The sequence below is a fragment of the Podarcis melisellensis genome, assembly GCF_964234715.1.
Source record: "Podarcis melisellensis genome assembly, chromosome: 4".
Classification (NCBI taxonomy): domain Eukaryota; kingdom Metazoa; phylum Chordata; class Lepidosauria; order Squamata; family Lacertidae; genus Podarcis; species Podarcis melisellensis.
The window spans coordinates 58,699,376-58,818,211 of NC_138531.1; the positions used below are offsets into that span (position 1 = coordinate 58,699,376).

Here is a 118,836-nt window from a genome sequence, read left to right on the forward strand (position 1 = left end):
AAAACTGCACAACTTTTGTGAAAACAAACAAGGATGGATGCTCAATAAACAAGTTGTCTGGAAGAGCCCATGGTTGTGTGTTTTTCTTATGGCAGGTTTTTTTAAATGAAAAACAAGACTATTGCCCTCTACTTTGGGCCTAATGACATGTGATGTTAATTGCATCACACCTACTCACAGCCACCAAGCTGTGGTATTAAAAAGTTTAATTGTATGTGCAGGGTCAATTTTAATTTGGAATGCAGAGGGAGGAGGTTTAACCCTTCCCCACCATCCCAACTGCAACACAACAAACATCACCTCCTTCATGCTGTAGTTGGCGCACCCCTTGGCACCAAAAGTGAGGGTTTTTTTAAGCCTAATAGTACTGCAGGGGGTGGAGAGGGTTCTTTTTGCCATTGCTGAAAAGGATTCCTATTTATATAGCATGAGGAGCAGTTTCAATTAACAAATAGCGAGGAAGGAAATCATTAAGCAGCTCCTTCCCCTTGCTATGTTCCCCTCCCTTCCATTGCAACCTTCACCATGTTCCTCCCACCCATTTAAAACAATAATATACTGGTACATTGTTTGGCGGGGGTGGGGAATACATGCAACCAGTTTGGCTCTCAAGCATTATTTGCTGCCATTTCTGAGCTTATTTGCTTACAATTGCTTGGATTCTATACGTTGCTGTGATCTGACTTCATCTGGGGCTTGTCTCTTGCTTGTTCAAGGCATACGAGTCTTGGACAGTATTCCTCAATATTGTTGTTCCTCAGCTGTCTCCCTTGAGGAATAAAAATAGCAGCTTATTACCTGGTTTACCTTTGCCCTCTACTGGCTGTGACATTCAGGAGCTGGAGATGTCAGCTGTCTATTCCCAGAGGCAGCAACAAGGTTGCCAGGCACTTTCAAAGGTGGGCGACTAGCTCAGATGAGTGACTTGTGACCTCTGAATCCGACTCTGTGGTGATTTCAAGCCGTCTGCTTTCTGGCATCGTGAAAATATGATTTCCTCGTTAATGATGATAACTGTTTCAATAAGTTTTTGGGTTTTTTTCAGAAGTATGACACAAAGAATAATTTCTTTTAGAACATCTTGGGAAGCTGGAGGCATATTTGTTGCTAATCGTCTGTCTCGAAACAAATGTGGCATAATAACAAATCATTAAAAGTTATCAAAGATAGTAATCCATTTGTACAAGAAATAAAGTTGTAATGTCTTCACTCCTGAAGCTTTGTAATGTTTTTGATAGGTGTCAGTGGCAGACATTAATGAACAGATGGCTGCCAACTCCTCCAGCCTCAAATAATATTCACTAGGATGCTTCTGACAATTGTTTTCCATTATCATGATTAAAAGTTTATGAAATAGACTGGCTGACTGGCCTCCCATTGAGCAGTGACAGTTACAGCAGTTGGACGTTGCATTGTTCTGTGACCACCGTTTGCAATTATTGTATATTTTTTATCATGTTATTTTCCTATTAGCAATTGCTACCTTAACATTTATTGCTCATGTTTTCTTATGGTCATAACTTTGGGAATAAGAGGTACATAACTGAATAAGAAGTAACTAAATTAAGAGAAGCAGTAGCAAATATTTCACATATGGCATATATTCATTTAATTATTTGAAGTACTTTTATGCTGTTTTTCAGTAGAAAAGGCTGCAGAGCCTCTTACAGATAAATATCAAAAATTACAGTGTCCATCTTCGGGCTTATAATCTACAAGACATAACCCAAGAGGAAAAAGGGATGGGGACGGTGAAGGAAAATAGCATTCACACAGGTAGATTAGAATCCCTAAAGGCATATGCCATAATAAAAGTTGTTTGCTTTTAAAGTGCTACGAGATTCGGTATTTTCAACTGATTATACTGGACTCAGGTATATTCTGCACTTCTGCCTAATGTCTTTGTTAGATTTTTAACTTGCAGAGAGTCAGGGACTGCAACATCTCTCTTCTGACAGGTAGCCTTTTGACCCAGAGGAAGTTATTTTTGCAAATTCCTCCATTCTCTTGCAGACCCCCCTCCCCAAGTCATCTCCCATCCAATTTTAAATGGTCCCCCAATCCTTCGGAGAAGACGGTGAAGGGTTGGAGCGGGCTCCAGAGGGAAGGCTGAAACTGCAACAATCACTCCTCTGGCCTTTATTCTCATAGAAGCTTCCACTGGATCAAATCGCCTTCTGACAGTGGTGGAACACAACATGTAACATTCAATGGGGGTTTGCAAGCTTTACTTTTATGAGAATGGGATTGACTTTTCTTTTGTCACATCTCTGAAATACCACTGGAGAATTCTTATGCGCATAAGGCTATGAACAAGAAAGGTTCAAACTTGTATTATTTGCAGTGGTTTTATTTTGCTTTTGATCTCCAAGGTGCATTTACACATCTCTCTCCCTTTCAAGGTAGCACACCCTACAGTGCACAGGAGCAGGGACTGGTTTTGGCAATGTGAAGCTGACTAAAGTTGATGCTGACGCTGCCCTTGTCTGAAATCACTGCGAGAGGAGAGCAGCTATTATTAAAGGAATTCAAAGGGCACTTGACATAATCGGGTCAGCCAGAGGTGCATAAACAAGAAGCCAAAGAGGACACACCACACAGAAATGTGTCTTTTGGTTATGTACCTGGAAGACACACACTGAGAGGCTTTTATTCACACCTGCTTGCATGACGATTCTCTCTTCTTCTCTTCACCCCCAGCCCTGTTTTATGTTTTATCAGCCAAGCAATTTTATTCATGGCACTCTGACATGCGAAAGGACATTTAAAAAAATGACTACCCAGTTCTTAAGGAAGGAGATGGAGTTAGAAGAGATGCTGTAGGTTGTTCTCAATCCCTTAGAAGGAATTGACTTCTGCTGAGATGATATATTTACTCTGAGGTTTTCTTCACCTTATCGAAATGTTTACAGTACAATGTTTATACTTTATAGATGCTCATTTTGGGTTGTGCAAATACACTATTTTTAATGTACCAGCTTCTTGGAGAGAAACTTAAAATGAGATTGTCCATGAATCAGGCATTGGGCAACTAATAATAATAATAATAATAGCATACAATAATTGATGCCAGGCTACTTTATATTTAAATTGCTTCACAAAGGGAGTGATACTGAAGTGCAGCATTCCCTTGGAAAACTGAACTAGTGGTGTAGTTGCAGTGTTAAGTCAAATACCACCCAAACAACAAATGAGATATACAGGCAAGCATGCACCCTTGCTTAATAAGAGAATACTTAATTTCCAGTTCTTGTCAATGCATAGGGTCAGAGTTATTTATAATAAATTTCATTTTTGGACCCGTGCATTTTTCCTAGTTTAGAATCAATTGCTGTTTAAACTTTAAAGAGTGATTATGTGTTCACTTTTGAAATGAAAGGGCACATAGTTGGCCGCAACACAGTAAGAACAGACTTTCTAGTATCAACTCCTTTAAGGGTTTTGACAGGATCAGGCCACTGGGAACAATCTGTGGGTCAGGCACCAGACAGCACTTAAAACAATTATGGTCCAGGATAGGGTGGGTCAAGTCTACGATATCTAAAACTCCAAGTCAGGGGCACCACTATGTATGTATCACAGCTTTTAGGCAAGGTCAAGTGAAAGTTGAAGGCTTAGACATGAAATCATGGCCAAGATTGTAAACAATTCTGACAATAGCATGAGGAGAGGAATTTAGCAAATTTGAATCAGGTCCTAGTTCACATTCAGGATCATTTATTATTGTCTGTATTCTACAAAATGTGAATGCTGGCAATTACTCTATATCTTACATTTTAAAGTCCTGATTCATGTCTCATTCTGATGAGTTGCACTGACTGTGCATATTTGGAAAGATTAATTTGGGTTTCTACTACAACACCCATTCCATATCTTCATATGCATTTTCATCATTTATCAGGAAACACAGACCCTGGTAAATACGGCTGGTACCCCTGGAATCTTGCACCACTAAGAGATTGGGCTGGCATGTAAATATATATTTTTTGAAGCTCTTCACAGTCTGCTTGGCTCCCCGCACCATCCTGAATAATTTTGTGACCAGTTGAAGAACAGAATGGGAGGGACAGCATCTGTGTGTGTAAATTATAGACACTATCACTGCAAGAAGACAACCCTAGTTGTTATAGCAGACAAAAGTGAGTCCTCCTCTGCAATTAGGCTATCATGCCAATTGTAATGCATTTACCTAAAATGTACTACCTTGATTATTGTTTACTGCATATGTCAAAGTGTGTATTCAGGCAAGTGACTTCTAGCCATTATTTTCATCTTTCTGCTGAAACCATGTCTGTTACGCCAGTGAGCTTCACAACAATATATATATGTTAGCACACAAACATCACTGTGCCACTCACCAACTTGACAGTAAATTAAAACCATGGTTATATCACTTTAGCTTGCATTCTTTCCATACCACAGGTCACCATGCCCCAAGGAGATTGTCTTCCAAAATATTGGCCAACTACACTCACAGGAAGATTCTGTTGAGTCTAGCCAAGAGAGATGAATAAATGATGGCTGGAATATACTAGGTCGATGGAGTGTCTGAAAGATTATTTGACATTACAAGACAAACAAAGCCAACTGTGGGCGCAGTCTGCTTGCTAAGCGTCAACGGGATCTTTTTGCACTAAGTTCAATGGGAGAAGGCTCTGTCATTAATCTTCATGAGTAATGCGTAGGTTTCCAAAACATTCTAATTTCCCACAATCATCCTTTATTTATGCCCAGATAAGTAAATGTTCTTAGGGCAGCTACACCGCTCTGTAGAAGAACTGTCCCAAGTCTATGAACACCATCTTTATTTAATTTAACTGGTTTTCCAAACTTTCCCCTAAGAATTACAAAAAACTCTTAGTTTTGCCTAAAGAAATTCTTAGCAGCACAGTTCTGCCTCTATTCAGAGTAGGCAAAGAAAGCTCAAACTGCAAATAAATATTGTCCTTTATCTTGGAATGGAAGACATCAGCAATAGCCCACATAGTGCTACCCAGCTATTATGGACAGCTCCTATCATTCCTGACCATTGTTCATGTTGGTTAATGACACCAAAACTGGCCACGCCTGGTGTCTTCAGCCCTTCCATCACAATGGAATTAGTTATGTTGCGAGATGGTGAGGAACTGGTATAGGGCCACCCAGTGAATTTCATGGCTATGTGAAGATTTCAAAGCAGCTTTCCACTGTCAAACTTCTAACCAATACACTATGCTAGTTCTTATCCTACATGAGGCAATTTACCAGAGTATGCTTGAATTTTTCAAGCTAACAACTGGCTAATTAACATGCAGATGAAAGACAAGGAAGAAATGAAAACTCTGAAATCTGCTTTGAATAGAGTTATTTGGTTAGTGCCGAATGCTGCAGCATGGTTACGGACAGGAGTGAGGTCTCTGACTCCCAAGCTGCAACATGAAACCTACAGTCACATTTACGCTTTATAGTTAATAGTGCTAGAAAAGCATATTGTAGTTAGCCAATAATATGCACAGTATTAAAAATGTCTCACGCCTTTCTCCTGCCACATTGCGGCACTTGTGAAAATGGATAACATAAGCATCTCATCAGAAGAGTGTTTCCTAGTCCTGACATGCATGTAGTGCTCCTGTGGTCTGGTCATCCTAAGCTGGAATCCAACATGGCCACAATAGCTTTGCTGCAACCAACCTCGTATGGCCTCATGACCATACCTGCTCTAGACCCACTGCTCTAGATGAATCCTTCATTTATGTACCATGCAGGTATATTTCTATCACACTGTTGTAGAAACTACCCTGATCTTCAATTTTTGTATGTTGCTGGTGGCAAAGAGGTAGCTCATGAATAAATAACCTCAACCATTATTATTGTTTAAAAAAAATATGTCTCTCTGTGTTCTGGGTATATGTGGTATATGTTCATGCACATATAGCATCTCTTGCATAAAATTATTAGTTTTTTAATACAAATTAAAAAATACAAATCAAGCGCCAAACTGATCCACCCATTCCTAATATTACCTCTCCCACACTTAACAAATAACATTGCCAGTTACCCACAACTAGCATCTACAAGATGTAATTCAGGTTCATATATTACCACCACCACCCTGCTCACCTCCAAACAAGGAAACAGAAGACAGAAAGACAAAATAAAATAAAAGGGGACGTTGTGGCAGGAGAGATTTCTTAAAATTATTGTTGCTTATCGAAAAACGCTCCCAGCTGCCTATATTTATTTATAATTGACTCGGTTCCTCTTCTCGCTACAGGCATTCCTATGCACGCTTGAGATCCAAAAGATTTGCAATGCTGAAATGACAGGAGAAAACACCGCAGCTTATGAAAAAATGCTATGCAAGGTTCTCATTTATGTTGTCTTTAGATTGCCTTCATATAAAGAGTCTCTAAAGGGACCATGAATAAAATATGGAGAGTAATTAACAGCCACTTTGCATTGACAGGGGCATCCTTTAAATTAAAACCAAGTTTCTGCAGTGCTGGCCCCTCCAAAAAAGACTCGTTGGAAATCTGTTAGTCATCCTTTTCAAATTAAAGACTTGGAACGGTTACTGTAAATGAGCTGGGATTAAATTCTATAGACCTTGACACACTGTTTCAGACATCCCTAGCCTTGCTTCTTGACAGTGACTTTGGCGATGGTAGGGGCCATAGCTCTGGGGCAGGGCAGATCCTTTGCATGCAGAAAGGCCCAAGTTCAAACACTGACATCTGTGTTAAAGGGGTGGTGGTGGCAGCACCAGGCATAAAGAGGACCTTTGGAGAGTCATGGCAGTCATAGCCTGACCTTGGCTGCAACACGGACCAAGTGCTTGGCCTACTGCAGTCTAATCACAATTTTTATTTGACACATAGTGGAACTGCGGTTTCATCTATATGTTTTGGGTACAGGTTTAGGTAGGCAGCTAATGTGCTGCTGTAGGAACAAGGAGTACACCCTTATTGTCAAGGCAACCAAAACCAATACTGTTTTGCATTAGAATGTGCATTTCACTGCAAGGGTCTAGAGGTTGCATTCATTAAAAAAAAAGAATGAATGAAAAATGAAAAGAAGCCCCATTTGTTTCAGTTGCTTTTATAGTGGAAACAAATGGGAATTAAAATGAATGAAATGAAAATGACAGTTTGCTTAATTTCAAGTCATTTGTTTCTAGTTGCATGGCTTTACCTTGGCTAGAGCTTTGTGTTCAGCTCACAAGGAGTTCTTAGGGATGGAGGAAGAGAAAGTGCAATGAAATTGTCAGATATAAATTGGGGCTTATAAAATGGAGGTATGTTGTCCCATCTGTCTGAAATGTGGAGGTCTGATGCGGGAATAGCTTCAAATTTCATGACATTTGGATGGAAAACACCAAAGTTCTAGGCAACATCAGACTGGCTGGGTCTCCTGTTGAAATAAATAGGAGATAAAATGAATGAAAAACAAAAACAAATGAACTAATAACCCATGAAAAACAAAAACAACATGAATGCAGTTCAGGCAAATGGAAAATGAAATAACTTTTTTTAAAAAATGAAATCAAGTAGAAATAAAATAATAAAATAATATTAAATAATTCTATTTCCTTGTCCACCCTTACAAAAGACTGCTGAGCCAGTTGCCTCCTAAAGGAACTTGCCCCCAACTCCCCCTAAGAAAGACAGCAAATAGGACCAAACTAGGTATTCACTTAGTTCTTTGGAACCTATATTTGAGACTTTTCCTAGTCATGATGTTTTTAGGAAGACGGAAGTTTGTCCTGATGCAAGAAGATGAGTGACTGTCCCTCATCTTTAAATCATCAAGTAAAAGCCATGGCAGCTCTCGACAGCCCTCATTCCCACTAGCTTAGCACAAATAGCCATGGAAGAACCAAGGAAATGCATGTCAAGAAAGAAAATAGAAGGAAAGCACTATTTCAAAGGTTTAAATTCTGACAGATACGTATGTTCTTTTGGCAAAGGGACTACAGTGTATGTGTTTTCAAAAGAGCTGAATATGCAGCTCAGCTTTTTCTAAATATATAAATGCAGATAGGGGCAGTAGAATCCATGAGGTTCAGTGTCATCTTCCCTTGATGAAACGCCTTTAGGAACCCAGCCAAGATCCATGATGCATGACATATTACCCTAGCAGTATGTCAACAAGGCCTTCAAAATGCAAAGTACATCTGGGAAGTTATAGTTGTTTGAAAGAAGCTGGTAAGCTAAAAGGGGTTATGGACAATATCTTTTGTGTCATGAAGGCAAAGCAGAGCTTCTTTGTTTGACTTTCCAAATCTTATATGGGAGCAGAATAGTATGTTTGTCATATGTTTATATAAACATAGGAGCTTTATGTAAACTCTAAGACAGAAATGGCATTGTATTCCACACAGTTTTACCTACTGTGAAATGCATTACAGACTGTACTTTAGCATCAATTGGCAAACTCTCAGTCAAGAGACATGGTTAGGTTCATGTAATTTATAAGGGCCTTATGGAGCTGAGCTCTTTGCGTAGTGCCTTCTTGCAAACCATCAATAATTCTATATCTCAGGCTTATTTTTCTAAAATTGCCAGATTTTAGGAAAATAAGTCCAAGATATGTTATGCTAAGTTTGTGTAAACAGAGGGATTGCTGACCACAAAGTGCTGCTGTGCCACTTTCGAATTCTGGGATTTGATTTTAGTGTTGGGGCTTCTAGAGAACAAAAACCCCATTTGGAAAGTTCTCTGAACCAAGTCTATGAACCTAAGTGACCAGAAAGGGCTGCATCTCAGCAATAGTAAGTACACTGATCCCTCATACAAAACAACAATTTCCATTGGCTCAGTATTGTGTACATACCACCTTAGTTGTCCCATTAGCTGCCAACAATGAAAAGGCACTGAGTAAGCAAAGTGGCTTCAGGGCCTGATTCGGATGAGAAGGGTGTTCATTAAAGGCTGTCATCAATGCATCGATGGTACCAGACTTTGAATCCATGCCCAATTTTGAGCATTTTTACAATTTGCATCATGTACACATTGAAATGACTGGCATTATGTTTACAGGGAATGATCACTTTGCATGCAACCAATGTACACACAACCGCTTTTGCGTGTGCTACTTTTTGCCCCTGAATGGGATGGGGCCAGAATGGACTTATGCATGACCACTGACATGTGCAATGACCCCGAATGCAACCTCTGCACAAATGGGGAGCTGCCTGTACATGGGAATAATGTGCATCATATACACACTGCAATGATGTGGGGCTAGAACAAGATTTTCCCTATGATGGGTTTGTCCCCCCCCCCCTACTTTTGGACAAAGGTTCTGTGCCTTTTGTCTTTGTATGACATGGGTGGGCAAACTAAGGTCTGGAGGCCAGATCCGGCTCAATTGCCTTAGAAATCTGGCCTGCGGACAGTCCGGAATCAGCGTGTTCTTACATGAGTAGAATGTGTCCTTTTATTTAAAATACATCTCTGGCTTATTTGTGGGGCTTGCCTGGTGTTTTTACATGAGTAGAATGTGTGCTTTTATTTAAAATGTATCTCTGGGTTATTTGTGGGGCATAGGAATTCGTTCATCCCCATCCCAAAAAAATATAGTCCTGCCCCCCACAAGGTCTGAGGGACAGTGGACCGGCCTCCTGCTGAAAACGTTGCTGACCCCTGTTGTACGACCTGGAGAAATCCATCTCCTTTAGCTTTTTCAGGCATGAAGATGCGGTAATGGCTTGTCCTTGTCAGGCATATATACAACAGAGATAGTTCCCGAAGCACCAGCTAATCCCATAGTAACAAACACCTCATTGTCACTGGCAACAAAAGCTTTTGCAAGAACTAATAATAGAGCAGGATATAGTTTTGCCCAGCCATCTCTAGGTGCAGATCATCCACCATGGCCGTGATTGGGTTGACACAGGTTTAGGCTCCCTGCTGCTCTTCACAGGCTATAGTAGAGTAAATCTGACTGAAGCTAGAAGGGTCAGTTCTAGCTGAACTGTGACAAGGCAGGGACAGAGCCAAGCCAAGAGAGGCAGAAGCAGGGGTGGGCTCAGAGAACTGAGTCTGCTTGCCTTTTCACCCTGACTCCTTCTCTTGCCTGTGTAGGATTCTGAGAGGAACATGTGGAGCTTTTATTTATTATTTATTTGATTGATGTTGAGAATGTTTACTCAGGGCACCATACAAAGGGTGATTTAAAATAATTATAAAACCAAGTAAGCCACACAAGGAAGCAAAGCAGCTAGAATTTCATTGTAAGGTCAGAATTAAGTGAGTCAATCTAAATGACAGATGGAAAACTAGATCCAGCCAGCAGGACGGATGTTGAACTAACCCACCTCCACTTTGACAACTGGACAGGCCCTCCCAGCTGCCATTCTGCCAATCACCTGATGACACCATGACACCAGGAGATAGTGCTTGTATTTCAAAGGAAAGAATAAGGAGCACACATTAAATGTGCCGTCAAGTGATCATTTTTCCCCCTTTTGCAGGCACCACTTAAACTGAAGCTGCCTCTGCAAAGGAAGAACATTTGAATTCAAGGCAGGGAATGTAAGGGAAGAATCAGGAGTGCACTCAGAATGCCCTCCCAATTCTTCCTTTACAGCCAAAAGTTGATGCCAAATCAAAAGGTGTCCATTTTTGCTGCAAAGGTTTGCGTTCGAAGTTTACTTTCCACTCTTCATCTTTTAGCCACAGCTTGAACTTGTCTATGCCTGATGTGATATATAATGTCAGGCCCAGGAAAAATAGGCATGGTTTGTCCAAATCAGTGGTTCTCACTGATCAAAGTAACCTTCAGCTGGTGCTAGATAGGACATGAGCTCCAGACCAGGGCACCATGACTGACAAGGCACTCTCTGCAAACACCACCCACATCATCTCTGACAGGAAGGAGACTCAGAGAAAGGCCTATTACATCAGAAAAAGACACCTATATACAGTTGTCATTCACTCCTCTAAGACACAAAAAGTGTCAGTCCTAAAACATTTTTAGGCTGATCACCAATTTAACCAAAGCACTACAAAAGTTAGTATTGCAAGCTGCAGCTATTAAATACTAATTTAAGAACAGTATTTATGATGAAAACAAGACTCTCCCCACCCCCTAGGATTTCATAGTTATTTGATGCAATGTCGCTGCAGTAGCTGGAGGTTGCTGACTGCTAGGACAGAATGGTTAAGTCCTCCTGATTACAGGTTTTTTATGTTATTACCAACCACTCAGTCTTGTATTTGAGAGCCAAATTCATCTTGGATGTAACCTAGTTTGAAATGAATGAAAGCTCCTGGCCCATTAAGTTTAGCCTGTGATAAAGTCAAGGGCAAAAGGATATTCTTATGCAAAGTAGCATCAATGCAGATATGCCACTAATCGCTGTGGATTAGGAGGAGGATATCCATGTCCTCATAACACCTTCATGCTGATCTTTCTCTCTTTCTCATTTTTCTCAACACAAGTATAAGGATTTATTCCTTCCCCAGAGAAGACACAGTGCTATCTGTTAATGAAGCAACAGAGCATCATTAAAGGTGCAAATCTCTTATTATTTTGGAGATGGTGATTTGATAAAAGTGTTGTTATGCACAATGTCATATTGAAGGTGTTCATTTTGCTTCTTCACACCCTATCAAAACCTATTAGCAAATTGGCTTCCAATGCTGGGTACAGCAAGATCAGCCTAGCCATGCCAAAAGCTGATAATTCAAACTGAATTTAGGCACACACCTGATAGTTTGATCATGAAATCAGTAGCCCCCTTCATAGGTTAATTGCATGGCGGCAACTCCACATGATTAAGAGGAAGCAGGGCTGTGCCTTTGGGGTCATTCCTGATGTCCCAAATCTTCCTGGCCCTGACCCAAACATCCACACACTGAGAAAAGACAGTGTAGAAACATGTTCTGGAATGCTGCATGATCAGGGCTGCAGAATACACAAAGGCAGCTTCTGTGGTGCCACTTTAAGACTGATTCAGTAGGAAGATTCAGTAGGAAGAATATAAGACAGAGGCCAAATTCATATGGGAGATTCTGGGTGGCTTCAAAAAGACTGCCACTGGAGCTAGACTCATATGAACATACACAATTGCAAGCTGGAAGTCAATTTCATTGGGCAAAGTGCGGCTGAAGTAAACATGCATAGGAGCAAGCTGTTCAGATCTCTGATTTGTAAAAATTGAAGTGCCAAGCACAGAGGAGGCACAGAACAAAAAAGCACTTTGGATTCAAAGTACTAAATAGACTAATAATAAAGACAGCACCTTGGTATATTTTTAATCCTTACGCCTCATGGTATGTGTAGCTGTGATGGGACACAAAGCAACTGCACTGTCAATACTTCAGTAGCCTGTTAAAGGCAAATGTGGCAAATCATTCCTGCTAAGCTGCCTGACAGCTGCAATCCCATTATGAGACTATTGCTACATATCATGTGCGCAGGTTTGCTTGGACGTAGATGCCTTGATGTTTATTGAGATACCATAAGCATAGTGCTGAAAGGTATACAAATGTCTCCTTCAGTCTTTATTCCTGGAAAATACAACCCCTTTGTGCAATGGCCACTTTGTTAAAACACTAATGGGGTCTGTTGCCAGGCTAGTAGCACTCTTTGAACTCATTGCTCTAGTATAACATACAGAGTTGACATATAAGATGGAGGAAATGCAAAATACAACTTTGCCATGTTGACTGCTGGTTTACTGGTGGATTGGCCAATTACCAGCTCTTTCACCTTACTTCCATGAATATTTACAACCAGAAAAGCAACAGACAGATCACCTTGCATGCTCTGCAATTCCATTCCAAACCAAAATCTGTTTGATATCAACTTACCTGCTATTAAGAAGAGATATATTACTCTGAAACTCAAGTGAAATGTCACAGTTCAATGATTAACTGATAATATATATTGAATTCAGTTAACTTATACTGAATTCGGTTGCTGGGTGTATGCTTAAGCATATTTAAACAGAGCTTATGTGAAATAGCTCTGTCTTTATGCAATTATAAATGGAGATGCAGAAGTAGATTATGATTTTATTGCATTTTCTCACTTAATCATAATGTTCTGAGTTAAGGTACATTGCAACTGGGAATGCAACTACTGGGTAAAAACTAGGTTATGTTTCTCTTCCATATGTGAGAATATGCATAAAAGATAATCATTTTGCTAAATGGATGTAAATTAAGAGCAGTATAGATTACAGTTACTGTAAAAATAGGTTAAGATATTTCTACCACACTCTTGCTTCTAAATAAGCATACAATTTACAGTCATACCTTGTGTTACGTTTGCTTTCAGGTTACGAATGTGGCAAACCCGGAAGTGTTTACTTCCGGGTTCGCCCCGCACAAATGCTCAGAAACGATTTGCACGCTTTGCGCATGCGCAGAAGCACTCTATCATGCTTCGCGCACGTGCAGTAGTGGCACTCTACTTACAGACTTTTCGGGGTGCAAATGGCACCCCAAAATGGATCACATTTGTAAGTAGAGGTACCACTGTAGTTATTAAATTAAAGGCTGACTACATGTTACAGACCAACATGCTGAGCCAAGTCCAAACTAAAATGTTTTAAATACACAAGCCTCTTTCCTTTCCCTTTTTTTCTTCCTCAGCCCTGCTTTCCATCTTTCTGGCTCTACCAAAGCACATTAATTCATTTCATCCTTGGGTTTTACCTGCTGGCTGTGCCACCTATCTTTTGTGGATGTTTACAATAGCATCAGGAAAGTTGTAGCCATTTGATGAGATAACTTGGTCCTGTGTAGATTTCACTGACAGATGCATTCATGGGAACATTCAAGGTTCCTTAACGTAAAACTGAGATTTATGTCGAGAGGCAGAAACATTTTGAAATTGCTCTTGCATACGCTCACACTTTCTCAGCTGGGAAAGGATTTTCAGGCTCCTAACATGCCAGAGACAGGTGGATATCCAATATAGCCTCATGCTGCAGCATCTGCTAATGGTTACAGATTACATTTAAAACAGCTATGCATCTGATAAGTACACTAAGTGTTGACAGGTATTCAGCTAAAGCAGACTGTACAATAATATGAAAAAGCAACACATTACACCCATGTTTTAATCTAAGATGCCACTTTAGAAAGGTTAAACATTATTAACAGATACAGACCTCATTTCACAGAATGCATTTTAAGGACAAGAGATCTAAGGGCCTGGTACACTGATCCACATCCATTCACTTGCAAAACAGTCACAATTAGAATGGCTCTGTTATTTAAACATATGAAAGTTTCCAAGCAGGTCTAGAAACATATGTAATTTGTTTCCCAATGTTTCAGTTATTTCCTTTCACATAGAACACCAGCAGAATAACTACTGTTTGTGGCAAGGCATGGGGTTCCAACTTTGCATAACCATTGCAATCATATGTTCCCCAGATTCATCTGCCAGTCATCAGTAAGAGTGGAACAAAATTCTACTACCACTGGAGTTTGGGCTGGTACTGTATATTCCAGCGAGCGTAAATGAATTTCCAGAACATAGTTAAAATTGCCTGTTTGGCAGCAAGTTCTGGACCTAGCCTAGAAATAAACAGAAGCCCCCTGTGAAGGAAAAGAGGATTTTGCTTCCAAATTCCTGCCTTGAAGGACCTGGGGGCATGCCAGGTGAGGACTAGGGCAGTGCAGGCAATGCTTTCTTCTGGGGGTACTCAACGGTACAGAGTACTAGCACTTACCCCCCAAATGTTCAAAGCATGGCACTTACTGCAGCAACTTCATGGTGAGTATCAGCAGACACAGAGAGAGAGAGAGAGAGGGGGGGAGGGAGGGAGGGAGGGAGGGAGGGAGGGAGGGAGGGAGGGAGGCAGAAGCACTGGGTGAGTTACGTATGACTAGACACTCTAACCCAACCTTCATGTGTTCCAAGGCCAACAATGAAACAGTTGCTGCAGTTTTTATCAACACATCTTAACAGTATCTAAGGGCTTCACTGTGGAAGAGGTTGTGGAAATAATCTGCATTACATTCCTGAAGTGAACACTCCAACAATCTGCTGTAGTAGTGATGTCTTTTACAGCCTCTCTTCCCCCCCCAACCCCCCCCCCCAAAATAAAAGCATACTGGATGGCTTCGAGTATATGCAAAGGGTCTCAGTTTTGCTGAGTTCTGCCAATTTGTGTACACCCACAGTAAACTGTAGAAGCAATCCTGTCTTCTGCAGTTCACACAGGTTTGGGTAGAATGGAACATTCCATTCTCTGTCAAAATGTCACAGAGTGGAACAGACTATTCTGTTCTCCCCTCATTCTCTAGGGGCAGGTCACATTTACAGGGTAGAATCTGCAGATGGGAAAGTAATGTGTTTAATTCTTAGGTTACCATTTTTTTTTTCAAATAATCCGGCGAGACTTTTTTTTTTGAAAAGGGAAAAAAAAGCTTATTAAAAAAGTTTGGGTTTTTGTTTTTTTAAGAAGTGATATCTTCTCTTCTGTAGTCTCCTCTGTCACGCAGCCTTCCTCTGAGCCCCGACTTGCTCTCTTGGAGCACTAGCTGCCGTGGAGTAGGCTCGGCTCAGGCCTGGGCTCGGCCAGGTGTCCTTGCCCTCCCTGTGCACAGGATTGTTGTGGGGGTTAAATGAGGATGAGGGAGAACCATGTATGCCACCTTGTGCTCACTGGAGAGAAAAACGTGGGATAAAAAGTGGGATAAATAAAGTGTATATTGGTAGTTGTACCACTTCCACCCCACTTTCAGAATCCTATATCAGAACACAGTGAGGCAGCCCTTTCCTGATGTGAAGGCTACAAATGCCTTGCATCAAATTTCCACCAGACATCTTAGTTTACTGGTACATGATGAAAAATGATAATGCTATATTTATAATCTCTGTGGTTTCTGCAAAATACAATTTCATTCCTGAGGACACATTTTTCACAGAAGGATTCTGCCATTATCAGCTTCTCATATATTGCAGGAACTTACTTTCCAGTTCAATTCTCCTTCATGCTTTCGAATGGGGGGGGGTTTAAGGCTGTAATATAGAGATACATGAGATGAGGCTTCCCAGGGCAGCCCACAGAGCAGGTTAGAGAACAATTTTTCTGATGAGGACTGTGTTCGTTCAAGGGTAAGTTGTTGGGGTCCACATGTTGGCAATGTGAAGGGCCACTGGTGGGTGCAGCCAACCCCGTTTGTCTTGTTCTCTTTCTGTCAGTCCATTCTCTCTCTCTCTCTCTCTCTCTCTCTCTCTCTCTCTCTCTCTCTCTCTCTCTCCTTCCTTCTCTTCTGTCTCCATCACTGATCACCAGACTGCTAGGGCAGGAACAGGTCACTCTGACCTGCTCATCTGCAGTGGTGGCACCAGGAAAAAAAAATCTGGGTGGGCACTGAAGGATCAAAGCATATTTCGGGGTGGGTGGGTGGGTTAGTTCTCTGAAATAAAGCCAATACTATATGTAAGGATCCCAGCAATGGAAGTACAAGTGGGGTGGGAATCTCCTTGTTTGGGCTGGTGTTTGCCCCTTCCCAACCTCTGGCAGAGAGCTTTTGAAATTAGATTGAAGACCACACAAAATTAGCCAGAAGACCACATGCAGCCTTAGAGTGCAGAATGTAGATGCCATCATGCTTAGGATAATATTTTATTCTCGGTTTTAAATGCACATTTTATATTTGACTTCCTTTAGTAATGTTTTATTTTGAAATGTTTAAGATAAATATTTTTTGTTAACTTTGCTATGTTAAATGTGCATTCTGTAGCTGACCTGTTTGCAATGTTTTATTATGAAATCTTTAAAATAATATTTTAGTTTCCTGTTAAATATATTGCTTTGAATGTTTACATCATATTTGACTTTCTTCAGCAATGTTTTATTACAGATTCATAGAATCATAGAATTGTAGACCTGGAAAGGGCCCAAAGGTCATCTAGTCCAACCCCCTGCAGTGCAGGAATCTCAACTAAAGCATCCATGACAAAGGGCCATCCAACCTCTGCTTAGAGTCCATAACTTCCTGAAGGAGTCCGTTCCCAAGGTCCCAAGATCCCAAGGATGTTGAAGGTCTCTGAAAAGGTTAGAAGTTCAGTGCTTCATTGCTCCAATGGGGGAGACTACTAAACTCATCACCACAATGGGGAAGACAAAAGCCATTTTGCTGCAGCAAGCCCAACAGGCGGCGCTCTACAGAAATATGGGACAATTTCCCTAGAAGAGCAAGCAAAAATGGTAGAATCTCTTGCATTGAATGGGGCTGCACTGTTGTGCCACAGTCACTATATTTGGCCCTGAAGAATCATGATTTCCTATTCGTTGAGAGCCAGAGGATGCTTATGCATGTGATAAATCTCACTATATTCAATGGGCCTTATTCGCTAGTAAGCAAGTCTAGGATTGCAGACTTAAACCTTCATATTATCTTTGCTGTGACCCTATTTTAGCTTAACAGAAAAGGTTTTCCTAATTTGACTATTAATCTTGGTGCCAGACTGATGTATTCTTTCTCTCGAGTCCTTTAATTTAGCCACAACAAAATGCACATGTAGGATATTCACTTATGTGTCAGAAGTAATATATATTAATTGCTGCGGTTGTTTGCTTTAAGGCACAGAATTTGTAAAACTCTTACTGGCTGCTCATCTTGGTTGTCTAATATCTTTGAGAAGAGTGACCCTGCATCCCTTTAAAGTCACAGAGAATTGTGGTTAAAGGTCACGGGAGATTTAGGATGTCACTATGTGTATGCTGGTTAACCATGCTCCAGCTCTGTATAAACAGCTTATTGTTTAAGCTCCCTGTCCCTAGCCTTATTTCTAGCACAGCAGAGTCATATAAGGGCATACAATTGTTGCACCAATTACTCATTGTCCTTAGATAATTCTGGTGGCGCTTCCTCATGCCATCTTGTGTGCAGTTGCTAAACTACACCTTGGGCTATTTGCTTTCACATCCAGTCCCAAGGGGACTGATTCATGCGGATGCAGATTCACAGGGGGTGGGGATGATAATTTTTTAAACCAAGCATAAGCCCATGTGGATGAACAGCGAAGAGATGGTATGTCCTTTCTCTCTCAATTTGCTTGATTGGTTTGTAGCTTATTTGAAGCCAACTGCAATAACGCATCTTGTCTTGGACAAGACTGGCTGATTAGCTTCTGGATGTGATAACTGGATAATTCCTTGGGCATTTCCTTCCCCTTAGAAAATTCAGTTTAGAATGATGGGTTCCTCTGAGTTGTCTGGTAAAGAAAGCCCGTCATTCTTTGGCTTTGATGGAACTCTTATCAGCAGGTGACAAAGGCACTACTCATCAAAGCTCCTTGTCAAATCTGTTCTTCAAAATCACTTGTCAGTCTTTCCAGCCTTTTCCAAGCTATCCAAGGGTTGGCTGACTTCCTATTCATACTGAAGGTCCTCTGACCTATCTTGAAGTTTGTCTACTTCTTGGCAATCTTCTCTGCAAATATCAGCTCTCTCTCTTTCTCTCTTGCCCGTCTCTCTGTCCCTTGATTCAAGGCTTGTTGATAAAAATATTGTTGAAGCAAAATATCTCTTGCCATATGATTCTAACCATCTCGTAGTCCTTGAACTCTTCTTACACTTTATACAGCAGCAGAAATGTACAAAACTTTATTTATTGATATGTTTCCTTTGGGGGCATAGCCCACCCAAGATGGTTCATGGTATCTTAAAAACACAATAAATCCTCTGAACTAAAATAACCAGAACTAACAATGGCAGCAACATTAACAATTATTTAAAAGGCCAGTTACATAAGGTGCGTAAAACTCTAGGATGTGTAAAACTCAGCAAACAGCAAGGAGCCATTTTATTTGCACTGTGCGTGCTGCAGTAGTTCTTGTGCAGTGGGAACCCATGTGGGAAAGTTGAAATAATCCTACTAAAAGAATATTCAATATCCTTTGTCTTAAGTCACACTATAAGGTAAAGGTACCCCTGCCCGTACGGGCCAGTCTTGACAGACTCTAGGGTTGTACGCTCATCTCACTCTATAGGCCGGGAGCCAGCGCTGTCCACAGACACTTCTTTTTTTTTTTTATAAAAATTTTTATTAAGATTTTTTACAGATACATATTTAACAAACAGAATAGGTTTCATAACATCCTTTCATTCTATTGCGGACTCCCTCACGTCTCCCGCTTCCACTTTCATCATTAAAAACGAATTTTTCCAAGCAAATTATCATCTTGTTTATGCTCTTAAGTGCAATATTTAGGTTAAACTCAAATAAAAAATTATAATTTAATGGTAGACAGTTATTTCTACTCTGGCTTCCTTGTTAGGATTCAACCAAATTACAGTACTTTTGTAAATAAATCTTAAATTTCTTCCAGTCTTCTTCGACCCTCTCCTCTCCCAGGTCGCGGATTCTGCCAGTCATCTCCGCCAGTTGCATATAGTCCATCAGCTGCATCTGCCATTCTTCCAGTGTGGGTAGATCTTGGGTTTTCCAGCTCTTAGCAATAAGTATCCTTGCCGCCGTTGTAGCGTACATAAAAAATGTTCTGTCCTTCTTTAACACGTTCTGGCCGACCATGCCCAGAAGGAAGGCCTCTGGTTTCTTGGTGAAGGTATACTTAAATACCTTTTTTAACTCATTGTATATCATTTCCCCAAAGGCCTTCACTTTAGGGCAGGTCCACCAGAGGTGAAAAAATGTTCCTTCATTTTCCTTACATTTCCAACATTTGTTATCAGACGAATGGTATATTTTAGCCAATTTCACTGGGGTCATGTACCATCTATATATCATTTTCATTACATTTTCCTTCAGAGCATTACATGCTGTGAAGTTCAGCCCGGTGGTCCATAACCTTTCCCAGTCCTCAAACATAATGTTGTGCCCAATATCCTGGGCCCACTTTATCATAGCCGATTTAACCAATTCGTCTTGTGTGTTCCATTTCAGCAGCAAGTTATACATTTTTGAAAGTACCTTGGTCTTAGGTTCTAGCAGTTCTGTCTCCAGTTTCGATTTCTCCACCTGGAATCCTAACTTTTTATCAATCTTAAACACTTCCTTAATCTGAGCATAGTGTAACCAGTCTCGCACTTTATCTTTCATTTTCTCTAAACTCTGCAGTTTCCAATTGTCTCCATCCCTTTCTAGTATTTCCCAATATTTTGGCCAGTTGGCCTCCATATTGGGTCTTTTTCGGGCCTTAGCCTCCAAAGGTGACAGCCACCTCGGTGTTTTGTTTTCTAATAAGTCTTTGTATCTTGTCCAGACATTAAATATTGCTTTTCTGACAATATGGTTCTTAAAGACCTTGTTGATCTTAACCTTGTCGTACCATAAATATGCATGCCATCCAAATGCATTGTTGAAACCTTCCAAATCCAGCACATCCGTGTCCTCCAGAAGTAGCCAGTCTTTTAGCCAGCAGAAAGCTGCGGCTTCATAGTACAACTTTAAGTCTGGCAGGGCAAAGCCCCCTCTTTCTTTTGCGTCCGTTAATATCTTAAACTTAATTCTGGGCTTTTTGCCCTGCCAGACAAATTTGGAGATATCTTTCTGCCACTTCCGGAAGCACTCCGTTTTATCTACAATCTGCAATGTCTGAAACAAAAATAACATTTTTGGCAATACATTCATCTTAATAGCAGCTATTCGACCTAACAATGAAAGTTTCAATTTTGACCAGCTATCCAAGTCTCTCTTAATTTCAGACCAACATTTTTCATAATTATCTTTAAACAGACTCAAATTCTTTGCTGTTATGTTTACCCCTAGGTATTTAACTTTCTTAACCACAGTTAACTCTGTCTCTCTCTGAAACCGTTCCGACTCAATATCTGTCAAGTTTTTTCCCAACACCTTGGTTTTTTGCTTATTTAATTTAAATCCCGCCACCCGACCAAAATCTTGGATTAGTTGTAGTACTCTTTTCGTACTAGATTCTGGCTCCTGTAATGTCAGAACTAAGTCATCTGCAAACGCTTTAAGTTTGTATTGTTTCGCTCCGACCTGTATCCCTTCCACCAACCTGTCCCCTCTAATCATGTTCAAGAGCACCTCCAGGACCGAGATAAATAATAACGGGGAAATCGGGCAGCCTTGTCGTGTTCCTTTTTCAATTTTAAACTCTTCTGTAACCACATTGTTAACTATCAGTTTAGCCTTTTGTTCTGAATATATTGCATCAATCCCATTCTCAAACCCCCGGCCCACTCCCATTTCTTTTAAATTCCCTTTCATAAACTTCCAATATATGTTATCAAAGGCCTTCTCCGCGTCTATAAAAATTAAAACAGCTTTAGTATTTATGTCTGTTTGTAAAAGCTCCAATATATCTATAATGTTCCTTGTATTAGCAGACATATGTCTACCTGGGAGAAAGCCTGCCTGGTCTTTATGGATTACTTTGTTTAAAACCCTCTTGAATCTACTTGCCAAAACGTCTGCAAATATTTTGTAATCCACATTTAAAAGGGAGATGGGACGGTAGTTCTTAAGCTGTGTCTTTTCAGTTTCCGATTTTGGTATCAATGTGATGAAAGCTTCTTTCCACGATTCTGGCGCCTTCTTCCCCTCTAAAATTTCATTGCTGACCTCCATCAGTGGTTGTATCAAATAGTCTTTCAATGACTTATAGTACTTGGAGGTCAGCCCATCTGGTCCTGGTGATTTGCCCTGTTTCATGTTTTGGATGGCCTGCTCAATCTCTTGTCGTGTTATTTTGCCATTCAGAATTGATCTATTTTCTTCTGACAACTTTGCCAGTCCATTTGTCTTTAAAAATTGTTTAATCGCTGCTTCATCTTGTGGCCCTTGAGTGTATAATTTTTTGAAATATCTCTGGAAACACTTTCTAATCTCTCCGGGGTTCTGGATACATCTTCCTTCAATCTCTAAGTTTGTCACTGTGTTTAACTTTTGTCTCCTCTTCAACTGCCAAGCTAGCAGTTTTCCACATTTATTAGCCGACTCAAAAGTTTTTTGTTTCATTAGTTTGATTTTCCATTCTATTTCCTGATTTATCAGTTTACAATATTGTGCTTGGTAAAGTTTGATTTCTCTCAGAATCGGCTGGGACTTCGGATTAAGTCTTAACTTCTTCTCCAACTCCTTGATTTTTTCCAAAATTTTATCTTTCCTTTCGTTTTGTTTCCTTTTCTTTACTGTGTTCTGTTGTATCAGGAACCCCCTCATCACGGCCTTACTTGCGTCCCAGATAGTTCTTTTTTCCACTGTGGTGTTCATATTGATCTCAAAATAATCCTTTAGGGCTTTTTGGGCCTTCTTAGTAATCTCCTGATCTCTAAACAGGCCATCATTCATCTTCCATCTGAAGGAACCGGTTGGAATCAATGTCATGTCCATTCTCAGTGCGTTATGGTCGGAGCATGTCTTTGGGCAGATTTCCACCTTTCTGATCTTAGGTGCCAGACCTCTAGTTATCCATATCTGGTCGATTCTTGTCCAAGTCAGTTGGGCTTCAGAGAAAAATGTTCCTTCCCTTCCCAAGGGGTTTCTCACTCTCCAAATGTCAATCCAGTCCATATTGTCTGTCATTTCAAAGAAGGTCTTTGGTAGTCTCCCATCTTTAGAAATTTTTTGGCTCTGTGACTTATCCATGTTGGTTGATACAACTCCATTCATATCTCCCATCATAATGATGTTGTTGTAGTCCAGATAGTCCAGCATAGTCTCATGCAACTTCTTATAGAATTCCGATTTTCCTTCATTTGGAGCATAAATTCCTAATATCAGTATTTTTTCCCCTTGATGTTGTATTTCTATCGCCAAAATTCTTCCATGCTCATCTTTAAAGAGAAATTTAGGTGAAAGGCTCTCTTTTGCATAAATTACCACACCTCTCTTTTTAACTGTATCCGAAGATATAAATTCCTGACCAAGTCTTTTATTTATTAACACTTTTCTGTGGAGCCTAGTCACATGTGTTTCCTGTAAGCAAATAATGTCCAAATGTTCCTTTTTTAAAATGTGAAAGATTTTTCTCCTTTTTCCTGGAATGTTACAGCCATTTATGTTCCAGCTCAAAAGTTGCAGAGACATCCTGAATATATCTGGTTATTCTTGCTGTGGGGGTACCTTATTCTCAGATTTTTGGGGGTCCGAGGGTGCAGGAACCCCCGGAGGTTCAGGCCCTGGGGGTAATCCAAGTCCCTTATGAAGATCTTCTCCGTGTGCCACCAAAAACTTGTCTCTATCCTCCGGCGTTCTAATTTTGGTCTTCCTCCCTCTGAAAGTAAACGATAAACCTTGGGGAAACTCCCACCTGAAGATGATTGAGTTGCTCCTTAGCAATTTTGCTAATTCCGAGTAGTCTGCTCGAAGATCCAACAGCTGTTTAGGAATATCCTTATAAATTTCAATTCTTTTGTCCAAAATATCCAGTGACTTTCCGTAGTGCAGGCCTAGAATCTTGTCCCTTTCCTCCTTTGATCTCAATATTATCAAACAGTCTCTGGGCTTCTCCTTCTTTATAAGTCTTCCAAGCCTAAAAGCAGATAGTATTTTAAAGTCTTTTTCTTCTAAGTTCCAAAACTTGGAAAATTCTTTGGTAAGGAACTCAGTTAAGTTACCTTCTTCCACTTCTGGAATTGAGCGTATCCTTAAATTGGCCTCCCTGTTCCGAAGTTCTGTCATGGAAAAGTAGATCTGGTGTTCTCCTACTTGTTTGCTGAGTGGTCTTACTTCTTTTTCAAGCTGTCCCAATCTTTGGCTAGTGTCTTCCGCCAGTTTCCGATTTTCACCTACAGCCTCCTTCAATTCTCCAATAGATTGAACATTCTGTGCAACTTGTCCAGTTAGTCTATTTAAACTTTCTGTGTTTAAGTCAATTTTAGCTGATTGCTGGTCAGCCTTTCTGTCCAGAGCCTCCAATTTTTCAAAAATTTTCTCCAAAATAGTGCCACTTGCTCCTGAGGCCATATCTTCCAGTTGTAATTCCTCAGTTTCTCCCTCCCCTGATTGTAGCAGGGAAGCCGCTTCTGCCTCAGGAGGCAAAGTAGTAGGCAAAGCAGGCACAGATGATCTACGCTGTGAGACTGTCGGTAAAGTTAACGTTGTTTGTCTGGTTCTTCCCCTTTTTCTTGTTCCACTCATTCCAAAGTTATCTAAAAACCAAGGTCAAACTGAATTGTTCCCATGAGAAAGTAAGAGCCCAGATGGTAACACTCAAACAGGAGGCCGGGAAAGAGAAAGTAAAACAAAGTCACTGCTGTAAATCCAAAAATCCTCTAGGTGGAGCTTAGAATGTCTTTGGGGAGGAAGTCCAATCCAATTAAAATTAGTAAGTCTGGATTGATCTCCAAAGATCTTCACAAAGATAAATTTTAGCAGAGTTAGAACTTAAAGCCAAACATTGTTTCCAAAAGTGCTTAGACCACAAGTGTTTCAAAGTAACAAATTCAAACTCAGTATGTTCCAAAGTTCAGATTCAAAGTATCCAAAGCCTGCAGGCTGACTGCTCAGTTACTCAGGCAGCTCCAGTACCTGGGTTTCTTACTTTTATTTGTAATCCAATAGATCAACAGAAGACAGGTACCCTTGTCTCAATGAAGGTCCAAAAATCAGCCACTTAAAGTCTTTAAATCAGCCAGAAACAACAGTTTAAATAGGTGCCAGATCAGTCAATGCAAAACGTTACTCTTTGTCTCCACTCCTCGTGCTCTTTACTTTCAAGTTCAGTGTCAGCGGAAGACGGACTTCCTGTTTTTCGTCACTCCGCTTTCAGCCAAATTCACAATTTTTAGAGGCTTTAGAAGTATATTGTCCAAATTACTCACGGGTTGTTGCTTTCCAAAGTTAGCAGTTTCAAGAAGAAAGGTCAGCGCTCACCGGCAACAGCGACGCGGCTTCGCTCCGTTGATCGCGCAACGACCCACAGCGCCGCTACCCCCTCCGCGGTCCGGAGCCCCTTACGGGGTCCCTTCGTCGTTTTAGGGGCTGCTTTTGGCGCCCGCCGGGTCTCAGGACCACAGGCTTCTGCTGCCTGTGGTTTTTCTGGATGGGTCCCCGCTTCGCCGTAGCGGGCGACCCGTTTCGACGGAGCTACCCTCTCCCGTTCAGGAGCTGGCAGCCATTGCCGTTCGCGCCGCCTCCGGAAGTCCAGCGCTGTCCACAGACACTTCTGGGTCATGTGGCCAGCGTGACAAGCTGCATCTGGCGAGCCAGCGCAGCACACAGAACGCCGTTTACCTTCCCACTAGTAAGCAGTCCCTATTTATCTACTTGCACCCGGGGGTGCTTTCAAACTGCTAGGTTGGCAGGTGTTGGGACCGAACGACGGGAGCGCACCCCGCCGCAGGGATTCGAACCGCCGATCATGCGATCGGCAAGTCCTAGGCGCTGAGGTTTTACCCACAGTGCCACCCACGTCCCTTAAGTCACACTATAGCAATGTACAATTTAGTGAAGGACTGTAGTTCATCCATTTTGCATGCAGATGGTCCCACGTTCAAGCTCCAGCATCTCCACCAGAGTGGCTGCCTGAGAGTGTAGATAACACCATTGGTCTGACACAGTATAAGTTAGGTTCCCATAGCCCAGGGCTGAATTGGCAAAATAGGGAATTAATTATAGAATAGTAAAGTGTTGGTCATGTGGTTAACCTTCAAAGCCCTATACGGCCTAGGACCCTCGTACCTACGGGACCGCCTCTCCTGGTATGCCCCACAGAGGAACCTACGGTCTTCAAACAAAAACACCTTGAAGGTCCCAGGCCACAGAGAGGTTAGGCTGGCCTCAACTAGAGCCAGGGCCTTTTCGGCTGCGGCTCCAACCTGGTGGAATGCTCTGTCACAAGAGACAAGGGCCCTGCAGGACTTGACATCTTTCCGTAGGGCCTGCAAGACAGAGCTGTTCCGCCAGGCCTTTGGTTAGGGCGCAGCCTGACTCCCTCCTCTGGCAACCTTTACAAAACTTTATGGCTGCCATCAATCTTGATTTTAATTAATTTTTATAATGTTTTTATAATGTCGCACTATTTTGGTGTTGTTAGCCGCCCTGAGCCCGGCTTCGGCTGGGGAGGGCGGGATATAAATAAAATTTATTATTATTATTATTATTATTATTATTATTATTATTATTATGGTATTCTGTGCCCTATATGGTCTGGAGCTGGGGCGTCTGAAGGATTCTCTTCCCCACATAAACCTTTCAGAAAATAAGATTTTAGGCATTCTCTGGGTGTTCACTATCTGCTGAGCGGATGACTACCAGAAACAAGGCTTTCTCAATGCTGGCACCCAAATTATGACATCTCTCTCTAAACTGGTGTACTGTACTTGGCCCCTTAAGTCTTTTGGGATAAATCTATCTTCTTCATTAAGTCTTTAAAATGTCACCTGATTTGTCTTGTTATAGTATTAGCTACTATTTATTTTCCTTTCAGTTTAACAAAACCTGCTTGTTATTTGATTGTTTTTAGGATACTTGTTACTTTTTTATTGTTGTCTATATCTATATCTATATCTATCTGCAGATGTATTTGCCATTTTTTATTTAATGTGTCGAGACATTTATATGCAACATATTTTAATTGGTTTTCAGACATTCTGTGCTGGGTATGAATGTGATATCAGAAAAGCTTTGGAGCTATTCCACTGCAATAAATGGGGTGACTTCAGAGTAAGTGGTCTGAAACCTTCAACCTCAGATATTTCCATGCATTTCATAGCAATGAAACTGCAGAATGGCTAATTAAAAATATCTTTGAAGAGTGATAAAAAAATCAGGAGCTTCCATCTAATTGTCTGGGCTGAAGAACATTTTCCTATTAGGTAGAGTGAATTCGGATTCCCTTGCCGCCACCTCAGCTTTTAGTGAATAATAAAAGACACCAGTCACTGGACCCATCAACAAAAATTATTTAGAAAGCCATGAATGGTGTCTCCTTCAATTCTTGGGGAGAGCCGAGACAATTTTGCTGTTGTGTACAGACTTGAAAAATGTGATGTGACTAGTAATTAGCATGCATTCATATAACAACTAGCTGGATTACTCATCAGGAGTGCACTATTATGTTGCATAAACTGCACAAAAGAGAAAGAGACTCTTAATTTTGGCTGAGTAGAGCTATGTGCAGTGATGTTCAAAACATTTTGGATCCTTGCCAACTGATATAGAAGAATATGTCTAAAAGATTAAGAAGCAATTTGACCAATCCTTCTGCTGATCATAGAGCTGCCCGTTGTTTCAACATTACCCCCCACAAAAAAAATCTTAAAACCAATATTGATTAATCTGATTTTCCCAGAAAGCTAGCCTGTGGTCAAGCTCAACCAATAATTTTTCAATGTAGTCAAAGAAGCGAACAGTTTAAGCTTCAAAACACTCCCTCATTCTCATTAAAGAGCTTGCTATTCTTTCTGATCCTCATAATTTTGCTATGAGGAAATATTTGAATGGAATGCATTTTATTAAAATAGTCAGTCTACTATTGAGAAAGATCAGGTGTTAGTTAAGAGTAGGTTTTATACTTCACACATTGCAAAACATAAGCAGCGGATCCCTCTGGACAGTGTAAAGAGGTCATGATGAGAGTGTTCAAATTTAATTCCATGCGCACCAGGAGAGGCATAATTATGGCCTCAGTGTCACTAGTGAAATTGTGCCCAATTCCAATCATTACTTGGTGATTTCTCTGGCACTTATTTCCAACACCACTAAAATCCCACCACTGTCCTTTCACTTATTATGACAGCCAGCCCCCCTCCTTGCTAAGACAACCTCCAAAGAAGGACAGGATTTTTTTTGGAGCAATGGCATGAAATTCCCTTCCAGAAAGAATGCAAAAATGAGGTACTGGTTCTCAGAAGTTCCACCTAAGAAGACTTGATTACAGCTCAACATGTTTCAGAACACAGGTTCCTCTGGCAATGTGATGTGGTTAATTCCCTTCCAGCTCCAAATGCCTGCAATGACCACTGAAATTTCACCTCATGGAAAATTCAGTTTGGCTATTCCTCCTCAAATATCCAAGGCATTTTCAAACCACAGAACTAAAAGAATTTCCATGAGACCTGTGACATTTCTCAAAGCAGTCCTCAGATAGTCACTGGCGCTTACTCAGTGTAAAATTTTGAAGCAGAGGTTCCTCTTCAGATGAAATAAACGAGGATTGTTGGCAGAACTGGATAAAGCTGGCAAAAATTCTTACAGGGGTTTTGTGCGTCTGTACAGATGGTAAGTGAGGTTGTTTGGTGGGGTGAGTGGCAGCATCCTAAGAAACTATTTCACAAGCTGCTCTATACTAATTGATTGGTGTATTACGTACTGTACTGAGAAAGAGGGCATGTTGTGCACCAAACAACTATTCATACTTGTTTTATTAGGTATTGCATCAATTTGGTTCATTGGAGGATTGAAAAGCGACCTGATGATGTTAGCCAATGGAACAAACTCAGACAAAATGTGATCTCATTGCTCACAAGTGGCTGTTTATTGAAGAACAAGTTAACATACAGCCAGTGGCGTAGCGTGGGTTGTCAGCACCCGGGGCAAGGCAAGTAATTTGCGCCCCCTAACCCGTGGATTTGCGCCCCCTAACCCTAACCCCCAGATGTTGCGCCCGGTGCGGCCGGCCCCCCCTGCACCCCCCACGCTACGCCACTGCATACAGCTATATAGGAATATGAAAGTAACCACTAGAACAAGCTAAAGGGGGAGTTTTAGCTGTAACCCATATTAATGGGAATCAATATTTAACTCTATAATTTCCCATTATTTCACTCATGTTGTAGTTAAATTTATGTTTATTATATTGCATTTGTAAATAAATAAACAAAGTTAGAGGCCACAAGTGCGGTAAGTATTGTACCTCCTTGTTGCTCTCTGAATTAGGTATGATAGCACAAGCTTTGCATATACTTTGGCTACAAAAGATTTAGATCAATAAATTGCTTACTCATCAGTCCTACTCATAAGGATTTATACTTTGTATAAATACCTGCTGTCCACATCAAGAAATTTAAAATCTGACCTTGCCTTACTTTCCAACCTTGACTTTTGAGGATCAAGGCCAGACACTGAATCATTAACATTTAAGTTTGTACCCTTGACATTACACTAGTAATTGATCTCATCTCTCCATTATTATGTTAAGCCTATATGGATTTAGAAGCTTGAGATTCTTTCTTAATTGACCTCAGCTCCCCCCTACCAAAAAAGTAAAATTACTCAAGACTGACATGGGTAGTTCATAATTTATCTGAATTTAAATGATGGACTTATGTATGAAGGCTGGGATTTTGAGACATAGTGAAAGCCATCCTTATTCTTCTGCTCTGTGTATATATATATATATATATATATATGCAGGTTTTGGTGTCCTCGGGTGTCTTCCCGTGTAAAAGTTGGGGTGTCTAGGCGACGTTTCGACGAGGTCTCACTCGTCATCTTCAGGCTGGTGCTTTCGGCTTCTTGTTACTGGAACAGAGCAGGATCTCAGTGTTTGAGTTCCTATAAATACTGTTGAGGGGGTGTGGTGTATAGCCTCCAATGTTCTGGGCAGAGAGGAAGTTCCCAGGCTAGTGTGCCTTTTCTTCTTTTGTTCCTTAATTACTTGAGGGATATCTTGAGTGATTTCTTGAGTGATATCCTGAGTACCACTTAGGTGGGTCATTAGGTGTGGATTAGTTGCTAAAGTCTTTGTGTCTTGACCTCTTGAACTTTGTGAAGAGTTTTTCTGAGAAGATGGCTGTACTGCACTTAGTTGTGCTCTGGCTTGGCTTCGTGTATAGGGGCGAGCTGTGGTTTTGTGGCCTGTGTCAGCCAGATCTGTGTAGGGATTGCAGGGGGGTGCAGCATCCGGAGGTGCCACCATGGTTTGGCTACTGGAAGGTGTGTGTAATTTATCTGTGGAGAGGGTCTGGGTTTGGGTCTGGTGTGGTTGATTGGTGATGGCGTTCTGTGTGCCTCTGGATCTGGTGTCAGTTTTTGTGGGGAGGGCTAATTTCCAGATGTCTGGCAAGCGGGATGTGTCGTCACGCTTGTTCATGTTGTGAGGGTGTTTCTCTATCTCGATGGCTTCCATGATTATTCTCTTGTGGTGATGTTCCATGTTAAAGAGCAATTTGGAATCTGCAAAATTAATTTTGTGTCCTGTTTCTTTCATGTGTTGGAAAAGAGAGGAAGTTTTTTCTTCTTTTTTGACGGCATTCTTGTGTTCTGCGATACGTGCATTTATTCGTCTGTTTGTTTGTCCAATGTACGTGGCTGGGCAGACTTTGCAGGGTATTTCATAGACCCTCAAGATATCCCTCAAGTAATTAAGGAACAAAAGAAGAAAAGGCACACTAGCCTGGGAACTTCCTCTCTGCCCAGAACATTGGAGGCTATACACCACACCCCCTCAACAGTATTTATAGGAACTCAAACACTGAGATCCTGCTCTGTTCCAGTAACAAGAAGCCGAAAGCACCAGCCTGAAGATGACGAGTGAGACCTCGTCGAAACGTCGCCTAGACACCCCAACTTTTACACGGGAAGACACCCGAGGACACCAAAACCTGCATTCCTGTACCCGTGAAAATCTACGAAAGCATATATATATATATATACACACACACACATATCACAGAGCATTTTCTCGATTCCAGATGTTTATTTAACCACATCCATATAGCACACAACAATGAATGTGTTATACTTTGCATAATACAACACCGACACATTTGGCGATGGTGACCTTTTCCAATTACTCCCAGCTCAGTTTGTTTAGCTGTTGTCCTGCCACAAACTATATGGTTGTGGTGCCATACCTCAGGTGCCCACATTCACTAATGTACTACTTACATCCTAATCCTGACTACTCAATCGTATACCAACTCATACATAGCGCTCAACCATCCCGAATTGAGCCGGACCTCTCAGAATTACAGAAGCCATCCTGTTTTTTGGTCCAGCACTCTGGCGTGAGTCAGCTGGTTCATTCCAGACCAAAAGACACTTTTTTTTTGGTCTCATGATCTTGTGTGAATCAGCTCTCTCACACCAGAGCGCTGGACCAAAAGACATTGGCTCCCACGGGACAATGGAACCAAAAAACAAGTATCCTGATTTTGATAAGCAAGATGTTGGAGAGTATGCTCATAGACTTCAGTAGTTCGAAAGAACTTTGCTACTGGTGCCATATTGACCTTTCTTAAGACTTTCATGCATAAGGCAAGGCCTGGTTTTGTTTTAAAGCCCTCCAGCCAGCCAGGTTATTGATGAGATTGCTCAGTTCTCAGGAGGATCAATAGCCATGGATATATATTCACAGTGAATCTTTTTCACATTTTGTCTCTCACATGCAGTTGCAACCATGACCTCAGAGCAGCTACTGAAACCACAAAATGACAAGCCAAAACATCCTCCAGTGATTCTGCCTTAAGATGCTCTGTCTCTATGAATTAACAGCTGAGTAGTTTCACCTGCATGGGAGAAACAGCATCAACTCCAGTTAGTATTCTCCTTTGAATATACACTGACCTTTCTTGTCAGGAAATGCCTTTCTTGGGAACAGATTCTTCAGAACTATTTATGCTGGAATCAGTGGGATAATCCTGAAGATGCTATTCAGCATGACTGAGGAGGACATTTGTTAGAGACCATTTCACTTTTCCGCAGCAGTAATGAACCAGCATTCAGAGGCTCAGCCATGCAATCCAAAGTGAACTGAGCAAGATGGTGCAGCTTTGAATGATACACACACACATGATCATATCTGAAATCGGTGTAGTTCAGTGTCTAGAATCACATACTGGAAAATCAGCACCTACTTTGGCCAGTGAATGCTCTCCACCCACTTGGAATAACTACTACAATTTATTTCAGGCATCATCTTGTCTCTATATCAATATAAAGTAGGGATGGGGAACTTGTGGCTCTCCAGATGTTGATGGACTCCAACTCCCTTGACCCTTCACCATACTAGGGCTGATGGGAATTGGATTTCACTAACATCTGGAGGGCCACATGTTCCCCATCCCTGTTTTATATTGATTTGGAGACATGTTAGCCACTTCAGCCACCCTGTGAACTGCCCTGAGACCTGTGGGTATACGACAGTAAATAAATCATCATCATCATCAACAACAACAACAACATTCTGTAGCTAGAGATATTCATACCCAAAGAGGGGTAGCCTTTATTTAGGGCTGGTTCTGCTACTGCTTTTACAAACATACCTCATATTTTGTAATCATGTTTGGGAGCTCAAGGCTGAAACTACTCATATGAAAGAGTAGCCAGTGAATCCATGAGGACCCAAGGTTCATGCAGAGCAGATAATTTGAGAAAGGGAGCCAAGCTACAGATTTCAGGTCAGGTTACACATGTAATATAGACAAGTTATTAAGCAACATGGAAACACAAACCAATTTTATCCCTCTCTGTCTCTCATCAAGATATGTTCTTCCATGAGATGAGAACCAGACCAACACATTGCTCGCTCTCTCTCTCTCTCCTGCTGTGGTAGCACTTGCTGGACTAATATCATACTGCTCTGGACAAGCCAACAGAGCAGGCAGGCAGGCTCTGGGCTAGGCTGTCAACAGTGGACTCACCTGAGGATAGCAGCAGGATATTACTGCCCTCTTCAGAGTGGCAACCAGTGTTTAAGCAGAGCCAGTGAGCAAGCCAGCATGCCTGTCTTCCTTCTTTCCAACCATGCAGCTTGCCATGCATCCCCATGAAATATGAGTGCACCTATGGCACAGCCGTCAGTGATTCCAAGTGGACCTGACAGCCAGGCACATTCCTACTTGCTGACCTGCTGCTGCAACAGCCATTTCAAGTTTTACGCATAGGCTCTCTCTCACATGTTATGCCTTCTCTACTTCTTGCTTAGTATGCATGTATATTTACATGTGGAACAAGTGCAGCAGAAAACAACAGTAGAAACAAACAAAAATGGTTAAGATAGTTAAATAAAGGGAGGGGAAGGGAGGAAGTAAGCCAATTTCCACTCCTCTCTCTGTGACCCATGTCACTTCTCAATCTAATCCATGGTCACTATATGTGTTGTATTTCTCATCCGCCAACACCAAGAGATTGTTGAGGGTGAGAGGCGTGTCCTTGCACTTAGCAGGCACCAACATCATTGCAATTAAGAGGAGAAGGAGGCTCCATTTGACTTAGCACAGTACAGTACAGACTTGGCAGGGTTACACAATAGCAGAGTCAGAAGCAGAAGCCCTGTTCGTCCAGAAATGAATGTGGATTTGTGGATCCTATTATCTGAGATGCACTTGTAGCATTCCATGTACCAGTCCCTTCAGACGAAGCTGCCTTGAAGGCAGCCCTGTTTAGGGAAACTTTTAATGTTTGATGTATTATAGTATTTTAATATATTTTTTGGAAGCCGCCCAGAGTGGCATTTCCACTCAGAGTGGCATTTCCAGCATTTCAAACAGAAGTCTCCCCCACCTCTACCTGGAGATGCTGGGGATTGAACCCAGGACAACATGCTCCAACAATGAGCTATGGCCCTTCCCTCATCTTCAGTTTATGGGTGCCATGACTGACTTTTCACTTTCTCTGTGATGGGGCAGCACATGCACACCCACAGGCTTTGAGTGACTGGAACCTGCCACGGTGACTGGTTATGCTTCTACACCTAGTCATATGAGCTGTTGTCTCAGAAGCTGCTAACAGCATTTGGCCATAAAAATGTTAGGCTCATGACAAAGCCTCAATTTATTAAGGAAAACACAGGACTTTTCAGACATATTATGTACAAATTTGGTAAGTGGCCTCATGGATCAAACGATGAAATCATAAAAAAGAAAGAAATGAAACTAGCTGATCCCCTGTAACTGTGTGGAAAAGGTGTTATAAATATTATGAGCTGCTTGGCTCTATTTGTTCACTGTCAAATATATCCCCTCGGGTCTCTGTTCCATGCACAAGGCCATTATTTGATGGAAAAGTATAAAGTCATAACAGGTTGATGTAAATTTCTTTTAGATGCCTCATACCTCATAAATACCTCAGGGAATATGAAACAGCAGTTTTGCTCCCTTTCATAAGCTTAAATGGAGCAAATGATTTGTTAATAGATGCCTAAGGCTAGAATCCTATGCACACTTTCTTGAACTCATGGACCTCCCTTCAGAATAAACATGTATAGGATCAGGCTACACACCGATACCTAATGACATAGCCAGAGCACGTTTTTCCATATTTCACAACATTTTTGAAGATCATTCTCAGAAGATAAAATTCATATATAGGGGGAATCAAAAGAAAACAAGGAAGATGCTGCGTTGTTATTTCTGTGCCTTTTAGAATTTCACTGTGCACTACAATTTAATTTTAAAAAAACAACCTGTGAGATATTAATTCAAGACATCAAATCAGAGGTTGGCTCAACTGTATCATCTTCCTCAAACCTTTACCATTCATCCTTCAGTGTTTGACACAGGTAGAGCAAATGTACGAGTTTATGCTGTTTCCTGGACTCATGTAAGACTGAATGTGAATGTGGTGTGGCCTCCCTGTATATTTTTCCTGATACTGAGAAAACAGTTCTTATTAGACAGCAATTATCATTGTGTGTGTGAGAGAGAGAAATAAATATTATGTGATCTGCTTAATCAGTACCAGCACGACATCACCAATTTCCCATGGTAAGCTTGAGGTTGCCTGTGGAGTGAAGCAGAAATGACTATACTTGCTCTAATTGTGTGTCCTGCCATGCCCCCATGAGAGCCATGTTGTGTTATATCATGCCCCACATGGCAGCCATGTTGTATTATGCCATGCCTCCAAGCAGTCATTTCATGACATGCTCACGGCACCTTCTCAGAATTCAAACTGTGCCGGTTGGTCTGAAAAGATTGGTGACCCCTGTCACACTTGACAGCAATTTAGTGCCTTATGTGGCTCATGTGTTGGTCACACTCAAGTATTCCAAGAGGGTGACAGCCACAACATGGCTTACAAAATGTGAAATAGTCAAATCCACTGTAGATGTGATAATAAACATCCTAACTAAAATATTGCACAAATTCATTTAAATGAATGTAAGCAAAATATGAAATGTAACATTGTTGTTAACAGAGACGGTTTTAGAGTGGCATAACTGGTGTGGCGGCACTGGGTTCCATGCTGCAGGGGGTGCTACAACAATGCTGTAGAACAGAGGTGGAGTGGGGGGACTTTAGCATTGCACAGGGTACTGCTGAAATTTGGGAACCCAAAGCCTGCCATTATTGTTAACGTTAGGGTTATGTGGAGAGTGAGCTTGCCCAATAAGACTGGAATGAAAAAACGAGGGCTGGTGGAGAGATGATCAGATTGAAATTCACTGCCATGTCATTGATTAAACCAAACTCTCTGTCTAATATCTTTATATGGGCCAGTCGCCCTAGGTTAGTATCCCCCACACAAAAAATGAGCCATCGTTGACTCATTGTGCATTGCCTTAATGCGCTGGGTTGGGTCTAGAGTTTGTCACACTTGAAATCCCTGAATCTCCTCTAAGCATGACCAAGTCCAACCCAATGTATAGATGTGTGGATTCAAAGATACAGAGAGTGCACTATGAAATATCAGGACTAAAACAAATATCTGGAAATGTAGTAAGATTATTTGGGGGTCAGGGAAAACACTGATGGTCAAAAACAATGAAGAGTCTTGTTGCAGACTAATACATTTATTATGGCACAAGCCTTCATAAATTAGAAGCCATTTCATCAGTTAATTTGGTCTGCAAAAGCTTACACCATAATAAACTCCTTACTTTCTAAGATACTAAAAGATGCTTATTTTCCCCCCTTTGACAGACTAACACCATGGAAGTTGTTATGATGACAGAAGGTTGGAAAAAAAAATGTCTTATGAGATTATGCTTTGAAATATTGACCTGATTAACTTAGCAAAAAGATGTTTGATAGGAGACATGACTGTACTTTGCAAATACATGAAAGATACTCACAAGGAAAGGGAATGAGATCTTGAGAAGATAATATAGGTACAGTGAAAGGAGAAATGAGAACGCAATGAGTAAATGTAGTGTGGAAATGAGATGAGGAGGCTAAATTTCTAGCAGAATTACAGAAAGACAGTTGTCAGAATAATTAAAAAAAATGGATTAGGTTAAAACTGGAGACTTTCAAATTCATATGCCATATATGCCATATTTCATGATTCATGAGTCATGTGAAGGGAATAACAAAGGGCTTGTGTACCTGGACAAAATGCTCATTCACAGCAGAGCTTGTTAAGCCAGGATATCATAATCTGAAGTGGTTTATGATCATCCTTCCCCAAACTGGTGCTTTCCAGATGTTTCAGACTACAACTCTCATCATATCTGGAGTCAGGCTGGTGGGTGCTGTCGACAAAAACATATTGAACACATTAGGTTAGCAAAGGCTAACTTAACACAATAAGGGCTCGTCCACACTTTGGCTTGTGTCTCAAAAGCACAGGGCTCCTGTGCTTTCAGGGAACAGATCCAAGAGGTTTTGACTTTGCCCAGCCACTTTCCCCCAGAAATGCGATCTGAACAAATGGCAATCCGCAGAAAACCTGATTTTGGTTTGCTCCACTTCAACGCTAAACCTTGGGTCTCCCTGGGAGAAACATGGGGCAAATGGAAGTGTGGATGAGCCCTTTGTATTGTAAGCTACAAACTTATAAACAGATCATGGAGATTGTAGTTCCTTTTTTAAAAGGTGAAATAAATCCTCTCTCTCTGCCCAGCATTAAACTTGGATTGTTCTAAAACAAAAAACAACAACACTAATTTTATTCACCAAAAACTTTATTCAGTTGATATCCTAGGCTCCCAAAACTTAGTCTTATATCCCTTTTGTGTGTGTTTATTGATTTTATATAGAAACATACAAAGGACACAACTCAGTTCAGAAATAGAACTCAGTTCCAGAGATTAACAGGCCCAGCAAAAAATATATATATAAAAAAATCACACAGGAATTACTCGAAGAATCATGGTAATAGGAGTTTATCCCCCACAAATCTACAATTCCCAGCACCCTTAACAAACTACAGTTTCCAGTTTGCAGACTAGGAAAGAAGACAATTTTTTTGAAGATTTGCAACACAGTATTCTGTAATACAAAAGCAAACACCTAAAGACTTTTCCTGCCCTCCCCCTGCTGGTGGGACGAGGAGAGGAGAAGCGCTGCCTTCTGCAAGTACTTTCCCGCTGAATAGCTACAGGCGGTGTCCTCCAAGGGTTGGACATGACAATGTTGCTGGCTATGCTGGCAGCTTGCCAATTATCTTGTTGCCAATTCCTCTCAGGTAGTGACCTTGCTAGGTTATAGAAGCATGTTGTACTGACTTTATTACAGCATGCCCTTTTATTGAGGGTATGTTTAGTGCATGTTTGGGGTCTAATTAAAATGCTAAAATATGGTTCCAGGAGATTATTATCCTTCCTTCAAAGAAGACACAGAGCCATAGGACTTGTGTGCCGAAAGTGGCTGCGTAAGTTGAACAAGCAAGGTTCTGGAACCTCCACAGATTCACATTAGATGCATTATCTTTTGTGATTTCTTTCACATTACCTTCTAATCGGCAGATGCACTATCATGGAACGAGTCAAAGAGTTAATCAGAGAATATGCAAATTCTTTTACTGATCCTAGCCTTTACCCAAGGTGCTTTGCTTCTTCTCTAACAACAACAAAACAACAACAAAACAGATTTACCTGACGGCTTCTTGAAATGGTGAGAGAAAGTAAGCAAACCAAACTGCTTGAGAGTCTAGCTTACAACCTTGTGAAAGCATGATAATGGCATAAGATGCTTCATGAGAGCACATGAATGCCTAAATCATTAAGGTCACATAATGAGGTATCACATTTCATCTTTAAAATCTTTGAAGATACATCTTTGTTGTATCTTTGTATACCTACTGTACACTGCTTATAGACTGAAGTTTCTAAATTAAGCCGTATATAAACTGTTTTTTAAAATAAAATTAATTAGGCATATTCCTGAAATTGTGTACACTTTTCACGTATTCCCCAGAAATAACTTTGTCCCCACATATTCTTACGGCACATTCTAAACTTAGAGGGTCATTTAAATTCCATATTGATATTATTTTCCCTTTGGAAATGACAGGTTGTGCTTGCAGACTTCCCACTGGTTTCTGGTTGGCCCCTGCAAGAACTGTATGCTGGACTAGACAGGTCTTTTACCTCATCCCCCAGGGCTTTTCCTATGTCCTTTGGTTAAATTGTAACTTTCTCATGTAGGTGTCAGTACAGAAAGCTCTATTGCTTTCTTCTTTCTTTGTCTGCATAAATAATAAGCTGTCAGCTAATTAGAAAGATAAGGATAAGATTTCAAAATCTCCTACATGTGTGGTGGTGTAAACATTGGGTTAATAATGGGGGGAAATAATGGGTAAAAGTGATTGTGGTTATTCAGTCTCAGTGAAATTTGTCTCTCCAGTCAAGTATCTGGTTGCAGTGGCATAGCGTGGGGGTGAAGGGGGGCTGGCCACACCGGGTGCAACATCTGGGGGTTAGGGGGCGCAAATCCATGGGTTAGGGGGCGCAAATCCACGGGTTAGGGAGCGCAAATTATTTGCCTTGCCCCGGGTGCTGACAACCCACGCTACGCCACTGTCTGGTTGAAATATGCACAGTTGCATGGGTGGAAACTATAGCTTATGTGCTTCACTACATAATGTACTTCAATACATTGAAATGTGTTTTAGCTATTAAAGGCTGGGCAGATTCAAAATCTGTGGTTTCTATCATAGGCCTATTGATAAAGCAAGTTAGCTGGATATTAAATTCACAAAGAAAATCTATTATGTCGACTGAGCTACTAACTGGATAAGGTTACTGGAAACCACATGGTATCCTGGGAGATTGCTATGTGGAATCTGTACCACATGGAGAAATAGTTGCTGGTAGCATCTGATCATTGGGTTGCTTTTCCAGTATTACTATTCAAAACCACTAAATTTCTGAATGACTATGGAAGGTTTCATGGTGGTTACAGGTGCTATGCACTGAGTTCATAAGTGACTATATCATCATTCCTGGTCATCTGAATGTATTCTGTGTCTATCCTTATGAATTCCATAGATGTTTAAAGCCTTTGTTGTTGTTGTTTAGTCATTTAGTCGCGTCCGACTCTTCGTGACTCCATGGACCAGAGCATGCCAGGCACTCCTGTCTTCCACTGCCTCCCACAGGTTGGTCAAACTCATGCTGATAGCTTCACGGACACTATCCAACCATCTCGTCCTCTGTCGTCCCCTTCTCCTTGTGCCCTCAATCTTTCCCAACATCAGGGTCTTTTCCAGGGAGTCTTCTCTTCTCATGAGGTGGCCAAAGTATTGGAGCCTCAGCTTCAGGCTTTGTCCTTCCAGTGAGCACTCAGGGCTGATTTCCTTCAGAATGGATAGGTTTGATCTTCTTGCAGTCCATGGGACTCTCAAGAGTCTCCTCCAGCACCATAGTTCAAAACCACCAACTCTTCGGTGAGGAAAACTACTGCAGACTGATAATAGCCTCAGAGATAGACATTTGTTCAGTGTCTGTTTTATACCTTAATAATTGAGCATGGTTGCCAATAAAACCATTTCTGGAAGTCACACACCTGCTGTAATATATGTAAGAAGACCAGCAGCTGATTGGCCCTTTCATTTGAAAGAGTCTATCTGGCAGTGTCATTCCATTTTTGAGGGTGTGCACACACTCTGCAATAAAGCTAGTTCAAAAGAAGAGCCACTTATATATATCAAATCATTTACATGGAAGGCCATGCTTCCTACATAACACCTATGCTCCCTACGTAATCTGTTTCTTCTTTGTATCCCACAGCATGATCAACCTAGTTCTCTTGTTGGAGACCTAGAAGAGAAAAAGAAAACTCTCCGCCCACTCCTCTTTCTTTCTTTCCAAAGATTCATCAGAAAACACAAAATTTACACTTCCACTTCACAGTCGCTTGGGCCTTTGTACAATCTTGGCTGAGAGTATGCCTGGATTCCAAGTCAGAGCAGCCTGCTATGTCAAAGACAAGGTCTTTGTGTGTGTGTGTGTGTGTGTGTGTGTGTGTGTGTGTGTGTTTACCTCATTTGTAATCCAATGGAGTAGTTAAAACCTTTCATGCTGTTCATACCCAAGAGGGTGAAATTGCATTTTGCACACCCACACTTAAACAGATGGATTGTGCAGTGCTTAATAGAGTCAATATTTAATTTGTCAATATTAATACTGAAATCTCTAACTGGGGGTTGTTGCATTACATCTCCCCCTCCTCTTTTTATTTTTAGAAAAACCATGCAGATTATTATTTCTCAAGGCAGTTCTCACAAGAAATGGTTTGCAGAATGTACAGTTGAGCCCATCCATTCCCTTTGTACTCTCAGTACGGTTTTCCTAAGGAAGTCCAACTATAGGTACCTCAGAGTTCATAAAACCCCTAGACTGAGAACTGTTTAGACAAGTGCACATTATAGAGGTGATGATTAGAGAACATTTCAATTTCTTGTTTTTCAATTCATAAGAACACCTGTGTTCATTTTAGTTTGAATAAGCTTCTTAAGTCCTATACTTGTTGTAGAACAAAGTTTGGGAATATAGCCAAATAGTATCCCTAATGTTTCAAAAACTGAAGTACTGTTGTACTTTTCTTGTGCTTTCCCTCTCAGAAACTCCCAACAGTTTTAACACCTGACATATGATTTGTATATGGATAGGTTTCATGGAATAAAATAAGAAAACTGCAAGTGCAAAAAGTCAAACAAAATATAACATATGAAAAACTTTAAAAAGCAAAAAAAAACAAGGCCCTTTTTTCTTCTTTCTCCTTCCTTCACTATTCAGAAACAAGGCAGGCTTTGAATTTATTAGCACACTGACAGTTTCTGGGGAAAAAATGTCTTAGTGCTAAGTGAATGTGGTTAACAGACACCTCACAATAGGTGAAATTTGGATACACCGAGCCTCATAATAAAGACATAGTTATGTGTTCTTAGCATTTGTAAGGGGTGGGGTGGACAGTGGAAATAAGCCCCCTTTTAAAATGGGTAACACATTTAGCACTGTCATGTTTTTGTGAATTATTTGGGGTATTATCCTGCCCTGTCCATCAAACCTCCCTCATGGTAGACATTGGGCACAAAGAAACATTGAATCTGGCCTAAAATACTAAAATGGCTCAATAGCATCCCAGTGACAAAATGGGCCCAAGAGAGGCTTTTTGTCAGTTGCAGAAAACATGAAAACCAGCCTTCCATGAATGCCCAGTTCATGGAAGACTGATTTCCTGTTTCCAACGAATGACAAAATGCTTCTCTTGGGTCCAGTAACTCATGGTGAGAAGATAAACAAGCTATGTTAGCCTTTCAAAATGTTGTTCTAGTACATTTGCAAAACTTGTTCTGTGGTATGTCTCACTCCTACCGACTGTCCTCAGAGGAAAATATTGTTTCTACAACAGAGATGACTATGCATAAAATGAAGAATTCCTTCTTACGTGCCACAGGCATGCAGCTTGGACAGGATTTTAAAAGCCTGCCATTCCAATAATAAAGTGATACAGTAGAAGCTGCTGAATGGTCTTTTCATAATAATCCAGAAAATTATTAGTAGTATTAACATTTATTTATATAGTGCCATCAAGGTACATAAGCAGAATTCTCTCCCAAAGGGCATACAATACAAAAGAGCATATATAAACAATACAATAAAAACCAATTGTTTAAAATGCACAGGTATGCCAGGTATACTGAAACAGCCATACTTACCCAGAACTGGAACTGCTCATAGTATAGGACCAGTTGGGATTGCTTAGCTGATAGTTGAGCCATAGGCAAGAAGCTTGTGCCTGTAGCTGGTGGCTCCCATACTTGAGGGGTGGGAAGAACAAACACAAGCTCACAATACAGGCTGAAATCTCCCAGATGTTACCCTTCTCTCTCACCTCCAGCAAAACATTGTTGCAGCCCTGTTTCCCCTGATCAGCTCTTGATTTAAAATATTCCTCTAGCCAAATATTTGAATTTGGAATCTACAGTTCAGATTAAATTTTCACATTCTCCACTGGAATAGTGCCTTAGAACACATCATATTCTATTGGGCTAGAAGAGAGAAACTAGAATCCAGCCCTGTTTATGGATTGTTTTAATGTATTTGTCTAACTTGTGGCAATAGTACACAGGTGTGGGCTAGAAATTGGGGCCTCCAGAGTGGCATTTTGATAGCAGCTCAATCCAATAAATTGTTGTCAGTTCTATGACAGACTAAAGAAGAGGCAGGGAAACTGTGGCCCTTCGGGTGTTATTGGACCAGCTGACATCAGTCCCAGCCAACATGGCCAATTGTTGGTGAAAGCTGCAGTCCAACATCTGGAAGGCCAAAGGTTCCCAGACTAAAACAATGGTTTGATAGCTAAAGAAGGGTAGTTTGCATCATGGACAGAACAGCATATATCTTAAGCTGCTGCTCTCTACATATTTTGACATACAGCTCCCATCAACCCCAGCAGAATTGCAGTCAAAACCATCTGGAAGGAATCAGGTTGGTGGTGGCTTCCTTACGTTGCACCTGCATATACATTTATATTATACCAGAGTCACCATTGCTTATGGCATATGTTTTCATTTTTCTGGTTTACTATAGTCTTGGGGGGGCATGTTTTATATTGATTTAAAAACATTACAAAGACTTGTTGAACCTGTTGGCCAGGGAACACAGTGGGATAGCAAAACGAAAAATATGTATCACTAGCAAAAATGCCTAAAAATCACCAATAAGCTATTATTTGTACACAGCCTTATTGCCACACAGTTTGAATCACAAATGATGGCTGCCCCCATCTGCTTCCTTAATACAGATTATCTTTTTTGGTAGAATTGTGTGAAAAAGGGATCCATTGGATTACCACTATGGCCATGTCTCCCCCCCCCAGTAGAATTATATATATTTTATTCCCATGTTCACAGCTCCATAGTTTAAAATTACACAGCTACTATACTTCATTACTTCATTCAGGATCAACGTAACCTCTCTCTCATACACATGCAATGGTTCTCAATATAACACCCTTCTTCTTTTAGTTTTCAAAAACAGCTTACAAGCATCTATTCCATGCATTTTTTGTTTTTGGTAGAACATGTGGTTGGATGTGGCTGTTATACTAGTCCAGTGGGAGGAAACCTAATAATTCCCCTAGTATTTTTACACCATTTGTTATGGACTGCTTTAATTAAATGTTTGGAAGATGATCTTGAAACTCTGATAGCATTTATTAATAAAATAAATAAGTAATGAAGTCAGGGAATTTTTTTTTTAAAGTGAGGCATGGATTAAGGTAGCGGCTTTCTCAGCATGAAAGAAATTGTGGAGTCAGGATGAGCAAAGGACTGAAAATCTTTTGCATCAGCTGGGGTGAAAGATAAACTACTATTAGCTCCACCACAAATAAAGGCAGTTTGAGATTTCGGTGGTGGGTGTTGATGTCAGCACGGACCAAAATTTAAAATGTTCACTATAAAGTCCATTGATTTTAATGGAGATTACCAGGTACTTCAAGTAGTATAGGCTCTGTCTTTCATGACTTTGGTTTGGTGGTCCAGTAGTAAGAATGGGGAATGCAGCCGTTGAATAGATGCCTGAATAATTTCATAAATTTCTCTGAAGGAAGCTAAATGATCGTGGGAGTAAGTAAACATACCAGAAATGCACTAGTTCTTTGCTTAGGGGACAACAAACATACGAAAAGATTTGAAAATGTCGGTGTGGACATAGATGTAGCTCAGAGGGCAACTTAAATATGGCTTTGGAGAAACTGGAATGACGAAGAAGAAGAGGACAGCTCCTGTGCTAAATGAAGGGCAGGAAGAAACTGAATGATTGTGGCTGGTAGCAGGATGGGATTAGATGAGTTCTCACTGCACAGGAATCTGCAAAAGACAGATATGAGCCCTGAGTCTAAGAAAAATGGCAGTGACCTAAAGTATAACCTGGGGATCTGTAAAGGAAGAGAGGAAAGGCATTTCTTGAGTAATATGGCTGCTGATGGGGAGCATATTAATTAGAACATTAGAGAGGGCATGATGATCTAAGAGATTAATGTAGGGGATTTGATGAAATGTACAAAGCTGCCAAGGGTCAGTATTACCCAGAAAACAGAAAGAGACAAGGATCTAGGAAACTAGACAGGCTTCAGATTCTAAATAGAAAGGGCAGGGTTACTGTATATAACCCATGTACCTGGTTTGTCACATTACCATAGACATATTCAAACAAAATTTATGCAGATGTGCACAGATATGCACTGATAATGCTGGTCATATGGGGTGTCCAGCATACATTTTAGATACCCTTAACTTTTAACAGATTGTGATTTCAATAGAAACTGGAATATGAGCTCATATTTTCATGTGGAAGGACAAAAAGGCTCATTGGACTCTCAAGCTGTAGGAAATGAAACCTTATTTCATTTCTTCATTACTGTATTTATATAGGATGCCTATATAAACATATTCTAACAGCTCAAAAGAGATGAATGTGTGTAAGCCCCTACCTGGATTGGCAGTGTTGTGTCTTGGACCTATACTGATTTGACAGACAGTGATGAACAATACATAGACATATGCATGGTTAATTGGAAGTAATTAAGTTTCATTTATCTCAATGCAAGTAAACTTCCCTAGGATTGGGTTCCTGCCCTATAATGCCTACTAAATATATACTAAGTAGGAGGACTAATTTAATTGATGTGACTATATCACTGTAAGTAATTTGAAAATTACATAATTACAACCCACCCAAAATTATTATTCATCCAGAAGACTCAACCCAAAACCTTCAGTCTAGATTGGGTTATCTTTAAACCAGCTAATATTCAGTCTCAGCCAATCTCAATCCACTGGATTTAAGTGTCCCTTAAAAATTCAGTATTATCATAATGTGTTCTGAGTCTTGCAACTCAAGACCATTCCTTCATTCACTGAGCATTTTGGCATGTACTCTCAAATCTTCATGAAAGAACATAGTGGGGATCAGGCTGTCAGTTGGGTGAAAGGTGCCCACAGGCGAGTGCAACTGTCTGTCAAAGAACATCAAGTGCCATGAACCTTCCTATCCAATCAACAGCCTGCAGGGAAGGGGACAAAATCAGAATGTTCCCTTAGGATGTGCAGTGTTGCCCCTATGGCTCTCAAAATGGCCCCTTGAAGCTTTGACAACCAATTCAATTAAAGCCAGCCTTTAGGTTGCTTTGAGCCATGCTGGGGGTTGCATACGGTGCATACTGGACTGTATCAACAAAACACAAAGCAGGCTTGATGTCATATTTGTACATTCCCAAGACCAAATAATTTTTGGCTGCCATTCAAGATCTAGACATGTCCTTTGTAATCAAACAGTAAAACAGCTCCTTTCTCCCTTGGTCTTTCTGCTTCTACAGATTGGTATGCTAAGCATTTGTATTGACCTCAAGAAGCCTTTATAGTGACATTTACAAGACCATAGAACTGGAAGCATCTCACAAAATGAATTGCCTTTTATTGGTGGATAAAGTTTAAAGAACTTTGATTACTGAGATATGTGAGAAGAGACTCAGAATCAAGACAGCGATCGAATTCTCTTCAAGCTACTACTAACTGTAGGTGGCAGTATGCTACAGTTTTAACCTTCAGACTACAGTATTCTTATTGCCCAGGATTTGCACATATGGAAGCTCTTACCACCAGGAAAGACATTCTAGACACTGGCATGACAAAAAACTAAATTAGAAATTAGAAATATCTCATCTCAGAAAAGAAGACCAAAAGATGCTGAAGTCTGGTTGAGCATCATTAAATTTTTAATATGAAACATATTTGTCCCTTTCTTAAACATAATGACAATTGTTCCCTTAAATTTGTTGAGGTCATGGCATTATGGATCATTCCCCCCTCTTCCACATATTCCCCCCCCATTAATTTCCTATTGGGCTAGTTCTTAACTTAAAACAAAATGAAAAGGTAAATGGTGAGCCACCTTCCTAATCGGTTTAAATTACACTGTCCTATGTGGGTACCTTGGTATCTGCCTATGAACAAAAATGTTCATAATGTGAGACAAGAAACTTACTAGGAGAACCTTCAAACAATATGAAATTAGTCATAGAGAAGTAGTGAATGAACTACATAGATTTGTATCAGCCCAAAGCTGCAACATTCTTTTTAAGGAAAGCAGAAATGATGAATAACTGAAACTTTAAATAAATTGGTATCCCTGACACTATGTTCTTCTCCCTTCTTTGGCATAGCAAGGTTATCCAGTTATCCAGTGCAGTGCCTCCAGATGTCATTATATCAACTCCCATCATCCTTGATCCCTGGCTGTGCTTGCTGGGGCTGTTGGGAGCTGAAACCCACAACTACAGGACAGCATTATCCCTAGTGTAGACAAACCTGGAAAAAACTATACAAAGGAGTGACTTCTTAGATGAATGCCTTATTATCTGCTCATTTCTTTCTTTCCAGTGAGTCATCTATGTAGCACATTGCATTTGCAACAATAGAGTCTTCATTCAGGAGCTCTTGAATATGTTTTGTGCAAGGAGATTATTTCACAGCAAGAGGAATCTTTAATAATCAGGCATGTCTAAAAAGAAGCCTTTGAAATGAGGCATGGGCTCACCTGCTTGCATTTTATTCACACACGGCCATATAATAGAAGGCTAATTTAGGACTGCAACTTCTACAGTATAGGCTAACCCAGTACTGACCTGTTTTTCCCCCCACCCCTGCCTTCCCGTCACTCTTTCCATTTCCTAACATCTAGATGCGGCAGCAAAAGGGAAGACTCACAGCTGGGGCTAGTGTTGATTACAAGTATCCAGAACCACCAGGAAAGATTTTGTGCATATTTATTGTATATGTACATTTTTCATGGTTCCTTGTATTCCTGAATGGTGTTGGAGACCCTGAGGTAGTTCCCATCTTGGGTTCTTGCTGCCTTTACAACATACAGGTAAGATGAGAAAAGAGGAAGGGGAGGTTAGAAGTGAGAAGGAGAGATGGAGGCAGGTTCAGTCTGCACTAGACCAAATTAGGACATGGATTATGTGCTGTTCAATATACAGAATATGCCTTACAAAGTCATTCTGGAAGTAAAAAGTCCCCCAAATTACAAGCATTATGTCCACTATTACAAATCACTTTTAACTATCTCAGCTGGGTCTTTTTTTGCAGAGAAGTTTGTTATTTCCTGCTTTGGAATGGGCATTTCTCATGTTGGTACTGATCATCTGTATTACAAGTCAAAAACCTTTCTCTTAGATGTCCTTTTCAAGGTGAGAATATAAAAGAAAATTCTGCACATGCATTGTCAGCATTCAGTATGTCCAGATTGCAAAAGTTCTTTAATGTTAGCTCCTTACTTTAAGTGAAACCCTTATCGAAAACTCTCATTGATTGCTGAAAAGCAATGTGAACTACAAGCCAGCTGCTTTGTAGGTGCATATGCAATTATTTAATGTAATCTCTTTGCATGCAATGGAACCATTATTGATTGCTGTGAACTATGTGACCAGATCAGCAAGCCAAGCAGCTTTGCACTTGGGAAGTACCTTCTTTCTGTTTGGGTCAATTTTCAGGATTGTTTCTTGCAGACAGTTGGTATGGTTGTAGTCTTCCAACCGTACCTAAAACCCACTCTTGTTCCTGGGTACGTTTGTTTTGGCAGCAGAGAGGTGATTTTCAATTCTCAAACAGCTATTCCCACAGCTGTGCTGAAAACCAGTATTCTGGGAGGTAGGGTGGCATTACAAAACAGTGCAGGAAGACCATTGAAAACCAGAATGACCCAATCAGCCCTGGATCAGCCATTCATTCATTCATTCTCTCTCTTTCTCTCGAGTGGGGAACAACCACGTACACTACCCCAAGCTCATTCCAAATGAGTTTTTACTTTCCTTGTAGATGGAAATGAGCAACATGAGCCAATGCTTTGAGACCTCCAAATTATACCTCCTTTAACATGTACATTTAAAACCCGCCTGTCTATGTTCAAGTGTAGAAATTGGAGCACAGCTGCCAAACTCACAGCATAATGGGTCTTTTAACCATGATACATCCTAAGTGATTTGACGGCCATTTTAAGATCTCCAACTCCCACTTAATCAGACGAATAACAGTGCTTTACAGCTTTGTTAATATGAAGACTGCTGTATTTCTCTTGACTTGTGTTCTCTTCTTCTTACCAGGAACACATGTGTTTTGCCTGAGGTGTGAGATGTATCTTTGGAAACTGCCAGGCTTTGTGATGTTAAGAATGGAGATCAGCTATTGCTTCTGTTTCCCAGAATCCTAGCTGTAACCTGAATCCTGCAGCAGTGCAGCAGCTAACAGACACTCATTCATTCAATCTGCAATCTCCATCTTGAGACTGAATCCAAATGCCAACCTCCATTCCTACAGTACAAAGCCTAATTTTTGCACCTTTCTTCCTTATTCCTACACCCCCTGCTTTGTATGACATCTAGTCTGATGAATAGTTATGAAGTACCTGCTTACAATATTCTGACATTTTGGTTGATCCAATAAAACTCTGCCAAACCATGGGTTTGGGAAACATGGCTACCTTAAGTGTTGTGTTTTGCTTTTTTCTAATATGGCGTGATACTTATATCAGAGTTGCCAACCTTTTTGGCCTATAGGCACACCTGGAAGTCTGACAAAGTGCTGTGGAGATTAATCATAAATCAGCTCCAATGAAGGCATAATACACAATGGCTGTGGTGGACATGTGTCACAATATGGCCGCGACATCCCAAAAAAGCAGAAAAAAAGGCAGGCCCACAAAATTGTACAGGCATGCCCTCCCCACATCATTGGAGAAAAGGCATCTAGACTACCGACCCTCATGCTCCATTATAGAGAGAAGCTCTTTGCACCTCTCCTCTGTTCAAAATGAAATAATGGGTGGTTGTCTAGTCCTGGCAATGAAATGTGGGGATGTTTAAGAGGGCACATTCAATGCAGACAAGGCAGAACAGGCAATATAGATTTTTGAGGGGATTTACTGAGATGGTTTGTGGACTCCAAAGGAGGTACTGGAAAACAGAATGGTTCCTGCAGGTGCCATTTTAGTGAACCCTTTCTAAACACATCCACAGTCCAGTCAAGTCACAAAATAATACATTGCAGCAAAACTTAACAGCTTCCCAGATGCAACTGAAAACCAGTTTTGGTTTTTTGGTTTTAATTTTTGAGATGACACAACAACTACCTTGCAGTATTAGCATGTGGTGGCTTAAAAATTCCAGACTAGCTTGTTGCTTATTTTTAAAAAAGATATTTATGTGTACCTAGTCTGTCAAAAAATGTGGATTCTCTGGATTAATCACAGTAACAGAATGTGGATTAATCATAGCTGGAGGTAGTTTGCTTCTGAATACCGATTGCTAGAGACCACAAGAGATGAGAACCCTCTTGTGCTCGGGTCTGCTTACAGGTTTCCCACAGGCGTGTGGGCAGCCACGGTGAGAACAGGGTGCTGGACTCTAGTCCAAGAGGGTCTTCTTGGTTCACGGTATGAACAGTGATGCACATTTCAATGTATAATTAAACATTCAAATACACATATACATTCAGTTGATGCCACAGTTCCTGATCCATAAAGTCATGTGATGTGTGCATAAGCTATGGATCATGTACCCATATCCCACTGACTGATTCTAGTACTATCAATTTTAGTGAGGTCTTCATATAAATAAATATGCTTAGCAAGACGACCTGAAATGATATGAGGGGCTGAATTCACACCCTACATTTTCTATGGGTTCTTCAGCTTGTCAAATAGCTTTCCTTACATGGCTGGTGGAGATAAGCTCATGAGGGACTTAATTACTGCCAGCATGGTATTTTTTCTAATTACACATCATTAATCAAAATTATGTGATTTGGGTCACTGAAATCAGGTTAACCATATGGCAAGCACAGCGAAGGCTTAGTAATGTACAGGTTTGCTAAGGTTTAGGAATCTGTTAGAGCACAGATTTGGAATTCCATTGAAGAAAGTAATGAACTGCGTTTGAGAGGACGGAAAGTAATCTCGGATAATCAGAGAAAATAGAGTCTGCTTGACAGTATGTTGAAAAGGTTCAAGAGGTGAGGCAGAAGTCATGCATAAATACGAAGAGGCAAGGCTTTATTATTTGCAGGGGGTCTGGAAATCTCCAAGGCTGTGATTATGCCACAACGTATGAAATATTGTATTTAATACTGAACCCCAAGAATCCCAGCATTCTATGACACATATAAAAAAAAGCTTTCCTTTCATAGAAAAAGGCAAATCATAACTCAGAGCATGACAACGACATTTAAATGCTCTGAAATTATAATGAAAAGAAGGGTGCACTAAATACTTCATAAATACTTGACAAAGTCGCAAACTCTGCTCTCCATATATTAATTACCCTGGCAGGTTTTCCTGACTTACTGGAAGGTGACACCAATAATCTTGATGTAAATGAAGTAAGGTGTTTGGTGAAACATGGAACTCTTTCTTTAGTACCAATTATTTCTTTCCTTACAAACACACAAAGACATACACAGAAAATTGCTCTTTGATTGTCCTTAATGAAACATGGATGTCTATAGTATATGAAAATACATTCGGCTTATATTCACAGCAATTATTGCCATAATGTACTAAGTATTTTGCTTTTTCATATACACAGAAACAAAACAAAGAACACTTCAGAGCCAGCATGGCTTTGGAATGATTTCCCTGTATTAAAGCAGATTAGCCTACTGCACACCACTTTCCTGAAGCCTTAAATCCCAGCTCTCATCCCCCACCCTCTACAAACAACACAAATAACTTAAAATTCATTTGATTTATTTACTTCTAGTGCTGATACAAAGATCATGACAAACACAAGGAAGAAGATAACTAAAGCATGGGAAGGGGCAGATTTACTGGGAGAGGTTGTGGTTTTGATGGGTTTTGGCAGTACAAAGGAAATTAATGTTGGGGAGATGCTTTAGACAGACACTGCAATAAAGCCAGCATTTGTGGACTTTGATTGCGAACAGAAATCATCTACTTGCAAGGTCTTTTCCAGTCATTTCAGCAATGGGCAGTGCACCAGGGATACTAAATGTGGTGTCTCCACCAGCCAAGTCAGCATAGCCAGTTGTGATGGGAAATGGGAGTTGTAGTCCAACAACATCAAGAGGGTGCCATGTTGGCTACCCCTGCTCTACATTGAACTGCATGGCAAGGCTGATGCAGGGTGCCCATAGGATAGTATTGGCCTTCAGCTGGGGCTGCCTTTCACAGAGGCCCCTGCTGCACCCACCCAAAGTAGGATGTTTAGGAAGTTACCACCCGTGGTGTTCCCACCTTGATACCTAGCACAAGACCCCACAATGGGGTATTATAGAGAAAAGGAAAACAGACCCAGTGGATTCAAAAGTGGCCCATTTCCCAGGCTGCTCAAGCCTAGAGTTTGCATAGCAAAATAGAAAAACAAAATTCCACTTTCTACCCTGATTGATTTTTTGGATCTGGTGATGGACCTGCCACTTGATTCTGCCCTGCTGCTCCTGGCTGAGGTTTGGGACTCTTCTAATTGGTATGCCCTAAGACTCTTCCTGTATCCGGTGCTGGATTCAGGTTTGGGGAAGTCCTTGGCCAACATGCCCTCAGAGGACCTGCTGCCTGAGTTGGCCATGTCTTTTTCACCACAACCAGTTCACTTGCCCTCTGCCTTTGGGCCAATCCACACAGCCACCCAAAAGGGAAGGTGAGTGGAAGTGGCAGTTCCTTCCTCCTCCTACCATTGCCCAGCTGCTTACAGGAGGCTGATGAACAGGCACAGCAGAAACAGCAGAGTCAGGGGGTGCCAGAAATTGGCAGTGCCCCCTGCTTTGTGATGTGCACCTCAGTAGGTGCCCAAGGATCCTGACTCTCGCTCTGCCTGTATCAAGCATCCTTTCACTCTTAATGCTGCTTTGAGAAGCCTCCTGGTTAACAGAAGTGTTTGTCCTGCAAGGGTTCATTCACCAATCCCATTGCCCTTATTGGATTTTATGACTTTGTTCCTGTGAGCCCCATCAAATCTGTATTGATTTTAGGTGGCCTTCTCTTTATATATCCATCTCTCATTCATTTTAGCTAGTTGCTATCTTAAACAGATTGTTGGGGGGAACAATCTGTTCTCATCTCTAAAGTAACTTGTGTTTCTCAAGGAGATCGCCCTCTTAGTCTCCTTAACATGAGCTATAAAGGGCAAGACTGATTAACCTTCTTTCAAAACTCTAATTCACAAAGCTCAGAATCATTTTGGTTGTCCTTTATTACATTCATCTAATCATCTACGTCTCCTGCATTGCGTATATATGACAGACAACTCTGGTTGGTGTTTCTTTCAAAGATATGTCAGTGGATTCGGCATGATCATCCCACTGATCTAAAAGCAAACGTAACATGAGGTATGACTATATATCATTACAACACACTCACACTTTATTTATTATTTTTGTATAATTATTTATTGATGTTGTCAGATGCTCTGCTCCCTCTGACACACTGGTAACTCCACCCCCTTCACTCCGTTCCGGCTGAGAAGCCGGCTCCTGTCTCCAACTCCCACTGGGCCTTCTCCCTTCGCTCCCCTGCTCCTCACTGCTTCCCCCTTGTCCCCCCTTTGGTCTGACCAGGGGGGCCCCCTTTTGGGAGTCCTCTGACTCACTGGTCAGACTCATGGACGACCTTTGGGCATCGTCATCCTCCTCCTCATCTCTCTGGGATTCTTCCCCCTCGCTCTCTGTCTCCTCCCCCATCTGCTCTTCTCTCCCTGAAACCCTGACATCCATCCCCCCCTCGAAGCCCCCCCTTCCCCCCTCCCGCTCGCCGGGGGCCGGTTGTGGAAACTGCGGCTCTTCGGGGGTAGGCTCAGGATACAGGTCGTCTACGTCAATGTTCTCTGCTGGCAGTTCTGTGCATGTGTGTTCGAACTCGGGTTCTTCACCCAAAGGCTTCTCAGTCTCTTCTTCCATTGCTACTTCCTCTGGTGCTGCCCGCCAAGGACCCATCATCCACCTCTTACGCCATTCCTCCTCTGGTTGCTCCTCCCACCAATAAGGGGTTTCCGTGTCCACCCCCGAGCACGATCCCCTGGGCGGGCTTGATTCTGGTGTTCTTTCCTCGGGGGAAGAGAAACCCCTGAACGTGCTATCTGACAATGTGGGTGTGAAAAGCCAGTCATCAAAGTACTCAGCTGGCATGGGTCTATGTGGGAAAAGTGCATGGAACTCTTCTTTCAAAAGGGGTTCGTCTAACGCGTAGCCCGGCACCCAACTATTGGCAGTGGCTGGGGTGCCCTCCCTGGCGAGAAAGTATTCAACCCCCTCCTCCCCCCATCTCGAGTCCAGTATCTCTGTGACCTCGTTAAGGGGTTCGGCCCTAGGCGACCCCCCCCTCTTGGGTGCCCCTTTGCGTGGGTCTGGTACTGTTTCTGACTCTTGAAACCTGTGCGGGGCCTTGTAGGGAGTGAGCACCGACCTATGAAAGACCGGGTGCACTCTGGAGCCTTCTGGAAGGGCCAGGCGAAATGCTACCGGATTGATCCTAGCCTCAACTTGGTATGGTCCTAGCTGCCTGTGTCCTAGCTTCTTCTTGGCTAACGACTTGGCTGGCATCGCTTGGGCCGCTAACCATACCCAGTCCCCCACCTGGATGTCCTCTCCCGCCCTTCTGTGCTTGTCTGCCTGCACCTTATAGGCCTGCTTGGCCAGCTCCAAATGTCTCCGCAGCTCCTCGTGCACCTCTTGCAACTCTGCTGCGAACTGGTCGGCCTCTTGAGGCACCCCCTCTCCTGGCGTTATAAGTCTCGGAAAGGTTCTGGGATGACGGCCATTGTTCGCGAAGAACGGCGTCACCCCGGTCGATGCGTGCTTCGTGTTGTTGTAGGCAAACTCAGCCATCGGCAGGTAGTCCACCCACGCTGCTGGTCGCTGATTGGCGTAACACCTCAGGTACTGCTGCATGATCGCGTTGACCCTCTCTGCTTGGCCGTTGGTCTGTGGGTGTCTCGCCGACGCTAGGTCGATCTTGACGTGCAGGATACCCAGAAGCTTCTGCCAGAAGTTGGAAACAAATTGGCGCCCCCTGTCGGACAGGACGGACTGCGGTAGTCCATGCACTCTGAACACGTGGTCGATGAAGAGTTTGGCGGTCTGTTCTGCCGTCGCCACCTTGGCACAAGGAATGAAGTGCGCCATCTTGGTGAACAAGTCCACAACCACCAGCACCGCCGTCTTGCCCCTGGAGCTGGGCAGGTCAGTAACAAAGTCCAGTGCTACCCTCTCCCACGGTTGCTGCGGCGTTTCCAGCGGTTCCAACAATCCCGCCGGCTTCTGGTGTACTGGTTTGGACCTCTGACAGGTGTCACACCTGGCGACGTAATCCACCACCTCTCCCCGCATCTGGGGCCACCAAAAGTCCCTGGCCACTAATTCTATTGTCTTCTCCTTGCCGAAGTGGCCCGCACTGGGGGCGTCGTGCAATTGCTGCAGAACCTTTGCGCGAAGTTCGTCGTTAGGCACGTAGAGGGCACCCTTGCGAGTTAAGAGTCCGTCCCGCAACTGGAACTCATCGTCTCTTTGCGACCCGCTGCGGAGCTCCTCCATCTTGGACTGTGCAAATTGATCCGCTTGCAACGCGCGTCGCACCGCGTCCAGGTCGACTGCGATGGCAGCGCACGCCCATGCCTGTGGTGCGAAAATGTGCTTCGCTGCAATTGGTGTCGTCTCCTCCAGGTATTGCGGTTTCCTGGAGAGCGCGTCTGCTATAACATTGGAGTCTCCCGGGATGTATTCTATTTTGAAGTCGAAATCCGCAAAGAATTCTGCCCAGCGCATGTGTCTTTGGGTCTGCAGCCTTGCCGTTCGCCAATACTCTAAGTTCTTGTGATCCGTGCGGACCTGCACTGTGTGCTTGGCTCCTATGAGGAAGTGTCGCCACGCTTTGAAAGCTGCATGAATGGCCAACAGCTCCCTGTCCCATATGGTGTAGTTCCGCTCCGTCTTGCTGAGCTTCCGGGAGTAGAAGGCACCCGGCCTCCAATTGCCTTGCGGATCCTCCTGCAGAAGGACGGCTCCAACCGCTCTGTCTGACGCGTCGGTTTCCACCCGCATGGGCCTGCCGGGATTCACGTGCAGCAGCTGCTCCTCGGAGGCGAAGAGGCTTTTAAGCTTCCGAAAAGAGCGCTCTGCCTGTTCCGTCCAAGCGAACTTCTTCTTCTTGGAACTGAGGGTGTCCGTGATTGCTGCCGTCTCATTTGCAAAACCTTTGATGAATTTGCGATAAAAATTGGCAAATCCGATGAATCTCTGGACCTCCTTCCGATTGCGTGGGCTCTTCCAGTCCAACACCGCTTGGACCTTGACTCTGTCCATGGCCAGCCCCTCGTCGGACAGCTTGTAGCCAAGGAAATCCACCTCCGTCACATCAAACTGGCACTTCTCCAACTTGGCGTACAGCCTGTGCTCCTTCAACCTCTGTAGGACTTCCTTTACATCCTTCTCGTGAGCTTCCGGCGATTCCGAGAAAATCAGGATGTCGTCGAGAAAACATACACACTTCTTGTAGAGGAGTCCCGCCAGCACGTGATGCATAAATGCTTGGAAAACGTGGCTGCCATTTTGGAGACCAAACGGCATAACTCTGTATTCATACGTGCCGAGAGGCGTGAACATGGCAGTCTTCCACTCATCGCCCTTCCGGATGCGGATGAGGTTGTACGCTCCACGCAAATCCAACTTGGTGAAGATCTTACCCTTCCTAACGGTCGCTAGGAGGTCGTCAATCTTGGGCATGGGAAAGGCCTTGGGCTTAGTCAGTCTGTTTATGAATCTATAGTCCACAATGAGTCTTTTTTGGGGCGTGTCTTTCTTCTTCACAAAGAAAACAGGACTGCCTCCCACTGCTTTGGATTCCCGGATGAACCCGCGCTTCAGATTATGCTCTATGAACTCTCTGAGCTCTTGCATCTCGTCCTCAGATATGGAATACAGCTTTGCAGTTGGCAGCTGCGCCCCTGGCACCAGGTCGATCGCACAGTCGTAAGGCCTGTGAGGCGGCAACTTGTCAGCTTCTTTCTTGCAGAAAACCTCCAAGAATCCCTCGTACTTGTGAGGCACTGCCTGCACCATGCCCAGGTGCAGTTGCTGCTCAGCTCCTTCCTCCTGATTGGTTTGGATGCAATGCTGAGCACAATACGATGAGCAGAAGGTGATCTGCCGCTGGTACCACGCTACAGCGGGACTATGCCTCTCCAGCCAACTCATGCCTAACACAATGGGCGTGTCTGACAGGTGGGTGACATTGAAGCTAATGAGTTCTCGATGATTTCCAATCTGCATCACCATGGGAGGCGTCTGCTGCACAACTTGCCCTCCCAGCAATTTCCTGCCGTCCACTGTGACCACGTTCAGAGGCGTCGTTGCAGGCAGGAGCGCTATGCTATGCTGCTTGACAAATTGTATTCCCACAAAATCCGCATTGCTTCCTGAATCAATCGTGATGGGAACTTCCAGGGATTGTCCATTTGGCAGCTGAAGGGTTGCAGTGAGTTGCACTGCTGGCTTGGGTGGTAAAGGGTCTGTGCGTTGCAAGGGTGCTGGGGACTGTTCTACAGATCCGCCTGGCTGAGCCCCAGTAGCTCCGCTTCCAGCCAGGCACTGTCGTTTCCCTGAGGCTGCTCTCTTTGCACCACTTCCGCTGCCACTGTTGCTAGAGCTGCAGTGTGTCTTTGGAGCCTCTGGGGGCACTCTTTCGCCATATGGTGTGCACTGTCACAGATGTAACATTTCCTGGTCCCTCTAGGCGGCTTCGCCTTCACTGCACCGGAAACAGGGGCTCTGGATGGTGTCTGAGCCCTAGCACCACCAATTTCCATCGGCTCTTCTCCTTGCCTCCCCAAGGGCGAGGGGTGCGTCTGGCTGAAGTCCCTGGGGACAAAAGGGGGGGTTCTCGCTGGTGCACGCGCCTGGGGTCCCTCCCCCTCGTGCCACGGGCGTCCCTCATGTCGGATTCCTATAGCCAAAGCCCGTTGCACTACGTCTTCTAGGGTCTGGGGTCTATCCCCCCTGGCGATCTCATCCTTGACGGGGGGGCTAAGACCTTCCCAGAAAAGATCTCTGACTGGTTTACTATCCTTCTCCCAGCCCAACGCAGTTAGTAATGCAAAGAACTTGGAATGATATTGACGTACAGTGGCTTTGCCTTGCCGCAGTCCGTGCATCTGTCTACGCGCAATATCCACATCCACAGAGGACTGGAAACAAGCATCCATCGCTTTAATAAATTCATCAGAATTGCGGCGGGCAGGGCCATCTTCGCGCCACAAATTGCGCAGCCAAGCTCTGGCCTCCCCATGCAGATGCGAAATTATGAACCCCACTCTCTCCTCCTCATCTTTAAAATCATGACGGAGTAAATGCAGTGCATACACGACGTCTGCCCTGAAGTTAGGGTAGTCTTGCAGGTTGCCATTAAAGTGCGTAACTAGGGCGCCCCCCCGCCGTCCAAGTGCAACGCCCTCCGATCTGGAACCCGGGACCCCTGCCCTGCCTGCCTGCTCCCACCTTGTTCGCAGGTCCTGGCAAGCCTTGTCCAGTTCGTCATTCTTCTTCTGCGATGCAATGACTGCAGCTGTGAGTTCGGTAACTTGATTCCTCAGCGTAAGCAGCTGTTCCTCCGCGCTCATGGCTGCTCCCGTTGGTGAGCTTTGCAAAAAAAAAATTTTTGCGTTCTTGAGAGGGGACTTACTGTCAGAGCCACCCGTTTGGTCCCAGCTCACAAGAGACCCAACTCCGATCCGGTTTATTTACAGAAAGTCTTTATTGAAGATCATGGTTGCGTTTACATTCCATCTTTGTGACTCTACGTCTGTAACGTTAGACCGCTGAAGTCCCCTCTGAATCTGTCCCGCCGAGGCACCAATTTAAGAGGCTAGTCCTGGACCACCTCTTCCTCTCCTTCCTTTTCCGCAGGGTCTTTCTGCCCCCCTGGGTTCCCCCTCGCCGGGACTCGCCCGAGGCTGAATCCTCTGACGCCTCTGCCCCCCTCCTTCTCGCTTTGGGGCCGGGCTCCTCCCCAGGGCTCTCCTCACTTCCGCGCGCCTCTACATTTGAACTTGGCGCGCGTACGTTGCTTCTGACCTTTCTCTCGACCGCTACACTGCTCCCGGTGCTGCTCTCCACCCCTTCCGGCTGAGCGCCCTGCTCCGATCTCCTTCCCCTGTCTCTTTCTTGCTCTGCTCCCTCTGACACACTGGTAACTCCACCCCCTTCACTCCGTTCCGGCTGAGAAGCCGGCTCCTGTCTCCAACTCCCACTGGGGCTTCTCCCTTCGCTCCCCTGCTCCTCACTGCTTCCCCCTTGTCCCCCCTTTGGTCTGACCAGGGGGGCCCCCTTTTGGGAGTCCTCTGACTCACTGGTCAGACTCATGGACGACCTTTGGGCATCGTCATCCTCCTCCTCATCTCTCTGGGATTCTTCCCCCTCGCTCTCTGTCTCCTCCCCCATCTGCTCTTCTCTCCCTGAAACCCTGACAGATGTTCTTTATTTTTCTGTTGTTGTTTAGTTGTGTCCGACTCTTCATGACCCCATGGACCAGAGCACGCCAGTCACTCCTGTCTTCGAGAGCACTGTCCAACCATCTCATCCTCTGTCATCCCCTTCTCCTTGTGCCCTCAATCTTTCCCAACATCAGGGTCTTTTCCAGGGAGTCTTCTCTTCTCATGAGGTGGCTAAAGTATTGGAGCCTCAGCTTCACGATCTGTCCTTCCAGTGAGCACTCAGGGCTGATTTCCTTAAGAATGGATATGACTGATCTTCTTTCAGTCCATGGGATTCTCAAGAGTCTCCTCCAGCACCATAATTCAAAAGCATCAATTCTTCGGCAATCAACCTTCTTTATGGTCCAGCTCTCACCTCCATACATCACTACTGGGGAAACCACGGCTTTAACTATATGGACCTTTGTTGGCAAGGTGATGTCTCTGCTTTTTAGGATGCTGTTTAGGTTTCTCTCTCCCTTTTTTTCATACAAAAAGGTCAAGCATTTATTTAATGTGGTTAGAAATAAAACAACTTTTAAATGTAGTGTTAGAATCACGGTGAGTTTACATACTGTACATACATTCCGCCTGGCATTGTACCCAGGGGACATAGAGCTACTTTTTCAACAGAAAAACTAGCTGTTAAGCATTACAGCTGATTCAGCTCACTCGCTGATATTACCTGTTGCACACTAAAAATATTTTAAGTCATCATCTCACAGGAATTTGTTTTCTCCCCCATAAAGTGCCCCTTCCTCCACGGGAGAGAGGAAAGAAGGGAGAGAGAACAAACACATCAAGTAAAATTTAACTTGTTTCCTCTGGAAGATCCGGATGCAAGATACGTAGCTTGTTTGCAAAACACCACCAGCAAAACATTTGTAGCAACTTTCATCTCAGCCACTGCTAGGATGGTCCTAATTACAGACCAAAAATGAGTAGCAGGCATGGTCCAGTACATAGTACTACAGAGAAAAAAGCCCATCATATTGGAGCTGCTTTTATTTATAGGAGAAAATTGCAGAATCTCCCTCCAGCTCCAAACTTGCTCCTTAAGCCACTTGACAGAAATAAAATGGAGTCTTAAAAAATGACACACTATTTGCTTTGATTGGGAGAAAATAATAAACTGACCCTGGTAAAAATACTGATATTTCCAAAGAGTATTCATCTAGGTTTCTCATTGCTTTTCTCCCAAGAAGCAGGCGTCATTTAATTTCGTGACTGCTGTCATCATCTACAGTGATCATGGAGCCCAAGAAAGTAAAATCTCTCACTGCCTCTATTTCTTCCTCTTCTATTTGCCAGGAGGCGATGGGACCAGTGGCCTTGATCTTAGTTTTTTTGATGTTGAGCTTCAGACCATGTTTTGCGCTCTCCTCTTTCACCCTCATTAAAATTGCTCCTCACTTTCTGCCATCAAGGTTGTGTCATCTGCATATCTGAGGTTGTTGATATTTCTTCTGGCAATCTTAATTCCAGTTTGGGATTCATCCAGCCCAGCCTTTCACATGATGAATTCTGCATATAAGTTAAATAAGCAGGGAGACTGTTCCATATCCAGTTCTAACTGTAGTTTCTTGTCCCACATAGAGATTTCTCAGGAGACAGATGAGATGATCAGGCACTCCCATTTCTTTAAGAACTTGCCATAGTTTGCTGTGGTCAACACAAATTAAAACCTTAAAAACTTTTGTAAGTGATAGTATTATTATTATTTTATTATTTATTAAATTTATTACTTGGCCTTCACCAGCAGATCCAGGGTAGGTTACAACAATTTAAAATTCAGAGTTTAAAACAATTAAAACAGTTTACAGTTTCAGGAACAGTATGAGTCCCCCAAAACCACACATCTCACTGTGAGAAGTGAGGTTACAGGGAACCAGGCAGAGGCCTTCTCGGTAGTGGTGCCCGCCCTGTGGAATGCCCTCCCACCAGATGTCAAGGAAATAAACAACTATCTGATTTTTAGAAGACATCTGAAGGCAGCCCTGTTTAGAGAAGTTTTTAATGTTTGATGTTTTAACATGTTTTTAATATTCTGTTTGGAGCCTCCCAGATTGGCTGGGGAAACCCAGCCACATGGGCGGAGTAAAAATTATCATCATCATCATCATCATCATCTCAGGTGTCAAAAGCCAGGGCAAAGAGGTGTGTCTTCACCATTCGCTGAAAGCTGTCTAGTTATGGAGCCAGATACACCTCTGAGGGGCCACTGTAGTTCAACACCATGGGATCTTCCCTTCCCCACTCCCTCTGCAAAAGGGAACTCTATCTTGTTGTAAAGCAGGCATCTGTTCAGTGCTATATACTCCTCACTAGGGGCATGCAGGAGAGAACCCTGAAGATGTTAATAGCACTCTGTTTCAGGCTCTTGCTCCCCAATAATGCAATTTATTTGTTGTTGTTGTTGTTATTATTATTATTATTATTATTATTATTATTATTATTATTATTATTAATTACCCCACCCATCTGGCTGGGTTTCCCCAGCCACTCTGGGTGGCTTCCAACACAATATTAAAATACAATAGTCTATTAAACATTAAAAGCTTCCCTAAACAGGGCTGCCTTCAGATGTATTCTAAAAGTCAGATAGTTGTTTTTCTCTTTGACATCTGGTGGGAGGGCGTTCCACAGGGTGGGTGCCACTACCAAGAAGGCCCTCTGCCTGGTTCACTGTAACTTGGCTTCTTGCAGCCGGGGAACCGGCAGAAGGCCCTTGGCGCTGGACAACAATGTCCGGGCAGAACGATGGGGGTGGAGAAGCTCCTTCAGGTATACTGGACCGAGGCTGTTTAGGGCTTTAAAGGTCAGCACCAACACTTTGAATTGTGCTCGGAAACGTACTGGGAGCTAATGTAGGTCTCGGCAGCCACTCCCAGTCATCAGTCTAGCTGCTGCATTCTGGATTAGTTGTAGTTTCTGGGTCACCTTCAAAGGTAGCCCCACATAGAGTGCGTTGCAGTAGTCCAAGATTATATGTCACTTAATCATCAAAATTTCTAAGTGCTTTGCAAATAATATACATTAAAATTACTGGTAAAGTAGCTGTTAGAAACAAGCTAGCTTGATTTTTTTTCCATAGCAGTTTTAAAATATTCATTATAAAATAAAACTACATATAAATATACATGCCAAATTTACACGTCTGGACAGGCCTGCTTCAACAAAAAGGTTCGGCAGGTGATGAAAGCAATACAGCTAATAATAACAATCCCCTCCAGGAGGTTGGTTACACATATGTGCATTGATTTAAATTTTAAGTTTTAAAGAGAATTTCTTTTGCCCTTTTCAAAGATAATGTGGGTGTCAGTGTGCTGTGTGAAAAGAATCATGAGTAAGAGAGACCTTTATGCACATCACACATTATCATCCATGCTTCTCTTGCAACACAGGAACTGTGCAGTCATTTTCTCTGATGTATTAAGCAAAATGCCCATCTACAGAGCCACAGGTACAATGTGTGATAATCCCTCCCTGTCCCCCTCCTGCATTTTCTGATTTAGTCTGGCTAGGTGAATGGGCTGCATACCTTTGAATGCAATAATCCTCTGATTCACACGTTGAGTTAAATTCTTAGCAGTCTGTAGCACATGCTTCTCGCATCCATTAGCAACAGAGGACATACTGCATTCACCTACCGAGTGAGCAAGAGTAATAAATGTCTACTATTTATTTAGTCTACAATAAATTTAGTCTTAATAGATATATATATTGATCATGTATTTACTTTACAGAGTTTCACTGCATATTTAAAAACTGACATCCTGGAGCACTCCACTGGTACTCTGTTCATCAGGTTCTCTTCTTTAATAGGTCAAATAATCATTATATATCACTGGGATGCTGGGTTTTAATTCATTTAACATTTTAATCTTTCATCAGTTTTTCATTTAAGAGGATTTCACTGCATATACTGGATTTGTATAAATCTGTGTGTGGTAAATTTATTCTTTTAACAGTTTTATTCTTTCATCAGAAATTCATTTAAATAGATTCCACTATATATCATATCTACTTCCAGTGAGGCTTTAGGTCAGGCTGTAATTGATGCAAAAGCAATGAGGTATTAAAAGAGATGGGAAATATCTGAAATTGGAAAGAGTTCAAAATGTGTGCCATTGTGAGGGCATGACATTCCTCAGATACGCAAGGGGAGGGGAACTAATGAACCATTTTGTTCCAAAGCTTTGAACAGTAGATCATTTTCTGTTCTTACGGGAAAGTCAAAATCTACACTTTCCCTTCCCTTTAAGTCAAAAATTAAAGGAGTAATCAACGTGATATTTCACCTCCGTCTAAAAAATAGCATTCCCTTGTTCTAGAACCATTCCACAAAAGCCTTCTGACTTTTAAGCCTTTAAGACTTTTAAGCCAACTGAAAACTTTGTTCTGCCAGGCTTATGAGGGCAATGAAGAATACGTTTCTCCATAATAGTTTGTTACTGGGCTCTGATTTTAAGTGGTTATGGGTTGTTGTTTTTTAACGAAAATGTGCTATTGTAAATGGCTTTGATATTTTTTCTGATATAGGAGGATAATTACAATTTCCTTGTTACAACAGCTCCACTCACTACTTCTCTGCTTCCAAGCACAATTCAAAGTGCTGCTTCTAACCTATAAAGCCCTATATGGCTTAGGTCCAAGCTCTCTGAAAGACCATATTCCCTCATAGATCATTGGGGAAGGCCCTTCTCTCAGTCCCACCACCCTCACAGGTATGCTTGGTAGAAACACAGGAGAGGGCCTTCTTGGTGGCTGCTCCCAAATTTTGGAACTCCCGCCCTAGAGAAGTTTGAGTGGCTCCCTCCTTGTTGTCCTGCCAGCAGGTGAAGACCTTTTTATTCCACTGATTGCTTTTAATGAAAGGGCTGTTTCTATGGTAATTATCTGTATGGTTTAAGTATATGAGAGAGTTTCTCTTCTTTTATTTTTTAATTGTTTCTTAATACTCCCACAACTCTGGGCTCTGTTTTTAGCTGTTCTTATGTTATCTGTAAGCTACCTTGGGTCCCTGTCTGGAAAAAGCTGGTAAGTAAACAAACAAACAAATAAACTGTGGTGTCCAGTGTAGCATTTGTACATTTCTTTATGTAATATTTTGTGTTTTAGCTAACAGTATTTAACTCCAATTAACCTTTAACTATTAGTTAACTGCCTTTACCATCTCTACAAAAATAATTAAGGCTTTTGATCCATAACAGCTATATAGAGTTGTTCAAATTCGTATTTTATGATTCCGGTAGATATTAAAAAGCAAGTGTTGTTGGTTTTTAATGCATAAGAGAAGAGACTGCTGTAGAAGAGCATACCTTACCACGGATCCAAATCAAGGACTCAAGAAGCACAAGGTACAGTCCCAAGAAGCTGTTCTTTCCTAGCCATATAAACTGCAATGGAAAATGTGAAAGGAAGTGGTTTCATAGGTGAGTAAACCCAAGTCATATTTTTTCATCCTACTCAACTGTGATAGAGAGAAAAGGAAGCAGAAAATTTAAAACTGCTGATCAAAGGTTTATGTGGGGTGATGCAAACACTGGTGAATGATGGAACGGAAATGCCAGAGGGGTATAGGAGGGTGAAAAATATAGCGTGTTTTACAAGATCTCAGTGAAACAATGAACTAATTTATTTGAGAAAAGCCCAACTATGAATATCACTGATAAATTGCATTTATGTCATGTGCTCAACAGCCTTTTCAATGAATAACGTTGAATGTTAACCATACCTGCAAAATTCAAACAGATTTTAAAACAATAAGTATTATATTTTGCTTTCCAAACACCACACAGTGGAAAGAAAGGGAGTTGAACTACAAAGCGTGTTCTCACTAGCAGAGAGCACGTGTTGCGGTTGGGGAACAGACCACCATCATGACTAGGCAAATTTGGTGGGAACCCAAGCCTGTAAAGGGTTAAATGGGTTGCTGGGGATTTTTGAGTGTTGCCAATTCGGAGGAGGGGTCAGAGTCTATAAGTAGAGGAGATAGACGAAAGGACATCCTCTTGGCCGTTTTGCATCGGATCACATGGAGCACTTGGACAATCTTCTCATTGTCTGGTTACATTTCTTTATTTCTTATTTCCCCTTTCTTTTTAATCCTCTCTAGTCCCTTAAATAATTTAATTCCCCTTTTTCCTGTCCGATTTCCCACCCCAGCCCTTACCCTGCCCTGTGGGAAGATTCTCCCTGTATCCGTGGCTTGCCTTTCCCAATAGGGAAAGAGCCCCCGTTAGGGGCTTTCTTTTGCAAAAGGTTTCCCCCATTTCTCTCGTTGAAATTGTGGGGCTAGTCAGGGCTGTTCCCAGCTTAGCTGGAATCACTTTCGTTTATAGTATCCCCGAAGGTTGGCTTTAATTTGAGTGTGTGCAGCGCTGTTGGCCAAATTTTAAGCTAGCCTTGGGTGGGAGCACTAATTTGGCTTCCTTTAATATTGCTATGTGACTAAGATTCTCAAGAGCAGAAACTGGGAGGCCTATTCGGCCTGCACATTAACTTCCAAGCCTAAGTCTGCTACAGGGAGCAGTTAATTGTTAAGTCTCTGTCACGTGACTCATTCTTGCTATAGGAATGTATCTGCTTGCAGGCCCAGTTGCTGCTAATGTATATCTGAGGCAGACAGAGGGCCCCAGAGGCTCTCTGTGCCTCCAAGGACTATGAGCACTCTGCATATGCTCTTGAACTATGCAATTTCTGAACAAGTTTATTTTCTTTAAGTTTGTTTTGCCCTGATAGTGGCAACTGCCATTTTAGAGACGAGCCATTGTGGCTTAGTGGCTAAAGTGTAAGACTAGGACCTGGGAGACAGGGTTCATATCCCCCTCTTAGCCATTGTTATAACAAAACAAAACTAACTGCTCCTTTTAGGTTTTTCTGTTGCTGGGTAGTTCTGCCTATTTGTGATAAAAGAACTTTGGGTTTCTTGAAGGGGTGCTTCCCTCTAAAAGGGCAAGCAGGGGTACCTGGACAAGCTGTGGGCTACCTCAACTCTCCTATTTCACTGGAAACATTTATGCCTGGCCTAGCAGGTGATCCTAGGGCTTTGCCCCAGAATTCGATGGCCTGGAAGCGTTTCCAGCCTGAATAGTGTCCCCATGTGGTCTATAAGCAATGGTTTCACTGGGTCAGTCATAGTGCCGGTAATGCCTAGGTTGCAGGATTGGTCCCTGTATGGGACAGCTGCATGCTCCCATACTGGTCTACCTGGACACTTAGGTCCTTTTGGTGGTTACCTCACTGCCAGGGATGTAATGGGTGCCACATTTGCAATATGCAAGTGGGAGAAAGCACCTTTGCGTGCCCGCATTGCAGTTTGCTCTGTGCGTTGCAGGACACGGCGCTGCACGGGCTGCAATTGCATTGCATTGCATGAGAGATTTGCAGTTGCATTGCACAAAGGGTGTGTTTGCATTTGCATGGAGTGTATTGTTGCATTGCACGGAATGTGTTGTTGCATTGCACGGAAGGTGGGGTTGCATTGCACGGAAGGTGGGGTTGCATTGCACGGAGTGTGTGTGCGTGTGTGCATTGCACGGAGTGTGTAGTTGCATTGCACGGAATGTGTGTGCATTGCATGGAGGGTATAGTTGCATTGCACAGAGTCTGTTTTTGCATTGCAAGGAGTGTGTGTGCATTGCACGGAGTGTGTAGTTGCATTGCATGGAGTGTAGTTCCATTGAACGGAGTGCATAGTTGCATTGCACGGAGGGTTTGTGTGTGCATTGCACGGAGTGTGCATTTGCATTGCACAGAGCGTGTTTTTTGCATTACACAGAGTGTGTAGTTGCATTGAACTGAGTATGTAGTTGCATTGTACGGAGGGTTTGTGTGTGCATTGCATGGAGTGTGTAGTTGCATTGCACAGAGCGTGTTTTTTGCACTGAACGGAGTATGTAGTTGCATTGAACGGAGTATGTAGTTGCATTGCACGGAGGGTTTGTGTGTGCATTGCACGGAGTGTGTAGTTGCATTGCACAGAGCGTGTTTTTTGCATTGCACAGAGTGTGTAGTTGCATTGCACAGAGTGTGTGTCGGAAAAGGAAGCTGGCTCGGCAGTAACTTTGTCAGGACTTCTTTAGGGGTTCTGGCCAGCGTCGGCCCTGTAAATTTACATATCATGATGGCAGCACTAGATGCCCCTGCCCAAGCGGGGGCTGGAAGCTGGCAAGCAATAGCTCAATACCTTTTGCCCATATTCCCATTTTATTTAGGGATCCAGTTGGATATCGTTGCAAAAACAAACCACTTGCCTATGGAGAAGCTGTCTGCCTTGAAGGAAATTATTTTGTAATACTTCCTCTGTAGCAAGTGATGCTTCATCAGATCCGATCTTGCTGGGTCACTTAATTAATCTTCCCACAAGGCCACGCTGCCTGCGGCCTGAGGTCCCCTTACCTTTGTGTATGCCTACCAAGTGTGGTGAAGGCAGATATCAGGCGATGGTAGCAATTCCTGAATGTATGCAATAGTAGTTCGTCATGGCAGGATACCTTGAAGCCGCACAAGGATTTTCAGGTTTATACTGCCCTTTGGTTTTATTTCAAGGGCCGCTGGTGTGCAAAGCTATGGCCTCAAGCCCGGTGTGGTGAGGCAATCATGTGACATAACTTTTCTTGAGTTTTCCCCCATTGTAGTAGCAGTTCACATGTGGCCCAAGGAGTTCAGTGGCCATCGGATCTGCTTTTGGTCTGATAACCAGGTAGTGGTGAGCGTTTTGGCAAAACAGTCCTCACCCTCCAGCAGATTTTCCGCCCCTCCGCTCACGCTTTCGAGCTGCGCCGCTTAAGGTTTAATATTGTGCTTTCTACTCTCCAAATTACGGGATCCTCTAATGGTGTTGCTGGCACTCTATCCCATTTTCAGATGAAGCGCTTCAGATCCTGGGCTCCAGACTCAGCTGTTGCCAGACTTTTTCAGACCACCTGTGGCATTGTGACAACAATTAGCATTTATAGAGAGCAGCAGCTTCCATTTCCTCTTCTGCTTTTAGCTCTTATGGGATGGCCTGGATGGATTTCTTAGCCTTAAGCTGGCAGTCCTTGGCCATTCAGATGAATTGGCCCCCATCCTCTGAGCATATCCTGCAGTATTTGGTCCACCTGCTGCAGATTGGGCGTGCTGTTATAACTATCAGAATTCAGTCCGCTGCAATGTCTGTTACACTGAAGCTTTAATTTTCAGAGACCCTTGTATAAAGTTTGTAGTGCGTAGGGCCTTGGAAGGTTGGAATAGGCTCCAACCTCATAGGACAGCGGGCAGGAAGTTGGTCAATTTTACCTATGCAGTATCTGCAACAAGTTAAAACTTGTCTGCTGGTTAAAGATCAAGGCGAGATTCCTTTCAGTAGTCCATTGCATTTTCGCACTGAGGGTTGGAAAAATGGTTGTTGGTGCCAGCATGGGGCTGAGAGTCTGGAGGCTTATTGCTTCAGGACTTTTCCTTATCCTTTGGAGCTTGTCTTTAGAATCGGGAACTCAAAAACAGACTTAGTGGGCAGGAGTGCCACAATCAGGGTTCCCGCCACAGGTGAGGAGGGCCCTTGCCCGGTTATGGATAACAGAATATTTGGCTTTTCATTCCCTGGGGGCTGGCCCGCTCCTAGTGCATGAAAATGGGTTCCCGTTAGCCAGGCATCAATGTGCTTACGTCGTGCACCAGTTATTACGGCCTGCGGCTTGCTTACCGCTGAACACACCTCATTCCTTCCGAATAGGACTGCTGCAAAGGCTGCACACTGGGGGCCTTGTCAGTAGACAGGATTGTGAATACGGGTCATTGGAAGTCTGACGCTGACAAGGGTTATATCAAGAAGTGTCAAATGATGTCTGTGCTGATGCTTGTCTGTTATTTCCTTTTTTCATAGGAGCAGCTGTGCACATTTGGGTCACAGCATCGTACACTAGGCTGGCAAGCATGTTGACGAGTTTGGACTGGGGCGCCATCTCAGTCTTCCTGCCCATGTGAACATTTACTGGATGTCCTGATGGGGAATGCTTTGGGAGGAGATCCTTCCTTTGGTGTGGTCGAGTGTGACCTGTGCAGGTCCTTCCGCAGTGCTGGTGGTACAGCTGGGCGAGAATGTTTGCTGTCTTCCTCCAGCATAAGTTTGCATTCCTGCATGCAAGAGGACTTGGATTGAGTTGATGGCAGCTCTCCCTGGACTCAAAATAATTTAAGGCATTGGTTCAAGGTGGTCTGGAGGGGGGGTTGGAGCACCTGTCCCCTCCAATGCGCAAAGATATTCCATTAAGGGAATCCAAGGATTCACTATGCTTTTGTCAACCCCTTTCAAGGGGTAGGGCCACACAAGAGTCCCTGGGAGCATTTGGGGGTGAGCTTGAGTCTGATCCTGATTCATTGCTCCCCCACGCTGTTTATTTGTACTGGTGATATGGTGGGGCCCAGTCCTCAGTGCTGCCCTGCTAAGGTCAGGTGCAGCTAGTCGGGAACCAATGCTTAGACAAACTACCACTGAGCAGGCCAGGAAGCATGTTAATAAGGTGATGGACAATAGAATAAAATAAATAAAGTAAATAAAATATCAAATAAAATAAAATAGGTCCATGCTTTAGGTGGTTCTGTAATATTGCACCCTGCTATTTTCTTCAAGGCTGTTGCCCTCTTTAGGGCAGATGGGGTGCATCTTTCCCCTAAGGGGAACGACACCTGGCGGGATGCAATTGCCTTGGGATTCTTTGCTCCCCCGCAATGTTGCTGGTACTGACATGGTGGGGCCCAGTCGTCAGTGCTGCCCTGCTGAGGTCAGGTGCAGCTAGTTGTGAACCAATGCCTAGACAAACTACCACCGAGAAGGCCGGAAAGCGTGTTAATAAGGCAGTGGAAATAAAATACAGGTTGTTGGAAATCGAATGCATTCAAAGGTTATGTTCATTAACATTATTGGTGTCTTACAATTTTGCTTGTTTTATCTTATCCCTGCTACGGGGGAAGCAGGCCCTTGCCCTGTAAAAGATCTTAATAAATACCTGGTGGTATGCGCCCCAGGGGATGGGCCTCTGCTATGGCATGAGAATGGTTTGCCCCTGTCAAGACACCAGTTTGCAAAGGTGTTGCGTAAGGCGATTCTGGCTTGTGGCGGCACAGCCCAAGATTTCGCCCCCCATTCTTTTAGGATAGGGGCTGCCACGACAGCAGCCCACTGGGGCTTGTCAGCTGCCAGAATAAAGGATTTGGGTCGCTGGAAATCAAATGCGTTCAAAGGTTATGTTCGCTGACAATTGGTGTCTTACACTGCTTTTATTTTATACTTTTATTAGGTTTAGCGGTTGTCTGCATTTGGATGGTGGGACACAGTATCGTCCATTGGGCTGGCGTCGCAGCACGGCAATCTGGATGGGGTCCAGATCTCGGCCTTCCTCCACACATTCGGTTGTCTTGGCTGTCCAGACGAGGAATGCGCTGGTCAGAGTTCCTGCCAAGTATCCGGAGGCAGTTGCTCCTGGAGGGGCCGCCAGCTGCTATGGTGGTGCAGCTGGGCAAGAATGACCTGGTGACCATGGACTGTTTGTCACTACGTGCTGCAATTCTGGGTGACCTGGAGACCCTGCGGGCAATGGTGCCAACAGCGAGAATCTTTTGGTCAAAGCTTTTGCAACGCTGCGTTTGGAGGGGCAGTCGTTGCTCGGCCGCCACTGAAAGGGCCGGAAAAAGCATCAATGCTGCGGTGGTCAAAAAGGCTTTGGAGCTGGGTGGTGATGTGATTTCCCACCCCGAGATTTCTTTTCAGAGGCCATCCTTTTTCAGAGCTGATGGCGTGCACCTTTCTGCTTCAGGGAATGAGGCTTGGATTGGTGCGGTGGTGACCAAGCTGAGGTCTTGGTTGGGGCTGTGAGTGGTTTGGCGGTGAGCTGAGGGCTCCATGGCGGTTAGGCATTGGTTAAATTGGTGCTTGGAGGGGTAAGGTGCCTATCCCTCCAAATGATGCGAAAGGGAATTCCGTTAAAGGAATCCAGGGGCTTGCCATTCTTTCGTCCTTGTCCGTGGTGCCGGGCTTGGGCCGTGCAAGCCCCACCGGAACATGAGGGTGAGCGGTGTTGGACTGGTTCCCAGCCTCATTTCTCCCCAATACTTGTTTCCCACGCTGGCTTCCGGTGGTGTCCGGAAGGGACCAGCTCTGTCCTTGGGGGCAAGGACAGATAGTCATAACCAATGCCTAAGCAACCACTCACATTTGCTGTATTTGAATAAAGTTGTGGCCAAAATTATGCCAAAAACCTTAAACAAAAATTAACGTGTGATGTGTGAATTTTTGGGGGGGTGGTACTGTGGAACTCAACACGCAAAGCGTGTTCTCACTAGCAGAGAGCACGTGTTGCGGTTGGGGAACAGACCACCATCATGACTAGGCAAATTTGGTGGGAACCCAAGCCTGTAAAGGGTTAAATGGGTTGCTGGGGATTTTTGAGTGTTGCCAATTCGGAGGAGGGGTCAGAGTCTATAAGTAGAGGAGATAGACGAAAGGACATCCTCTTGGCCGTTTTGCATCGGATCACCCGCCCCCCCTCCCTTTTATAGGGTGGTTCTTGGGTTCAATTGACCTTGCTATGCCTGTCATGGGGTCGTTCGCCTTTGAGCGGGGGCCTGGTAGGAATTTTGCCATTTGGCTGATTGGCTGTTGCCATTTGGTTTTTGCCTACTGCGTAGCAAATCGTCACAACTTGTAAGGTTGGCGGTTAGGCATTGGTTAAATTGGTGCTTGGAGGGGTAAGGTGCCTATCCCTCCAAATGATGCGAAAGGGAATTCCGTTAAAGGAATCCAGGGGCTTGCCATTCTTTCGTCCTTGTCCGTGGTGCCGGGCTTGGGCCGTGCAAGCCCCACCGGAACATGAGGGTGAGCGGTGTTGGACTGGTTCCCAGCCTCATTTCTCCCCAATACTTGTTTCCCACGCTGGCTTCCGGTGGTGTCCGGAAGGGACCAGCTCTGTCCTTGGGGGCAAGGACAGATAGTCATAACCAATGCCTAAGCAACCACTCACATTTGCTGTATTTGAATAAAGTTGTGGCCAAAATTATGCCAAAAACCTTAAACAAAAATTAACGTGTGATGTGTGAATTTTTGGGGGGTGGTACTGTGGAACTCAACACGCAAACCATTCCCCAAACAACAACAAAGCGTGTTCTCCTTCATGGAGAGCACATGTTGCGGTGGGGTCTTACAAGACATCCCACTGTTGCTGGACGGGTAAAGGTAGTTGGCCACCATTGCGATTGGGTTCCTCTTGTCGTTGGGGAGAATTTGATGTTGCCATTTTTTTATTGACAGCCAAGAAGTTTTATATTCCCTGCACACAGCGTTGAGCTTCCTCTTTTCGCTGTGTGCATCAGATTACCCGCCCACCCTCCCTATATTTAGGGTTGTTCGCTTTGACATTGCTATTCCTGTCATGGGGGTGTCTGCTTTGGGGAGGGCCTGGTACAAATTTTGTCCATTTGGCTGATTGGCTGGTTCCACTTGGTTTTTGCCTGCTGCGTAGCAAATCGTCACAACTTGTAAGGTTGCGGTTCGGCATTGGTTTTATGAATTGGTTGGTGGAGGGACATGGATGGCTGTGCCTGCCCCTCCAATGCTGCAGCTGCAAGGGTATTCCGTTAAAGGAATCCAGGGGCTTGCCATGCTTTTGTCCGAACTCCCTGGCAAGGGGCTAGGGCCACGCAAGAGCCCCTGGGAGCATTTGGGGAGAGGTGAGGGCATGGTTCCCAGCTCCATCTTTCTCCCCAAAATGTTTTCCCTTTCTGACTTTCGCGGACATGCAAATGTAAGTCTGTCCCCGGGCGGGGACAGATAGTCGCAACCAATGCATTTTTTGTATTTTAATAAAGTTGTGGCCAAAATTATGCCAAAAAGCTTAAACAAAAATTCTGTGTGAATTATGTTTTATTGGGGTGGCTTAGGGACCTCGACACGCAACCACAATCTAAAGAATATGGAGACATTGTGAATGTGTGAAGAATGGAGAAGAAGCATCCATTTTAAGAAACCATTTGGCTTCCTTTTCTTACAAACCATGTGCTCTACCACTGATCCTTATAGTTGAATGAGCAGAAAATACTGGCAGACCCAAAATGGGTAATCCCATAAGTCTGCATTGCAGCCTGGTGCCTCTGCATTATGTCATGATCCCATGTGGCCCTCCAATCTTAGGTTTTCCAGCTGGTGAAGTGGCTTGCTTCATTAGTTTTTGATTCAGGCCTACCTATGAATTGGCCCATGTGGGGTAGGCCTGAATGACAGGCACCTCCCTGGGGATAGGCCCAACAGAGGCCAAGACTTGGGTTCACGCCTAGGCAGTGCTTTTTTTCCTAAAAAATATGTTTATGAGTACTCTCATTTTGACTCAAGAAAATCACCATTTTATCGTTCAAATCAGGAAAAATAAATACAATAAATGGACAAAAGTACAAACATTCACAAAATATTTAGGGGTATGCGTACCCCTGTGTAGTCCACCCAAAAAAGCACTGCTCCTAGGGAATAAATACCAGCCTGCCCTTGACCCTGGGTTGCAATTCTTGACCGGGTCTCCCTGTCTCCTTCTCTCCCTCCCTATGTGCTCTGCCAATTCATTGTGGCATGAACTTGCTATGGTCATTGTTGGCCACTATATTCAGGGCCTGGGAGGAATTTTTCCCACCAGGCAAAATGGTTCATGCCGTGTGTTTTCCATCTACCTCATAGTAATCATCACAGCTTTGGTGCTATAGGCATTGGGTAAGCCTTAGTCTTGGCTGAAGGGGAGGTTCTAGCCTTTGTCTGCACCTCCAAGAACTGGCTATTCTGTTAAAGGGATCCAGGAGGAATTGCTTCTGTCCATATGCCCAGGTGGGGACGGGACCACAGCACTCCTCAAAACAGTAATCCAGCAACAGGTGACCCAATATGAAGTAGGTCCCAGGACCCCTCTCACTGTTTGTTGACCTGATAACTTAATTCTGGCAGGTGGGCCTGAAATCAATGGTAATACCCAATGCCTATGCCACACCTAGGATATCTGTAATTCAATAGTGGTGGCCTCATTTCATCCCAATGCACTTTTTCTTATCCAGTAATTGTTGGATGTGATGACGGGCGCTGTAGCGCCTCAGCACGTAACTATCTGCCTAGTAAATAGAGAACAAAGCACAGTCTTAGCAGCTATTGGAACTCACTAATAGCATGCAGCTGAAGAATTGGCTGGTTAGTTCAAATCAATAATTAAATCTCCCTCTCAAACACATACACTTTGTTTTAGCTTTTATTGACCACTTTGATTTGATTTGCTGCAGTGAGAGTAGAATCTGCAAAAGCAAGAATTCACTTCTATGCAGCTCTTTCAGATGCTGCAGCCATGTCCTGTCCTAAAATCCCTAACAATGCAATCCTATACATGTCTAGTGAGAAGTAAGTTCTATTTCGTTCAACAGGACTTAACATCAGGGATTGCAGCTTATTATTCCCACACTCCTTTGTTTAACTTTTTTGGGGCCAATAGTGCACAGTCCTAGTTCCATTCCCCACCTTGATTTAATTTCCTTGGCTCCCGATTTCTTCATGCCTCAACCACCTATTCCTCAGGTTCTTGGTTTTAGGCCAATGCCTGCTTCATGTCACTTCCTTTACATATCCCGTCTCATAGAATGCAGCTTGATTTTAAGAGTTGTGCTTTTTCATGGCCCCATCCTTAATTCAGCCTTTTGTAACTTAATTCACTGTCTGCTCTACCCTTTCCCATGGTTTTCTGTGCCTCTCCAGTGGAATCCTTTGTATTGTGTACTCATGACAATTTGTACTCATTATGTTATCAGAGCAGTTACATGCAACCCTGCTTCTAATAATATTAGTAATAACATATTTTCACATCTAACCTCACATACAGCAAGTAATGCAGGCAAATAATAAGACTTCCAATAAACCCACATCCACAAACATGTACGCACATAAGTCAAGATTAAAAATAGCAACCATCCATTTTGTTTCATAGACATAATGTGAAAGCCAAGTGCAGTAGACACATTCGAAAATACGTTTATCGATTTTTCGTTTGATGCTTCTCTATAAAAAAACCTTCGTTCCAGTGAATATTCAAACAAATAGTACTGTATTTTTCCGTGTATGACGAGCTTTTTTGACCCAAAAATGAGGTTCAAAATTTAGGCTCGTCTTATACATAGGTAGTGCTGAGAGGGGATGTGCAAATGGTTTTTTGGCATGAGCCCAGATTATAAGCAGCGATTGGCCGCTTGATTGTTTTGGGGGGGATGCTGAAAATCTCTCGCCCGCCAGAATGCAGCACACAACTGCTCGCGTCGCTTACAATCACCGCTTACAATCTCGGGCTCGCACTTTGTTTGACTTTCAGCATCTCCCCACAAATAACCCTCCCCAAAAGCTCAACCCCCCATTTTCTAAATTTTGAAGCCCCCCAAATAGGGGGTGTCTTATAGACAGGGGCGTCTTATAGATGGAAAAATACAGGACTTTACTGAAACCAGGTTGTAAGCTGGTTTGCCATCCTCTTTGGCTGCATGAGAGTAACTGTTTTATGGCTGGAAGTATTTGTGGTTATAAAGGAGCAGCATGAGAAGAAGCAGACATAAGTGGTGGCGGCTTCCACACCAGTAAGAGGCAAAAGAGCCCTAGCTGGTCTTGTATTATGCAGTGGTACCTCTGGTTACGTACTTAATTCATTCTGGAGGTCCATTCTTAACCAGAAACTGTTCTTAACCTGAAGCACCACTTTAGCTAATGGGGCCTCCTGCTGCCACTGCGCTGCCGCATAATTTCTGTTCTCATCCTGAAGCAAAGTTCTTAACCCGAGGTACTATTTCTGGGTTAGTGGAGTCTGTAACCTGAAGCGTATGTAACCTGAAGCGTATGTAACCCAAGGTACCACTGTACAGCCAAGAAAGCCAGTCTGCTAGGAATTCAAATTTCTGAAGCTATAAAGCAATGCTAGGTGATCCAGACTTATGTTCTGGTTTTAAGGCAGTAACTAATAAAAGCACAGTTGGTGTTTAAGATAGAAGATTGTCCCACCTCTGGCCTGAAACAATCTGCAGAGGAACTATGGAGAAGCATTAAAAGTGCCCTTGGAAATTTATTTTGGACAATCTCCAATTCTCCAACCTCATTGTAACCCAATAATTCTGTACTATAAAGTATTTGTACTTGAGCTGTAATAATGAGGAGTGCAAGTGAGATCAAGTTTCCACTCCTTGATTTTGTACAACCCCAAATTGCCTGCATCGTGTACACAGCTTTTCATCTAACATAGTTGGGAAAATACATTGCAAGTCTAGACCCTGCTGTGCACTGTCTCAGTTAAGCCCTGACTGAATCACCCATTCACAGCTACAGTAGCTCCCTTCACATGAAATAATTATATTTAATTATTATAATTTATATACTGTATACACAAGCAGGGCCCTGCAGCAAAATATTGCAGTGTATCACTGGTGTCCTGTGGTGGATGGGGCTGAAAAAATGAAAAGATAATGACAGCTAAGGCAAGAGTCCCTGCTATAATTTGGCTCTTACTTCATGCGCATTTAAAAAGTTTATTGGTCTTATATGATAGTAAACAAACATAAGTAAATGTAAAGCATTCTCCCTCCCTCCTTTAAACATTGCCAACTAATGTGCAATTTTAAACAATTAAAAGATTAAGCAGTCTGCATGCAGACAATATGAGGCTATTGCATGCAGTTGAGTGCTGGATTTGTCCTGGGAGCAAGTCTGAAGGGGACAATTTAAGCAGATTGACCATTGCTGCAACATGAAGGGTATGGGGGATTCCTTGTTCCCTCAGGGAATTGGTGGGCTGTATAGTATTTGCACACTGATTATGCCCCTTTATGGACCTAGACATTCAAAGTTAGCTATATACTTATGTTCTTAACCATGTGTCCTACCTTTTACTTACCCATGGGTTTGAATGAGCATCAGCATGACTAGCTTTAGATGGATCAGAGTCATTCTGTAATCTGTCAAACCCTTTAATGTTTCTGTATCTGAATATAAGCATATATTCCTTTCTGATAGGGTTTAGCGTTAACCAGCTGTTATCATCCATATGCTGGCCTCAGTGAGACTCTGACATGCTTCATTGCCCATGAAGTACCTTCCACTAGCTCATATTATATATATTACGCTTGAGAAACAGTGTTTTGCAAGACAGGCATTTCCAATAATAAAGTGTGTTTTTCCAGAAAGGGTATTAATTTTACTGACATGTTCTGGATTTGGGGGTTCTAGACAGACCAAATTAGCCACATGTAGGGCCTACTAAAACCAATGTGAGCACTTTGTCATAGCTCTCATTGAATTCAACACATGTCTAGTCAGAGTTAAGTCTCATTGAGCTCACTGGAGCAAACTCCTGAGTAGGTAGGTTTCCAACCCATTGTGTGGAAATTAGGAATGTAAAGAAGCATTGTTTCCCATTCTGCTTGTATCTAGTTTATTGTTACTGTACACAAGTAACAATAAACAAAGATTGCTGCAGATATTCAAGTGCCAGTTTGGTATAGTAATCACCAGTATGTTGGATTCAGACCTGTTTAAAGCCCTGTTCCATCACAGTGCTCACTAGGTGACACTGGGGCAGTTGCTCTTTCTCTCTCAGATTAGTTTATAAGTCAAGGAACTGAACCCGTGTGGTGGTAAAGAAGAGACAAGGATGCAAGAATTTAGGTTAATGGGCTGAAAAAAGGCCACAACTTTTATTGGTTACTGCATGTGAGTGGTATTGGCTTAGGCATTGGATAAAACAACCTATACATGACCCCATTCACGCAGCAGGGGGGTCTTTGTTAACCTTAAAAACAGTGGGAGGAGCTTGTTGATGCAAATACAACTGGAAGCTTCCCCTGATGCCACGGGGGGTCGTGCCATGGCCCTAGCCACCGACAGGGCATCGGACAGGATCCATGACCGCCAGATTCCATTAACAGAATACCCTACAAAGGGCGGGGTAGGTGGTGGCCAAACACCGCACACCAAAGCACAACACATATTCCAATTTCTAACCGCCAATACCGGAAAAGTTGTGACAAATTGGTACGAGGTAGGCGAAAAACCAAGAGGCTGGTGCCAATTAGCCAAATGGATAAAAACTCCTATCAGGCCCCCTGTACAACCAGGGCAACCAACCAAAGTCCATAGCAAGGTCAGAAACATGAACCTAGCCTAAAGGGCGGGTGGGCGGGTGATCTGTTGTCTTCTGAGGGCTGAATGAGGCACGGAGGCTGCTGTGGCTGCTTCAATGCGGCTAAGCCCCTCCCCCAGACCAGCCTTATTGGCTGGCCAGCCAAGGGGATGGCACGGCAGCAGGGAGATGACGCAGGGGGCCAAACACGCCCCGCTGCTGCCACGGGAACGGTTCCCGCTCACAATGCCTCCCCTCTGTGAGGAGGAGAGGCTTTGCCTCACAATCGGAGGAAAGTGGTATAACATATCCATGTAACTCACATACCCTTCATATTTCATCCAATGATTTCTCAAATCAGTGTGAGGCAATGAGCACTAGATGAAAAGCCTTGATAAAACACCCTGAAACAAACACACCTAAAGAACTATATGAAAAGCAAGCCAAATTCAAGCTTCTCACAATAATGAGCCTTGGCAACCCTGACATAGGCACTTCCACCTATATGACTGGCTGCAACTAATATTTTGCAGCAATGCTGGCAAAATGCTATGCACCCATCATCCAAAGCACATGGGCCAGCATGGCAGGTTTTAGGCTCAGGCTGAAAATGTTATTAAAATAAACTGAAGAAAGAAGCCACAACATTAAAGTGGAGTAAATGTGCCAGCTAGGTAGAGGTGGTAAGACACTTAAGGTATAATTAAAATATTTTCTCCAGCCATATTTGTCAGCATCAGTTGCACTGAAATAGCTTACAAATAATGAATGATTATCTCTGAGTTGGCAATGCTGGTTTTCTGAAAACAAAGTGATTAGTTTGGCTTAGCACTGTATTCCAATCAATGTTTATGATGCTCTACTTTCTCGAAAGCCTCCATCTATCTCTTAAATGCAACAGTTTTATTTGCCTAGGCTTTCTTAGGCATTTTACCTTTTTGCAGTATATTAAACATATACTGCGGACTTGAATTATCTAGGCTTTAAAAATATGAAATCGTGCCCAAAACAGTGGTATAGAATGTAGTAATTCACTATGTTGGCTGTAAAGCACAGATGGGAATGTGTAGAAGGAGGATTAAGCAGCTTTCCGGATCCTAAACGTTATCAGGGATAACAGAGAAAACTGTGTCATTCATTACTGCCTGGGGAGTTGTCGAGTGTTAACAATTTATCTTGCTTATACATTAAACAAGATGGAAAGTGTGAGGGTTTTTTTTATTAGCAATAATAGTCTATAACTAAAATGAAAGTAAATTGTTGCTTTGCCAGAGTTTTACTAATACAAAGCAAGCCAAACATCGCAAACTAGTTTATTCCAGCTGAAAACATAACTTGCCAGACCCTAAAGATTTTGGAATGAAGCAGGCATTTTGGGGTCAAGTTCCTTTAAAAGATAATTTATGTTTTGAAACCTTGATTTATCTAAGTGTTTATGCCAGTTTTACAGCATAAAAATAATGAACACATCATTTCCCGTCAACCTGACTTTCACTTATAATGCGTTCAGTGAGAGTTAAGGTTGTATCAGGTCACACACTGCTGAACAATTCAAAAATACTTCAAAGCACAAAAATGACCAGTTAAGGTGAAAGTCACCTTCACTGCTTGCTCTCTTCATTTTGCCTATAGTGCTATCACTTAATACTTAATCATCTCCAGCCTGATCCACAACCCAGTCATATCACAGTACTTGGATTAAAGTTGATACAGACACTTTGAAGTATAATGGTCAGGGAGCCCAGTTCGAAAAAGGCATGGTACTTATGGCCATGTCAGAAGTGGTTCTTATTGCATGTCTGAAAGCTATTCATGGGCATCTCTATCCACCTGAGCAAGTATTTTCTTTGGTGCGTTTAAACGGAATAGGTTTGGGGTCACATCTTGATTCAATAGTGTTTTGAAAACTCTTGGCACTGTCTTGGTTATTCAGGATAAAAATGTCATATTATTCCAAGGAGCTCAGCTTTGAAGGCTTATGGTAAAATAACAGCAAAGGGAGTGGGTCATACTTTGATGTAAAAGTATTTGGTCTCAAGTGCCTTAGTGTCTGCAGCTTTTTTACATCTTGGTAAGCTTGTCCCACTTCTCCCACTTCATCCTCCAGAGCTGCTTTCTTTTATTTCTCCTTGAGTTTAGGTTGAAGCATTGAGGTACAAGATGCTCTGGAAATGAACTGAGCACATTTTTAATTCATGAATGGGCTTAACCACAGTTAACTACGTGTTGGACTGTGGCCAAAAAATGCATTTTCTTTGACTTATGGAGTGGACCTTTGTTACACAAAGCCCAACAATGTACTGATTTCATAATGCTCCCCTTTATTTGCTATAGTTACTGTAGCACAGTAGTTCTCAATTGTTTCACTATATAACCTACCAATGAACCTTTGACTCTGAGGTAATTCACACAACCATTTTGTTAAAAGTTATTTTCTCCCAATACATGCCAAGAAGTGCAGCAGTTGAAAAGCCAAAGTCAACATTATGAATTATTAGGCACTAGATAGAAGATAAAATGGCAAGTGCCATGATTTTAATACTAAAATATGTAATATCCATGATGTGACCACGTTTGAAATTTTGTGTATAGTTCTGGTTGCTCCATGTCAAAAGCAGAACTATTGTAGAACGGGAAAAGAGAAATTAAAATCAAGTGAGCTAAGAATCAATCCTACGATAAAAGGTTAAGTAGACTGGGGCTTTTTTAGTTTTTTAAAAAGTTGATTGAAGAGAACATGAGCAAAGGCACACAATTCTTAATTTCTCCTCTCCCATAATCCACAACCCAATAAAGAAAGATGTCTGTAGGGTCATAACAGACAAAAAGAAGTACTTATTCACACAATACACAATTAACTTGTGGAATCACTATCCAATGTCATGATGATCTTTAAAAAATATTAGATAAAAGAATAGCTGAAATCCTAGACAGCCATAGCTGAGAGGGAAGTAGAACACTTGTAGGTGGAAGTATTTTGAAAGTTTGTACTGCAGTTGATCACCTGGCTGAACAGACAAGCTAGGTTTAAATGAAAAAGTGACCATTCTGCTAGGTGACTGATTGGTATCAAACAACAAAGGAATAAGAGAGTAGAGCCTCATCAAGCACAAATTCTGTATGCAAAATGAAGGTATATTGTACACTAAATATCTCAATGCACTGTGTACTAAAGTACAAAAGAATAAAAACTCAAAGATTATATGTACAGTCTCAAATCACTATTGGAGGTGATTGATTGGTAGCAGCGGGGGGGGGGCATCATCAACAGCTTTCAAAATGCTCATGTGTGCCACTGCTGTCTAGGATTGTGGCCATGGAGCCTAGGTCTATTAATAATTTTCAGCCAGAAATAGTTACTAAAACACTATCTGGAGAAAGTATATCACTAAGCACCAGAAACTGAGGAGTGGAGGTGGCCATCGCTGTCATACCCTACATATATGTCAAGTTAAATTCAGAACTGGACCAACCATGAAGTAAAGTGAGACAGCCAGCTTCACCAGGCAGCTGATTTTAAGTGTCATGAAGGGCAGCAAATTGTGCTCATAAGCCCTTAGCACTAGTAGTCATTCTAAATTCTTTACTCCCAGGGGAAATGAGAGGCAACAGAGAAAATGTGTGCCTCAGGTGCCAAAATAAATCGTGTCCTCCCTAGAAGAGGGCACATGTTGCGGTGAGACCTGGAGACTGACCTTCTGTGTTGTGGGTGGGTAATTTTGGCCAGCCACAACATCCAATTGGTAGGTCCCTTGATGTTGAGTTCAGTCTGGCCAATGGGGCACAGTCCAAATGGATCGAGGGACCTATATATACCCATGCATGTGACCCAGAGCTTCCTCTTTCAGTGTGTGCATTTGGAACACCCGCCCACCTCTCCCTACTTTTAGGGCTTTTGCGCTTGACCCCGCTATGCTGTCGTGTGTCATCTGTCGTTGGGACACGGGCCCAGCACGAATTTTCCCCACTTGGCTGATTGGCTGTTGCCATTTGGGTTTCGCCTGCCGTGTAGCAAATTGTTACAACTTGTAAGGTTGCGGATAGGCTCTGGTTCAGGTGATAGGGATGGGAGAATGCTCTCGCCATCCCTATGTGAAGGGTATTCCGTTAAAGGAATCCAGGGATTCAAATGGTTTGGTCAACCCCTGAGAGGGGGTTGTGCCCATGCCTGAGTACAGGGAGACATCTGGGTGGCAGATGTTCCCGGATTTCCGCCTATCCAGGTGTTCAACCTTGGCTGACCTATGCTGGAACCCTGGGTCAGCACTGCCTGCAAGGGAGCTAGTCGAACCAGAGCCTATGCAACCACTCACTTTCTGTAATCAATAAAGTTGTGGCCTAAATTCAGCCAAAAACCAAACTAAAATTTGAGTCAAGTGTGAATTTAATTAGGGGGGAGGTCTCTGGGTCTGAACATGCAAATTGACTGGCCTTGAGTACTATATGTCTTGAAAGAGAAGCAGGCCTCATTTGATAATGTGTCTCAGGCAGCAATGTGGCTTGGAAAAGACAACCTGGCTAAAATTTAAACTCACTGCAGGTAGCTGTGAAGCCCTATTTAGGCATTATACTATTGAACAAGTGGACGACATGAATGGGTAGAGGGTGAATGCACTAGTTCCATGTCTGTCACCATCTCTGTTGCCCTCAGTGAATTGGAAGTGGGGAATTTTCATTGCTATGCAAAAGGTCCTGAGTAGGGCTGGGAAAGAGCCCTGTCTGAAACCCTTGCCAGGGATGACAACGCTGAGCTAGAGGAACAAATGGTCTGACTCTTTGTGAGGCAGTTTCCTATTTTCCATAGCATCCTCATTGGTAGGCACATGCACACCTTTTCCACTTGTCTTTTTAAATATACAGCTAATTGATTCTCACAGCAATGTGGGGAATGGCACCGTCAGGAAAATTAGAAATTGCATGCCTTCAAGTCCTTCATACAAGGACATACTTGGAGAATCCTAACCTAGTTAAGATACATTTAAGGAAAGAGAGGTAAGCCTTCTTAGTAAGCGGGTTGGAATATCTCCAAACACCTTTCAAATTTCTGTTTTTAAATACTTTCCCAAGACCTGGCTAAGCACTGGATTAGAAAGACAGGTGCCTGTTGTCTAAGCTGTCTCAGTCATGTCATCTCCCCTCCCCCTCCCCACTGACTGATGCTCTCAATGATTCAAAAGGCAAAATAAAATCAAAAACCATTACAAGTAACAAAAAGGCTGAGTACGTGAAGGGAGGAAGCCTCTTGCAGCAAATGTCTGAAAAAAACTGACTGGCTCTTAGAGGTTTGCCAGTCCATTACCAAACAGAAATGCATGAACTATGTGATTAAGAGAATACTAAGTAGTGAGTACAGAAATCAATTCTGTTTAGTGAGGATGCAAATCCCCTTGAGGCTTTAAAATGTTTTTTAAGGTCTGATGAGGTGGGGAGTTGACATGTCTTCTATAAATGCACAGAATTACTGAGCACAGGGGATTTATTTAACCAGGAAACTTGCATTATTGAGATTAGACATCTCGCTTTCAAGGTGCTCCTGGAAGATAATGACTGCTATATCCATAATTCACAGTAGACATCAGTTTTGTCAGGTAATATATAAATAGGCCTGAAGATGGAACTTAGCAGTTTTCACTCTGAATTGCAAAACAAAATTATGGACCAAGTTTCCTAGGATTCAGTAGAGCTACACCAGCAGAAAATTTGATCTGGTGACTTGAACATATTCACAACTATATTCTATATTCAATATGTTTCCACTTTTCATTGATTTGATAACACATAAGATAATCATTTGAAAAACTATACTTTGGAATTTTTATAGCCCCTTCAAGCTTAGAACTGAGGTTACATGTCAATCCTGTTTGGGTTTGGAATCTTCTAGGCTTTGTGTGCTATATTATGTGTGTATTTAGCTTGCTCTGTGTATACTTAAAGGTAAAGTAAAGGTACCCGTGCCCATACGGGCCAGTCGTGTCCGACTCTAGGGTTGTGTGCCCATCTCACTTAAGATGCCAGAGGCCAGTGCTGTCCGGAGATGCTTCCGGGTCACGTGGCCAGCGTGATGAAGCTGCTCTGGCGAGCCAGCACCAGCGCAGCACACGGAAACGCCGTTTACCTTCCCGCTATAAAGCGGTACCTATTTATCTACTTGCACTTAAGGGTGCTTTCGAACTGCTAGGTGAGCAGGAGCTGGGACCGAAAGACGGGAGCTCACCCCGCCGCGGGGATTCGAACCATCGACCATGCGATCGGCAAGTCCTAGGCACTGAGGTTTTACCCATAGCGCCACCCATGTCCCTCTGTGTATACTTACTACCTTCCAAAAAGTACAGTGTCTGTGTGATTTCTGAGGCAAACAAAAACTTCATTGGTTTCAATTGCTCTGCGAAATCTTAGAAAATAGGTCAATTTAAGGGATTTTATTGTTCATGGTAGGGATAGAGCGAATGAAACAGTAGCCTGTCTGTAACATCTACATCAATATTTGGCTTAAAGGGTCACTTTTGCAGGCAGTTTTGTAGTCCTGTTTTCCTTAACATTGCTTTCTTCAGTCAGTGGGAAAGAACATTTGGCAATTTCCAAATATGGATTAGTTATCAGTAGGAAAGTGTCAACTGATCGTGCCAAATACAGCCTCTGCTTTCATCAAATTTGTGATGGGCTCTTTGCCACTGCACCACCATTTTGTGACTGGTGGGTCTAGTAATATTCAGTCATCCCAGTGGTTCTGGGGTTGGACAATTTAAGAACCCTTGCTTTCATTTGTATATTCAATGGGGGGTGGGGCTGGGCAGCACAAAAACAACAACAAAACAGGTGGTATATGGAACAATACCATGACCCTTACGTACCACCACACATATGTGTAATTTCCTGTGTGAATCAGAGCCTTCACATCAACATATGATTACAAACCAAGGGGAGCAGGGAAATAAATAGCACAAATGGGTCCTTTTAGCAAAATTTGTGTCATTTTAATGTCTGAATTTAACTAAAATTCTGAATCTGAGGAGGGTGGTCAGTGGAGCAGCCCTATCAGTGAATAGTCTGCATGTCACATGAGATATTTTTAGGGGAAAAAACTTATTAAAATGTTTCTTTACTACGTTCAATTACAGTAGGAGAAGCAGAATTTTTAAAAGCTGTTTAAATGGAAATGGATTGTTAAAAAAAAAATCAATAACATTTAAGAGTTAGACTTCCATGGGTCCATTCCAAATGGTTTAGTAGTATATAGATCAGGGCCAGTGGTTGTATGCTTGTATTCTGGAACAGAATGTTCCAAGGCCTCTGACCTGATTTTGTCAGTGCTATCTTAAATGTTTTATGGAAGTGGGCATCCAGAAGTGCAAATGATACAGATACAGCATCTTGGAACTCACACATGTGAGTGCACATTCTCTGCAGGTGAGAAACAGAAGTCTATGGCAGAGCTTTCCAAACTTTTCATGTTGGTGACACACTTTTTAGACATGCATCATTTCACGATACAGTTATTCAGTTTTACTAGCAAGCCGCAGGTTAAACTAACCCCTTTCCAGCCCCAGGAGGAGTGTGGGGAGTGTTTGTGCGACACACTAATGTGTTGCAACACAGTTTTGAAAGCTCTGGTCTTGGAACTACCTAAGCAGCACAACCCTAACCATGTTTACTCAGAAGTAAATCGAACTGAATTCTAAGGACTTACTCCCAACTTAGCAGGGTTACCATTGAGGCTAAGAAGTTTGCATGATTCTCACTCCTGAAATTCTTACTTCTAAATCATTTGGGGGGGGGGATACAGACTTTCTTATTTAAAATGGAGGTGCCTATGGTTGTCCCTGCCCCCCCCCCCAATTCCCTTTTGTCACTTGATTTGTCTACGGTTGACAACTAGCAGCAGAATGCCTTTACTGACTCTGTTGGAAAGTCTTAAAGGGAATAGAATAGGAAAAGGGGCTGAATTTTGAGAGCTAATATTACAGAAGAAACCAGAAAATGATCCCCATGATATATGTTAGAACTGAACAAAGAACAAAAATAAGTATTGTGACAACTTGGCGGTAAAATGTAATAAAGACATTCCAGAGAATGGGATGCAATATGGGGAAAGAGTCCAGTGCTTTTTTCCTAGAAAAATAGGAGCCAGTACTCACCATAAAGTTGTTACAGTAAGTGTCACATTTTTAACCAAAAAAAAGGAGAGGTGTAAGGAAGTGCCACGCTTTTTAGCAGCAACAAAAAAAGAGGTGCTGGTACTGCATACCCTTGAGTAAGCCCTGAGAAATAGGCACTGGAGAAGACTAGCTATCTTTCACCAAATATTTTTAGAAAACTTATATAAGATATTAGCAAGGTGGTACATCACTTCATGGAGAAGAAAACAGATATCATAAGGTAGATACGCTAGTTGTTAGAAATGTCTTAATGTTCAAAATTTGGAAACATAATAACTGAAGAGGCAATAATTGAAGCAGAAATCCCATTGGATCCTGTTAGAATTTTGTTGGAATATATGAATGCAATTGGATCAAAAAGTGATAAATAGTTTATATATTACTTCATCATAGCTACAAAGGTATAAGTATCCCAACATTGTAAAAATGAGGAAATAGCAACAGTTAAGGACTGTGAAATAAATTGTTGGGGTGGTATTAAACTAAATAATTGCACAAGCGGAGTGAGTTCCACTTGTACAATGGGATCTCCCCCCCACCCCACTGCCACTATCCACAGATCTGTTCCAGAAGGATGGTGGAGCAGATTTAGGAGGGAGGTGTGGGGGAGGAGAGGGGAAAAACATTGCACAAGGAGGAATTAATTGCACAAGGAGAAATCTGAAACAACACTTGACTTAGCACTACATTGAATTCCACCCTGATATTTAGTTAAATTTGCAAAAATAACCTATTGCATGAAAAATAAAGGAAGAAGAGGGAAGAATTAATGAAAAATTAAGAAATAATTAAAACATTTATTATTAATCATTAGATTTGAGAGGAGCAGTATTAGTTAGTTGGGTTGTGCTGGGAAAGACTCCCTGCCTGAACTCTGGAGCGTGAAGTCAGTCACTGTAGACTGTAAAGAGTTAAGATGGACTAATGGTTTGACTCCGTGTAAGGCAGTTTCCTATGTTCCAAAATCCAGGTGGGTGGGACTAGTCAGTGCAGATGGCATCATAGATGTAGTTAGTTAGCATGGTCCCACTCACACATTGCTCTACACATGAGATATCACTTCCACTTTTGTTAGTTTGTAACACTTCTCTTGCCTCTTACCCAAAACACTTTTTTCTGTTTCTGTTTTTTAGGATTCTAAGCCATTCAAATGACGTCTTATAGAAAGCCAATTATTTGGAATGTGGTTACTGCACTGATTTGCAAGATTCTGCACGCTTTCCTAGCAGTAAGCACATTGAACAAAGAGGAACATACATCTAAGTAAGCACAGCTAAGATTGTGTTGTTAGCTTCACTTTTTTTTCTTTTTCTTCATAGGTATATGAAAGTGTTCAGATTCTCTTCTTAAACAACAAGCCACAGGGGTCCAACTGGGGTCCAACAGTCACCTCTTTATCTTGCTCTGCTCCTGGCATGCAGCTGAACATTTTCCTGGCATGGAGGACAAGTGAAGCTTCACTTCTTTGAGCCAGTCTGCTCAAAACTGTTCTACAGCCTTCCTTTTGAAGGAAGCCTTGCCATGACGACTGCTCATAGCTTTCTACATTTTCTCCAAGCAGCAGAGAGCTCCAGGGCACTGCTAGGTACCGTATTTTCCGTCCCATAGGACGCTCCGTCCCATAGGACGCACCTAGTTTTTTTGAGGGGAAATAAAGGAAAACATTTTCACCTTTATTCCCCCACCCAAACCAGGTCGGGGAACAGCGGTATGGTGGCGCTGCACCTCCCCGCTGTCCCCCAGAGCTTGTCTGCCCGGCGCGCAGGGCGCTCTGCTTAAGGGCGCCCCACGCGCCGGGTGGCAGGCTGCTATCCGCAGTGTGGGGAGCCCTGCGGGAACTCCCGCGGGCTCCCCAGGCTTGCGGAGAGCTTCCTGAAGCCTGGCGAGCGAGAGGGGTCAGTGCGCACTGACCCCTCTCGCTCTCCAAGCTTCAGCGAAAGCCTGTATTCGCCCCATAGGACGCACACAGATTTCCCCTTCATTTTTGGAGGGGGAAAAGTGCGAAAAATACGGGCGGAAAATACGGTAGTTATTCAGGACTCAGACCCATAACACAAATATGCACTAAGGTATAGAAGGCATATGGGCAATTAAGGTTGTTTAGTTGTGGTCTTACTGGCACTTCACTTGGCAGTGCACCAGGCTTTAAGCAAAGTTCTTAAGAGGGAGAGTGAGGAAGAGGCAGGGCAATACTCTTGACTGTCTCAGCCATCCTCTAACAGCACCCCGGACAGAGCTACTCCTGTTATCTCCAGCCCTCTTCCCTAATTACAAGTTCATTGAAAGTTTAAATGGCTTTGCAAATGGTTGGTTCTACCCTCTGGTTTTTCACCATAATGCACCACTGTTTCAAATGTCAGATTTTCAAACACCAACTGTCAGGGGTGCCAACTATAGGGGGCGAGGGTGAAGATGAGAGGCGGGATGCATCACGTGACACTGGGTCCTCTCAATGTGGAGGGCAAGTTGGCGTCCCTGCCACCTGTTGCATTTTATATGTTATTTGTAGTTAGGATTGGCATTTCATCCCCTGGCATGTCCCCGTTGTCCTGAAAACTGCATGGTAAGCATGATTTTTCTAACAAGAAAACACAGTGCTGCACTTGTTGAATAGGTGTCTTTCGGAAGCCCTGCCAGAAGAATGGTGACACTCTTTTCGAAGTGTAACATTGGGAATGTAGGTGCTGTAGACACTAACTGAGCCGGTCAGGCTTGCTTTGGAATCACAAAAGTGCAGTAACCTGAGCAAATTAAATTCAAGGCTGCTGGACCTTAATCTGGTTTTGTTGGTAAACATTGTTCATTAATTTAAGGAACTGAGTGTGCTGGCCCAGGCAATCCTGTCTCATTTGATAATGGGCTGGGAATCCAGTGGATTATTGCAGGGATTTTATCTTGCCCTAATCTCTAGGGAGAAATGTTCAAACAGCTGGGGAGGACAAGAAGGAGCTGCATTCTGTGGCTGCAGTTCCTTGGACGAGGATAATATTTGTAAATGCTGCAAATTTTGACTTCAGAGAAAAATGAATCTGTTCTGTTTTTCACTGGTAAGTCTCTTCTTAGTCTGCCTTACTTTATAAACATGAGCTTTAGTCAGGTGACAGAGATTAAAGGTGTTAAAAAGAGAACTGTTGGGTGTACAGTATGAAACTCTCGGTTAGTAAGGGGAAGGGGAATAGAACAGCAAAGGAAGCAAATCATAAAAATAAAATAAAACCAAAGAGGAGCGTTATTTAGAAGTATTTTGTCTGGTAGCTGTGGAACTGATGTCCTCCCCCTTAATGGTTCATGTGGAGCCGTTTTTTATTCATGAAGATGAAACAGTTTCTTTTTGTGTCATGCATTCAAGAAACGATTTGAATTCCATTTCTAACATGGTGTTTTGAAATATTGAGACTTATGCAGTTGCAGTGTGACCTGGGGGGGGTGGAACATTGTGTGTTCTCACAATATAAATGCCATAAGGTTTTAAAACTTTGATAGCACAATTTAACTGTAAGTACTATTGTAAAATGCAGCTCTTTTCACAAGATATTTTAGTCTATGCGCTGTAGTGTTTCAATATCTTTTCATATGGTGAAAGCAAATGCAGGGTGTGTTTTTTTAAACAAACAAGCAGTTTTTCCTACCTGTTTGTGAATATTTATGCTTCTACCATGAAAATTTAATTGAATACATTGCTTATTTGTTGAAAAGAAATATATATTTTTTAAAAGCGACATTTTGATCTAATTCAATACATGCAAGTATCTTGTTTTCATTTCTTTTTAGATTTGTAATCTTCTATTGTATACATCATAAAAGAACACTGGTAAATTACAGTGGCAAGTACATTAAACGAGCCAACAACAAAGTGAGAGTACAAAGAAGTTGGAATAGAGATCAGGTCAAGAATCTATTAGCACACCTTACAGTGGCTTCTATCTCATCAAACCTCATTAAAATGATTGTTCTTGCTGATTTCCTATGAAACTAAGGATCAAGAGGGCTTGATGTATTTCCCTCAGATGGAATTACATAAATGAAGTATTTTTTTTAAAACACTTGTCGTTATACCTATCAGTGAAAGTTTCCATTTCACTTGAGATGAGGCAGACATAATTGCAGTATCAGGGATTATCTGGGCCATTTTGCCCCTGCAAGTGGCTGTATGTACAACATGAGCCAAGAGATAGTTATTTATTTATTTAATAAAAATTTATACACCCCTTGATTTAAAAAACAAAAACAAAACAAAACCATCCATGTGGTTTACATAAAGATAAAACCATGAAATCAAGAACAAATTAAAATAGTTTAAAACATAAAAAATGTTTAAACAGAAGGTGCTTTAGCTGAGTACTTTTCATCATATTTCTCAAAACAGGAAAATTTAGTTTGAAATGCGGTAATTGGCTCAGACAAATTCCATTACCAAATTCAAAGCTTTTGAATGAATTATAAGATCAAAGGATAGCTCAGCTGGTAGAACATGAGACTCTTAATCTCAGGGTCATGGATTCGAGTCCCACATTGAGCAAAAGATACATGCATTGCAAGGGGTTGCATTAGATGACTCTCATGGTACTTTCCAACTCTGTAATTTTGAACAAATCATTTGTCACCCATGCATTTTGGCTTCTTTATGCAAGGTGCCAGAGTGTGCTGGCTAGAAACTGCCTGTTGTCCCATATATATTGGATTACATGTTGCCCTGACTCGCATGTGCCAATGGGGTAGCCTAGACCTGCTCATTATAAAATTGAATCTTCCTGTGACATATTTGATTGGCTTTAGAAGAGAACTGAAGATTTTGAATGAACTTCTTTAGAATGGGTGTGAGAGCTGGGCTAGAAGCAGACAGAAGGCAGAAGGAGAGAGAGAGAGAGAGAGAGAGAGAGAGAGAGAGAGAGAGAGAAGGGAGAGACTTGGTTTCTGCTTGATTCGAAGGCTGTGACTATAGGAGAAGCAAGACCTTCTGGGGAGTTAATGCTGTGAGCTCCTCCACCATAGGCTCAAGTTATTATTATTATTATTATTAATAATAATTTTTATTTATACCCTGCCCTCCCCAGCCAAGGCCAGGCTCAAGGCGGCTAACAAGCAATAATAAAAACAAGTTGAATGAATACAACTTAAAAACAAAATTAAAATACAACATTAAAATATTGAAACATTAAAATATTAAAATGTAGCCTCATCGCAGGAGCAGAAAGGAAAAGAAAAAATAAAGAGCGGGAGGGAATCAAATTGGCTCCAAGCCAAAGGCGAGGCGGAACAACTCTGTCTTACAGAGTTATTTATATGTGCAAATAAACCTTATATCATAAAGACACCACAAATTCCACTGTCTCTCATTCCAAGGAAACCGAACTCTGAATAAGTACCTGGAGGTGGCTTGCCGAAAGGTCGCCCACATGGTATTTTTACAGGGTGAGGGGAGCATTTGGGGAAAGGATAGTCAGAGCAGAGATGTAGCAATGTAGCAGTGTGTGGCTTTGTAGGTTGGTTGAACGTTATTGACTTTAGAACTTTGCATTGAGTCTCTAGAAGCAATGGAGAACACCTGTCCTGTGGGACTAATTAGACTCAGCAGGGATTCTAATTTGATTTACCCCAAGCTGCACCCACCTGCCTTACACGTGATATCCTATATGACATCAGCAGCTACAAATGTGGATTTCTTCTGAAAATTGGGTTTTCAGAAACTGCCAGACAGATGATCGACAACACCGACCAAGTCCTGTGCCATGTGAACTGATTTCCAACCACACAGGCAAAGGAAATGGGGTTTGCAGGCTCTACTGATCAGGTGATCATTGATGCATGCAAAGCCCTGTGCTTTAGCCTGCATTGTTTGATTTCAAACTATGTGGGAAAGGAAAATACTTCACCTGAGGTCATGCAAAAGCAACTGAAAACTGGGGAATTTTCAGGTGTGTGGCAGATATATAGGTGGGATGGGAAAACTAAGAATCTAACCCACCAGTTAGAAAGTTTCCCCATTCCTCTTTCATATAGAGGTCCACAAAACAGTCTGCCTATTTAGGGCCAGAAATCTAATTACTTTGTCCCAATGTGCAAGACACTGTTGGATTTTATTAATTTGCTATAGGAAGGTTTTGCATGAGGTTCCTAAACAACCAATAATCATAAGCAATTTGTAATTACATATCCAGTATGTAACAATTGTGAAGGTTATGTATCTGAAATCAACTTCTGTGGAGAAAGACAAAGGGATGTTATCCCGGCTTTTCTGTGGTTTGTTAAACTCAACTGAGGAAAGTTCTCTTCAAGTCATACAGAAAAGATATACAATCTGCTTGCATCTGCTGGAAGATGAAAAGAATTAACCCAAATAAGGTTTCTTCCATTTCTCCATCTCTCTTCCATATGTTGGCTCTAAATTTTACTGGTAAATCCTAATATTAAATACAGTGTGGCAGCTTAATCGTCTTAACGACTTTCAGAGCCACTGAGCCACTTTTGCAGTTTATCAATATTTGGTTCAGCAAATAAAGGGATGGTGTAAAGAAAATATTCTTGTTCTTGTTAATCTTTGTTAAAGCAAAACAATAGTTCTGCAAACAAAGCTCTTTCTTTGTGGGATGTAATCCAGATGAATCTGCACCTGAAGACCAGTTGCTGAGAATGGCAAGTGGGCAGAATGCTATTGCATTTAGGTTCTGCTTCTGGGGTTCCTAGGGGAATTTGGCTGAACACTGTGTACCAAGACTGCCCAAGTTATTTTGACACCCGAGGCAGAATGTCCCACAATGCATAACCATCTGCTGCCCTTTCATGGCACCCAAAATAAGCTGTGGTGTCTGCTTCACTTTGCCCAATGGTGGGGCCAGCCCTGAGCCTATTCCTGGACCAATTCCCTGCCATTAACTCAGCAAGTGGGGCATACCAAGGATAGTGGTGCAACTGGCAATGTTGCCACTTACTGTAAGATCCTCAGCACCTGCTTTTTTTCACATCTTCAGACCTGGGCATAATCAGGCCTCCACATGAGTACAGCAGATTAAGATAAATACTCAATTTAAAATAGCTGCAAACCCCACCCCCACTAATTGTGGACCTCTGACCATCTGTGGACCCTTGGTGCGATTTTCTTTTGCCCTGGAAACTCTGTGGAACCTGTAGCAGCTGTTTGGCATGCTGTTCTTACTGTACTTGAAATATAAGAGAGAGTGGCCCTCCCCAAAACATCAGAAATAGAAGCAATACTTGTGTGAGCTGACTTTGTATGACAGACTGAATACTATTCTATTCTATTCTATTCTATTCTATTCTATTCTATTCTAATCATTATTTCTTACTGGTCCTTTACCATAAGATCCCAGGGCAGATTAGAACAACAAAATATATGATTATAGAACAGTTGCTAAAACAATTATGATGCTCTTGAATTTCAGGAGGGCTCTATGGATAGTTTATATGAACCAGTTAAGGAAAATCAAGACCCACATGAGACCATTTGCATGACTAGCAGGGCTAACACCCCAGTAATTGCCTCTGCAAAATGTGGACCTCCCGAAAGATCTCAGTCTTTGGTAAGTGATCCTACATCAGTAATTTGATGCTTAATCACTAATGTCATTCTGTCTTTAAACGTTTGGACTGCTTTTCAATGGAATTGTTATAACTGCTTAGGTTTGAACACAGACTTACAAACACAACTCTTTTCAAACTGGTACGTCTCTGAAAACACCAAAAGTTATGTGTTAGAAAAAGCCCAGTCCCTTCCATAATGGTCAGTAGTATCTGGATTAGGATACGGTCCAGGATCTAAGACCCTGTGTGCCTAGGGTAGTCCACTCTCCTTAATGAGATGTGGAAGTTCCAACCAAGCATGAGAATTCCCCAGTGGGTATAACCAGCATCTGTTTATTGTACATGACTTGGCAAATGTCTCCATTGTCCATCTCTGCTTGATGCTCATATCCCATTTCACTTCTGCACTAGCACACGGTACTAGTGTGAAGGCGCAAAGTGTGCAGATGAATTATGGGTTTTTACTCTTGACCCCATCGCCAAAGCAACCTGGCTTCTTTCAGCTCCAGCTCCAAATACTAGGGATGCCTGAGGTCCAAACTTCATGCATAAATCTCTGTGCCTAGAGCCCTGTGCAATCTGGTGATGTCTACACACACACAAAAAAAAAACCTCATATGCACAAAAACTTCCCTGTCTCTCACATCCATGCTAACATGTAGACCTGGGGCAGAGCTTTGCATCACCAGTGGAAGGTGATTAGTCAGTTTAGGGCTTATCCACACTTCCCCTTGTCCCACTGCTTTCCCCCTGCTCCCTACCCCCACCCGTGGAAAACCACTCTTTAGTGCTCAATTGGAGCAAATGGCAATTTGGATTGGTGTTTGTTCCAATCTATCACTAAAGAGTGGGTTTTCCCTTGGAAAGGAGTGGAGCAAGGGGGAAACCGCCCAGACTCATGCTTTCTGGACCTGCTTCTCTTGCATGCAACTCTGCATGCACCATCTATTGCTAAGCTGGGCTGCAGTCCAACAAATATAACCAGGAGAAACAAACAAAGAATACATCCATCAGGAAAGGGGTGGAAATCAATGCAATATTCCAAATGCTTGCATGATTTAGTTCCATTTACTTTCCTAGTTGTTTTCAAATGGAGCTTTTGAAACACTTATCTATTTCCAATAAACCCTAACTGCAAGCCATCTGTGCAATGTTTAGCAGCAATATTATTTTAAAGAAAAGAACACACAAGATCTTGATTGTATGCCGTATGAATCAACAGATGTTATTTTCAAAAAAGAGTCTGGTATTACTATGAACCTATTTCTGTTATCCCTTGGAAATCAGGTCACCATGTTAATGTATGTTACTAAAATTAAAGTCATGGCATGAGGGGCAGTCACAAAGGGCAGCCAGACAAGATATACAGATTTATCTTTGCTACTGTTTTATGAATGAGCATTCAAAGTCACTGTTTGTGCTCCTGCAGGAATCGGTGCCTCTGAAATAAAGCGGCACTTTTATTTGGTACAAGTACTGGTAGTTTCTCAACACAACTCTACCTCAATAATTTAATCTGCTATGCCAGCTATGGTGGTATCTAGATTTGGGTAACTTGACCACAGTATTCCATGCATTGGCCATCTCAAGACTGGATTACTGCAGTATGCTTTACGTGGAGTTGCCCTTGGCCCTTGGCCCTTTACTGGAGCTCCAGCTGGTGCAGAAGGCAACGGCTAGACTGCTGATGGGGGCAGATGGCCAGCAGCATGCTACACCTCTGCTAAAACATCTACACTGGCTTCCCATTTGCTTCTAGGCCAGGTTCTTGTTTTGCTATGCAAATCCCTTAATAACTTGGATCGAGGATGCCTAAGGACTACCCGAGCCTTTATATCCCAGCCTGATCATCTGGAGGTCTGCCGTTAGTTGTCCTCTAGAAGTTGGGTGTTTATTGTCACCAGTCCGATTCTGTGAAACATTCTTCCAGCAGAGATTTGGCAGGCATTCTCACTTTTGACTTTTAGGCTGTTGGATGATGTTTTTTTAATATTGAGTAGCTAGTCATTTTAATTATTGTTTTATACTGCTTTTAATGTTTTCTTTTTAAGTGTTTATGTAGCTGTGCAATGCCCTGCTATTTTGTGAAAGGGCTGTAAATAAATACTTAAATAAATAATCAATCAATAGTCAACCTCTCAAAGGCAGACCTTGGTAATATGCTGCCCTGTGCAAGGCCATTTGATGCCCTTGTGGCGCTGGCTTGAGCCAGGCTTTGGAAAGGAGGTGTGAAGCTCTGGCAGGGTCCTAGAACCCTCCTACCTCCTTCCCAAAGCCCAATAAGTGTTTGCCTGGCTTTGAGAAGGAGGAAGGATGACTCTAGGATCCTGTCCAACCCCTCGCAGGCAAGTACCCTCCTTGGCTGCACGCCCAGTGCAACTGCACTGCTCGCACTGCCCTAAATCCACCTTTGCCCTTTTCTCTGATATTAGCACCTTGCACTGCTGATGTAGCTGAAATGTCAATTCTGACAGGTTGGACCAGGATGGAGAACTCTTGTTCAGGAATTATCCATAGTGATAACTCTTTGGTGTTATGTCTTTGTCCCAGCAACAGCAGCAGCAGCAAACCTTTTTATATAGCCCTCCCACCCAGAATTAGGAATGTTACACCAGCCAGAGAAGCTTGTGGAGTTAGAATATGCAAACTATCATGTTTTAAAGCTCTAGTATGTAACATGCCCTAACACACTTGCCATGTCTGGTTGAATGTGTGAATCTATCTTATATTGAGTCAGGCTGTGATTCACTCTATCCTCGCTGACCGGCAGTGACTCTCCAAGGTGTTTCAGACCTCTGCCAGGGATTACATTTGGAACTTTTCCTTTGTTCCCATAACAGAGAGCAAGTGGATTCACCACAAAGTTAAACTCACACACACTCAATGCACACAATAGTAAGCAAAGCATTCTCTGACATCATCTCTCATTCATTGATATCACATGTTTCATGCCCATGAAGAGGGAACATTTTTTAAATGCTGCACTACCTTTTTTAATGTAACGCTAATTAAAATTATTCTTTGGGAGGGGGGAGGAAGAAAAGAATACTAAATCAGTTAAATTGCTCACTATCAACCGGCTTTAATGAGGAACATAAATATCCTGTTGGATCTCTACATTTTTGTTTTGAGAAATGTTTAGTACAGTAGTTAACTAAAAATAACAGCTCTCTGCTGTGTCACTCTGCTAGCTGCAGAATCAATATGGTTATTTATAAAATAGTTTCTAGAAATGGAAAATGAGATTAGCGGTGACGTTTCAGCAATGTGCCTTGTGGAAAAATGCCGCTTAGGCCAAAGCGCAATGTGTAATCTCCTATCTGCTATTTCTAGCATGAGCGTTATTAGGTCTACACCTTATATGCAGCTCTAAGCTTATTAACTGAGCCTGCCTGGACTCTCATCTTGAATCCTGTCAGTCAGCATCTGAACATTGTCACCTCATGATTTCAAGGCGGCATAACTTTATTCCAAAATCAACAAGGACTCTCTCTTTCAAGCTCTGAAGAATTTTCCTAGAATTCCTTTGTGATGAGGAACAAGTCATACATATACAGCAAATAGGTCTTGCTACAATATTCTGCAATGTATGCCCATCACTGAACAGGAATGTTCCATCTCAGCCAAGCTGCCTTTCAGCTTACTATAAGCAAAAGGGGGATTTAGGGCAGTGCAACTGGTTCTGCCACACTGGACATCACAACTATGACATAGTCAATTGAGCAGAATGGAGGCGTACGCCGAATGTTGGCCTTGCACAGAGCGCTACTGAAATTTGAAGGGCCAATGTCTGCCCCTGCTATAAGGGCTCCTCCAGACTATTTGTTTCCACAAAACTTATGTGTAGATTAGACTGTGCCTGGTGTTTACTGAGCATTGATTCTGAATAGTTTTTGGAGAGGTTATACAACACTGAGCATTCATTTTGGATTTACTCAAATTTGCTTGCTCGTAACTATGCATCTTCCTGTTATTCATTCATCCCATGCCTTTCTGAACCACAAGAATTCCATTTTTAAAAATGAATTCATGGACCTAAAATGACTTTAATTCACTTAAACTGCACAAACCAAAATTTCCAGTATGGACTTGAATCCCTCCTGCAAAATTCTGACAGTTTTGAGAAGACCTAGAATGTTAGGAGCTCAACAACCCAATTCCATCTCCCATTTCTTCTTCCCCTAATTTCCCATTGTTTTTCTAGAAATGGTACTCAATAGTCTGTAATTTTTGCAGTCCACTTAGCATGCTCACACGTCACTGAGCAGTTTTGGGGAGGTAGTATGAATTTTAAAGACATATTATAAGAACTATTTTTTAAAAATGGTGTGTTTTTTTAAATTGGAAACTAACCAGTATTATTCTTTTCACCAAAGGAATTTTCTGATATTGAAAACACGTTGATGAAAAAAAGACAGTAAGTGGACATTTATAATAGCATCTGTGCGCTGTCTCTAGTTTTGTGTACTAACCTAGCCTCAATCTTTTAATTCTTTATGTATTTGTACTGTGTATGTGGCAGTGCTAGTGCCATTTGAAAATGTATATAAGCTTGCAAAACACTCTAAATCTTTTTCAGCATTTTGTTTCCAAACTTTCTTTTTACAATAACTGAAGAGGAGACATCAAAACTCAGATACATTTAGTCATCATTAAGCTCAGCATGGGTTAACCATATGTATGGTTTCCCCCCATAAGACTTATATGGTAACCTATTTCAAAGTGTGCTTGTACTATTGACCTGATAATCTTCTTGTGAGTTTCCCCTCCCCCCTTTATCCCAATGCAAATTAGTTTTCAAAATGATTTGGATTAACCACCAAGCCAAGGTATATTTTATCAGGCATTTCTGTGACAGTAGTTTGGTTGGACTAAGATTTGCATGAGCCAATCTTATGATTGTTTCTGCTAATGACTAGTATGCACATTGATTTATTTTTGTATTTATTTAAGAGAAGAGCTGGACTGGCAGATTCCGAGCTTCTGACAGGATCTTTGTAGGTGTTTCCTCTTTCAATTGCCATCTCATTTTGAAATCCCATCTTATACAATGACTTATCAGCAGATCTGTGTCTATGTGGCAGACATACAGGGCCAGCCCCAAACATTCTGCTATCTGAGGTGGTCTTCTTCAAGACGCAAAAACCCAAGGCCAGCCAAGTTTATCTTGGCACCTGAGGCAGAAATTTCCCCAAGTACCTCTCTCACTCTTCAGCAGCAAAAATAAATATAAATATTAATAATATTAATAATAAATAACAATTTGCTGCCTTTCATGGTACCCAAATCAGCTCATGATGGGGCCAACCCTGCAGACATGTCAGCTACTAAGCCATCTGAATTTCCGGATCACTATTATCAACAGATAAATTTATTGTCCAAGTTCAGGCTCAAGATGAAGAGAGAGCTTGTCTTGTGAATGTAATGGTGATCAGTTGATAAAAATACTATTTGAGGTGCATTTCTCCAATAAAAATAGACTTATGTACAAGGCTTTCTGCTGGGCTGGTAAGAGGGAATCTTCTGTACCTATAATAGTTATACAGCAGAGGAAGTTTTCTCATCACTGAGTAGTTATTTTGGGGATTTATACTCCCTACTCATCAACAAGTTCCAAACTGTAGCTCAGTGCCAAGGTACCTGTTTGCATACAGAAGGTCTTAGGTGCCATTTCTGGTATACCTAGGGTTGGGCCAGGAGAGGCCCTTGTCTGAAATCCTGGCACTGAAATCATTGGCATATAGATAATACCATGTTTGAGGTACCAACTTGGTATAAGATAGCATCTTGTGTAACCTAAAATTACAGTTGAAACAAAAACCTTAAAACAATGAAAGTGCAGACAAAATAAAGCAGACACAAAGCAGCAGCTTGAGAAGCAGTTTTTCATAATGCTCAAATCCTCTCTTCTGCATAACTATATTAAGTATGTAAAATATTTCTGTTCTGTATTACATCTGATTATTTGTAGAGACTTTCATTCCCCTGGTCTGTTGGAGGGAGCTGGCCATGCTCCATGTGACAGTGGTAGTAGTTAACAGCAATTCATTTTCAGCCCTGGAGGGAAACAACTCTGTGTTCCAGGACTGTAGTTTGGAGGCACAGAAATGGAGAAACAGGTAGACCTGTGCCTACTGTAGAATCATTCAGGTCACATGAGCACCCCTGCCCAACTACTGCCGAAACAAACATGTCCTGATGGAGACAATGCTTTGGATGGATTTTGAGGGGCAGAGAGGGATCACACTTGTCTCACCTAGGGCAGCATTATTATTTTTTAGCAATCCAGATTCTTGAACCTGTGTGAACAACAGTTGACTCAGACAATCATCCACTCATTACATATAATGAATAATGTAAACCAATTATTTGTGAATTATGTGCTCCCCGAATGAGTCATGCTCCCCTTAACTATTTGGTAAATGCTTGGCAATGAATAATAGATGGGAAGAAAATTAGGCTCAGTTTGAGAATAATTTTCTCATCCAAAGCAGGGTCAGCCTTATGATAAATGACTTAGAGTCCTATGGCAAATTTATTATGGCATGTGTTTTTGTAGGGTGCAGGATTGTTTTATCACAAAACTCCACTGTAGTTAGGGTGCACAGGCATCATTTAAAGATAGCAGACAAAAACCCTGGTTCAGTCGTTAGAATAAATACGTTGAATCGATTAATAAAAGATCAGACTCTACATTCTTTTTATCTCTTTCTAGGTCCATCCAGAAGTCCATGTCAGAAAATGAAGCATTTGGTTAGTAATTCACATTGTGTTCTGTTCAGGCTTTTGTGTTGTTGTTTTATCACGCAAATAAGGGGACATCCATGTGCTGAAGACTTCTGGTGAAACAGACAAATCCAACACTCTGACAGAGGTTGCTGGAAAGTACCAGGCGTGCATACAAAAAAACAATTATAGGAGCATTTCAGATTTAATAGAATGTGTGTCTAATTTGTTTTCCATTGTAAAAATGGCTATTTTCCTTTGCTAGCTGAAACTGCAAACATAACTTGAGAAATGAAATGTATTTTCATAAAATGTCTAATCATTTTTTCATGTTTGATTGTGATGGTCAACATATCCTGTTTTCAGCAGCTAGCTTTATAAAAATCATTTCGTATATATTGCAAGTTGTAGATCTGATTTATACAGACATTTTAAATACATTTTTTTTTGCTGAATATGGAAATAAATAAAAACATGGCAATCCATCATAAAGAGCCTATCGACCTCTCTGTGAGTTTTGCAGTTCAGCAGGATTTGCATCCATTCATATTTTATCTCACTAGATGACAATGAATGGAGAACATTTAAAGCAAGGATGCTTTCTAAAGGTAAAAATATAGATTTTAATTGTAAAAATCTTCATATTTCATGACACTATATTATTGCTTTAAAGCCCACAAGTATAAAATGGCCATGCCATATCAAAAGAATTTCCTTTCTTTTTCTCCAAGTGTATTTAAAATGAAAACAAATGAAAAGCCTTAAAAGGAATTGCATCACCATTCAGAAGTAAAATCACAACAGATGTTTCATAGATGTGGTTCTTAGTACACTCTTGAAATCAATACAATGCAGTCTTGAAATCAATATGAACCATGAAAGAAATGCAATCATATTCCTAAAAAAGATGATACTACACTCTCACATGTTGAAACCATAAACTTGCTGATGTCTGCTTTGAATAAATCGGTGTGGCATCCTTAAAACAAAATCATGGCAAATCTGTCCTCATAGAACTTTCCTACGGATATTAAGACCAATTGCTTCACATGCAAGTTGACATATAGAGATAGCGAGTCAATAGTAGCTTACAACCCAACACAAGTTTCTCACATCAGTCAACACATATTTACCAGTGCTGACCCTGAAGGGGGCAGGACCAAAAGGGGATCTCCACCTGGGGGGATCCCCTTACGGGGCACTGCAAGAGCCATTTCCTTAACATCTAGATAGCATGAAGCTGGGGTGTACCTTCTCTGAGGCTTTTTGTGTTGGGATTAAGAACCACCTGTTCATCTATCTGAGTATTAGAGTATTCCCAAATTGTCTAAAAGAAACATTAGTCGGATCACTCTCAAATAAACCATCACTGAACCGAAATCGAAATAAGCTACTGACTGATTTCAAAGCTCCCTTCCTGGTTAAGATCCTTTAGCTGGTAGTCACTGGCCAGATTTGGATCCAGTTTAGGCTCTGTTACAGGCTTTAGTCACCTGGAGTCAGAAGAGAGACAGTGGGTTTTTGACTTTGTTGATTCTCATTGATCTTAGCAGCTTTCAGTCCAATTATCTTTCAGTTTTGACCTATAAAGCCTTAAATGGCTCAGGACCACAATACCTCAAGGACTGTCACTTCACATATGAACCATATGTGCCTCCTCCACGAGAGGTCAGAAGGGTGGCAACACGAGAACAGGCCTTCTCTGCAGTGGCTCCCCATCTGTGGAATGCTCTCCCCAGGGATGTTTGTGTGGCACCTTCACTATACACTTTTAGGCGCCACACAAAAACGTTCCTTTTCAACCAGGCCTTTGCCTGACTCAAGCTACATCCTATACCCTGTTTAAAAATGCTAGCTCTTTGGGGGGTTTTGTTATTGGGTTATTGGTTTTGTTTTGACTTTATGTATTTTATATTTTATGTGAACTGCCCTGAGACCTCTGGGTATAGGGCAGTATAGAAATAATAATAATAATAATAATAATAATAATGATGATGATGATGATGATGATGATGATGTGGTACCTCGGGATGCGAACAGGATCCGTTTGCATCCTGAACAGAATGTAAGATGCGACTGCGCGTGCGCGGGTCACATTTCACAGCTTCCATGCATGCACGTGATGTCATTTTGACCGTCTGCGCATGTGCGAGCGGCGAAACCCGGAAGTAATGTGTTCCGTTACTTCCGGGTCACCGCAGAGCGCAACCTGAAAATACTTATCCTGAAGCGTATTTATCCCAAGGTATGACTGTAATAATAATAATATCCTTCTGGAATAGCTGTCCAAGTTGGGAGCGGGCAGTATTGCTTTGCAGTACTTCTGGCCCTAGTTGGATGGCCGACTCTAGAATCTGGTGTTTGAGCGGTATTTTTCAGATTTTGTTCAGAAATTGTGCAGATTTGTGCGGCCACCAGTGTGGGGCTCTACATGGTTTGAGCTTGGTTTTGACCTCCATGCTATTTAACATCTACAGAAAACTATGGTGAGGTCATCCTGAATTATGGAGTGTGTTGCCATCAGAATGCTGAGGACTCACAGCTCTGCTTCTCCTTTTCATCATCCTTATATACCCAAGCGATTGTTGTGCTCTACAGGAGAGGGCATCCTGCAGATACTGTTGTTGTTATTGTTGTTGTTCTAAATCACCCTTCACCCTAAGGTCCCAAGGCAGGCTCCAGCATAAAAAACAATATTAAAAACAATTAAAAACAACTTACAACCATAAAATAAGGGGCCCCATTTCACACAATGTTGGAATAAGGACTTTGTGTGGTAGCACCTCTCATTACATATCAGACAGGTGACGTCTCTATTTTTTATTTTTATTTTTTGGCATTTGTTGAAAACTGTCCTCAACAAGCATAGATTTTTATCCCATCAGCATCTGTAATGGATTTTAAAGTGTTTCTATATAATGTAGTGGGTTTAAATTGTATGTGTGTGTGTATATATATATATATATATATATGCATTTTATTATATCATTTTTATATATGCAATGTGAAATTGCATTGAGATTCCTCGTGACAAGCAATTCATAAATGAAACAGACAACTGAACAAATGAATAATCACTGGCTCTTGTGGTACTGTAAGGACTCTCTGACACTGTAATATGGATCTGCAGATCAAACTAAATATTGTGCATAGATGCCAATTGGTCTAAATCTTTTCCACTTTTAGAAGCTTTTTCAAGGAAATTGCCCTTTGGGATTGGTTGATCTGCATCCCAACGCTAATTATGTAGAGTTTTCGGCTGCTTCTCTAATACGATATGAATCCAGGAATCTGCTTTCTTTGCTTCGCTTCTAGATAGGAAAAATGTGAATGGCACACTCGGGCAGCTTCCCAAGAAGCAAGAGAATGATTTGTACTTCGGAAGGCACTGTCAGTCTGAAGGTAATTGCAATACGCATTTCAGCTGATTTTGCATTTTCCTCAAAACATTTTAAAGGGCACAGAGGAAAACAGTGAAATAATTTGTCAAGGCCTCTGGTGGGGAGGGCTGACTCTTCCCCAAGGGAAAGATATGCACTTTAAATAAAGTGGAAAGTTGAAGCAAGGAACTGCATGGCTTCTATTAAATGCTTCCTGTAGCTGACATGTAGCAGAAGACCCTCATGCAACCAGCTTGTTGTTTTGATCCTGGCAGAAGATTAGTATGCCTGCTATTTGACATGTATTTCCGATGAACTGTATGCTAGGTGCTTTGTAGAAAACAGAAGTAGCAAAGCCTTCTAACAGGAAGCCCACATTGGGGGAGGGAGGGAAAGAAACATAAACCCCAATCCTGTCTCACTAGCAGAGCAAGTGCTTTGCATTCAGAAGGTTCCAAGTTCATTCATTGGCATTTTCAGGTAGGGCCAGGAGAGACTCCTGCCTGAAATCTTGGATAGGCACTGCCAGTCAGAGTAGACAGTTCTGTGCTAGATGGACCAGTGGTCTGACTTGGTATAGGACTGCTTCCTGTCTTTCTAGCCTAAACATTTTTTGTTTAGATGTGAATCTCATTGATATCTGTGCAGCTTAATTATTGCACCAGAAGTAGTCTAGTCATGCTGGCCACATGACCCAGAAAGCTGTCTGTGGACAAACGCCAGCTCCCTTGACCTGAAAGCAAGATGAGCAATGCATCTTTGACTGGACTTAACTCTCCAGGGGTCCTTTACCTTTTACCTACTAGAGACAAAATCATGTGGGGTTGGGGGCAGGGAAGAAGATTTGTGTACAGCATCTTAGACTAGACTCAGACTGGATACACACCCCAAAAAATAATAAAGCACATTATTTCGTCAAAGAATTCTGGGAGCTGTAATTTACTCCTACAGAGCAACAATTCCTCGCACGCTTAACCAACTAGGGCTGGATCTAGGCACATCAAAAAGTGTTTCAGGAAAACGCATTGTACACTATTATGGGAAATCACGTTGGCAAAGGACGGGACTCCACAGCACCTTCTGAGGTCACAGTGTTGTAACCCATATAAAATGCTTTTTCTTTACTAATGTTGTCATAAGTTTCTTCAAATGCATGATGTGTATGCAGGCTTAAAGTATATTTTCACTATGGTTTGCCAACACTGCGGTGGGTCCTATCAGTCTGATTTTACACAGCACTATGGACACACCAGTACGTGAATGGAGTTTCCAAGGAAAGGTACCGACATACAGGGAAAGTGAGCCAGGAAGCTGTGGCCAAGCACAGCTATAAATATTTTTTTACATATCTACCACCTTAACCAATGGTGCTCCTGCTACCTTTGCACTTTGAATAAAGAAGCCAATATGAAAGACCAGTTATCATGACACTTTAGGGCAGTACATAATAGCTTGAGGAACAGCTATCTCTATGCAGTCCTTTCAGAGTTGTGGTCTACTCAGTTTAGATAAGAGAGTTGACACAAGAACATGGCACCTTTTATGTTATGCCTTAGCAAAAAGCCTGTTTGTTTTTAGAATTCACTGAATCAGGGTAAGTTGCCTCTCTATTTCCTTCTTTCTTTCTCCTTACTTGTCCCTCCTTTCTAAAGGCAATTGGGTGTGAGGATTAAGTGATTGACCCCACAGAAACTAGACCCTGATGAATCAAAGCACTAAACCACAGGCTTAACTTTAAGCACCTTAAAGCCATAGATTTCAAATAGGCTATTCATGAGCCTACCTTATCTTTTAGCTTTTCTTTAACCGTTTCATTTCCCTTGGCACACCATGAGGGTCTTGTCTCAGTTTGTAGTACAGTTTACTTCTCCCTTCATAGTTTTGAATAATCCTACAGAGAGTTCCTACATTGCCAGATGGCCTGGTTGCTTGGGTTCATTTTAGGATCTGCACATTGACTTTGCCTTGCTATGCAGTATTTCCTGCACAGTTTACAGCAGGAAAAGGCGCATGGAGAGACATAAAGGTATAAGGAGATGTAGCAGCAAGAGTGGAGGGTTTTGCACGTGGTCCTGGCTTACAAGCATATGATTCTACCTTATACCTTATACGTTTCTAGTTCAATATTTTCTGTGCTGATTAGCAGTGATCTTGCAGACTTTTGTGCACTTATAGCACAATAAAATAGGATATGTGCTGAAGCTAAGAAGGTCTGGTTGAGAGCTGAAATGAAAAACCAAGTAGAAACCCATCTCTACTGCTTTGAGTTCCATGATGAAAGAAAAGTGGGATACAAATGTAATTATTATTATTATTGCAAAGGGAATACACAAAGCTTTGTTCCCCAGGATGATGATACTGCAGATTTAAAGTAACATTTTGGTAACACCTTCACATTTTCCAAAAGAATAATAATACCAACTGTTGCTGACATTAACATTTTGAGGGAACATAACATATTTTCCAGAAAAGTAGACTGATTTGATATTCTACTAAAACAATTGTGGAAATCTATATGCTCATGTGCATGCAAATTCCATTTACATTAATGAGCTGTTTGCAAGTGAAAAGGTTTAGGATCAAGGTGTGAAATCTCTAATTAGATTTTGGTTTAAATACATCATCCAACTTCACCTAATACAAACTAAAGGAGTTGGATTTTTTTAAAAATAATAATCATGCCATATAAAAAAAATTAGAAAATAAATGAAGACAAAAGTAGACTTTCTTATTATCGTTGGCATCAATCTGTCTCAAGAGAATGGAGTGCATCTCCAGGGTGACGCCAAACCTCTGGAGAATCACAGTGCCTGCTGTGGCTGCAGAGGCTGGTAACTCATAACTGCTGCCTCCTGCAATGTTTTTGCTGTGTTAGCAGCACCAAAGTGAGCTATCTGGGGCACAAACGTAGGCAATTTGTATGGGGTTCCTGGGCTGCTCAGACAAGAAGTCTTTCTTCTCATCCTTACTGATGTGGTCCAAAGAAAAATGAGCAATATGTTTGGTGGAAGAAGCATACAAGACGCCATCTATCCCTCTTAGGAACTCCACTCTGGATTTGTGTAGGGTTTACTCCTTAGCCTTTTCTTCTCCCAAATAGGTCCCACAAGGCAGCGGGTATGGATTTTTCCTTTGGGTTTTCTCCCAAAGTCTTTCTCGTGAATGAATATATCCGTAAGGCAGCAGAGGTTTAGGATCAGAGTCTTCCTTGTCTTGGATGAGCTACACTCCCAGGTTGATGAGCCCCATCTGCCCCTTGTTTCCCTTACAGCATGTGGAGTAACTGCCTTCTTGACCAGTGAACACTAATGGTCTTGTCTCTCAATCTGCTGGAGGCTGTCTTCACATGCAGGAAAAGTCCCTAACTCACTCAGGTTTTAAGACTCATCGGCTACCCTCACCTGGTTATCAAAGCTGTTTGCTGGGGTGCGGCCACTGTCACATGCTGACAGTTTCTAGGATCCACAGGTGAAAACTGAGTGCAGGGTAGGGAACAAAGGTGGACAAAGTACTCCAGAAGGAGCACAATGTGTCTCCCAGAAGAGAGACACCTTAACACCTATACATAGTAATAGTATAGAAATGTTCTTTATTAATTTGAGATGAAAATGTAAGGTTCCCCTTCCCCTTTAGGGAAGGTTACACACTTCCCCTTTGCTATAAATTTCTGATCAGTTTTAGCCAGATGCAATGAAAGCGGCACAGAGTTATTATTTGTTTATTTCATCTACAGTGACATCTATTTCATTCCTAAGCACAATTCAAACACCTGACTACATATTGATAAGCCTTCGGCTTTTCCTACCTCTGCTTAGGACTGTAAAATTAGGAAGTGGGTTATTAAGGATGTAGCAAATCACAATACATAGATGGCTGTTGGAATTCTGTTTTGAGGCTCGCAATTTTGCAGGCTTTGCCTAGAGCTAGCTAGTAAACAGATCAAAAGTCTAATGCTAACCAAGTTTGTTCAGATGCATGCAAGTACATGGGACTGCTACTTTACTGATCCACAAATTAGGCATGAATGAGTTTAAGTCCAAGTATACCAGCTTAAGTAGCTGGGACAGACTGGGACAGTAAAGATGTTCCCACTATGGAAAGCAGCATGGAAGTAAAAACAAAAACAAAAACCTTCACAAGAACTTTGCTTCATGAAAATCTTGATTTCAAACAGTAAAAACTCATTATTATGATTAGAGAAAATTTTGAAAGTGCTTCCCGTGTGTGTGTTTTTATATATATATATGAAAGACAATATGTGTTTATCCTACAGTCAAAGAGCATAAATATTCTGACCTCCTAGGTGTCTGGTGTACTCTAAGTTTCCCCATCACCACAGCTATTTTAAATGTCTTCAGCATACCAAGTGGCAATGAATATTTTTAAAGCTGACAGGATGTTATAAGGGAAGGGAAGAAGCCCAGAGAACACAGGAAATAAGACTGAAAGCTTAAAAAAAGAAAGAACAACTCCAATTTTCCTACTGTGGTAAAAATATATCTCTGTGTTTCCTACCATGTTTCTGTTATATTTGTATATGTTACTCATTCTATTTTCAATGAAAATGTATTGCACAAACTTTAATTAGGTTCTTCGGGATAATAATCTTTGTACTTTTCTAATTCCTCCCCACCTCCGGACAGAAATGAATGAAGATTTTCTTATCGGAGAAAGGTTTCATTTACTACAAGGAACAAGAATAGAGGAAACTACATGTCAGGTAACTGTGAAACTGTAGCAGAACTTGGGCAATAGAAATACCTGCCTGAAGTTCTTTCTAGACTGGGCTGCAAAATGGATCCCACGTGTCTGTAGGCTTGGCTGGATTTTATTTTTTTTATCAGCCTGCTCTCTGACTAAGGACTGCTAATGGAATCCCTGCCACAACATCCCCGTTGAGCCACCCTGCCACCCTTCTTGGAGGGTCATGCATAATTTTTCTGGCGTTCTCAAACAAATGGGCCTGCCAAATCATTAAAGTTGGTGGTTCTCTTTTGGTCTGTGGTGGTTGAGCAACTCATGCTGGCTATGCTTATAAGCTTTTATAATAGATGCTCATTCATACAGTCTACATTAGTCAGATCATGAGCTTCCTGGTGGTCACAAGCACTCCGACAGGTTAGGGGAAGAGCTGTAAGTCAGTGGTAGAACATCTGATGCAGAAGACCAAGTTTCAATCCCTGGCATTTCCAAGTAGGTCTAGGAGAGGACCTTCTCTAGAGATCCACTGCCAATTAGTGTAGACAATACTGAGCTAGATGAACGTACAGGGCAGCCTTGTATGTTCTTGCCAACCTCCTGGACCAGATATGTATCTCCTGTAATTGCTTCACTTAAGGAGAAAATAATCTCATGTGGGGAGCAAGCGTATTTAGAGTAATTTCCCCCCCCCCACTCTTTTTAATAAATGCGGCCAGGAAATTGCTTCAAGACAGGTTCCTATGAACGTATCACAATCACACTAGGTTTGTGTATCTGGTGAACTAAGTAAAGAATGAAAGTTTGAGTATCTCTCTTAATTTGTTTTTATTCAGTGGGTTATTGGTTTTTTTATATATGACCCATAAGGGTTTAATGCTTTGTAGCACACGCAAACACATAACTAGGCTGCCATTAAATTAGTATTGTGAAATTTTATTCGGCACAGACCTATCCTAAGTGCTTTGATCAATCTAGCCAGCTCCAGTTTGGTGTATGTGTCCAGAATGTTTCTCAATTTTTATAAACATATACTGTGTCTCCAGGCACTTGTCTTCAAAAGACTACATTAATTAACCCACTAGTATGAGCAATTAAAGAAGCCTGACCCTTGGGCTTGTGCATAATAATATAAAGGTAATTAATGATTCATCAGTTGCTGAACACTGAAGAACTAGAAGACACAGCAGAAATAGGTGTTCCTAATGATGCTGTTGTTATTGATATCTCAGAAATCCGTGAACAAATTAAAAGGAACCAAAGGAAGTTCCCTTATCAATGGGCAAGCAAGTTGCTACACAATTATATCTCTCAACCGGTGTGTTACAACTTGTGGTTGGTTTTGAGTGAGACAAACCTAGGTTTGCACATAACGCTAGGCCAAACCATGGCATAGCTCCGGATGATGTGGAAGTAGCAGCTCTGAGGGAGAAGAAAAGTGGCCATAATTTTCTAAATGCAAACCATTTATTCATTTATACTAGGCCATTAGTGTTACATGTGAACTAGGCCTTTATGTCATTGAGAAGCAATTCAAGATGCTGTAAGTCAGCCTGGGAGAGCTATGCCCCCCAAGGGTAGCATCTATATTGTTTTATGAATGAAGTTTGAGTCCCAATGTTAATTTTGGCTTGCTTCTTCTTCTTGGACAGTTCTTACTTGGCAACAGAGAACTTTGTGGGGGGCTTCACAGCCAATCAACTGATTTTAAGTCTACCTCATTGGTATTATTGATACCTTTTATTTTAAATGCATTCTGCATAGCCCAATTGTTTTCATGATATATCTACATGGTGCTGTTGCAATTCCTGTTGTTGACATTTTGTTTACCCTTTTGTGGCCAAGGTAATGACATTTGAACAGTGGATTCCACCTCAGAACCATGTCCCAAGTGCATCCAGTGATACAGTAAGAGAGATTCCATAATTTATATTCCTTTTTCGTTTTGGCTGAATTATACATTGGCTGCAGTGTTTTCAAAGGCCTTCTTTGACTAAATGAACATGCAGAACATTATAGAAGCAAACCCTTTTAGATCTATGTCTTTGTGCCCTCACACTGATTTGCCAGCCAAAGTTGAGTGTGCCTCAATAGTATTTGCGCCTGGTGAGATTTTAGGAGATCAGGTTGCCCCCATTTCGCCTTATCTACAAGGACTCTGATAAGAAAAAAGTTTATTAAAAATGTGTGCTAGTCAAATGCTGACCAATGTAGCTAACTGGTAGCATCAGGACAACTAAGATAATGCAGTGTTTAGATTATGGAGAGAAAGATGGAGAGCGGAATTAAGCTTAGAAGCCCCATACCTGACACTCCCCAATTTTGACCAAAACGCAGCCCTGCGCCCTTCTAGATGCATGAAGAACCAGGCAGAAAATCAGGCAGAGGGCATTCTCAGTAGTGGTGCCTGCCCTGTGGAACACCCTCCCATCAGATGTCAAGAAAATAAACAACTATCTGACTTTAAAAGACATGTGAAAGCAGCCCTGTTTAGGGAAGTTTTAATGTGTAATGTTTTATCATGTTTTTAATATTCTGTTGGGAGCTGTCCAGAGTGGCTGGGGAAACCCAGTCAGACAGATGCGGTATAATATATTATTATTATTATTATTATTATTATTATTATTATTATTATTATTACCTATTCATATAGGCACATGCTTGAGTGACTCAAAAGAAAGACAGAAATAGGTTTATTTGTCCCAGATATAAATATATTTAAGTTTTATTCATTCCTTTTCACACGCAACCTCCCTCCTTCCTGTTCAAGTAGTTGATATTTTCCCTACCTCCACATAGCAGTGTGATGCTCTGAAACTGTTTCAGATCCTGTTTCTGATAAGTTGCTGTGGTCATGAAGCCCCAGAACGTTTAGTGCTTATCCTTAATCAAAGCAAAAAAGAAAACTCCAAAGCTTTCATTAGTACAGTTTGCATCAGTAAAATATAACTACTGCATTTATTGTTCTGCTTACATGACTTTTGCTAACATAAAACTCTCCCCCTCTCCACAGTAACTGCTCTTAAAACAAAGAGGATTACACTTCATCCATTAGCAAAATTGTTTGAGTAGATTATATTCCCGTTTTACTTTGAGACACTCAACTATCCACCCCTCAAATAAAATACAAGTTCAGACCTCAGTTCAAAATTCATAGCAATGTTATTCTCAGTTAATACCGGTAATTAGAGTTGGACACGTTGTCTGCTAAACAATCCACTTGACTTTGGTAGGTTTGCTTCTGGCTAAAATGTGATGATTTCTGTGTTGTCAGCTAAGAAGCCATTTCACTGATAATTATCCCCATTGCTTTTTGGTGGAGTGGTACCCACCAAAGTACTGCACAGTGGCTTGAATCTATTTGCTGCATGAACAGATGGAACATCCATTAATGGCAGGACTCCAGCTGCTCAGGAAAGGACCCCTTCTGCATTTTGAAGTCTCATTCTGTGAATGGAATGGCATTATAATCTCAAGCATGTCTGACCCAAGCAAGTGGTTTTGATATTTTAAATGAACATGCAACTTCCCCCAGATGCAGACTTTTGCATCTCCTGTTAAGATGACTGCGAATGAAATTAGATTTTCTATTCCAATTCCACACACTCAAACATAACTTGGGTTGCGTCAACATGCACCAGCTGAGGATGGCATCAAATAAAATTAAATCCAATGCAAAACTATAGACTGCTTTTTATTTTTCAAATAGAGTTCTGATGATAAGTTCTCAGATATGTAAAATCATTCTTCTATTTCAGGGGGTCATGCTTGGTTCAGCATATTCAGTAATGTTATATTGCATCTCCGGATCCTATTATTTTGTAATCTCTTCTCCATTACATTTTCCCTATTCTACAAACCTGCCAGTTCCTCATATGATTTGTGTACTCTGAAATCTATGGTTAGGTTGAAGAACCATTTGTTTCAGAACTCTTCCATTAGCTTACTCAAAAATGTAGTGTATTACATATTTATTCTAGTAAAATATCATATTCCTAGGGTAAGGTACTCTGTGAAAATACCCTTTACCAGCCTAGTAATGGTATTCCACACATTTGTAACAGAAATGTTGTTGTTGTTGTTTAGTCGTTTAGTCGTGTCCGACTCTTCGTGACCCCATGGACCAGAGTACGCCAGGCACATGCCTGTTGTCTTTGTCCATGCAGTTTTCTTGGTAGGGATACTGGAGTGGCTTGCTGGTTCCTACTCCAGATGGATCACGTTTGGTCAAAACTCTCCACTATGACCTGTCCATCCTGGGTGGCCCTGCACGGCATAGCTCATAGCTTCTCTGAATTATTCAAGCCCCTTCGCTATGGCAAGGCAGTGATCCATGAAGGAATGTAACAGAAATACTAGTACTTAAAGGGACTTTTAAACTACAATCCAACAGTTGATGAGCATAAAATAGCTGCCAAATGGAAACACATATCTTTCTCTCTTTCGTTGTTGTATTTGTTAGTTGCCCTATAACCTGAGTTATTGAATCATTTAAAAAAAAACAGAAACAGAGAATTCATAAAATACAAACACATGTATACTTAAAAAACCACAAAAAAACCCAGGCGCCTAAACCTGGTTCCAGAGCACCAAAATAACATAACAGAGCAAAAACACATCCATCCTAACCACCATAGAAACAGACTCCAAAGTGTTAAGATCAATGTTTTAAGTATTAAGGTAAAGTCAAGGGAGAATAAAGAAGACTTTCCTTGATGCCAGCAAAATATTAATGAATATGCTAGGCAAGCTTTTCTGGGGAGAATGTTCAATAACTAGGAAGCCACCATGAAAAAGGCCCTCTCCCTTCTTGCCCTCCCTCTGAACTTCAGGTTTGGGAGACACTCATAGAAAGGGCTCTGTAGATTACCTGAGGGTTCAGGGAAGGGTATATATGAGAAAAGGCAATACATTAGATACTGCTGGTCCTAAGTAGTGCAGGATGTTATAGGTTAAACCCAGCACTATGAGTTGGACCTAAAAACAGCTTGGGAACAGACTTGGTGCACATACTTCCTACATACCTTTTGAAGGAGTGAGTTTTATGACAATAGAGGATGTGTTCACATTACTGCTTACTGTGGCTCCAGAGTGCTCCTACCACTGTTTTTTAAAGCCAGGTTCACATGACATTAGCCACACTCCATCTGCATCCTGTAGCATTTAGAAAAATACTCCTCTTTGATTAGGTTTTTCTCAAACCAGTTTTCCATTGCGGTGTGAACCGTTCATGGTTCCGTCGTGGTGTGAACAGTTCAGGCTGCTTTTGCGCATGTGCAAATGAAAGCATCGCTGACCTGCAGTTTGGTGCATGCAAATAAATAACTGGTTGAAGATATTTCCAGTCCTGCTCTGCTATCAACAGCAGTGGAAAAAAGCTACTTGAAAATGCAGCAAGAGGAAATGATCTTGCAGTGTTTTAAGCCACTAATGCAAACATAGCCACAAAAAAGAAAAAACCACCTCACCAGTGTCGAGCTGCTGCACCACAAATGGTTGAGTGTAGCACTAATAGCTATGTGCCAAGTGGTTCTGTATAACAGCCTTTACTATCTGAATTATTGCGAAAACAGCTTGTCTGGTTTGGATTTGATTTTTTTTTTTAATAATTTTTATTCATTTTTCAAACACATAATAAAAAACAAACACAACACAAAACAAAAACATACAAAACATTAAACATATAAAATTTCATATCCTTACTTTCCTACACCTTCTTTCCTCCGACTTCCCCATACCTCCCTTTCACTGCATCCTTATTCTGCGATTCTTTAGCAACCCTTTAGTCAATTTGTCTATTAGTTTCCCTTTCATTAAATTTCCTTAAACTTATTAGTTACAGCTGTAATTCTCTACTTCTTGCCCCTTGACATCTTAACACTCCTCAATTTTACAACAGTTTTTAAGATATATTTTGAATTTCTTCCAGTCCTCTTCCACTGTCTCTTTCCCCTGGTCTCGGATTCTGCCGGTCATCTCTGCCAGTCCCATAAAGTCTATCACCTTTGTCTGCCATTCTTCCAGAGTAGGTAGTTCTTGCATCTTCCAATACTTTGCCAGAAGAATTCTTGCTGCTGTGGTAGCGTACATAAAAAAAGTCCTATCGTTCTTTGGCACCAATTGGCCAACCATGCCCAGGAGAAAAGCCTCAGGTTTCTTAGGAAAAGTCCTCTTAAGGACTTTCTTAATTTCATTATAGATCATTTCCCAATAGGCTTTAATCTTCGGGCAGGTCCACCAAAGGTGGTAAAAGGTACCTTCAGTCTCATTACATTTCCAGCATTTATTATTGGGCAGATGGTAAATTTTTGCGAGCTTGACTGGGGTCATGTACCACCTGTAAATCATTTTCATTATGTTTTCTTTTAAGGCATTACATGCCGTAAATTTAACACCGGTGGTCCATAACTGTTCCCAGTCAGCAAACATAATATCATGACCGATATCTTGTGCCCATTTAATCATAGCTGATTTCACTGTTTCGTCCTGTGTATTCCATTTCAACAGCAAGTTATACATTCTTGACAAATTCTTAGTATTGGGTTCTAACAGTTCTGTTTCTAATTTTGACCTCTCCTTCTGAAATCCTATTTTCCTGTCCTGCTTAAATGTCTCATTTATCTGATGGTAATGTAACCAATCTCGAACTTTGAACTTTAATTTCTCATAACTCTGAAGTTTAAGCTTCTCACCATCTTGTTCTAGGATTTCACAGTATTTTGGCCAATTAGAATCCATATTAAGTTTTTTCACCGCCTTAGCTTCCATTGGTGACAGCCACCTGGGAGTCTTACTTTCCAACAAGTCTTTATATCGAGTCCAAACATTATATAATGCTTTCCTGACAATATGGTTTTTAAAACTTTTATACACCTTTGCCTTGTCATACCATAGATATGCGTGCCAACCAAAATTATTATCATACTCCTCCAAGTCCAAAATGTCTGTGTCTTCAAGAAGTAACCATTGTTTCAACCAGCAAAAAGCTGCTGATTCATAATAGTCTTAAGTCCAGCAGGGCAAAGCCCCCTCTATCTTTTGCGTCAGTTAAAATCTTAAATTTTATTCTGGGCTTTTTGCCCTGCCAGACAAATTTAGATATGTCTTTCTGCCACTTCTTGAAACAGTCCATCTTGTCCAAAATCTGTAAGGTCTGAAATAAGAATAACATTCTAGGCAATACATTCATCTTAATAACAGCAATTCGGCCTAACAAGGAAAGTCTCAACCTAGACCATATTTCTAGATCTTTCTTTACTTCTGTCCAACATTTTTCATAATTGTCTTTAAATAAGTTCACATTCTTAGATGTTAAGTTCACCCCCAGGTATTTCACTTTTTCGTTATTTCCAAACCTGTTTCACTCTGAAATCTCTCTTTTTCTTCCATTGTTAAATTTTTTTCCAGCACTTTCGTTTTCTGTTTGTTCAGTTTAAATCCTGCTACTTGACCAAATATCTCAATTAATTCTAATACTCTTTTGGTACTAGTGTCTGGCTGTTGCAAAGTTAACACTAGGTCATCTGCAAATGCCCTTAACTTGTAATTTTTGACTCCGACCTGAATACCTTTAACCAACTGGTCCCTTCTAATCATATTTAACAAAACCTCCAGGACTGATATAAAAAGTAAAGTATTGGGCATCCCTGTCGTGTACCTTTTTCTATTGGTATTTCCTCCGTTACCACATTGTTTAGATTAGTTTGGATTTGAGATCTATTTGCAGGCATAAACAGAGAACCAATTGGAGTTTCCCACCCATTCTTTTTCTTATTCTATGGAAGATAGGCCTACTGGTAGCAAAAATCAATATAGCCAGTTCTGAACCAATACCCCTCTGGCCACCTAGTCCTAAGAACTCAAAAGTAGAGAATAGGCATTGCCATCATACCTTGCTTCTGTACTGCTATGTCTAGCAGCTGTCAATAAGTAATAATGAATGAGTCTCACATGGCATAGCACTTTTTATGTTCTTATATACAGTGAAATACTACAAGTTCCATAATCACAGCTAATGCATCCTTACATATTTTCCTTTCTTTTTCTTTCACAAAGAAAGAAGCTCACAAGTTATATACTTGTGGCTGATTTAATTAATATTTTTGTAGCACCTTTGAGAACACTTCAGAGTCAATTTGTAGCTTGTAAAAAAAATTACACTGTATTTCTTTGCTTCTTGGGAGAGAGGTTGCCATTAATTTTTGAAGGCCAAAGGCTGACTATCTCCACCATAACTTCTGTCTTCTTTCAAAGCCACATACTGCTTGAAACCTGAGAAGAGGTAGTGCAGTCAGTCCATGAACACTATTATTGAGGGATCTTCAGACACATGAGAAAGACTCCTGTCTGCTGCTAGTTAGTGTAGACAATATTTGATTAGGTCAACTAGTAGTCTGATGCAGTAGAAGCTATGATGTTTGGAAAGCCAGGAAAATGTGCATAGAACAAAGACTCATGGAAATTCAACCTTTTCCATGAGACTATTTTTCAAGTTGTCCTTCAAGCAATCATGCCGCTATTGCATCAGTCAGCTGACTGATTTAATTAATATTTTTGTAGCACGTTTGAGAACACCTCAGAGTCACTTTGGAGCTTGCAAAAAAAAATTACACTGTATTTCTTTGCTTCTTGGGAGAGAGGGAAACAAACATTTCAATGTGTTTTGACCATATATTTCTTTTCTACTCTAGGTTGCAGAATCTGATGAAAATAAAGCTGAAACAGTGGGAACTTTAAAACGGTTGCAGAAATTAGTGCAAACTAAGAAAGCCAGTATACACAGTTTGGATGACATCAAACATGTTTTAATACCTCTCAGTAAGTAAAAGGATACCTTTTGAGTCTATATATGCTTGCGCTTATTTCAGTTTTCTATGTAGGTTCAGAGAATGAGTACCAAAGTAGGTAAATTATGCAGAAAAATATTATTCCCTCATTTATTTAAATTAAATATGTCCTGGGGAGACTATAGTGTCTTCTGAGTAAGCTGAAAGAATCTATGAATTGTGAGATCAGTAGGAAGTTAGAGACTTCCTTGCTTCAACAGAATGTCTGCAAACTGGTTCAGACAATACCTCAAGAGTTAATGCAGCTCATCATGTGAAACATGCGCACTATCCCCACCTCTGCTGGCTTCACTCACCCATGTGGGGATAGACCATTCAAATGTGGCCATCTCTGCATAAAATCTTAGGTGCGTAGGTCATAATTGTGGGGTCAGTTTCTTAGATCAACTCTTACAAATATCCTATACTTTATACCAAGTGTGTGTTAATAGTTCCACAAGTTCGGTACAGAATTGCCCGCATCCCAATATTTCTATGTGTCTTTGGGGAAGGGTGGGAAGATAAAACACTATTTCAAACCACAGTTTCATTTATTTATTTTTAAACTTTTTAAAGATCCACCGCCACAAGATGTATATGTCTCTGAAGATGAGGATGAAGCTCCAACATCATGTATGAAATTAACCAAATCCCAGGACAAGAAAGTATTGAGAGAGAATACAAGGCGAAAGGATGAAGCTGAGACGAGAACAGGCCTTCTATCAACTTCCTTGGGCAGATCTTATACTTCCAGACTAAGCAACTTAGGAAATATTTCCATCCGTTCAGAAACTGAATTTCAACTCTGGAGTGACTGGAAACCTTTTCCTGATAACCAGCTGTGCCCCTGTGATTTCCTGATTACAAGGATAGAGGAGTGGGAAAAATGTACTTGTTGCTCTCACCAGCCCCGTCTTACTTCCTCTCTCACGGACGTTGATCTCCCAGATTCATGGGTAAGTTGCTTTCCTCCCAAATATTTAACTCAGCTATAAAGACTTGTTGGGTTACGTCTGGCAGTTATTTTAGTCTACCTGTGACATGGCTGAAGCATCCAAAAGAATAGTGATAGAAAAATCCTGAAAGATAAATCTGATCCAAACCTGACGTTGCCTTTATTCATTCCCATAATTGTCGTGACAGATGATCCCAGTCACCTACTCATTATAGTCCTGTCAAATTGTTAAGTAGTGCTAATATGTCTGTAGCAACTGTAGGTTTATGAAAGTTAGGTTCTGATGGTTCAGAATTTGTTCTGGAGGAACTACCCTTGTCTCAATTCAAAATGGATTCACACATCAGAGAAGGTTGGGGGGGGGAGGGAGAGAGATTGAAAAGTTCATAGATTTCTCTCCTGGCTTGAATTATCACCACATGCACTGATAGTGCTGTGCATATACCCATTATCATATTGACCCTTAGGAAACTGTTGTTAGTTTTAGCTACATCCACAACATAGCACTTGAAATTCAACTAGATCTGGATGGGCAACATTAACAATGTTAAATTTCTGCAAGAAAGAATAATAAGAATTAATTTACCACCAAACAAAAGTCTACTTGGTTAGATGATCTGGTCACATTATTCACAGCAAATAACAAACGCTTAGTCAGGGCAGATGGCTTTGGGTACACACATGACACATGCAGAATGTCATTTTACATTCTGAGACATAGAATAACTTCTAGAGAGAATAATGTTCAATTTTTGTTACACCTGAGCATTATGAGATGGACAAATTTGGATTTTGAACTGGATATTATTATTGTTTTATTAATAATATTTATTTGTTGTTGTTTTTTCAGAAAAATGACTCAAACATCAATGTAAAAACAAACATTAAAACTAAGTATAAGAATACAACTACAAAGCTCTTAGATTTCA

General features: G+C 41.9%; 1 protein-coding gene and 1 long non-coding RNA gene across 3 annotated transcripts in view; one reads left to right on the forward strand and one right to left on the reverse strand.

Annotated features, from left to right (window-relative positions):
• Positions 1-6,102: 6,102 nt before the first annotated feature.
• Positions 6,103-63,876, reverse strand: LOC309368663. 2 transcript variants are annotated; one of them, XR_014167847.1, is made up of 3 exons: positions 15,057-15,112; positions 7,171-7,389; positions 6,103-6,293 (listed from the first exon to the last, which is right to left on the reverse strand). It is a non-coding gene; the product is annotated as an uncharacterized lncRNA (long non-coding RNA). The 2 variants fall into 2 exon arrangements; XR_014167848.1 differs by lacking the exons at positions 6,103-6,293; positions 15,057-15,112 and adding exons at positions 62,019-62,123; positions 63,804-63,876 and having other exon boundaries at positions 7,162-7,389.
• Positions 63,877-88,730: 24,854 nt separating this feature from the next.
• Positions 88,731-118,836, forward strand: part of SAMSN1 (SAM domain, SH3 domain and nuclear localization signals 1) — a 46,445-nt gene continuing 16,339 nt past the window's right edge. The window contains exons 1-9 of the mRNA XM_081909124.1: positions 88,731-88,831; positions 93,185-93,322; positions 97,700-97,740; positions 100,039-100,076; positions 103,365-103,451; positions 108,073-108,149; positions 109,973-110,035; positions 116,818-116,944; positions 117,529-117,908. Of these exons, the coding sequence (XP_081765250.1) occupies positions 88,808-88,831; positions 93,185-93,322; positions 97,700-97,740; positions 100,039-100,076; positions 103,365-103,451; positions 108,073-108,149; positions 109,973-110,035; positions 116,818-116,944; positions 117,529-117,908 (975 nt within the window). The 5' untranslated portion in view covers positions 88,731-88,807. The remainder of the gene's footprint in view (positions 88,832-93,184; positions 93,323-97,699; positions 97,741-100,038; positions 100,077-103,364; positions 103,452-108,072; positions 108,150-109,972; positions 110,036-116,817; positions 116,945-117,528; positions 117,909-118,836) is intronic.